This window comes from Argiope bruennichi, chromosome 1 (genome assembly GCF_947563725.1).
Source record: "Argiope bruennichi chromosome 1, qqArgBrue1.1, whole genome shotgun sequence".
In the NCBI taxonomy this organism is placed as follows: domain Eukaryota; kingdom Metazoa; phylum Arthropoda; class Arachnida; order Araneae; family Araneidae; genus Argiope; species Argiope bruennichi.
Window position 1 is genome coordinate 3,430,239 of NC_079151.1, and position 144,179 is coordinate 3,574,417.

Below are 144,179 nucleotides of genomic sequence, written 5' to 3' on the forward strand. Positions count from 1 at the left end.
ACAAAGATAAACTCCCTTATTTTAATAAGAAATATAGCAAATTCTTGTTATACAAAATTCTATTGCGTAGTCAAGAAAAAAAAAATTCAGCTATTAATCCCGAATTTCCTTTCTTTCTTTATTTTTTTGTCTAGCATATGAATTTGATCTGAACTAAAATGTTGTGTTTTTATTAAATTTTAATAATTATTAGATTGCATTATATTTCCTAATTAAGTTTAAAATATCGTGAACTTGAAAACGATTTTTTAGCAAACACAAAAATTCTTCATAAAATGAAATGCAGAAAGATATTTTGGCAACGTTTTTGAAAACAAATTTCGCCAAACCGACGAGAATGTAGCTCAGAAGTTTGTTCTCCATTCAAATAGGTGATAAACATTTAATTTGATTAAAAAAACATTTATGCAAAAAAACCAGACGGATATTAGAAAATATTCTTTGAAAACATCACTCGTTCCCGATTGGATAATATGTGATGCAGATTTCATTATGCTTTATCATCTTTGAAAACCATTTGCTGAATTTGAGAGAAGTTTCTGGAAACTATGACGTCAAAATTCTGATTAACATATTGTCTGCGCATTACACTTTGCTTTCGCATTTTTAATCATTTTGTTATGTTGTGGTGGTGGGAGAAATGTCGCAGATATTCTGTTCGTTTCGTGTATTCCGATTCAATTTCAAATTTGGAAATGCTATGCAATTTTTTTCTGTTCAAGTTTTTTTGATCTCCCAAGGAATGCAAGAAATAGGTCTTTAATTATCAATTGAAACAATCAAGAGACATCAAGATTAATTTAATCTTCTGTGGATTTGCTAAAATATTGGACAAAGAAAAGAAAAAATGGCATCTTCGAACTTCTAAATTACCGGCCATCTTGACGTTCTCTTGCATGCGTATTTGGTAAGTTTTAACATTTTTCTTGTCTTAGTTCTTTGATGGTTGCTATAACGCTTCTTAATTTTGCGATTTTTTTAATAAGTATCGGATACAGAAGTGTTTGATGTATTGATTATTTAATAATTTTTATAACTGAATGCAATTTTTATTGCTAGATGTAATTTAAGACTAAAAATGTGTAATTAATAGGTATTGGAGAAAATTGAAGTTATTCTTGCATGGACAGTAAAGAACGACTGTACGTCTTTCAAGGAAAGACATTAAGTTTATTGTGTTTAAAACCCATGTTTGATTACTTTGATTATTAAAAATTAAATGTAACAAAATTAATTTAAATGTAGTAATTTTATAATCATTGGAAATAATCGGAATTTGAAATGAAATGTTTATCGTTAGGGAAGAAAATTATCCAATTTTATTCATGCATTTATTTTATTGTATTTATATGCATGACATTAGTAATTAATTTTAAAATCTTGACATGATGTGCTGATTATTTGCGATTTATATACAATTAATGTACCAAGAATCGTGTTAAGCTCTTTTAAAATTTCTCACTTATGTTTTGAAAAATAAAAATATGGAATTTTTTTTAAATGGTACTCTTTGAATCTTCAAAGATAGTGAAATGTATTGTCATTTATTTTTCATTAAATTGTCACATAATTTTCTGTTAATTTATCAATTGTGAAAAATCCTGAAGTCGTGATGTGTGGTTTTACTTTGTCACCTTTTCTGATACGCATTATACTTTCATATTCGAGAGCATGCTATGATTAAAAAGGATTGCTCTTGTTATTGACGATAATCATTAAATTTCATTTAATGCAAATTTTCGTATCCGAGTACATCAGATGAAAAATAAAACGAGTACAATTCAATAATGAGTGAATGGCTGTTTTTATCAATTATTTTCAGATGTGATTTCTTGGTTATCGTTTTTCTTATTTTATAAAAATGAGTTAAATTTTTTGCTGTTTAGTTTTAAAAAAAATATATATGCCATCGGGATACAATTACACTTTTAAGGTTTGTGTAATTTGTCCTACGAAATTAAAATAACCTGAAAATTGTGCGTCAGACTATTGTTATTTTTTTGGAAAAAAAAAGCACTCGGATGATTCGCATTGGAGTTTCTTTTACGGCAAATATTAGTGCATTTAATATTTATACTCGTATATTAGTGTGTTAAATGATAAAATATGATATATTTTATTAAAAATTAAATTTTGGCGTTGTGAAATGCATTTTGGTCTCTGACGGCACATTTGAATGGAATTCGCGAATTTCTTTTTCGTAATGTTTTTTTTCTTTTATATAATAATTCAAAATATTTTGTTTATCATTCGTTTTATTGTTCAATTAGTCATACTTATTTTATTTCTTAGTATTTGTTGCCAGATCTCAATATCCTATGATTTTTTTTTTAGTTTTTGCCTGTGTAATGTCAGTGTATAAAAATATACAGACCAATTAATCTGTATATGTATTTGAACTTGGTGAATTATACATTTTCTTTTTCTGTCCCCCCCCCCGCCCTTATTGTATTTTGGAATGGAATTGAAATTGAGTTTTATAGCACCTTTAGAATACCAAAAACATATTTGTTTAGATTGTTATGTAAGTATATTGAATTGAAAAATTTGCAGTGAGATGGAATACCAAAAAGTAGTAGGTAGGCTAAGTAGTTTAATTTAGAACATTATGAAATTATTCACTAAAGATTTGTAATTCATTAGAATTTCTCAAAATACATTTCTGTAGATTTCAGTACAATCGGCTGGATGAATCATTTTTCTGTTGGTTAATAAAAATGAATAATTAAAGTGTAATGATATGAAAGATAATCAGTATGTCTAAAGCAATCGCTTGCATATATATATGTGCAAATGTAGCATATAATTATATGTCAATTACAATTCAAAGGTTTCTAAGAATTTCCACCAAAAAAGATAACATATTCGTGATGAATAAACTATATATTTGCATAACAAACTTTACTCGTGTCATCGGTATACAGCTAAAATAATTGTAGAAGGGAAAAGGCCATCTCTATTACAGTATAAAATGTTCTTGTAAATTTGTAACATTTTTTGCATGCCGACAATTTATTGATATTTGCTGTTTTACCTTATACAGATATTTTATGACAAGAACATCTCATTTTTCTTCTCTGTTAATGGGATCACTTTTAGTCAAATATCTGTAGGTCGCAAAATTGAAAATATTAAGGGTTAGAATACCATTTTTCGTGGCTATATAAACCAACGACCATTAACTGCAAAATCTATTGCATACAACGTCTCTTACGAAAAATTATTTTATTGGATAGTGATGTAAATTTTACAACTTAAGTAGATAGTCGTTTTAGTAATTTACTTTTATTTCGATTTACAAGTTACAAAAATGACTTGAAACTTACTTAGCTTTTAGAATCAACTTCTACTATTGATTGATATGAATGAATCAAATGCATGTTTATACTTGACCTCTTTAAATGACCAGATTTTTAAAACAATCTGTAATGAAATGATTCATATGAAACTGAATGACTTTATTTTAAAGTTTTTATTCAGAATCTTAAAAGGATGTTGTACGCGAGTTTTACGTTGTCACTAGAAATGATATTTGAACCTTTAATATTCTTGCAATTTTGCGACATGGGATGTAGTGAAGAATAGTGTGCCCCTGAGTTTGTCGCCCATATGACAACCCATTGGAAAGCTCTTCTAGCAACCCTAATGCTGTTTTTATTACTTTTTGCAATGGTTGAGTTGTACATGAACTACTATATTTTGAAAAATGTTAAATTAAAAATATTAAAAAAATATAGATTAGCGATTTTAATTTTGTTTTTTATTATAATTAAAAGTTTAATAAAGTTAAGCTTATAATTAAGTTATATTCTTTTTTTTAATGTGAATTCGAATAGAAAATATTTATTCTTTTGCAATTTTTAATTGTCAGTATGCGCTTTAAAAAATCGTCTGATTTCCTATTTTATGAAATCGTCTGCATTCTCACTTTAAAAGACAGCTGCAATGGAATACTTCGCAATTCTAGTAATTCTTTTGGTGTTCTAACGGTTGGTTCCCTTCATAATTTATGATGGCAATTGTGCAAGAATGGATGTCAAGTAAATGGGATGGAAGACAGTATTTCGAACCTGCAGAATGGATGAAGGGGAGCGATATATATATATAATTAAGATTTGATGAAGTTCGGAAAGGATGCTTGTTTGAAATTTTATATGGAGAATGGTTTGATATCGAACAGGCAGAATGGATGAAGGGTGAGTGGAATATATTTTTACGAGTTGATGAAGTTGGGAAAAGGATGTTTGTTTGAAATTTTGTAAGGAGAATGTTCCGATTGCTTTTTTCTCCATTCTTTTCTTTTGGTTATGTACTGTTCCTGTTATCCTCACAGTCCTTATGTTCAATGGGCTAGTGAAGCTTACTAGGTTCCCGCTCCCGCTGCTAGCGGAAGCCGTAGGATGTTTTTTAAGTTAAAATTTTGCCCGATGCCTTCTACAGATCTGTGGAAGGCACCGGGCAGTCTGGAAAAGATACTTATCAGTAAAAAGTCCTAATTATATGGCGGGAAATGGTAACCATAACTGTTCCGCGGAAGTATTTGTTTATTTTGTTCGCCATATTTATTGGCGACTTGGTATTGTTGGGGCAGCAAGGGACACACTAAAATTCACTTTTACAGCGACTTGTTTTCTGGAGCAAATTATTCAAATTTTTTTTACAATATTTGTTTTTGAAAGTAATTTCTCAGTGGACTTCTAAAAAGCTTCGTTTTAGTGGAGTAGTGCATCGAAATATGTCAAGTAGAATTTAGATGTAGATGAAATGAGACATGTAAACAGCCCCACGAATTTGATTAAATAAAGGCATTTGTTGTATAAGCAGATTTTATTAATTCATAAATATTATAGGTAAAATTACTTCGTTTCGAATTAAAATTTAAAAATAAAAGCTTAATAACTTGATTTCATTTATTGCATTACAACTTTCTTTTTGTCCTACATTTGAATATTACCCCTTATTCGCATACATTATAAGTAAGCAATTTATTGAAATGTCGCATTTAAAGCATTAAGTTTAATGAATTCCCTTTCTCAATTTTCATTATACACAGAGTATGATTGCCTATTTACCAATGCAATTGAGATTAAATACTTCAGTAAATAACTGCGTTTTTTTAACCCTTAAATGGGGAAGTGCGGTCTGTGAGATCGCTAGCGATGGATTTTCTGTCACCCCTATTCTATTTTTAGCTCAGTTGAATGTATTGACCCTGTAGCTTCCTGTTTTATGACCTTGAATACACGTACACTTTTTGAACCGATTTCAGCAGATGCTTTTTAAAATAATTCAGTTATTTATTTCTTCGAGCGTGGTCTCTAAGACCGCATCTCCCTGTTAGTGTCCCAGTGATAAACAAGGCTTAGCAGTTGGCGCTAAAACTTGGGCCCCGAAATATCATCCAGTTTACTGATCTTATTATGAAGCAGTACTCCAGACACTTTTAAATGAAGAATAAAGTGATTTTAGTGATAAGGATAATTGTACAGAAGAGTTTTTCGATAAAAGTTTGCATTGAACTGATTTTGATATGTATGTTCAAACATAATTAAATTTTCTAGTGGTAATGTATTTTCAAAATTTATAAAATATACCAAGAGATATATATACAGAATTTATAGGTTGATTTTTATACTAGTTCTTAACCTGTATATTTAAAATGCCCTAGAAAACCGTGTTATGAAAGTCATACAAGCCGATAAAAAAAGGGCCAATTTTACCCATTGTCATTTTTATTTTTCATATAATTGTTGAATTTTGCATTATATTGTCTTCTTCCATATACTGTAAAAATAAATATAATTTAAAAAGTGAAAAGTTATATGCTTTTTCAAGAATATTATTTATTGTAACATGTAATTTGAGAAGAAAATGTATGTTCCAACGCATTTGCTGTTTTTGATAATATATTTCGGAAAATTTCTAAAATATGTCTTTATATCAAGAAAAATATCTGCAAAATATATTGGCAGTTTTTCATACTAATACATTCATTAAAAAATTTAATTTTAGTGTAAATGAAATGCGGTCTCATAGACCGCACCTCCCCAGTTAAGTCCTAAAATTTCACCTCCCCAGTTAAGGGTTGAAATCAAATTTCGATTCATTCGGTAAATTTTTTTAATCATTACTATCAGCTGAAATATTCTGTTTGTACATTTTCTTAAAAACTTTGAAGATTTCCAAAATAGGTGTTTAATGTAAAAGACCAAATGGTTGAAATTATTTAGAATAATAGTCTGCAGTTGCCTCATTTATTTAGTCTTTTCTGTAATCTCTTCCAGCAGCTGCATTGGCAAAAGTAATACCAACGCCTACTAATCGTAACATTTCTTGACGGGAAGTTTGGCTTGAATCTCATGAATAATAATAGGCAAAACTTCTGCAAATGGAACCCCTTTTTTTTTCATCTGCACCTGTCGAATTGTTTTTAAAAGAAGTCGGCCTGAGATAAATAGCGATGGGATCTGCCGATTATTAGTTTCATAAAATTATATTTACTTTATACAAACCTCTCTCAGATGAATCAAAATAGGGGACGATTAAGTCATAAAAATACAAACGAAACTATGTATTAAAAAGAGTATTTATGCATTACTTTTGCCCAATCCAGAATTCTGTATTCTGTAAGTATACGGGATGTTATGACTAGATATTGCTTAGGGGCGTCATACAGAAGTCAAGGTTGAACTTTACCCTGATAATTTTTCAGTCTAGCTAGGAATTGTTTTGCCTTTCATATGTTATGCAATTTCATTGGAGTGGCTGGCACTTGAAGCTTGCTGACTGCCTGCTATGTTCTTCCACTTTTTTTTATTCGGAACAGCAGATTTTAATCTTTATCTGAAGAGCAGTGTGAAATCTTTGACGTTTATTTCGCTTTCAAGTCGCGAGCGTTCATATTCGTACTTAAAATGGATACATTCGTATAAAATTCTCCGATATTGTGTTTTATTCGTCTTAGCATGTATTGTCACAGTATGTAACAATTGATGTGCATTATTTTAGACCAGATTTCTGTAAGTATATGGATAATTCTTGGATCAAGTAACGTTATTCAGAGATGAGGTTTGGGCTAAATCCGAAAAATAATTTTTAAAAAATTCTCCGAAATCCTCTGTGCAAAGAGAAGACTGAAATTTTATCGAAAATAGAAAATCGCCTGTAAGCGATTGCATTAGGTAATTTATTCTTTTAAAAATTAATTATATTTTTCAATATTTTGTTTAATTTTTGTCAATATTTTGTTTAACTTAATTTTTTTTAAAACAGAAGGACGTTTTTGGAAAGTTTTTAAGTATTTATGGAAGTATTTATATAAAATGTTAAAAAAAATCACAATACATCTGTGTCAATTTAAATAACCTACATTTTTGAAAATAAAAATCTGTTATTTGAAAAAAACTACTTTTAAGTATAGAAAAAAAACAAAATTAGATGCATCATTAAACGCATAATATATATAGTTTTTGATTTTTTTTTTTTTTGTAACGTGCCGTTTACCACTTTTGATTTTATGTTAGCGTGAAATTTATCATTTTTAAAAACTTAGACATGCAGCTAACCTGTACCCTGTTTGTCATGCTTTACTTTATTTCTTTTATAGGTTGACATTTTTTTGTTCTTTTTCAGTTATTTTATAATAACTACCAAACTTTCTTTTTTTTAATTCCGGTTTATGGTAAAGGAATTTGATAAAATATCACACTGAAATTTACCATCGTTTTAAATGTTACATTAAAGTAAATGCAAAAGGTAAGAAAAGGACTGCAATTGAAACTTAATGAAAATAGAATAGTTTTGTAAAAGTAGATTAATCAATTTATGGATGATTTTTAAGTATGTGACTGGAAGACTGCAGGTTCGAAATGCTATTCCAACCAATATCCACTATTTAGTGGTAGAATTCCGGATTAGGCAGCAATCTAGGCCGGTGGACTGAGATGAGATTTAGCCCCTTGGCGTACGAATTTATTTAACTAATTAGATGAGGCATATCCTTCTTCGGACAGTAATTATTTTAATTCCTATAATAATATAAGAAACTTTGCATAAGCATTTTTAGGCGATTTTTATATTTTAAATCTATGGATTTAAAATTCAGTAATTCGACGCGAAAATAAGATGCGTCATTGAAGGGGTTTATTAAAACGATTTTATTTGCCTAGCTGCTAAATTAGTTAAATATTACGAATTCTTTAGAACATAAATGACAATTATTAATTCCTTCACAAATAGAATTGCTGTGTTTTCTATTTGCTTCATTATGCTCAATTTGTTTTTCTAATATTCGAAAAGAACTGGGCATCTGCTTGAATAACGTTTATTTGCAAATGTTTTCATAATTAAAATAAACATAAAATTATATTTTCATAGAATGTGAAGCAAAAATAAGTGTTAAAATGTTAAACTAAATTGATCATTTGTTTTTGTCTAAAACTATGAAACGAGAAGCCTAAATATGCCCACTGCATGTTGTTAAAAATGTCTTAATCCATAGCAATTTGTATCCATTTTTCTTCGTTATTTTTTCTTCAGTATTGTATTGAAAGTAGCTGCCACTTCTTAAATGTCTTTAGTTTTATTAATGTGTTTTATTTTTATTTTTATAAATGTTTTTTTAATACTTATACCCAGTCACTGCATTTGTGTTTTTTATTAATAAAACTTATTCTTTCAGGCAAGTGGTATCATTTTGACTCGTCATTTTGTCGACTCATCATTTCATCCATTCATCTCTTCATCAATGTAAGTTTCATTCAAATTTCAATTTTTTTTTTGTGAAGGATTGGCCAAATATATAAGTGCACTTGACTAATAAAAAAAAATTATTTCAAGTAGTTACTATATAAAAAAACATTTACTAGTATCTACAGAAATGAGAAGGTGGTATCGGTTTTGTTTTTGGGGAATTTTCTTACGCAAGAGTCTGCTGAAATCGTTGTCTAATTGCACTAAAAAGCTTTGGATAGGAGGATAACATGTTGGAGGTCCAATTCCGACAGAAAGTTATTTGTAAATTTAGAAATATGGCCTTATAAAAGGCCTTATATGGTGTATTCTATTATTAAATATAAAATTGTCTTGTTTATGTAGCGTGCAAAATTTTTAATTGATTTTCTAGGGTCATAATTATGTGGTCCAATTGCAATAATCATCGGATGATTTAACAATGAATTAAGAATGCAATAGATTAATTGGCTTATGTGCTTGAAATTTTCACATATTCTGTAATATGTGGCGGTGATTTCTCTCCTTAAACCGCAGTAATACTAGACCTTGGGACAGGTTAGAAATGCCATGTGTGTTTAATGTCTTTATTCCCAGGATTCGTTTAAGGGCGTTTTATGCTTCGTCGTAAAATGAAGAAACCCGAGTATGCATTTTAGATGGCTTTTATTTAAATTTTTTAAACTAAACTTTGACACAGAATTACAAGGTCATATACCAAATTTAATTTATATAGATTGCGTTTTTGAGTTCTTGCGTGAGAATGAATGTACCAAAAGACGGTCAAGCATTAAACAGGGTTCAGTCGAAATCCAGTACGGATCTGCACTGTAAGGGCGCCAATCATGTATCAGATTCGATACATGGAACTCTCTAAATTCTATAATTGTTTCTTTGTACTCAAACTTCCGTTAACGGATTTTGAATAGAAATTGATGTAAATTAATAAACTTGATTTACAAACTTCACGCGATTTTTTTTTTTTTTTTCATCTGGCTCTAAGTATTTTTGAGTTATACGAGTTCAAAAAGGATTTCATCGGACTAGAAGGATGAAATGTGGGGGATTCGTCAGAATTTCGAGCATGAACTTTTTAATGATTGCAATAAATTCTCTTTGCTTACTTCTTATTCAAGAATGTAAAAAAATGATTGGTACGATTTTTGTTGCTGTTAACTACATAATATTTTTAAAATTCGATAATTTGTGGAATTTTTTAAATCAATTTGATATTTGGTTCCAATTTATAAGCATTTAGTGATTACTTGGCTTGAAACCATTTCTACTATTTATGAAAGTCGTTGTCAGACAATATCAAAGTATCTGACTCCGAAACGGAGAATAACATTATTTTGGATTACAATAGATTAAACTGACACATGGAAAAATTGACGGATTTTGTTAGAACCTAAAGACGAAATAAAAGCATAAGCAAAAATATATACGCATATTTTTAAATTTTGCTTCCTGGTAAAACTTGTAACAATTTTCCTCTTGTTTAATGCAAATCATTGTGTCCCATTTTTCAAAATTCTTTCTGAATTTATTATTAAATGGAATTTCGGAGAATATGAAATAAATGGCGGATGATCCATCTAAATATTCAAAACATTGTTACTTCTGTTTTAATTATGAAAATTTTATTGTTTTTTTACATTATCATATAAATATTAAATATAATTTATATTTGCTTATTTAATAGTTTTAATTCTTTTCCTATTGTTTCTATATTTATTTTAGCCAAGATTCTTAGATGATATTTTACTGAAAACAATAGGTTTTTGTTTATTAGTGTATTTTGTAATTTTGTATTTCTAAAATTTTTGATTAGACGATTCAAAAATGTCATTAGATCACTAGTTTCAAATGATAATATTTATTCTAGACTGTTCTCTATCACTTTCTGTAATTATGCGTTATTTTAAGATAGAATAATCAATTTAAATCTAATCTTCGGCAAATTTATTTTCAAAAGTTTAAGGAGACATAATGACGCAACATAGTTTTTTACATAACTTGATCGTTTCTTAGTATGATTTTAGTCTCGCAAAATTTCGGTACTAGTTATAATGTACCAATTATTTTCAATTGTCCTGTTGTAAATATGCTTTTATTTGACAGTGAATTTTAATCATGAAGTGTGAATAATTACAAAATTTTATGTAAAAGAACATTGATGAAGGTAAGTAGTTGCATACTGTGTAAGCTTCCTAGACTGTATGAAAGCAGTTTATACCGTCATGTGAGTATTTTGAATTACAGCTTTAATTGTGGATATATGCCTTTTGCATTTCCATGGCCATTGTGATAAATAAGCGTCCTTCAGATTAGAATTCCCTTAGTTTAAAAAAAATACTATCTACTAAAGTAAAAATACTATCTACCAAACCCAGTCCTCTAAAATACATTATATTCATTATTTTTCTTTATATTGTTGAATTCCCGGATTGCCTTTCATCTGGCGCATTTTTTCCCCTTAACCGTCATTGGTGATAAAGCAAATTCATGCTATTTAAGCATTTATATTCTTTACCAAGACATTCATAGATTTCACACATATTTTCTTTTGTGAAGTCGGGTATTTCTCGGTATTCTGTTTAATTTCGGTTCGAATTGATTAAGTTTCCTTCGAGTCTCGGTCTTTTGATATTGGGTTGAATAATAGTGCATTATTAAAATTGGTATATTTTGGAATAATTTATTTCTATTTTTTGAATAGAGGTTAAACTATTGCATTAGACTGTAAGCTGATCAATTAGAAACGTTCTTTTTTTTTTTTTTACGAATTTGATAGAAATTCCATGAACTATTAAAATATATTGATAGTGTATCAAATACAAATAGTCAATTCTTATCCGTTTCCTTACGTTCACATAAATCTTGGATAAATTTACTAAAACTGAGCCTCCGCTTAAATAATACAAACGTCAAGACCGCGCAGTCGTGGTTTACTATAAATAATTAAAAATAAGGATACCTTCACAAAGCTGCTAAAATAAAAATGTAAGCTAAAATAAAGCATTAATATTCTAAGCTAAAAATATGAGATAAAGGTAATTTATTGAGTTAGAACGCCCATGCGTAGGGATACAAAAGCTTAAATTCGTCACTGGAATAATGAGTCATATTAAAAAGTTTCAGATATTAAATTTTGAAATTAATTTATATGTGAAGATCATATATAAAGGACATCGTTAAAATCACATTTTCTAAACACTAATGAATGAGTGAATTTGCTGTTTGAGGAATCTCCTGTTAATAATAGAAAGATCACATAAAAATAAACTAGTTTTTACTTAAAAATAAGATGCATTTTGCGTAAAATTTTTTTAATATTCATTTACAGTGATTATTAAACTGGAGAAACTTGAAAAGAGGATTTTCTAAATTAACTTTAAAAAAAACAATTACGCCTGGTCATTTTTGGATAATGAGCACTATTTTATAATAAAAGGACAATTCAGGGTTCTTATTAAATATAGGAACAAATAATAGATGCATATACAATCTTAAGATAGAATTCAGGACAATCATAGGTGTCTTCTCTCTAAATTGTCCCAATTTATATTTTTCAAAAATATCTTTCGAGCAATAAACAACTCGGTTATCGGCAATAGGTACGAATTTTTTTTTTCGGTCATTTCTTTGAGGACTTTTTTAATTGCTGTGATTGAATTGCTGCTTTCCTTTTTTTTCTATTTAAATAACCTAGAAAGTCCATTAAGTAACTATTTTATCATTGAAGGTTCAAGAGTTTTAGTCGGTAATAATTTTGCTGTTGAGCTTACCAAGATCCCAAGCGTTTTTCCTAGTTTTTGTTTAGCCTCTTTCGTGAAAATTGAGCTAATTTGATCAGAAATGTAATAGAATGAAGTCGTACATTTTTATCGATATTTAATTGCTCTATGCCATCAGCAAAGATGAAACATCCAAAAATTTCTTTAAACGCATATATACTTGTATCAATATAAACCATTCACTTGAGTACTTTTTCAGTTGTATTTAACGATGAATTGCTGCTGAATGTTAGCTGGAAAAAATATTTTGCCGTTTGAATTGTTTTATGTTTGTTTAAAATGACCAATGGAATACTAAAATGAAAACTGTTTATCCTATCGTATTCTTCAATATTTTTTTTCAAAAAGAGTTATATACAATATTTTTAATTGTTATTAATCCTATTCAGTTATTGTCTCTTTCCTTTGCATATGCAGGAAAAATTGAGTCCTCAATTCGTAAATGAGTATTCATTATTGTCAAATTCATAGTTACACTCAGTTATATTCATTGATTTTTCATAAAAGTTGGCTTTATTAAAATAATTACAAGGTGATATGTATCAATCTACAAAGATAGTAAAATCATTAATTTAAAGCACTTTCTAGGCTGTATGTTTAGCCGAAGTTTCAAGATCAAAACGTTTACCATACTTTCGCATCAGGAATAGATAGTTGCGGTTTAAAAGACTGCGTATACGGATTTGATGCTTTTAAAAATATTTAGCTCTTAAATTAGGTGAAAACTACAATGTTACCTCGTTTAAGGAAAAAATTCTTTTGGATGATAGTTTGGATCAAATTTGCTTTGTTTTGCAATAATTGCATCTAAATTGTGCAATAACTAATATTTTCAAATATTTTTCATATTTAGAAAATTAAGATTAAGAACTTTTAAAAAAATAGTCCTTTTTAGAAAGTTTTCCGTTAATATTTAATTTTGCTGTACATTTTTTTAAAATTCTTATAAAATCTTTATTAAAATTAGATTTGATTTTGGAAGCCGAGAATTTATTTTTTTTGTAAAATTTCAATCGGTCAAAATTCGAATGCTCCATTTTTATTCTTAAAACTTTTTACTGCTACGATTTTTGACATTTTAGTGGAGACGATTTCGAAAAATTGAAATTGAGAACTTTAAAGGTTTAAACACAAATTTTATAAAACCGGTTTATATAAAATGTTTTTCTCTATAATAAACAAGCATGTTTAAATCGGAAAGTAGCAATTTAATAATTGTTACTATATCAATATAATTAGTAATTGTTAAGCAAAAATTAAAAACTTTTTATTTGATAACATTTTTCTAGTCGACGAATTTACAAAGTCATTCTCCTTTATATTAAATTTATTCTTTTAAAAGCAGTGAAATAATTGTAAGCTATTAAAAAAAATAACGAAAGTCTTGAAACAGGTCGGCTGTTTTCAGAAAGACATGGAATAAAAAAAACACTGCAAAAATTTTAATTGCAAAATTTTTTGCTGGAAACAGTGCTGTAATGTAAAGAGCTATTCCAAATATTGACTTTGAAATTTTTAGTTGTATCCGCAGTGTCTTTAATTTTGATTTAATTAACGAATTTGACTCTCAGATTTTGAAATCTCTTATAAATTGATTTATTTGAAACATCCGATTTATCGTCTTAGTCTTGACATTTCACATAAAATTTTTTCATTGAAAATCTTTTAATTGATATTTCATTAATTAAAAGAACATTTTCAAACCTTTTCGAAATTTAAGTAATAAAGGAATTGTGTTGATACCTTAAAAATGCTAGCTGTTTTTGTTTTGTAAAATTATCCCAAATAAGGAGCGACGATAACACCTACCAAAACAATTGCATCACTGACTAAATATTTTTTCGAATTTTTCGAAGACTTAATCAAAAGTTTAGAAATGGTTTGAAAATTTTCATTCCAACGGTTTTTAGGATATCAAGTTCCATACAGATGACCTTAACAATTTGAAAATTTTAATCTGTAAATAATATTTTGAATTATAAATATATCAGCGCTTGCTTTTAATTTTTGGACCCTGTTTTCTTCAAAAAACGAACGAATGAATGTATCTTAATCTGCTTTGCCTTTTAAATGACGGAATCCTTTCTCGTTTGTTAAAATGAAAAAAGAAATTTAAATGTAAAAATTTCATGTTTAAATCTCTATTACTGAAAATAATAGTCGAGTTTGAGAACTGTTTAAAATTCTTTTCAACATGTTCTTTTTGAAAAATGTAGATCCGTTTTGCATAAGCTTTAAGAAATCTCTTATTTTCCTTGTTTGTAAAATTTTGCAAGTTTCAAAAGTTATCCTTTTGATCGGAGTGCAGGCTAAGAAAATGCCATGCATTAGTTATTTCAAAGAAGTTGCGAGTTTTTTTAGTAAACCGAATTAAAACAGTAGAATTAATCATTTTCTCAAGTGCCACTTGTGCCTGAATGATATTTTGAGCTTATAAAATAAAATTTATAAACAGCAAATAAATCATTTGTAGATGTTAAATCCTATATTTTAAATATATTCAAATTTTCCAAGGCTCACTCACTTAAACTAAAATTTTTAACTCTGTAATCTAAATAGAATACTAAGAAATCTCAACTATTATCATCTAATGTAAACGGTATATAATTTTTTGCTGGCAATTTTATCGTTAAATTATTTGTATAAGCTATGAAAGGGGGGAAATAAACATGATTTAAAGAAATGACTGAGATGTCTCTCTATACATAGAAGGAAAATATCACAATAATATGTTAATAAATATGGGAAAATTCGCAAAAATAAAGAACTTGATTCGCTAGTGAAGAAATAATTTGATTTCAAAAATGTTTTGCATGGCTTAATCGAATGAATCCTTAAATGAATGAAGAACGGTTAATTAACCCTCTTATCAAAACGACTCTTATTGTAGGATTTTGTTACGACAGTAAAGTCAGAAACTAATTAATGTAAATCTGAAGTTATATTTTTGTGCACGATGAAAATCCTACTCAGAATTATCAGCTAACATTTAGGGAATGTAGCTTCAAAATAAGCAGTAATTCAGCAGAAAATAACAAAAATGCACAAATGAGGGGAAAAAAACCTATAGTAAATTTACAGACACTCAAACACAACATAAAGTCTAACCAAATTAATTGAATAATTATTATACTACATTTGTATAATTAGTAATTGTACAAGCAGACCTAAAATTTTTCGATTTAAGACTAGTTGATCAGAAACAGGGAAAAGATTGTAAATGTCTATCCACGGGAAATGATTGTATAAAAAAATTTCCGAAAATGATTTGCTCCATTTCTGTAGCTTTAGTATTCGCATTTTTTCCCGGTTTCCATCGGAATGCAAAAGGTTTATTTTGTAATAGTGTCAATACATTTATTTGTAGTGGAATCTCATTTAAAAAGATATGTAATGCAGTTTGTATTTTTAACGCAGTTATTTAACTACGCATGAGTAAGTAAAAGGAAATTCTTTCTCTAATCGGTGTGACGCTCCTACCCGTGTCGCTCTGTTGTTGTTCTCGTTCCGTTGGAGCGATTCATTCGACGCGACAGTCCTCGAGAAGGAACAAATCGATTTCTAAGTGTTGGTCAAGCATGAACTTCTGTTTCTGCAACGCGTTTTATCTAGTGGGAAGGGCTGAAAATTTGAGATGACACAAAGGTAGAACGAATTTGAATCTCGTATTTTTACAAGACGTTGGGCTACAGTCTTGGATCAGAATTTGGAACCATTTTTAACTCATTCACTGCTAGATATGTTAAGAATGTTTTTCTAATGTCCAGTCACCTGAGAATTATCGAAAATAATGCATTCTGCGGAACCCTCACTTGACTTGAATTTCGCCTTGGTTGAATTGAAAATGTGAACTTTTCTCATTTAATTTCATTGGGAGGATAAATTTGCTTTCTATTGGGGGGAAAAATTAGCCTGTAAAGTGTTGATCCTTTAATGAATTTCATGTTATAGTTACGCTGCATGTAAATTTTTTGATCGTTTAAAATATTTATATTAAAAAAAATTGATATTTAAAATATTTTTAAATTATTTTGTATTGAAAAATGAATACGATGCCTTATTAACAAATAGCCGTGAATTTAACTCACGGTTTAGGATCAAACGTCTTCTCTCCAACACTCAAAATTTAGGAAGGAATCGAATGAATATAACAGCTTAATGTAATTATTTTTCTTATACAATTGATACATAATACTCTATTTTATTTTGAATTTTATAATATTAATGTATATATGCAATACGCAAAGTAGCATCTCTTAAAGTAACTTTAGAGTTGCTTAGGAAGAGACGTGTTATTCTTTCTGCAACTGTTTATAGAGATCTTGTTTCTTATATCACCAGCGTATTTTTTTCTTCTTTTCCTATTCAGTTTAAAAATAAAGCAAATCTAACTGAACAGAACTCGGGTTTGAACAATTTAACATGGCAGGGATTTGAATTTAAAAACCGATATATATATATGTTAATTTTTCTCTGCTGTTTTTTTGTCTACGACGTTTAGCAGCGGTATTAGTAGTTCTAGTAATAAATTTATCTGAATTCATGTAATTAAAGGAATAACTATTTGAAAAAGTATTCGAATATCTTAATTAAAAACTGAGAATTCAAAAGCACAATTTGAAGAAATTTATGGGAATTATTATTGGAAAAAATTAACTCTAGAGAGGAAACTCTCTCTCGAACTCACAAGAAAGGTTTGCGATGGTTTTGAGAAACCCACAAAAGCTGACGAATTTTCGATTCTTATGATCCCAGTGTTATTCATGTATATATTTAGTACTTAAATAATATTGACTATTTCAAAATAAAAAAAAATACCATACAGTCGCAGGAAGATCTAAAAGTGTTATGTAAACAAAATTACCTTGCAACACTATTATCATAGGATGCAACGTCTTTGGTAAATGTATCAATCGTAAAAAGGTTTCACTTCATAAATTTTTTATTGTGCATTCATTCTCATGCTCGACACCCACTTTTAAATCATGTGATTAATGTAAACAAAAAATAATACAATGGGAATAAACTCAACGGAAGCCACAGCGATGTGGCGATTTGCGTGAAGATGTCTAATTTGAAGACGCATTTTTTGCATAGCAACCATGATCGACTGGAAAGGTAATGTTAAGGAGGCACACCGGTCCTTAAAGAAAAGGAAGAAAACAACGCAATTTTGTTTCTGGTAATTTTCTGGATGAAAAAATATTGAAATACAAATATTTATTGCATCTGAGAAAACGAAATATAGACTGAAATAATGGTTCGTTCAATGCATTCCTTCTGCTTTATATACATGAGAAACTAAAGACACGTTGAAACTGAAGTTTGACGAGTACAATTATGAAGCATAAAACAGCAAAACCTTTTACCTATCCTTTTTTCGGAAGATCTTATTTTCCCATTTAGGAAAACACATTGCTCAATCATTCTGAAGTTTGGTTCAGTACATCGTTTGGTTCAGTTATAAAAATAAAAAGAATAATTAAGATTATTTTTTTCGGCACTCTATGAACCTTTTGTATGTGTACTTTTGGTTCGTGAAAAGCAGAAGTAAAAACTTTGCTAAATCCAACAGTAGCAGTGAATGAGTTAAAATTGGAATTTCTTTTACAGTTTCATGCGAGTTGTTCATTCCTAAGAAAGATCTGGTATTTGAAAATTTTACCTCAATTCTTACCCCAGCTCTCTGTAGCATCCAAAAAATTATTCCAAAGCTGATGAATTCTTTCTTTGAATGACGTACATTTCTTACATAAGAATTGAAAAAATGTAATCTTTCCATTACATCAGTTCATTCCAACTGATGTCATCAGTTCATTCACTGATGTCTAAACATTCAGATACAAGATTTTGAAGATGTATTACATCGCTTAGAATAAATTTACATCTAAAAATCAAAAGTTAGCACATTTAATAATTAAGTTAATAGTTGCTTATTAAAATAGTTAACAAGATCCAATTATTGAAGCCAAGAGAAATGATGGATTTATTTGGCGAAAATAGGCAGTTGTGTGGTGCAAATTTTTTAAATGTATATCGAATTATAAATCTGTCCAGTTTAAATCTTAGATGAGTTCCGTACAGGCGGCAACTGACATGAGATGAAGTTCTTAAGAATATTTGGATCTAAAAGAATATGTCGTAAACCGTAAAAAATTGTGATGAAGAGAAATTATGGCTATAGTACAATAAAATTCTGTCTGAACATTCACTATGTAATATTATGCTGAATATTGTCACAGTGAAGGCCTGTTTACGAATTCAAACTGAAAGAAAACCAAATTTAGAACTAATTTTAAAGACCAAAACGAAACAAAATCATAAATAACCAATCTGCTAATAAAAAAAATCAATGATTTTGAAAGAAAATTTGAAAAATACCTGGCAAGTTAAAAATGTAAATACAAAAAAATCGAACACTGAATCGTAAGTCTTTGATGTTCTTTGAAAAAGCAAAAAAAAGTATCAAAACTTTTTTTCAAAAATTCCGATTATGTCGTCCCTGTAGCGTTTTAAAAGCCTAAAGACTCGTTTGATTCAGGGATGATAGGTGTATTCTGATCAAGACTGTAGTTCATACACACTGTTTGCTTTAGTGACTGTACAACTGACATTTGATTTTTGTTTTTTGTACTGAAAAATTTCTGGCCAGCTCTGGTAGTTTTTCATTTAATCAAGTATTTTGGGGAATAATTTTACTAAAACCAATGATTGATGCCGATGCATGCGCTCTTCTGGAAATGCTAATTCAAACAATGGAGTTCATTCGGACTCTTTATGAAACCGAATTCCCAAGTATTCTTCTATCTTGGTTTGAATTATTTTGCTTAAATAGAAAATACATTATTAATCCAGTTGGTTAGTTTTTATTCGAAGAATTTCGATTAATATTTTTGTTGCAAATCCCTAAAGTTGCTTTTTCCGAATTGGAAGGTAGCGTATGTTTTTCGACAAAATATTAAGTCTCGCCATTGGCTTCTGTAGATGATATAGAAGTTTACAATAGATGGCATATTCATTTCCTTTATTTAATATTAGAATTGTACACGCTGCCTGCAATATTTAAGTTTTGTCCTTGAAGATGAAATTTTTCATAAAATGTGAGTTTAAGACTCGAAAGACTTTGAAGACTACATAAAAGTTTGGTTTTGTTTCTCTTTCTGGTTCAAAAAGAAATTTGAATAAGATAATACTAATATTATGTAGTTTCTATATTTCTAACTTCGGGGAAGTATTTCAGATGACCTTTAAAAGTATAGAAAGTCATAATAAGCGATTTTAAAGTACCATTGACAGCTTATAAGAATTTCATCATTTTTTGAATTTCATTCTTATCGGGAATGCTGAATATTTCTTCTCTTTCAACATACATCATTTGGACTTCAAACGAAATGTAGTGGGTCTCATTTAACCCTAAAATTATGACAAATAATGGAATATATATAATTAAATACTGAAATCTATACAATTAACATTGTAGAGAATAGTTGGAAATTATACTTTACTTAATTATAAAGTAAATCAGGATTTTTCAGCTCGCATATTGGAAGTAAATACAGTGACAGGTATTAATATTTTTAAATCGTATTGATATTAAAACATTGAAACATTTTAAAGAAAATAAATTTGTCCTAAATATTTTCTTGCCATCACATATCAACAAGCTTTAAGCAAATTTGGTATCGTGAAGAAAAGTTCAGTAGAAATAAAAGAAACTTGAAATATTTTAAATTCATGATGAAATTGAGTATATGCACAACGGGTGAATGGTTGAAAAGTAGAGACACGCATATGTTTCTGATTATTTAAATAAGTAGTAAAATGTAGTAAAACCTCTTCCCTGCGATTTTTTTAAATGAAGTAAAAATTTATTCGAAGTTCTTCAACGGAAGTTTTTCTTATAAGGTAAAAAGAAACTCGTTTCTTGTGATGCGGTTATCTTCGGATTCTTTACATGCTCGCTTGCTAACACGGGAGATGTTAGCAAACAATCCTTCGTGATGTTTCAATATAATCCACTAGTTTACTTTCAATTGGATGGATTTGAGACACTATTTAAGCAGTTCTCATTTTCAATATAAAAATACCAAATTATTTGTTGAATGTTCATAAATTGAACAGATTGAGCTAATGAATCCAAACATTGTCAAATAATCAGTTATGCGTCGATCGATATTTTTAGGTGCTTTGTTTTAAATTGTGGTATATTTTGTACTGTATTTCTTATCGAAAATTTTTATTTTTGGCATGTTATCCAGCCTCTTGATTAATTGGCAACTTGCATGTTTCAGTAATTATGAATTTCAAAGGAAAGTAACTTCGTAAGATTTTTCAATATTATGAATTATCGCTGTAATTTATAATATTTTAAACATAGATAATTTGATAGAAATTTTCTTATTCGACTTGTTGTCATCTCCTTTCTACAATATAGTCTTGAGCTCAAAAGTAGGTTTCTGGTTATGCCTTTATGGGCCACGGTGGCCTTGTGATAAGGTGTCAACTTCGGAACCGGATGGTTTCAGGTTCAAGACCCGATTCCATCGAAGAACAGTCGTGTAAGCGGGTCTGGCGCACGTTAAATCCGTCCTCCAGCTGTTGAGGTTTGGAGAGAGAGGGGGAGGGGGTGCCACCTCAGGTTCGGCCTCTTCATCTGACCGTAATTCAAAATTACCAGAACCGTAACAAAATAGCCCTAAAGTTGCTTTTAAACATAACGTTAATGTAACTAAAATTGTTTATGCTTTTCTTAGAAGAGGAAGATAGATTTTGGTTGTTTAGAGGGATATTTTTTAAATGGGTTGAAAATATTGATTTTTTTTATTTTTAATGTAATACTCTTTGCGTGTTAGGAGAAAAGTGTATCTTTGGGGGGGGGGATGGAAATCGAGCTATTCATAGGAAAGCTTTTTTTTTGTCTTCATTGGCTATAAATAGTTTAATTTTTACAGAAAAATATTTCTAGTCTCGCATAATATAGCTTTTCTTTTGGAAAAAAAGACTAAGCAGAAACCTGAAATTCAGTTTACCCCTGTATTTAAGTTGAGGATGAGACGCTTTGTTTCTGTAAAGTTCATCTAATAAACGTACTGTTTCAACATTCCTCTTATCTATAGAGATTTAATGTAGGTATATTTTATTATATAAAAATTTAAGAATATAAAAAATGTCTGAACGCTAAAAGTTTTTATAGCCTTTGGCATGTATCTTCTCGACAAGTGGAATATATTCTTTGAAATAATTTCAAACTTACCGAATGAACAATTTGATTCATAGGAATGCATGAATACATATCGATTTACGCCCGAATCAAACGATTTATTGCTTTATCTTCAAATCTTGATAGTGGTTAAGAGTGTTGCATACAAATATTACTAAAAATAGTGGAGTGTCTTTAGCAAAATTTGAGATCACAATTTTCCTCTTATTTCTCAAGTTTAACTAGAAGGTGCTGTTTGCGATTTAGAATTTCTTTAGATATCTGTACTTAGAAAAAATTCTCAAATAATTAACTCAAAGAATGTTTCTTTAACAAATTCGAAATACTGTCTAAAAAATTTGAAAAATTAAATTAAAATGAATTTGAAACATTTTTTTTTATTTAACAACAACAAAAAAAAAAAAAAATGGAAATTTGTTATATTTACAAATAGCGTTTAAAATTAAAAACAACTTCTTGAAATAATTAAAGGCCTGCCGAGAGAACAAAATATTTCATACAAAAATGTAAAAGATGCAACTTAAAAAAAAAAAAAAATCCTTAGCGTATTCGTCATTTATCCAAAGAAAATTCGTTTAGAATTTCTAGATATCTTAAATGTACTAAAAAGTGAATATTAAATTATTGATAAATAATTTGTATTAAATATTGATTTGCTGGTATTCTTTTAAGATGATTTTAAACGATGTTTCATTTCCAAATCTGTAAATTGTCATTCGGTATAAATTAACAAGACAAAAAATAATCTAATCCATGTATTATTTTTAAAAATTAATGTTGTAAAAGAATCGGCTTAAAAAGTTGATTCAAGTTTGATTTCTCTTCAAGAATTTAAAAATCAGTGCCTGAAAATTAGACGAATTATTTTGAAAGCCTATTTCGTTATTCTTTTTATTATATCATTAACAATCTCTTCTTTAGTATTTAAATAGTTACTTAATTTTAATTTACGATGATAAAGGAAGTGCATTCGATAGTGACAATTGAAATGTAATTTTCTCCAGGTTAAGGATTGTTACATTTTCATGTTTAATAAATGCGAAGGCTTTTACTCTATTCAAGATGTACTTGCAATTCATGTATAGTTTCCTATAATGTATTTCTAAATAAAATTCGACAAAAACATTTAAAAAATAATTTGGAAATATAAAGTAATATTTTGAGGGGAAAACATCGATTAAAAAGCTGAATAGATTTTCTAGAAAAGAATACCAAAATGCTTGCATATGCCTATCCAATAAATAAAAATTATGGGAAAATAGTGCCTTTCAAATGAAACAATCTTCTCCAGCTGAAAACAAAACGATTTCAAACGCTTATTACGACAGGAAAAACCCTTAACAAAATCCAGTTTTGAGATAGGTTTTCAGAAAAGAACACTGAAATAATAAGACATTTTTAGTGTAATGAAAAAGAAATTCGTGTAAGAATTATTTCAGATTCCAACAATTTAGACACTTAACTGAATATCTTGATTCTTTATATTCCATGTCGGAAACTTTTTAGATTTTAACCTGTAGCATAAATGTTCTATATTTCGTGTTTCCGAACTTTCTTGAAAGCAGTCAATGCATTTGATAAAATGTGTAGTTTTATTAGCACGGTTTTACTTCAAAGAAGGCTGGTGAACTGATTGGGATAGGTTGTGGTTCGGTTGATAGTTAGACATGCAACTCCACTTGACTACAAATGCTTTCATAAATTTTTTATTAATTTCGAACCGGCAATTTTTGTCGGTCAAGAGTGAATCATCTGCCTACGAATCATAATTATATAAGAAACAATTCACTTTTCACTTCAATTCACTTTTGAATATTATTTTTAATTTTCATCGAGTTTCAGAAAGTCTTCTGATGAATGTGTTTATCAACAGTATCCCGAAGGGGCAAATATGTGTTCATATTTTATTTGACTATTGAAACTTATCAAATCTTTTTAAATGTAGGTGTATCACATTGGCTTTTGGATATTTACTTTGATTATTTGAAAAGGTCTCAGTCTTTATTATCACAAAATATAATGTTATCGCTCCGCATAAAAATTTTTGAAAAGTAAATAAAAATTTAAATAAGTCTATTCTTTTCATAAATTCTTCCAATCTTGTAAAGACTGAAATAGTTACTTTCAACGTTTTCTAGAAATTAGTTCCCTTGTATTGTATAAAAATTCCTTTGGATTTCTTGTGAAGATTTTTTAAATCTCTTTATTAACATCTTTGTTTTCATTATTTTTCGTAAGATTTTCAATATGCATGTTTTCTTAGTGATCATTGATTATAGTAATCGCTGTATCTTCATCAATATGAAGAAAATCGGACAGTTCTGTATCATCTTAACAGATGCCCTGCTTTTCAATTGCTACTAATTAATAATGCAATCTATTTATTTTGTTTAAAACAATAGTAGGTAAAAAGTTTCAAAACCTTATATAAGTAAATACAAATTAGATACTCAAGAAAATAAAATACATTAATTTATATTAAATATTTAATTATAAATTATGTAAATTAGAAATTTTATTGGACTCGATCGTTACTGATGGAGTTTCCAAATGGCAATGTATTATTCTCACTTTCCTCCAAAAATAAGTGGTCTGAGATGAATTTATAGGGTACCTTTTAGCAAATACATATCTGCTAAAATTCTATTTAATATACTGCATTCTTGTTTTCTGCTTTGCGCAAGTTGTATTTTAAATCTTGATGCTGTTTTGCATCATAACTCGAGACGTAACTAAATAAATAAGAACACTTTTTGTGTTTGATTTATTGAATTTGTTGTGAATGAATATCCAATGCCATTAAAGAGAGGTGAATCAGTCTATATTTCTTTTTCGAAATTTGTTACTGAATCTGATTTTACTCATTTTTGTGCAACATTTTATTCGGGAAGAACTAGTATTTTAAAGCTAAGATAGATCATTGACTTCGTTAATTGTTTAAAGAATTTTTTCTCATGCTTAAATAAACTCCTGTATTCCGCTTGTAGTCGTAAAGCAAAATTTATAACTTCGTGTTCTGCAGATTATCTTACTATTTCGTCGAAATTATTTCTTGAAAATAGATGCATAAGTTTAAATTATTTTTAGTTCACCGTACTTTGAACAGTTTTGTAGTGAACTGTATCTTGAATTTAATTTTCTCAAGATCAAGGCGTTTGAATAATTCGGTCACTACCGTTTTCACACTCTCAGAGAGTTGCAAGTTACTCAGTCTTATGTTCCATTTTTAATTTGTTTCCAAAGGAAAATATTTGTCATTAATACTAGCCAGCAAGAAATTTAAAAATGTTTTCTATGCAAGATGAAATACTTTAGCTGCAAATAAATGCCTGCTTTCAAATTTTAAGACCAGAAAGGCTAATAATTATGGCAAAATATGCTATATAGCGATCCTGAATTTTGAAATATGAATGTGGCTTTGCAACATAAAGCAATGAAAAATATTCTAGTGAAAATTCCCACCCCCTATCATTTAATAAGCATCCAATAAGAATACACTAAAAGGATTTCTTATTTGTCATTGGACGGATAATTTCTCATACAATAAACTGGTAACTGAATAAAGATTGCCAAAAAAATATAATTTTAGCAAGGAATCCTTATATTTTTAAATATAATTAGTACTATTTGTTTTTAAAATTTACGTTCTTTATAAAATTGACGGTTGCTCATTTATATAAAATATATACAACTGTTGTTCTTTTAACTCCGCAGCTGATTTAACAGTGGGAGTAAAAAAATGGCATTTCATTCAAATAAAATTGGATCAGTTTGCAAAAGTTCGGTTAAAATCTTCCAACCTTCTGATAAATTGAAGATAATGTGAAGGATATTTTTAAAATTATTAATATCTCTCCTATCAACGTGTACATTTTTGTCATTTAATTATTTACCATAATCTTTTAAAAGCAAACATATAACTTTATTTTCAGTAAAAAAATGCGATGAAACGCATTTTGCATCTTTATCATTCTCATTTAAAATTGAGTTAAAAATTGCTAGTTAAATTGCATTTAAAAAAATCTTTTTAAAACAAAAATCACCTAATTGTATAGCATGATTCCAAAATTTTAAGTTATATGTGTATATAATATGTATGTATATGTACGTATGTTTATAATATATATATTAATGATATATCAAGTATCGCAACATTTTTCTCGAATTTTACTGAAGAGTATTGATATTATGTCTGTATGATTATTTTTTGAAAAAACTGAGACTTCAAATTGTAATATTTTAGATTCTGAAAATGTCTAATTTTTGCGCCAGTGCATAGATAGAAAATTTTATTATTTTATCTTTTGCATGAGCGAACTGAGACTATCTATGAAATTTAAAAAAAAAAATTAATTAATGAAAAATTTCGTATAAAGTTTAGTTCAATTTTAAATGATTTTTATAAATTTTTAAATAATTTGAATTAGAGATCGCTCCCTGTTTAAAAACAGAGTGCTCACATGAAGTTAAAAACGAGCGCTTGAAAATAATAATAAAAACATAATAAAAAAGCGCGCGCTTGAAATTAAAAAAAATAATAAAAAAGCGCGCGCTTGAAATTAAAAAAAATAATAATAAAGCGCGCGCTTGAAATTAAAAAAAAAGAATAAAAAATAAAGCGCGCGCTTGAAATTTAAAAAATAATAAAGCGCGCGCTTGAAATTAAAAAAAAATAATAATAAATAATAAAGCGCGCGCTTGAAATTAAAAAAAAATAAAGCGCGCGCTTGAAATTAAAAAAAAAAAATCGCTTGAAATTTTAAAAGGGCAAGATGTACTATGTAATGTTATGTAAGATACATGTATTCAAAGTTCGCTATAAATCCGAAAATATTCTTTTAATTTATTTCAAATACTGAATTTTGTATATATTTTATATTTATTCTGTGTTAAAACTAAGGTAGTAATTTGGTCAGATGTAAATATAAAGCTATTTTTCCATTAATTAACACAGCATTTGGTAGAACACTTGCCTTAACTTTAAAAATTTGATAATGAAATATATACTGTTTTTCGAAAACTGCAACATCATTTTAAAATGTTCAAATGACTCATGAAGTTCTGTGTGCCTATACAGTCACTGGTAGTTCTATGTACCTGTGCCAAGACATTTTCAAACTTTCATTGATGCTAGATCTGTTTGCAACTTGTGAATAACAATCGCTCATCTGCATAACATCGTATGTACTCTCACGTGAAAGCTTATGTTGGAACCTATGCATCGAGACTTACTATTTTCCACAAGAAAATTCCCTTTCAAGGATCTGGATAACCTCATCAACCTATATATAAACTTAATGCTATAGTAATAAGTTTCGCTAGATGACACAACGTTCCAATAAGTCCAAGGTTCTTCTTGTTCCAGTGCAAAAAAAAAAAAAAAATGGTGCAGTTACTGTTTAGGTGTGTTCATCCTTAGGAAAATCTGCAGTCAAAAGCAAGACAAATTTTTATGGACTAGCTTCTTAGCGCTAATTACGAGGATTCCTGTAAAATTGAAGTTTCGGAAGCCGTGGAGGCCTTTGCATGATACGGGATACCTTTTGGTTAAATGAATCTACTTGCGTAATTATCAAATTACAACCATTTTATAGACAATCTCCCGTGTCCACCAAAAACCATAAGCTGGCTACTTCAAAAATTTTCCAAGAAAAAGCTCTTGGATTCAGAAAGGCAAAGAGATGCAGTTAATCTCATATTTGAGAAATGGCGTCCGGCAAGCTGTACTGAATCATTCCGTGACTTCGATGAAACATGTCTTTGCTGACCAAGTCGAAGCATATAGTCTGTCTTCAAATGATAATCTGCTAACGATGAGGTCAAAATGTGCAAACCAAATACTTTTGACTAATAAAATACACTGATGGCAGCTCTGAGACTCTGGGAATAGTTGGACCTAAGCACCTGGCACATCCGCTGATATAGAATGGACTTCACACTTTGGCTGACTGTTATACCATATCCGATGACCTTCTCCGCTTGACCCAAGACCCGCTTCCTCCACCATTCTGATACATATGGGGTTAAAGAGAGCGAGCATAGAATGACTGGAAAGATCGAGGTGCGAGACTATTCAAAATCATATGCCCTAAGATACTACGTAATCTACAGCAAAAAATATCTCCTAAATCAACTCTGGGAATTTCTGAAAAACTTTGTTACCTTCAATAAAAAAAAAAAAAAAAAAAAAAAAAAAGTCGAGTTGAAAATTGAACAAATATCATTCTCTTGCATTCTGTGTATTCGTTGCTATGCCGTTTGAAAAGAAAATTTAAAAGTTCGATTATCTACTGAACGTCTCTCATGCAATCTAAAAACTTGGTACAAACGAACTTTTCTCGGAACTTTAAAATTGGACGAATGGATTTCCCACAAGATGAACAGCTTCTCTTGAACACGTGGTAACCTTTCTCTTCTGCAATATCCAGCAGTTGTCATTGAAGACTGTAATGTGATCAGAAGATGCAGAACTGATTAATATGAAATTTCCAAACAGTGAATGAAAATGACTTGTTATTCAGTATCTATTGTACAATTTCTCTATGGTGATGCAGTTTTCAAAGAGGCAGTTTTTCCACAAAATAAATGGCGTATATTAAATATAATGTTTATAAGAAGAATTAAATTCAAAAAGTATTCATGAAAAGAAATTACCTAAATGGATTTAAAATTTATTCACTTTCTTGGTAAACTTCGATATCTTAAAATATTTAGTATCTAAGTATTGGCGCAAAATTTATTTAACAAGCTATCTAAAGCAATCCCGATATTTTACCAGGTAAATTTCAGTGTACTCTTCTTAATAGCTCTGATTCTTAAATGTATAGAAATGCTGTAATTTTATTTAAACTTCCTTGGCTGTCGGAGAATGTACATCATATTGTTTTAGAAATAGAAAGAAAAAAAAAATCCGACTCTATATATAAAAAAAATCCGTCTTAAGATTCTTATTAGTCTAAACTATTTACAAATTGTTTAAACGAATTGTGATTGCATTTTGATGTCTCAGTCCATAATTCATATATAGTAATGCATAAACCTATTGCTTATAATTTTATTTAATTTATTGAAATGAACTGCAAGAGTTTTTCCGGAAAATGGATTATGGGTCATTTTCTGAGCTAATTGCCACAGTAAAATTTCGGAAACTTCTCGTACATTTCCTTCAAAAAATACCACTGTGTCTGGATTTATAAAATGCTTTATTTCTATCATAGTCCTGTTTCCATATTTGTATTTTTTTAAATTATTAAAGTATTTACAAGAAAATATCAATTTTGTATGTCAATTGGAAAAACGAATCCCATTTTGGGACTCGTAACATTTCAAATGGTTGTAAATGGAACTGTAAGATTTATAACTGCTCTGCGTTTAAAAATGAAAGATGAAAAAAAATAACTACTAGTATTTAGCCAAATTAATGTAACTAGGACAGTTTAATTTTTTTACTGGACTAAATAAATTTTGTTTCAATTATTTTATTCAGATATTTATTTTTATTGCTGAAGATTTTAAAAAATGGAAATAAGGAGTGGCGAGAACAGAAAAAAAATTCTCCCTTTCCCAATAAAAGGAAAAAAAACAATGATAAATACAGAGCATTTCTTTAAGTTTCATTAACTTTTAATAAAAATTATTTTGATGGCTTTTTACATTTTTGAATATATGAACTGTATTTGGAATACTGCAAAATTATGAATATGTTAATGTAGAGTTTCCATATATAAATTGTAAATATGTAACTTTTTAAAAACTTTGACTGCCACAAATTTTCATTACATCCCAAAAGATTGCACGTTACAAATTGAAGTAATAGTGCTTATTAGCAAATAATAATAATAATGAAAACTGAAGTTTATTTTGTAAATAACCAACTATAATAATGTTAGAAGTTGAAGGTTTCAGTCATAGTTAAGTGTAGCCTTTCTGTGCATTATGTTTAAATATATAATTGAAATTATTCATACCAATAATATTTCTTGGTTATAAATTCTTGTATTAATAATAGTTTTAATATATGGTATGTACTTCCAATAATATAATTATGAGAATTAAATGTACTACTTCAGTGTATTGTCTCGAATTCCAGTGTAATGGCAGTCAATTTTTACATTGTGTAAAAAATTTTGGAATCCCACTAGTGATTATTTTCAAAATATATATATAATGGAATAAATATTATTATATTAATGAGGCTATTTGTATTCGATTTTAAGTAATTTCTTCTAAACATGATAAAAGATAAATTTTCATAGTTGCTTGATATTCCTTATATTCTTGAAAATCCAAAAATTTATGGAGATGAGCAATGAAAAGATGCACAAATCTGAGTCAAAAGTAAATTGGGTTGAAAAGTATTTCCGATAAATTTTAAAATTAAATCGAATTTTAGAAATTTTAAAGCTAATGAATAACTTCCTAAAGTACTTAATTTTTACGGAATTTCCATTGTAGAGATGTAGATTTGAGCAACCTGAAATTTTTGTATGCTAAATTTTAACTTTCGTATGCACCACTAACGTATATACGAAAGTTTTACTTTATTCTATTAGATAAGTTATGCTGAACTAGATTACGATATTCCCTATTGTAACGTATTTCGTATATTAACCACTAACTGTAAATAAGATGCAGGTCTTGCATCACGAGTGCTGAAATATTCTGATGATTAGGTATATGCCAAATGTGGCATTACACCTGTAAAAAGCTCATAATTAGAATAAATAAATCGAATTTAAATAGCTATCAAAGCTGAAATATAAAAAAATCACTTTTCTGCAGCAATTTCGTCTTGTATTGGTTAGTCACCTTGTGAGATTTATCTGGAATTACTTTATGGTCACAACTGAGGAACTTTTTTCGTTGGTAAAAACGCTTATTGTTGATTTGGGATTGGTTGAAATTTATTTATAGCAACTTCTTTTATTCATAAGATCATCAAATATCTTACGAATGCATGTATACATTGCAGATGTTTGATAATTTAATATTCATTTCCATTTAAGACCCTTCACTTCCTTTGATTACAAATTCTATACAGTAAGATGAGCGAATGCATTTCGCCGAAATATGCTGAATTAAAATGAAGTGATTTGCTGTTACAAATCTTGTTGAAATGAAATGAAAGGAATTATGTTATGGAATCAACCTTTTTATTTTTCAAAATACAGTCAATAATTGTATTTAAACCTACTTTCTATAAAATTGAATTATTTACGTTTACAGCATATACAACGGTTATACTATTAGTATGTTACATTATGAATATTATTTTGACGAAGACTCATTTGATTAAATAAATGCATAATTATGGTTCCTCACTTAATTTCCTAAATCATTTGACGGCGTGTGTAAAGAAAATGGTACTCATTTGCTTAAAATATATGCTGTTGAATAATTCAGTTAAAATCTTTGTTAAATTTTAAATAAAGATTTTTTTGGCAATGTCTGGTTCTTTTAATATTAAGAATTGCTGACATTAAACTGTTGATAATATCTTTTAACAGCAGATTTTAATTTTTTTTAAATTAAAAAAAATGCATGTGCTTTCTTAAAGATTACCATTTAGAAATTTAATTAGAAAGTTGCAAAGTAAACAGGTTTTTAAAAACTATTTAAAACCTAAATGTCTCTACGAAGAAAATGATTCCAAAGTTTTTTTTAAGCTTATTAATATTGAATGTTGTAATATTTATATAGGCATCTGGAATGTCACTAAAGAATTCATTGATATTATGTCTGTATAAATATTCTGAAGAAACTGAGATGTCAAAATGCAGTACGTTAGATTTTGAGAATAGAACTTTTTGCGTTAGTGCCTAGGTTGCAAATTTGGAAATGGGTTTCTTTATCATTTATGTCAATGAATTGAGCGTTTCTGTGAAGTTTTGAATATATATATTATATAATTTGCTTGTTAAACTCGAAGTAATCTGTAAAGGCGTAAACTGGAAAATCGATTTCGATCGATTTTCGGTATCTTGAAATTTTTTAATTTCAAGATACCGAAAAACTTTTAATCGGTATCTTGAAATTAAAAAAGATACTTAAATTCAAATAAAAGTTTAAAAATCGAGTAAAACTGTATGCAAACTTAAAAAAAAACTCAGCTGGAAATAAATAAAAAACTCAGCTGGAAATAAATAAAAAACTCAGCTGGAAATAAATACAAAACTCAGCTGGAAATAAATTAAAAACTCAGCTGGAAATAAATTAAAAACTCAGCTGGAAATAAAAAAAAAAAAATCAGCTGGAAATAAAAAAAAAAATCAGCTGGAAATAAAAAAAAAAATCAGCTGGAAATAAAAAAAAAATCAGCTGGAAACTAAAAAAAAAATCAGCTGGAAACTAAAAAAAAAAAAATCAGCTGGAAACTAAAAAAAAAAAAAAAAAATCAGCTGGAAATTAAAAAAAAAAAAAAATCAGCTGGAAATAAAAAAAAAAAACAGCCGGAAATTAAAATGGCTGTTAATTGAAATAAAGCTGGATGAAAAATTAAAATTATATATAATTTAAAGTTAAAAAATAGCTCGAAATTAAAAGAAAAGGCTTGAAACTGAATAGTTTAAAATCGAATGAAACTTGGAAGCCTTAAAATAGCCTGTTTTGAAATTTTAAAGTGCGAATTTAAAAAGAAAGCAAAGTAACATTACTTCAGAAAATGTTGCTGAGCTGTTTCATAATTTTTTTCTTAACTTTATCTTAAAATACCTCACAGAAACGCTCATTTTGGTTGCTTGTATACATGCATTTATTTTATTCTGAAATGCAAATAGAAAATAATTAATATATATATTTGTATGCTTTAATATATATTTGCAGTGCCTTTGAGTCATAAAAATATCGTATGCAATATTGTATTGTACGTATTAAAAATTCTAAATAGAATATATATATATCACTATTTTTAAAGTGTTATACGTATCATTAGATATTCAGCTATGAATGCAGAAACCATATCTGTAAATATTTCGTTTCATATTTGAAGTACTGTCGTTAATATGTTAAAAAGTGCTTTAAATTATATTTGTAAACCTTTAAATAATATTTTGAGTTCTGTATTTAAAAATAACATGAGTTATTTATGAGATGCATGTATAAAAAGCATTTCTTTATTGACTTTGTTAGAATGTCTTCCAAAATTTTAAACTTGCATACAGTTAGTTATGTATGAAATGTACTGTTTTTCAAAAACTGTAGCCTCATAAATTATTTGAGCATTTCAAAAGTATGAAATTTACAGCACTGTTACTGCTGATGGATATTATTTACTTTGCCAAAATGCCTTTTCATTGCAATTTATTAGATATTTGTAGCTTGTGAACAGTATTATATTTACATTGTATGCACTGTCACTTGAAAACAACATCTGGAACTTTGCATCCTTTGAACTTGTTTGTCATCAAACTCCCAATGCTGGGATCTTTATTGGATAGCCTTATATATGTGTAACTGATCAAAAATAACTTTCAAAGTTTTAAGCAGTCAGTCCAATGTTCGTGTTCCAAGTACAAAAAAAAAAGTGTTTACAAAACTGCCATTTTTCTGATAACGCCATATCTGTTGGTATCCAGCAGTGTCCTTACTTTCGAATCTGCAGAAATATGTAGGAAACTTCTGTGGTGCAGAAGTCTTTTTAATCGCTTAAGCTCATGGCAAGTACTGGACATCTTTTGGATAAATGAATTCAGCCATGCAAGCTCAAGGAATTACTAATCTGCATAGACAAACTTGCCATCCAGGACCATATTCCAGCCTGCTTATCAGTCTTGCTTGTTCTTCATCGAGTACAATTTATATGAGCTCCACACAGGGATATGTCATTTTCATATTAAGGATCCAACATTGTCTGCATTAAATGTATCAAATAGTTTCCACTGAGGAAGTCCGATAAAACTGTCTATTTGCCAACCCACTAAAGTAAATAATTTGTCTTCAAACCATTCTGACAGTGATATGGTCAGTATGTGCAGACAAAGATTTCCATCTACAGTTTTTGGCAATTATAGTTCGGGATATCAGTGGTGTCGACTTCATTGGATCAGAAGTCTTCTCCATTCAAAGAAATGGACGAAATAGCCTATTTGCCAGCCAAATTAAAGCGAACAGTCTGTCTTCAAATGATTGACTGCCAATGATATGATCTGTGTGTGCAAACTAAACATTTGATCTACAGCGTGTGCCTACCTACTAAGCCAGTGCCTGCCTTGAGAATAGTTAAACTTAAAGCCTGACATTCCAGCTGGGCAAAGAATGGCCTTCACTCTTGAATTGACTATACTGGATTTGCCCAATGTACTTCGTCGCCAATAATTACCTTTCCTCATCATAATGGTGCCTGCGAACTTAAGGGAAGAGCGCAGCATAACTGGCTTGATCGAAGTGCGAGACTGTTCTAATGCGTATGTTCTATGAAACAATATTCAATAGCAGGAAAAGTTGGACACATAAACACTGCTAACATTTAAAAAAAACCGAATTGAAGACTATCTTCCTGCATTCAGTATATTCATCTGCCATGTGTTTTGAAGGTGATTTCGAAAATTTATCAAGCACCTTTGAAACCAATTAAAAACTAATACGAATGAACTTTAATTAGAACTCTTATGTGGAAATCTATTCATTCAATTTGATAAACAGCCAGCTCAAAAAAAAAAAAAACTTTTGGTTTTGTGTTGGTATTTATAAATTGATGCTGCAGATGGAAATGTGTTTAGAAGATAGTGATGAATAAAATAATTGAAATGTATAACAAATCATGTTGTATGTTTATATGATGCTGCAGTTTTCAAAAATAGTATTTTTCACAAATGAATGTCAAAGTATTGAATACAATATTTATAATCTAATTAGTTGGAAAAAAAACTTTATAATTGTTTATTCGAAAAGAGTAAACTCACTAAATAAGATTAAATTATATATTTGTTCAACAATGCAATACTAATGCTCACATACTTTTTAAATATGCAATACTAAGTACTGGCGCAAAATTTAATAGTATTTATACTTTCATATTTGATAAATGAAATATCGTAAATAAATCTGTGAATGTTACCTAATAATTTTGATCTTTCAATTTTTTTTATTAACGGATAAAATAAAGTTCCAATTTTATTTAAATTTACATAAAATGGAGGTAAGTAAATAAAAAAAACTGCATTCGAGGATTGCTGCATTAATTAAAATTTGTCTATACAAATTAAAGATTCGATTTCACTAAATATTCTCTTCTGTATTGCTCACAAGTTGTGTAATGATGGCGTTTTGACATCTCAGTTTGCTATATTTTGTTTTATTCCATAAATTATTTAGTGAAATTTGAATATAATTCATTGAAATAGATTGCACGGGCCGATCTGTCCAGAACGTAGCTCTTCCAAGCAATTTTCTGGGCAAGCTCGGATACCATTGAAATTTCGAAAACCTTTTATGAATATCAGTTATGAAATCCTCTGTATAACCTGAAATTTATAGAATGCCTCCTTTCTGTCGTGGCTCCTATAATGTCCAAGTTTGTATTTTGTTAAACTCTTAAGAAATATTAAAAAAAATAGAGAAATGTTATGTTTTAATATCCGGTGTGAAATTTCTCAAATCGTGCATATACCAAATCTAAAACTGGATCCCATTCAGAGATTGGTAATGTTTTAAATGGTTGCTTTTAGAGCTGTTTGATCTATACTTCTAAGCCTTTAAAATGAAAAATATCTATTATTTTTATGCAATTAATGAATATTGTATATTTCACTGCTGTTCTTGTCTCTTGAAATAAAAAAAACCAGAAGGAAGGAGGGAAAAGAAGAAAAAAAAATCCCTGCTCCCCAAAGAGACACTTGAAAATAATGTAGAAATTTTTATGAAATCTCATTACAAATGCTTTTGTGCAAATGATATGTATGTACTTAATTGTGAAATTTTTAAATTTAAAATTTGAATTTTCAACATGTATGAAATTATAAATGTGTAAATGTGCGTTTTGCATATTGAAATTTTACTTTTATAATTTAAAAATCTGATTAAAAGAAGAATTTTTTAAGATTCAGAGAAAACACGTAGTGTAACAAAGTGTCTGTTAAAATCATTTTTTACCAATGAATTGGAAGAAATTTTAAGAAATTGAATTCTTAACACTTGTTAGAACTTCAGAAATGTTTCTTGCTATAATTAAGATGTCATAATCTGTACTTTGTGCTTAAAAATTAAATTCAAATTACATTTACCAACATTATTTCATGGTAATAATTCATTATAATAATTTATCATGAATAATTTATAATTGGTTATGCGTATTGTATTTCATTCTCTTGTATATTATATACAAGGAATATTCTAATATTGCTTTGTTTGAATTTTAGTGCATTTTTATTGGAAAAAATTTTGGAATCGTATGTCAGTGGTTCTTTAAAAATAATCCTTAAACAATTAGGCGGATAGAGATAAGCAAATTTGACATTATGCTCTATTTGAGTACATTTAAATTGTATTTAAAATTTTCTAAGAAGCTTGATAAAAAGCACATTTTAAACTGTTTTATATTATGCATTTAAGAGATTCATTCGCACTTCTATGAAGATAAGTAGATAGTTAGTTTTTGTGAGTTGAAAAATGCATATATTAAAGATTGAATTGAGAAATACTTTTTTTATGAATTTTTATTTAAATACCAATATTTTTTTTACAATATTTAACAAACTTTTTAAAGTAGTTAGTCTTCGTAACTTTAGTCTGTCATTACGACAGAGCATTTGAGCAACCTGTATTCTTTCTATACTAAAGTATGATTTTTGTTTTAATGTAGTATTTATAAGGCATACTAAATAAAATATTTATTTAGTATATAGACTTGTAAAGGCATCTGTTTGTATTTTCTCTGAAATGCTGTAAACGTAAATTAATATTTCACAAACTTCATCTTATATTGAGGTTTTGCCGTGTGTGATGACGATACAGTAATTCCGTATATAACTAAGAAAGCCTTTTTGTCCGAAGAAATGTTTCTAATTTTTTGATATTGTTTTCAGTTATTTCTGAGATTTTTTTCCCTTCCTAAGAGCATGAAATATCCTGTGAATACAGGAATATGAACTGATCGTGCATCCACAAAATTTAAATTCCTCTTAAGACTTTCCGTTTCCATTTATTGCTTATTCAGTTCACTACAAGACTGGGCAAATATATTTAACTGAAATTTGCAAAAAATAAGGTCACTTCGAATTAAAGTTTTTATAAAAGTTTGTAAAAGTAAGATTAATAACCATTTAATACCGCCTTACGCCCCTTGATTTTACTAATGCTTCGTGTTATGTTTCTCAGTGCATTAAAGGTGCCCCCAAATCCTTTATTTTGATTCATTTAAAATTGCCTTGTTTAAAACTAGTTTCATTTGTCTAAAGCTACGAATTTTGTTCAGTTCATTATAAACCGAAGTAAAGTTAGTTTTTCATGGGAAGTTGTAGAACATTGAAAATAATTTTGAATTTTGAGGGAAGTGAGAATAATCCATCAATTAAAATTATGCATAGTTCTGAATCATCAACAAAAATATTCTTAAAAAAAATTTGATTCATTTTCTACAAAAGTTTATCAAAATGAAATGCTGGCCTTTCGTTTGATAGGTCACGAATTCGACATTTAGCTTGATATATAACACTAAAATAAAGCCCTTTATTATGGTCTCTTCTTTATTTAAGTGTTATAATAGATTATTAATACATGGTCAATAAATAATACTGTTCTGAATTTTTTTTTATTTTCAAATTGGAAATTTAATATATGCTTCTATTTTTATAAGATTCTGATTCTTTGCAATATGTCTGTATCATATTAATAATGTCGGGCATTTTTTTAATATTTAATTTCTGGTGGAAATATCTCATTCACTTTAATAAATTTTTAGACTTCTGGTGAAAAGAAACCTGAAAACTTTAACCAGTTTCTTTATTTTGTGAAAGACAGCGACGTTCTAGTGGTAGGATTTCGCCATCGGAGCGGGAATGTTTCAATTTCGAGATTTGATTCAACCGAAGAGCCGTAGTATTAGTTGGTCTAGTACTCGCTGAATCTTTAGTTTCTCCCATTGGCGCTGGCAGAGATTCCAGCTCGCGTCTCATCCTTTTCATCTGACTGTAGTTCACAATTTCTACATCTTCATAATGGGAAATTAAACTAAACTTCATTCTCTAAAGAAGTAATTAAAAATAGAAATTATTACCACAATGTGAAAAAAAAAAATGATCGACAGGTTAGTGATTCATAGGCAGATGATTAGCATTACATTTTGATTAGACCACATCACGTTACTTGGATAATTATTTTTATTTGAACTTGAGAAAATTTTCTTCTTTAGTTGAATTATCCATTGATCTTACCTTAAATATTTTTATACAATGAATGAAATTTCATACGGTTTTTTTTGAATCTGCGCATGTTGAAATGCGGTAAAATCGAAACATCAGAAATGGAATATGAAGATTGAAAATTTAATTTTCTCAAATACTTATCTTCTTTGGCTAAATGATAATTTTAAAATGAAAAGTTCTTTTTTCCTTTCGTAAATATCATATGCAGCATTTGCAATCATAAAACAAAACACTATTTCTAAATATTTCATGGTTTTTTACTGTATGCTAAGAAAGAATTTAGATTTCAACTCTTTTAGAGTTCTGATTTATCTCAGCAGTTATCTTCTGAACAGTCGTGATTACAGTTCAGAAATTTTTTTAGTTCATTTAAAATTTAATCCAATAATTAATTTACAAATTAGATTCGCGAAATTAAATCTACTGGGGAAAATATTTTCTGCATAATTTCCCTCTAACTCTGGAGGTTAAACATCACTAAGAGTTTCGGAGCAGTTATGAATAAAACTCGCTTTTTTCATATGAAAGTGAAATGAATAGTTTCATAGCAAGTGAATAATATGCATGCAACTCTTTCCTAAACGATAATATTTTGTATACCATGCACATCTCAAACTCTATTTTAATTTTTCTTTTTATGATATAGTTTTTCGGAAAAGTAATACCCCTTATACTATTTTTATCACATTTCGGTGAAGCTATATTTTTTAAGATTTTTACATCCTGATCAGCAGCAACGCAGAATGCTTATTCTGGTAATGGTAGCCAAACGTACAGATATGAGCAACGCGGTGCAATAATGTAATCATTAATATATACCCCATGATTTTATCATTATGTTACATAGTATATACTTTCTGATATGGAGTTATAATAGAAGTGTCGCGCATTTATTTCGTGTTGAAATAAAGAAAATACTTGTATTTAATTTTGAAAGGATTTTAACGTCAAGAGTTAAAAATTTAGATGTCTGTGTTTCAGATCTGCGCCACAAAGCTATAAACCCCAGAGGGTAGAAAAGGCAACATTCCATTTTTTTAGAGTACTATAAGTACTATTTTTGATACTATTAAAACAGAATTTATTTGCCATATCGATATTTTTAATTTTATCGATGCAGTAATTACATAATAACTCGAAAGAAGAATAAATTATCTAATAAACAATAAATGTATCCCGCCACATAACTCGCCGATTAACATGTTGATCTTGAAATTAAAATGAATTTTTAAAAAAATCATTTGATTGTAATATTTACTATTCAATATTGCACAATCAAAACTGCTAAGAAATCAAATTATTTTAAATTGGAGATATTGAAATGATTCTTTGTCTCATTTCAATGCATTGAATTCTTTCCTAATCATATTTTGTTTGGCTTATTGTTCATAGAAAAATGTAATAATTAATGTCTAGAAAGTCGTAAAAACGCTGATAAATATATAAGATATGAAGAAGTAACGTCTTTTTTTTCTTAGAAAATATTAGCAGTGAGAGAAGAGATTATAGCAATGTCCCTTTACAATGTTGTGAGTTCGGCGCGCAGATAGGTATTAAAGGCGTGTAGAAGGAATGGTTACTATCCTTGACGAAGTGCTTCAAGAAGAGCTAATCATATACAAAAGAATTTTGAAGTTTCTCTTATATTATATGAGAATAGATGGAACTTTTCACTAGACAGTTCTGAACCAAATTGACCCAAATGACAATATTCTGTTAATAAATATGAGAATCTTTCGAAAAGAAACTATTCCTTTTCACACTAAAAACGGCGAATCAAATTGCATTGAAGCTTGATATTTTGATATGGATGTTCGCTTTTATTCAAATTACCTGCACGTTTAATGTCAAGTTTCTTCAAGGTTATAAATCTTTTACTCCTTCCTTGTCTGTTAAAATGGCACTTCGAATAATTTATCAAAACAGAAATGCAGGCCATGCAACTCAATAGTGTCAATTCTGAAGAGCTCCTTGAAAATAAGCAAAGCTCATTCGATTTTAATTTTACAAATACAATTCTACAATTCGATTTCGACGTATTCTACAAAAGTTATCCTCTTTATTAATTATTGATTTTTTATATTACTAAAAAGAATAAGAAAAATATATCTTTACGTTAATTTATAAAGAAATCTGAATTGAATGAGCTGTACTAATTTTATATTTCCTTTTTATAAAGTGAAGCATATTTATCTAGTCAAGCAATTAGTCTTAAGTTAGATGCGGAATTACATAAAAATTTCATTATATTTCGGTGATCGTACCATGTTTAGACAAAAAGTTTGAGTATATCTCTATTTTTATTTGTTCTAAGATATTCTTCATTGCAAGATCATCAGTTGCAGTGCGGCTTGACACAAAATAATAATAAAAAAGAAGTTTTGAAAGTTCTAAGCGTTTAAGAACATTGAAATTATATTAAAAACTAATTTTACAAGTATTCTAAGGCATTTTAAAATATTTAGGATTACGAATATCAATGTCAAGAAAATTTTGTGAAATTCAAGATTTAGAGAGTCAATGCAATAAAATGAACACAATTTTAAGCGAGCCACTGTCTCTGAATTTAAGTTCGGTAGAAAAGTAAATAAGCGACTGTAAATTGTCATTGCATTCTTTCGCTCTTGTAGTAAATTACGAAGAAAGATTCCTAGGCTTCCTTTTTATAATGTTGCTGTCTGGGATTTCTGTTCAAGCAGTGTAAAGAATAATATGAAATTAGATTCGATTTAGATCTTCAGTAATTATTCTTTATAACTGTTCTTTATCCTGGATGACATGTATTAATAACGTCCGGTTTCCAATTCGCTATACAGGAATTAAATTAAAGGAATTTAAAAAAAAAAATAAGTCTTAGTTGCGCAATTTTTAGCGTTTAGCGCGTATCCTTAATTATGGAAAAAATTTTAATCGTACCTTGTACTATGTTAAGAATAATGCTAATATTCTCTTTCGAAATTGAGACGCTGGCATTTATTTTTTAAATAAATACTTCGTTACAATTTTCATAACTCACTGTAGTATCGTTATACTTCGTAACATTTCGCAGTCTGTCTTAGCATCGAAGAGGAGTTTGCAATCAGTGTAAAGAAAATAATGAGAGTTATTGCGTATTAGAAAATGCCGTTATTTTTACAGCAGTCGGTTTGTTTGGTTCTATTAGGAATTGACAAATGAAAAATCGCCAAATATTGGAATAAAAATGAGTCGAGCTGAACTTCGTTGAATAGAGAATATCTTTCACAAAGGCGAGTTTAAATAACACGCAAATGCCGTTTGAAGTCGGAGTCCTGTAGAAAATTTCATTAAATGGAAGCGGGTTGTATATAGACTCTAATAAAATACTTTTGAGCTCAAGATTTATGGTTTCTGCATTTTTCCTTAAAAAAAATCAACTTCTTTCTTAAATTCTTTTTACTTTTAAAAATGTCGAAGCTATATTTTTTTCACTTTGCCTTGCTTTTAAGAAGTGCTTTCTTTTTGAGAGAGCAACCAACTCTTCCTTATTTTGTAGTTCAAGTGCTTTCCTCCTTTTGATGAATTTCTGTTCAATTAAGCTCAACAGCAAAGCATTTGAAGCAAGTAAATGTTTTTAAGATGTAATGGTTTAAATCTTTGATCTGCAGTTCTCCTGATTGTCGATTTTTATTCCATCATTAATATATTTGAAAGAAATGCAACAATTAATTTTTCCCACTTGAAAAGACTTAATAGCTCTTTCCCGATGTTACATTTGCTTCGATCGCATTTGCATACATTTTCTCGAAATTACAAATGCTCAGATAATTTAATTGTATTCAAATTATTAAAAATCCAAAATTATAAAGCAGTGAACTTTTTTTCTCAAGTTAAATCAATGTTTCTTCATTCACTGAAGTAAAACTGTTATAACGTTGCCAGTTTTGAATGTTGCTTTCTTTTTTATTTCACTTTTGAAAAGAATGTATGTCATCATTTAAGTCCTCAGATATATGAGTTTTTGTAAAATTTCGTTTTTAAGTAAATAGTTTAAAGAATTTTCCTGCGATGAATCTTAAATTTTTCATGCGAAAATCGTTTCGGGTAGAGGCCAGTGATTTAATTATTCCATTTTCTTTTATCTCCTTAATCCTCTGAATACAGACATTTCAGAAAGATTTTTTTCGTTTCAAACAGAATTAATTTGGTGATGCGCGGAATAGTATTCAAAAGACAACAGATATTGCAAAGTTTTATTGACGAAATAATTTGCCATTTTAACCGAACCTATTCAAAACGAATTATGTCAAGGAGTAGAAAAATATTTCTTTCGCGTTTGCCTGAAAAACGCGTAAATCTGGTTTCATTCCTACATCATAAAGTTTTTTTTTCACAAATAAAAGCTCTCCATTTCTATTGAATATCAAATATTTTTCCTGGAATATAAAATTTTGATAACTTTAAAAAGAATATAGAAATTTATGAAATATTACAAGCTAAAACCCATTCTAATAATAATTAATATAGTTTTAGAATTTTATCTAGTGTACTGCAGATGTGATTTAACGAGACGCTTCAGAACTTCAATTTTTTAGAGACATGAAATGACGCCAGTCTTTAAAACTAAATTGTGTGACAGATGAGGCATAATTTTCTGTATTTTTATCCATGTATCATATAATCGAACTTCAACCTTAAATCCAAATACGAGTTGTATTTTTCTTTGTCTGAATGTTCCAAAGGATTTCTTTAGCGTTTTCATGTTTGGACTTTTAATCATGCTACAAAAATTAAATTTTATTTCATTTTGAGTAATTTTCAACGAATGAATTTGTAATAAATACTGTCGATCAAACCTTTAAATGTTATAATATTTTTAATAAGTGCAGTTTCTACTTACCATTGTATCTGTCATTGTTTTATGTATACCTATTTCGAACAGAAAATGTCTTTTGATATATTTGCATTAAATAAAATACGGTGCCTACCTTGTTGCTTAATGTTTCATTTTGTGTATCCAGTTTGATTAGATACATGTTTGAAAATAGTTTGAAAAGATGGCCTTACAGAAGAGCATGTTGTTTCATGCTCCTCTTCTGGATATCACCATCTGTTCTATCAATAGTAGCTTCAATATCTTGTTTTTCATTGCTTCCGTCAGTGTCCTCTTCAAGATCTATCAACAATCTCATTCTATTCTGCCATTCTACTTGTATTTAAACTTTCCTCCTTTTTATTAGTGAGTGACAAGTAATGTTCATAATAGACATCGAATTCATCGACATTTTTGAAAGAATTATTCAATTCTTCACTTCCAGATTGTAAGCTTTCATCCATTTCAGAATGTTCTTAATTTTTATTTTTTACAATAACTTCTCCCTTCGTGAAATGCGAAACATCCGGAGAATCGGAACTAAAAAGAATAAGGCAGTAATTTAAAATATATGACAAAAATATACGATTACCAGTATTATTTCTACTATTTGCATATCTGCAATACTAATTTCAATGATGTGTTTTGTGTTTTTACAAATTTTCACGAGTGAAAACACAATTCATGGAGTACAATTCAGATAGCGAACTCGCTACCAAAATTAGAGGAAAAAATCTAAATCTTTGCATTTTTTAGAATTAATCACTACAATGTTCTAGCTTAAAATGCAACTTTGCGGGCGGAGATGCAAAGATAAAAATTATACAGCAATTTCTGTATTGTCCATTGCAACTTAAACAGGGATTTTCCAATCTAATTATATTTAATGGTGCTACAAAATGGTGTTATTTTTTTCAGTTTTAGTGTATGACCTATCACAAAAGAGAATTTACAGATCAAATGCTAACCCCTCGTCCCCAATTTTATTGTTATCAATTCATCGTTTGTCCATCTAATGAAACCGTAACTTTACATACAAAATCATGGTGGAATCCTTAAAGTACCAAAAGATACATGCTAGAAATAGTTACAACTTTAGCACAATTTTAGATGTCAGCAGGATGATCTGGAGGAAATTATTGCTGAATTATTTAACAAATCAAAAAAATTAATTGTGGAGAAATGGCTAAACTTTGAAAACAGTTTTAAGTAAAAATTTGAAAAGTATCTTTGTAATCTCTTAGATAAAAAAATGTTAAATGCATCTTTCTCAACACTTTAGCTTAGGATTCCGATGTTTACTGAAGAAATTATAACCACTGTTCAAATAATACCCAACTTTTATTCATAAGTGAATTAACTGATTATTTTTCATGCTTGGTGGAAAGATTCATATCGTATGAGTAAGAATCTTGACAAAGTATGGATATTGGTTTAGACCAAACACTTATAAAATGGGGGTGGGAGATAAATGGCTGCGTTATCGTGATAGATGTATTGATTGACGCTGACCCTATATGAAAAGAGAATTTTTAGATCAAATGCTAATTTTTTGTATCCAAGTTTTCTGATACCGACTCATCGATTCTGCATCAATGGAAACCAAACTGGATCAGTAACGATCTCAGACCTGAATATTGGAGTCCTACTAGAACTAGCTTCTCTCTCCACTAATGTGAGACTGAAGATGTTTGCATCATTAGTTTATCTACGTATAAACCAACGCTTCGTCGCCGAACATCTGTAAAATTTTGCAGATTGTTTCTATTTGGGAATCGCCAAACATCCCGCAAAATTTAATATCCTTCAATACCGTCAGCGGCATTGTTAAGTTTCATATAGAGAGGGGAGGTTGCGTAAAAGTCAAAGTTATAAATTGTTGAAAATGTATTTTCATAACTTAAACGCACTCAACTCCAGAATTTTTTTTTAAGAAGTTGAAACTGTTCCCCTCCCCAATGCTGAAATATATAGAAGTGCCCACACCAAAATCCAACGCCGAATTTACAACTGTTTAAAAATTTAAATCTTTGCACTTCGGTCTAATGTCTTCGGACCGTGGTGGCCTGGTGGTAAGGTCTCGGTTTCGGAACCGGAGGGTTTCAGGTTCGAGATCCGATGTCGCCGAAGAACAGTTGTATGAGGGAGTCTGGTACAGATTAAATTCGTCGAAGCCAAAGTCCTCTCACTGGTGTGGTGTGGAAGTTTGGCGAGTAAGGTGCCAGCTCAAGTGTCGCTTTCGTCATATGATCGCGGTTCAACATTACGATGTCCGTTTCAAAATAGCCCTGGTGTTGCTTTAGAACGGGACCTGAATATAACTAAACTAAAATTGAATGCCTTCTCTCAATCACTATTCAAGACAGTGTATCATTTAGGCATCTTATTTTTATTTTAATTATTAGCAATACCTACAGGGTAGTAAAATGATGTAGATAAATTTTTCTGAAAAACTCAACTCAAAATAATTTTTTTTGAATAACTTACAAGTCCCTGCATTTAGTGAATAATAATGCATCAAATTACTTTTCCGGGGGCATAGGGTTAAAACTTCTCTTCCTATTTGGAACCCTCTCTGCTTGACATTTGGTGTGCCTCCCCATTGATCTCCTTTTGCACTTGTCTCTCGCTACTATAATCATGCCGCTGATGGGTGTTCATTTTTGACAATTACTAAAGCAAGATGTTATCTGAACGAATAATTACAAATAAATCGTTGTCATCAAAAATACGGTTTCAAATCCTTTCCGCCTTTGTGCAATATCCGTTTTCACCCCTTTCCACCAATAAAACGTGTTGCAGGAACAAAAGTTCTTGCTTGGTCAACACTGCGAGATCGGTTTGTTCCTTCTCGAGGACTGTCTCGTCGTATGAATCGCTCCAACGAAATGAGAACAATACCAGAGCGACACCGGTACAATCGTCACATTGATTAGAGGAAGAATTCCTTTTACTTACGCATGTACAGTTCAATAACTGTGTTAAAAATTCACATTTGCATGTTTATATTTAATCATGCGATTTCATATTAAATCTCTGTATTACAATTTTGATATTTAATGAGTTAATTGATTTCTTTTGAAGGTAAGTAATGCTTACAGGTGAATTTATTGGTACATTTTGCTTTAATATTTAAATTTCTACGGCTTGAGGTAAGTATTGAAATCTGCATGTGTTTCTCTTAATCATAATATCATAAAAATTCAAAAATCATGAGGTAATCATAAAATTCTTTGAGAGTAATTGTGTTTAAGAAACTTTAAATTTGAAAGTTTTCGCATTTATTTTAAAAGTTGAAGACTGATAAAGAAAATTCATTAATGCCAGGTTAATCTATTGCATTAGATTAATAAGTAGGTAACAAGGAGTGCCAGTGATGTAAGAGCGCCTAAAAATTCACTGTATTGATTCTGAAATTGATTGTACAAATAAATATTGTAGAATATTTTATGTAATCGTATTTTTTACTTATTATTATTTATTACTTATAAAATATTTTATGTAGGTGTATTATTTTATGTATTCGTAGAATGTTTATGTAATTGTATACTTATTATATATATTTAGCTAATATGGAATTTGTTTTAATGATACTTTTTCATACTATAATTTAAAAGGCATACTTCTGAATCGTGTAAGTTTATTAGTGTTAAGTAAAATGCCAGGTGTTTGTTTTATTATATTCTAAGTATTAAAAATATTGTTCAATATTATTATTAAATAATTTATAGAATACTTTCTGAAATATAGCAAACAAAATTTATATCTTAGATAGAGAAGAAAATAATTTGTCATTTTAATTTGAAAAGAACGATTTGAAAGATATACAAGCCTTGATCAAGATTCTTTCTTTCTCTAATCTGTTATTATGGGTTTTTTTTCATTCATTTCTCATTACGATCTTGATCGGTGCCCAAAATTGTTAAGACGGCCTGAATTAATATTCTCAAATAGAAAATATGTATTGGAATAATATATAATAATGCTTTAAAATCTAATGTAAATCTTAATTTCCAAATTTTTATCTTAATTTAACTTCATTCTAAAATCTCTTATTTCCTAATCCAATTCTTACTTTTTATTCAATTAATGCTACACGCACTCTGTATAAATGCTTCTGCATTTTCTCACGCTCTGAGGGAAGGAATAAAAATCCTTAATCCTTAGCATATTCTTTTAAAGATACCTAAATTTCCCTATCATAAATCGACACGTGTCGAAGAAATCCCTATTAAATTGTCATTGTAAAAACCACTGAAGGAAACATTTCGCTATCTTTTGCTCTTCTGCTCTTGGGCCGTGATGTAGATTGATGCATTTTTTACCATTTCTTCTCGTACATAAATTGCGCCTCCCGGGATGGAATAAATCGAAGTTCAAGACTTTATTCTTCTATTCGGACTAGCATCTGATAAAATATGTTTGCACTGTTAAAAATACTTTATATAATATAGTGGGAAATTAGTATTATAATAATATACATTTAGATTCGTTCATTAAAATGTTCCAAATACAATAGTCGGTCCATTTCAAGGAAATGGGCTTCTGGCATTGCTTTTATATTTTGGAATGTTTTCATCTCATGGCTTCGAAATAGCGTGGTCATCAGCTCTGTCACTTAACAATCGGGATGTCAGGGTTCAGTCCTTGATACACAATGTTAAAGAATCTTGAGAAACTTATCAAGTGAAGTAAAATTATTTATAAATTAATTTTAATATTTATGAAAAATAAATGCTCATTCTCCTAACACTTTAAATATTAAATTTTAATCGGAATTAAACTAAAATAATTAAATATCTTGAACGGTGGTAAATAATGTAAATAAATATCTCAAAATTGTTAAGTTTTAAATTTTAATACATTCTAATAATTTATAATGCTCAGAATTTACTAAATACAAACAATACAAACTTGAATAATCGAAATGAAATAGTAAAAAGCGAGTTTTATGGATTGCGTAGACAGGTGGTTTGAAAAAGGCAAAGAAAGTGAAGCATTTTCATAAACATTTTAACATTTAGATGGCATATGAAGATTAAAAATCTCAAACAAAAATTCAAACGAAGAACTGTTATCTGAACGTATTGGTAGAATTCCGGATTAAAAAAATAGGCCACCTTAATTGTACTTTGCTCTAGTTGTCCAATTCCTATTCTTTGAGCAAACGTGCAAGTTCCTTGGATTGGAATGTCACCTTGGATTCTCGTCAAAGACTATACAGAATAATTTATATATATAATACAGAAAGGAGTCAAATTTCACACATTCACATTCCTTAATATCTCGTGTATGGCGAGGATTAGCCAGATATTTTTGCCATAAAACACAAACTCATAAGACCAGAGGCATTAACTGCGTTATTGAAATTTCTACCGTGGGTTAAATGAAAATATAATTTTACGTTATAACGTCATAATTATTAGACATAATACAAAAATTTTCACATCCTTTTGCAATTCAAAACATTAATTCTTTAGTGACATAAAATTTACTTCTATACAACTATTTCTCTACTTTAAGCAGTTATCAGTATTAATTTACACACAACTTAGAACACTGCCTTTTTTCTTTAAAATAATAAGCCTAATTAAGGGTACTCGGTACCCTGTGGATTTCGGGTAGTCGATAAATATATCGATTTTTCCAATTTTGAGTGAAAAATTGCCTTTGAACCTTTATTAATTTAAAAATTTCAAAATCGTTGGGCAAGTATTTAGTGAGGTATGGAATTATTTTGTCTAACGCGATATCCTGTGCCACGACCACTTTGAGTGTTTACGTCAAAAATATTTCATGTGCAAGTAACTAAGCCGCTTAATTTTTTACATGAAATAAAAAGCAGGACAGTTGTTTCATACAGTAACGGTTAAATCATTGTTTATAGTCTTAATGCTCTCTTTTCGATTGAATTTCTTGCTGGTTATAATAATCTTCAAAATTCCGAACTTTCATTTGAATTTTAATCAAATGGTCTAGAGTTTTCGCAGTGTATTAAGATATTTGATAAACAGAACTGCAGATAATTTAATAAATATTTTGACGAAAAAATTTTTATCTAATAAAAAAAGTGAATTTTTTTCTAATAATCCCTATATACGATAATGGCCCTTAAAAAAATATAATATATATACTAACGAAATTGATATCTTAGGACTTAAAATTGTCACATTATTGCTCTGAGGAAAAAAAACCCAGTTTGATATAAGTTTTTTTTTTTTTTATTGTGTTGAAAATTTTAAAGCTGTTTATCTTAATTTGCTTTCTTCTAAAATTCTATCTGTTGCAAAATGTTAAGTCAATCACATTTTATTGCAATTGCAGGAATTTTTTCTGCTCGCTGTTAAATGCATGCTTAATAGAATTAGGGATAGGTTTGTAAAAAATTTGATTAGAATTTTTTTTTCCCGAAAAATTTCAGAATATTTTGAGCAATTTTTCTTATCTCCAAAACTAATATAGATATTAAAAATCTCCTCCCTAATTCTGTTAAATACATTGTGAGGCCCCTTTGAAAAAAATTTGGGGAAAAATATTGAAAATCGTAGAAGTATTTTTTAAAAAAGGGTAAATATTTTTTTTTAATTCAAAATATTTAAATTTGTAACTTTTGAATCTGGAAATTATTTTAGAAATTTTAATATCTGCACAATTAACATCAATTACAACATTTGAAAAGTATGTTGAAAATTCTGGAAAGAATTTTGGGGGTATTGAGTCCTTTTAACAGTTTATAAATCGCATCTCTCATACGTACTTTTTGCCAATGTTTAAAATTATTTTTTCTTCTGCCTTTTAGTTTCTTAGAAAATGCAGTCTATCTTTAAATACTGTTGTTCAAAATTGTCCGAATTTTTCTTTTATTGTTTGCATCATTTTTTTCCATATTTTAGTGTTTTGAAAATTTTAATGTCCTATTTGACATATTCCTTTACATGATTGTTTTTTTTTTAAATTTAGCCCAATGAATAAGAACTTCACTCGATAAATTTTTGTTATATTGCGTCTCATTAACTTTATATTTAATTGCAACGGTTTCACATTTCTTACACAGGTCTTCCATTTTAGAAACATGTAACGGACAACTTTTTCCAGCTTTAACAAACTACAAAGTTCCGGCCTCTTTTTAATTTGGTGATATTTTCGGTTGAGGCATTTTCCCTCGCTGTTAACCAATATCAGAGTTCAAGATTCAAACACTGGAATGTGAATATTTAATTAAAAGAATTGAATACCATTCTTCCTAAATCAATATAGGTGTGAATGTAAATAAAGGAATTTCCGTGAAATCAGAATATTCCCACAAAAATATTTATGAATAAACGCAGTTATTTAAAAATAAAAACATTAATTTCATGTTTCGTGTTGGCATTCCGCTGAGTGCACGTTGGCCCTTGCTCCATAAAATTGTTTACTTATTTGAATTTTGTAATTATTGGAATTCTATTTAAGTTGCATTTAATATTTAGAGATTTGTATGTATTGTTACGCGTCTTAACTTCTAAATTAGAAAGGTCTTTTCTTTTTACATTGAAATACGTATTTAAGAGTTCTACAGTGGGAAGTCCAAGGAAGCTTTACATAAGACAAATGAAAGACTCAGTGTAAATGTTTATCCAAAATCTTTAATATTAATTGCTAATGAAATTAATATTGAGGACTCTGAAACGTCTTAAAGGATTGAGTATGCGATTTTAAAAGTTTTACGACGTGAAATTATACATATTATGTACGTGCAAACAGAACCCATAAACATAGCTGGAGCAGTGGTTGCTAAGGCTACTTTAACATATCATAGATGGTTGAAATATCTGAGTATGGGCACTGTTTGAGTATCAGAATCAGATGATTGGAATTACTTTAAATTGTTATCATCAATTTAAATTATACTTATTTAATTTATTAGTGTAAATTTAAACGTAAATTAAAATTTTAAGTTGTTAATTTGGAAAAGTCATTCAAGAATGAAATCTATTTTCCGGTTACTAACGATTACCGACCGCGATGTTTGGTAGCTGAAAGAGTCGACAGTCTTAATCTAAGGTGTTGTGTGTCCAAACGATTAAACCAATTTTCATCAAATTTAACACATTTGTTCCTCAAAACAGGAGAAAAAATGCTATATTTTTTAAAGTACAGAAGTTAATTAAATATTCAATTAGAAATTAACTGAAATTTTACCTTTTTATGCAATAATTTCGAATTAAACTTTATAAAAAATATTACGGTATTTTTTTTTAAATTAAAAAGTTAACTATTTTAATGAGATCAATTATATTTTTGCACACTATTTCTCTCAGTTGAAATTTTTTTTTAAAATTATTTTAGCATTTTAATTTTTAAAATTCCAATGCATATCATTTCATCTTGTTTTCAATTGTTTGCATGTAGTGATTTAGCAATACAAACGTGAGTCAGACATTCAAGAAAAATAATTTGCAATCTTGTAAGTAAATGAAACAGATGCACACTGATAGCAACAGCTGCAGGCTATTTAGGTTTTGACCTTTTTTTTTTTTCTACAGAATTTCAGAAGAATTAACAGTAAATTGCAGCATGAAATGTTACTTTTTTAACCTCACAAATATCATTATTTTTGCATAGATTTTCTTTCAATTATTTAGAAACTTTATCGCAGAGAATTTTGGCATAAGAATATTTGTAGATACATTTCTGGGCAACTTATTAAATTATTATACCACTAGTTTTAAGAATTCTTTTATTTTGTACTCACATGTAGTCATTTTTAATGGAATTTAAATACTTTAACGTTGCCAAAACGTAAACGTACTTCACTCTCTCAATCGGAGGCATGAAAAGTAAAGCTTTCGTCAGTAATTGAAAAAGCTAATAAACGGTCAATTTCAGCTTCTAGCGATGAGGAAAAACCAAAATTGAGTGTCTTGTCTATAATAACTTCCGAGAAAATTATACCAGAAAATATTTTTACTTGCATTTAAAAATTCGAACTTTACTTTTTTTCAACCATGTCAATTTTATTTTTAATTTTTTGATCGATACTGATTTTTAAAAACATTTAGCGGAGGCTATGGATATTTAGAGGTACTTCTTTGCCACTAAATATAAAGGCTTTTCTATACATTTTTTAATGTCTCACGTTAATACATAACTGTTTATAATGTTTCTTGTTTGTTTTAAAGTAGTGATTTAACGATAACTGAAAAAGAACAAAAGTGCACTGGTCAAATTCAAGCGAATAAATGCAAAAATATATCTTTATGAGCAAAAGAAATATTTTTTTTTATCTTTGATAAACAAGAATACGCACAAAGAGCTGTTGCCAGATTACATCAGCTATCATTTAAGAGAACCTGAAAAGTAGAGGGAATTATTAATTGGCATCAGGAAAACTACTGACATATTTTCAAGTTTTGTAATGAATGAAAATTATTCAATACTCTCACTGTTCTTTAAACTTTTTTTTATATTTGAGCATTCATCAATAACATTTGCAGGAAAAATATAATAAATATTTCAAACTGATGAGATAATTACCTATTGATGGTTTTTAAATCTCTGCTCTATAGATATTTTAAGGAAACGTTTCAGAAAAAAAATTTGTGATATTAAATCTTTCTATTTGCAGTAATAATACGCGAAAAACTATATCTGTAATGATAAAAAAATATTTTTTAGAAAGCCAATTTTTATGTTAAAAAATCATGAGGGTTTTATACTCAGGCAGCGTTGTGTATTTATCTTGTTTACTCGTATATAAGCAGTCAAAAGTTTGAAGACTGCGTTTTCTCTGCATGGGCTAGCTATTGCGCTTTACATTCGATGAAATGTTATAGTTTTACTACTATTCTGAATCTGTCATTTTTTAAATTGAGCTTTTCCTCTATCCCAAACGATTGTGTGTTTTTCAATATGTTAGGATGAATATCTGGGTTTTTTTTAAACATTTAAAAATTGTTTTAATTTTGATTATTTCTTTAGTATTGACGGCAATTAAAATATTAACTAAAGCTTGAATTCATATCAGTATTACTTGCTAAGAATAATCTATATTTCTTAACGGAATTGAAAGTGCTGCTCGATGGATTGTGATTATGAGTTGAATTAACGTTTTGAGAGTTCAATTTAAGTGACGTCTGTGATGCCAATATCTTTGAACAGCGTCAATTTCCGATGACAGTTTTGTTGTAAGGATAGCGAGGCTGTTATTGGAAATTGTAAAGATTTTTGATTAAATCATTTAGCAACTGAATGAATTTAATTTCCTTTTCCCATTAACTTGCAACCTTATTAATAGAAGACAAAGAAATCCGCTACCGCTAAGATCTATTTTTAATGTCGGGAATAGATGTTTCAAAGAAAAATTTGTGCCTTTCGTAAGATTTGCTAAATTACTCCTGAATTCTTGTTGTGTAATAATTGAAGAAATTAATAATTTGATATAAAAATAAATTATCAGTAGAAACTACGCAATATGAAGCATTTTGCATTTAAATTATTGTTTATCGTGACTAATAAAACATTTAGTATATTTTTGATGGAAAATTATTCCGAGATCAAAGTTTCGTGTATTTATCAGTGTATTTCAACTAGAAAGTAGTATAAGAAATCATTTGTGATAACTCCTATCTTTATTGAAAAAAAAAATTAAGGTTTGAGACTACTGTAAAACAAATTTTTTAATATATTTGAAAATAATTTAACGGAATAAATTCTTAATCTTAAGACCTAAAGCTTTCGTTTCAAATAAACATTGTAATCGAATATATGTTATTAGATGTTTTCATTTTCTTACTCATCGAATTCTAGTTTTCATATACCGTCTGGAGTTCTACGTATGAATAAAATATCATATTCAAACAAAATTTTATTAAAATATCATATTAATCATAGTTAATACTTCGAACGTTTGTTTTAAAAGTAGACATCAAATTTTTCATCTTGAAGTAAAGCAACGCACTTTTATGAAAGCGCTATTGTTCATTCATTTTTTGCAATTTTAATAATCTCGCCATTCTTTTATTGTTCATTTCTGTCCATCTAATTTGGATCATTTTTAAAGAAAATCGTCCTTTTCAAGACTTCAGCATAATTGAATATTTTAATTCCGATAGAATTTGGAAACGCTGCTAGTTAATAAAAAGGCATTGTCTCATCTATACTCGTATAAATCTCAATGTGTGTGTGTGTGTGTGTTGGCGCTCTACTGGCCAGACCGTTCGACCTATAGCTACCAAATTTGCCACATGCATACCATGGAGGTCGGGAATATGCCACTGGTGTCCCTTTTTTGAATTTTTAATTATAATTTTAATTATTAATTAAAAACTAACTTTCCCGCCAAAAAAAATCTTTTCATTTCTCCACCGCCAAATGAGTAAAGCTTCAATTTTTTTTCTCACGCTAAAAAGGATAGGCTTAAGAAATTTTCGGCACATTATTTCAAAGAATTCCGTTTATTTTTTAAGTGATTGATGCATTTAAAACTAAACATTGTTAATTAATCGATCTGTTCATGATGAATCTGAGAAAATTTTGTTGAAAAACTTCTTCAGATATTATATAAATTGAGTAAAATATTCTTTAGTGCCCATAAGGTTTAAATACTCAGCGACTCTGTTTTCAGTACTCGTATTTAAAAAAAATGCTTCGTTTCAGTAAAAAAAAATATATTTATTGCAATTTAATCATTTCCACTTTAATTTAAAGGGATTTAAATTCTACAGGAGCTAACCGAAAATTAGAGATACATATTACGTTATGGTTGAAGGCCTTCATAATATTATGAGTAAATTATATGGTTATTAAAATTTGAAGTTTTAAAATATTTTAATGAAGAAGCAATTAAAATGGGAGTTCCATAAAATATTTAATCATTAAAATTTTAACGTGCATTAAGATTGACGAACCGGCTGGTCGACAAAGGCGGCTAGCTATGAATAAAGGAAAATGTGAGGCGAGTAAATGGAATTTTCAAAATGAAAAAATTTAACTTAGGTTGTTGAATTCTTTATTTAAAGTGAAAGAAATAATTCTGAATATTTATTAGGACATTTTAGTAGACAAGTAGACAAAGTTTAAAACTTTTTATAGTATAAGAATTGTGATTGAAAAGTTAATATAAATATTCTTAAACAAGTTTTTATTTAATCCGTTTTTCTGAAAACTTTTCTTGTTTCAAAATCGGTTGTAAACTATTTTAAATAAAATATTTAAATCTATTTCTTGGTATTAATAAGCATCCAGTGAGAAAATTAAGAATGATTTCCTAAATCTATCGATTATGAAACCATTGATAAATAATTTTAACTTTTTCCAAATATAATTAAAATAAAGCAATATTAATTACTAGAGAAACGATTAAATTCTATGAAATAATCACTTCTCGATTACATGCTTCGCTATAATTGAGAAAAATAGAAGAATGGTGATAGTGAAACAAAAAACAATTTTCCAAAACCAAACTCCACTTTTTTGGGAATATATTTTCTTCGAAATTAATTTAAATCGTGAGAATAGGATCCTAAATTCCAATAAGTTCATTGATGTTCTTTAAAAATATTTGGTGATTATTGGAAAATAATAATTTTAATTTCAAAGATTTGAGCATAAAAAATGGTTTTTAATATTTAAAATTCTGAGCAATTTACATGTAATCACTACAGGAAACGGCAATTTTTTTAGAAATTGTAGAAAGTCCCTTTTAAATAGGAATCTTTGGTGAATGGAAACCATATTAGTTCAATTTTTTGCATCTGTAAAAAAACTAACTAAAAAGTTTTATTGTAGTAGATTCTACTTAAACAGTATATTTTGCTACAGTTTGTTTAAATTTAATATTTATCCACATCCTTAAAATTTTTCTTTAACACTGACGTTTATAAAATATCATCAGTTTGAATTCGGTGGACTAACAAAGTTTTAACGTAAATATGCTTTAACTAAACTAGCGATAATACTGTTCCCTGGATATTTTCGAATACTTCAATACGATACATGTTATGCTTAATTTCGTAGAATAGGGAGATAATTGAATAACTGAAAGTTGTTACATAATTGAATTTTTATCGTTTGACTTACGATTGATTATATGTGAAAATAATTGAAATTGACATAAACGCATGCCAGGGATTTTGAATTGAGAATTTTCTACAACTATCTTATGTTTTCCTTTCATGTATTAATGCATTTCATTATTTTTATATAACATAACTCGTTGAGGTTTATGGCCTATTTAATATTGTCTAACTAATGAAATTTTGAAGTGAATAGAGAAGTGACATTTTGGATATCTTGCAGTTGAGGTGGTACGATAAGTCGCGATGATAAATAAAAGAAATCTTCTTTGGGTGGATAATTTCTTCTGTCCTAGAAGAGATATTCGAAACCTAAGTAGTTGAAACTTAGAAAATCATTCTGAATGAAATATCTTGTGTAATATCTTACAAGGTTTTTTTTTGTACCTGCTTCTCTTATGCGATTGTGGCTTTTTTGCTTTGGTGTTGGATGAATAAAGTTGCCTATCGAGAATGATTCCTAAATATTTAAAAGTGTGACTTATTTGGCTTTTCCATTTGATGGTTAGACCTTATATCAGTTTCCAAATCGGATGGTAAATAGATTTTGAAATAGAAGTGTTTAATTGGTTCTTATTTGTCTAATTTTAAAAAAACATTTAGTGCTTGTTTAATATAGATTTTTAGACTATCTGTAGTTCTGGGACATACGTAAATAACGAAGTCGTTCGCAAAAGCCTTTTTTTTTCTATGAATCCTTAGAAGGATAAAAGAGTATAGTTAGGTTGCTTATTCTTTTGAGTTCTGTTCTATATTTGCATAAGTAGTAGGTTTTGTCGTTCTTGTTTGATTTTTGTCACTATTTTTTCTGGCCCGTTTTTCTTCTCTATTTAAGACATTTAATTGCTTTTATGAACGATTGATGGCTGTTTTCTCCGGGGAGGTGATCTTCGTTAATATCTGCTATTTAAGTTCTACAAAATCCTAAAAAATTTTGGATTTTGTAGAAAATTTTGGATTTTGTTATTTTGGTCGATAACGCAATGAATTACAATTAGAATTTTTCCGTAGTTGTATTGTTTAAAACTTTCATAGCCCTTTGTGGTAATAATTAAACTTACAAATATGACCGAGTATATTTTCCTCAGTGGAAAAGAAACCTATTGAATCATTTTAATTTTCTATTCAAGGAATAAGTTTCTTACTCCTTCCGTTATATTATTAGAATAAAGAGTGAAAACCACTGTTAAAATTGCTCCCCATCATATGCAAACATCTGAAGAGCCATGATTTTCGAATATTTATAAAAAAAACAACTAAGAAATAGGAGAAAATAGTAGAGGAACGGGACAAATTTAATGGAAATTATGGGGTGTGTTTATGCAAATATTATTCCAGTTTTATAGTATTAAATTGCTGAATATCGTGAGGTAGCAAGAAAATTTAATGTATGCAAATGGTTGTGAAAAAGGGAGTGGAAGAAGAGAGCGGAAGTTTCTTAAATTATGAGTTCCTGAAAGAAGTAATTTTTTCCCAGAACAGCCTTTTATTTAGCTTGCGAATGGCATGACGTAGAAATTATTTACCTTCATTCCTTTGCCGAAACCAATTATCAGTGAGTAAATAGGGAATATCGTTAAGGAAATGGAGATAATTGAAAAAGAATGATTAAAAAACCTAGAATAAGAATTAGATTTATAGCAATTAAATATTGAATCGAAATATTTAACACTATGCAAAGGAAATTATTTGAACATTTGGGCAAACTTATTTTTTTCCCTTTCTAATCTGCTATCATTTGTTTTATTTTCCGATTCTGTTATTTAATAGTCAAAGGCTGAATACTGAATAAATAAATAAAAATTCAAATTATGGAAGAAAGAATTAATCCATATTTAATGTAGAATTGTAAGAAAAACTTTTTTCAGGAATACGAACTTGAAGAAAACAAAGAGTTAAATATTATGCTGCAGAGGAAGATCTTTGAAAATCGCGAAAGACAACCTAAGAACGTTGTGGGTTAATGCATGAAATGTTCGGTGATATTTCTAATTAAAGCCACCTGTTATGAAAGACGAGTGGCAAATTAATGATGAACGATAGTAAAAATAATTCAAATCGCCGTTAAAAAATATCGTTAATTGATTGTTTAACAGAAATATTATGTAGTCTCATTTTATCCCTTATTTTAGGCGAGACACCCCTACCTTCTCGAAATAAGGAAGTATAATACAGTGTCCTAAATGTTAGAATGATGAATTCGTTGACCCATATTTCATATCTAGACCAAAAATATTCGTAAAAAAAAATGTTTACACGCTTTTACCCGAATTTCTTGGGGAGATTTTCCGAATCATTCTTGAGATTCGGCCTTACAAATTATGTTGCTCTAGGTTTGACCATAGAAAATTGAATTATCTTCATGAACTTCTAAGCTCATTTTAAACTCGAAATTTTTATGAATCGTTACCTTTGAAACATCTTTAAATCAGAAAAAATGCATTTTTGGAATTATTTATGGCTGTGAACCTAATTAAAAAATGTTTTGAGCTAGGTGGATGAAGTTTGTCTTGTGCATTTAGCATTAACATTTATTATTCGTATTAAATTTTGTCGAAATATGTTTAGTTCTGTCTGTTCGATTGTTGGAATATAAGGTAAAACACCAACTAGAACGAAAGAGCTGGACGGATAAAATGTTGTACATAAATTTAGTATTTCAGTATAGATATCTATTGTAAATTTGTACCAAATTCATCAAGGTTCGGTCGTTTATGGATCTATACTTAGGTTCTTTTACCAGAGCGATAAATCAAAAAGGTAACGACTTATGATATTTATTTGATTTAGTTATGTAGGTGTCAAATTTTGTTTTCAATCTTGGGGGGGGGGGTTCAAAATACATACACGGTTTTTCACTATATTACAAACGGAAGAAGATAAAACATTTATGTGTGTTACTTCTAAAATTAAATTTGAGCAGAGCTGGAGCTCCCGGTACTTCTCTCACTTTTTTTAATAGACTGTATTCGAAAACGCTTAGGGAAAGCCTTCTCTCTGGTTTATTCTCAAAACTATAATATACTGATTAATCCATTTCGTAACATGCGCTGATGCCATCACTATCAAACGATCTTTCTTTCGGTCTCTCTTTTATCTCCGTCTTTCAGTCTGTCTCGGCCAAATGGTGCGTTTGTAATGATATGGCTTAAATCGTATTTTTCTCATGATTTTCTGTTAGATCCGGTCGCGAAATTATATATGGGTTCGGCAAGAAAGTGATACAAATTATTCGTGATCATTTCATTGAGCAGAAAACTGATCCTGACTTGTAAAAAGTTGCTTTCTTGTGCGCACTATTTATATGCATTTTCATAACAATTTGAAGTATTCGATATGAACTTACGAAATTCCAAATTTTTTTTCTTATAACTTGCTTAATTATGCAAAATTTAAGGAATTTAATTTAATGTACTATTATATTAAATTAAAAGTAAATGATTCGAATATTTAAAAATGTGTTTTTATTAAATTAAGAGTTTAAATGCACATATGCGAAGCATAGCAGAGCATTTTTCTGATCATTTCAAAATCCGGGTGAATAAGGCAATTTTTATAAAATGTTCAATGGAAAAATTCTGGATTCAAAATTCTGAAAATTAATGGCATTGCAGCGAACTTATTTTTTAAAAAAATCTGCCCAAAGCAAGCATAATGAAGGCATATTTGGTACAAATTGATATATTTTAAGCTTTAATCTCCAAATAAATTATACTGAATTGTATGAGATTAAAACTATGCTGTACCTTTCCATGTTCATAAATATATAATTGATATTGCAATAAATTAAGCATCTGTAAACGAAGTTTAACGGAGTATTATTCAAACTATTTGTTGAAACATTTCAATTGTATATGAGGATTGCAATTCTGAATGGGATTCGAACTCTCAGTAGGTCAAGCCATTGCCTCAACATCCATTCTATTCCCGATATGTGAAATGAGTTGGAATATTATTCTACGTGAACAAAAATATCCCACATATTTCATAAGGCTTGACTTTTTATTTTATTTAATTTTTACAAGAATGGTATATATTTCTTCAGAAATATTTCAAGAACTGATATTTTGTTACCAGCTGTCATTATAGCAATTGACTTCATTTTATATTAGTGATTAACGCATATGCAGGAAAAGTGAAGCGTGAAAGTGTGCAGATACTTTAAATTTTTGAATGTAATAATTTCCAAGTAGGTATACAATTCTAATAATTGTACTATTGTGAATCTGTGAGTGACTACGGGCGCATGATTATTCCGACATAGTGTGCCCTTAAAGAAAAGAAAAGAGGGAGGGGTCGAACCAGACTGTTCAGGTTTCGAGAATTCGCTGCTTTTGAAGCTAGAAATCAGTCAAAAAAATTACAATCAGTCACGACAAATATTGTTCATACGGCTTAACTCTGTGGTAACAGCCTAGCTGTAACAAAATGCATGTTTGAGCCTTATATAATTACACAACATTAAAAGGATTAAAACGAAATTTAGTATACTTATTCCTAAGAGGACTTCTGGTTCTATTAAAAGGTTTCTACGGTCCTCTAAAGGGGGTACTAAAACATTTTTCTACCCTTATAAGGGTGTAAGGTAGTGATTTAATGATGATCAAAATAGAACATAAGGGCAGTGCTCCAATTCATACGAAGAATTTCAAAAGTAAACATTTCGTGAAAGTATAAAATTAATTTTTTATCGTTGATAAACAGAAATACGCACTAATAGTTATTGCTAAACCTCGTGAACCATATTTCAAGAGAACTTCAGAAACGCAGGGGATTAACAATTTAGTATAAGAAAAAATTTATTTATTTTCAAGTTCTTTATGAATGAAAATTATTTAATGCCATAAAAATGATCTTTAAACCTTTTTTATATTTCAGCATTCATGAGTAAAATGTGCAGGACTAATATAATAAATATTTCAAACTAATGGGAAAACCACCTATTGATGGTTTTTAAATCATCTGCGCTATAGATATTTTAAGGAAACGTTTCAGAAAAAAGAATTTTGTGATATTATTACTGCAAATAGAAATTCAATACGCAAAAAGCTAGAACTGTAATGACAATTTTTTGTAGAAAGCCAGTTTTTACGTTAAAAAATCATGAGTGTTTTATACTCAGGCAGCGCTGTGTATTCATCTTGTTAACAAATATATAAGGAGTCAAAAGTTAGAAAACTGCGTTTTCTCTGCATTGGCAAGCTATTGCGCTTCAATATGTACATTCGATTAAATGTTAGATGGTTTTACTGCTTAACTGAATCTCTCCCAAAGTCATTTTTTAACCTTATTTTTCTCTCTAGCTCAAACGATTTTTCAGTTCGTTAGGATGGATATCTTGAATATATTTAAAACATCTAAAAATTGTTTCAATTTTGATTATTTCTTAGTGTTGGAGGCAATTAAAATATTCACTAAAGCATGAATTCATATCAGTTTTACTTACTAAGAATAATCTATAATTTTAAACCGAATTGAAAGTGCTGCTCGATTGATTAGTGATTATCAGTTGAATTCAAGTTTTGAGAGTTCAATTTAAGTGACGACTGTCATGTTAATATCTTAATGATCTGTGTCAAAATTTCAGTTGACAACCCTATTGTAATGATTGCGAAGCTAGTATTAGAAATTTTTACCTTCTGAATCAATCACTTTGTAAGTGAATGAATTTAATTTCTTTTCCCGTTCACTTGTAATCGTATTAATAGAAAACATAAAGGAATCCAAAACCTCTAAGATTTATTATTTTAAAATAAAATGTCGGAAATAGATATTCAATGAAAAATCCGTTCATTTAGTAAAAGTTGATAAATTACTCCTAAATTCTTGTTATGTAATGATTTAAGAAATTAATAATTTGATAAAATAAACTTAACAAAGAAATTACGCAAAATAAAACATTTTGCATTTAAATAATATCTGTTTTAAGCAATTATTTAAATAATTGCCTAAAACAGTTAACATGTTTTTGATGGAAAAATGCATTTCTCCGAAACCAAAGTTTCGTGGTATTTATATCTGTGTATTTCAACTTAAAGGTAATATAAGAAATCATTTGGGATAACTTCTATTTTTATTGAAAAAAATTAATCAACATTTTAAACTACTTAAAACATTCCTTAATATTTTTGATTTAAAAACAAAGCTTTCAATTTAAATAAAAATTGTAATCGAATAAATGTTATTAGAAAGTTATTGGATGTTTTCATTTTCGTAATGTTCGAATTGTAGTCTTCATAATCCGCCTTAAATTCTACTTAGAATAAAATATCGCATTTAGTATTTGGATTGTTTGTTTTGAAAGTAGGCTTTCAATTTTTTTATCTGGAAGTAAAGCAAAGCACACTTTTATAAAAGCGCTATTGCGCACTTATTGTTTGCCATTTTGATACTCTCTCCATTCTTTCATTGTTCATTTCTACCTATCTGATTTGGACCATTTTTAAAAAGAGAAGCCTTTTGAAGACTTCAACATATTTTTTTGATTACTTTCAATTCTGATAGAATTTGGCAACGCTACGAGTTAACAAAAGCGTATATTGTTTTATTATAAATGATGGAAAATGTGAGACACGTAAATCAAATTTTCAAAATGAAACTTTTTAAATTTGGTTAAATTCTTTTATTTAAACCGAAAGTAATTATTCTGAATGTTTAGTAGAACATTTTAGTTTCAACTATACAAAATTTAAAGCTGCTTTTCATGGTGTATTTCTGTTTCATATCACAAGAACAGTGATTGAAAAGTTAGTATGTTTTTAAATACATTTTTTTTTAACTTTGCTTCTTTCGAAATCGGTTTTAAATTTTTTATTTAAATAGTTTGCAACAATTTTTTAGTATAATTAAGCATACGGTCAAAACAATTAAGAATTGTTCTCTAAATATATCAATTATAAAACAATGAATAAATGATAACTCTTTTTTTTTTTCAAATATACCTAAATTAAACTTTTATTAATTACTAGAAAAATAATAAAACTTAATTAAATTGCTACTCATATTACGTTATAATTGGGAATAATCTGATTAATATTATGATTAAATCTAATAATGTTCATGTTTTTGGATCCGTAAACCCGCTTTTCTCAGTTTACTTTTTCTTAAGTCTTGTCTGTAACAAAATACTAAAAGTAGTGTTTTGTTTAAATTACTTGAAATTTTTACCCTTACATCAACTTACTAGATTGAGCCGATTTGTAAAATTATTGATTAAAAAAACAGTAAGAATAGTGACAGTGAAAAAACAGATTTAAAAATTTTTACGGGAATTATTTTCTCCAAAATTTAGATATCGAGAATAGGATCCCAAATACCAATAAGTTCATTGTGTGAGAATTCTTTAAAAATAATTGGTGACCAGATATTGAAAGTTAAAAAATAATTTTTAATGTCTGATAATAAAAAATCATATTAAATGTCGGATATTTTTTAAACAGTTAAGGTTATACTTAACATACTATACATTTAGTCGCAGCAAAGAAGGAATATTTTCTAATTAACGTCAGTGTTAGAGAAAATTTTTAGATTTAATATTTATCCACATTCTTAATATGCTGTTACAAAATCTACTTAAAATAAATCAACCGATATAAAACAACGAATCAAAAATTCAACTGATTTAATTTCCATTCACCAAAGCTCCTTATTTAAAAATATCAGTTTGAATTCTGTGAAATATCGAAATTTTAGCTTACTTGTGCTTTAACAGAAAACCAGCGTTCCTTGGACATTTTCAAATACTTCAACAATATGACACATGTTTTAACTTCAGAACAGTGAAAATAATTGAAAAGTTTAAAGTTACTTTGCACAGTTATGTAGCTAAATTGCTATAGTTTCGCATACGATTGATCATGCGTAAAAATAATTGAAATTAACATAAGCGCGTGCCAGAAATTTTGTGAAACTTCTAAAAACATCTTATTTTTATCATTAATGTATTATTCTATTTAATTTTTTATCAGTCATACATTATTCTACTTCATTTTTGACATTCATACGTTATTCTATTTCAAAATTTAGATTTAACATAACTGAGATTTATGGCTTATTTAATATTATCTGAAGGATAATTATTCATCGATAACACGTAATTTCGCTGCGAAAGAACCAATTATATTTATCATGCTACAATTAATTGTTTTAAAAACAGTATGAAACTGAAATTTTGGAATTAGTCTTGAATGTCAACAAACAACGCTAGTAAAATCTTTAGCTATTACTGGTAAAAACGCAATTCTGATAGTTAAAAATATTCTAATTCTTCTAATTTAATGATTTAAAGATGTATATATTTATAGAATATCCTCTCCCTCTAAATAAATTTAATCCGCTCTTGTATATTTTAAATACAAGTACTTTTAAACATGTGTCGAATTTTTTGCTCAATATCATATATTCTACTTTTACTAAAGTCTATGGGTATATAGGTCTGTTTTAATAAGAACACATTTCTTTCATAAATATATTTGCATTTTTTTTTGAAAATTAAAATATATTTGTAACGTTATCTAAACTGTAATATCCCATCGTACAGTATCAAAACGAATTTTTTTTAATAAACCATTATCGTATTCATCAACCATTGTAACAGCCTTATTGCATTTCATGACGCTTTGCAAGATGTTATATTCCACAGTACATGCCATCATATTGCTTTCAAATTAGAGGAGCACAGACTCCTCTAATGCGTTATCTTCAACAGCTCTTATACTTTTAATATGCTGCAGTTTTCGCGATAATCTGGTTAGTTCATTTCTTTTGAATTTCAATGAATGAGAAGTTGCGAAATGTTTGAAAATTTGTTATAACGTCCATTCCACATAAATTGTCTTTTGTAATTCACAACGAAATAGCCTGTTAATATCATTGCACGTTGAGGTACTGTAGAGATAGTTTTAAATACCGACTTATTTATATCTGGTAATACAATATATAAGCGAAATCCACATGCTTTGTTATGAATACATAATTATTAATAATCCCCGTTCCTAGATTGTAGAACACTCCTGGTCATTTGAGATAAGTGAAACGATATGAAACATTTTTTCCCCAATTTTCAGATTAGATAATAAGAGAAGGCTCTGAAATTATATGAAATAAAATTTCGAACCCTTTTTTTACCGTATAAGAGTCCCGAAACTTTTAACAGCGAAATCGTTAATAAACTAGCAATCATCTTCTTTTTTTAAGGGTTCCGACTTAGTGTATGCGGAAGAATATCTTAATCTAATAATTTTGATCTTTGATATTGTAGTTGGGATTTTATACGAAGTATTTAGTATAGCATCAAAGGGAGAGAAGAAATCAGGGAATATGTATACAAATAAAAAAATTTCATTCACTGTTTCAATAAGCTTTTTAGAATAAAGTGACATGGAAGGGTGATTATATATCTTCTTTATACTCAGATTAAACTTTCGAAATACGTAGGAAATAGGCTATGCCCTGTTACAAATAAAATTAGTTCCTAGACTATTAACTAGAAATTGGCGATACCTTGTGTGTTGGATATCCTCTGGCCACTAGTTTTCCCATTTTTGCTATTCTTTGTCCGGATTCTTTAGACATACAACAATTTCTTCAAGTAGCTCGCTGCATTTAGTTGTGAACTTGGTTTCCTTCAATCATGGCTCGATACACTAATTCGTCCGTATTTTTCTTCTGAAATGTCTACGCTTTGATCCTGTTTAACATTATATGTCTATATTGGAAGAAATCTGGCTAAGTAGATCAGAATTTGAATCGGATAATCTTGCCCTCTTCGTGTGTTGCCAAGAGCAAACTATAAAGGATGGAGTTTATCTATCCGCTTATATAGATTTGTTAACCTACAAAGCCACGAAGAAATTATTTGCTCTTCTTTCCATTTTGAAATCGTGTATATATTAAGACCTGCAGAGATTGTAATTTTGGTAAACAGGTTAATTATGTTACCGATATCATGTTTAGCCAGTTCAAATCTGAGATAGGAATTTTGGCCTCGCACTGTTCTGTGAGAAATGATTTTCTGCAAGGAAGTGCTATCTTCCTTCCAGCCTAGTATTCGAATGTAACAAATATTTTGTTCTGTCTTCCGTAGAGGTAAAATTTTGGATATCGTCTGGATAGTTGAGGCGGTACGATAGGTCCCGATAATTGAATAGCAGAAATGTTCTTTGAATGGCTGGTAATCTCCTCTATACCGGGGGATATTCGAAACCTATTCAATTGAAACTTGGAGAATCATCCTCTCTGCCTCAGTGAAATGTAATATTTATCAAGGTTTTTTTTTTGTTCCTGCTATTCTCTTACGCAAGTGAGTGTGGATTTTATAACTTGGCGCCTGATGAATAAAGCTGCCCATCGAGAATGATCCTTAAATATTTAATGGGGTGATCATTTTTGACTTTCCCATTTGTTGGTTTGACCTTACATCAATTTCTCAATCAGATGGTAAATAGATATGGAAATAAAAATGTTTAATTGGTTCTTATTTGTCCGATTTCTAAAATTTTTGGTTCTTGTTGAATATGTTTTGAGACCGTCTGTTGTTCTGGAACATATTAAATAACGTTCGCAAAAGACTTTTTCTATGGATCCTTATTAGAATAACAGAGTATAATTAGATTCCTTTTTCCTTTGAGTTCTTTACTATATTTGCAGAAGTAGTAGGTTTTGTCGTAATGAATATGCATATTCCAATGATATAACGGAAAGAATAGCAATAAAGAGTGAAGACCACTGTTAAAATTGTTCCCCATCATAAGCAAACATCTGAAGAACCATGAATTTCGAATATTTAAAAAAAGACTTGACGAAGAAATAGGAGAAAAAACAGTAGAGGTACGAGAAAAATATAAGGAAATTATAGGATGGATTTATGGAAATATTTCCAGTTTTAAAGAATTAAGTTGCTGAATATGCATACTTTAATGTGAAGTAACAAGAAAATCTAATGTATGCAAAAAGTTGGGAGAAAGGGAATAGAAGAAGAGAGAAATTTTCTTAAATTACGAGTTCGTTAAAGAAATTATTTTTCCCAAAACAGGCCTTTTTATTTAGCTTGTGAATGGAATGACGTAGAAATGATTAACCTTGATTCCTTTGCCGAAATCAGTTATCGATGCTAGTAAATAAGGAATATCGTTAATGAAATGAAGATAATTGAAAAAGAATGATTAAAGAAACATAGAAGAACAATTAGATTTATAGCAATTAAATATTGAATCTAAATATTTAAAACTATCAAAGGAAATTATTTGAATATCTGAGCAAACTTATTTTTATTTCCTTTCTAATCTGCTATTATTTTATTTTACGATTCTGTTATGTAATAGTCAAAGGCTGAACATTGCAATTCAATAAAAGATGTTTCAGGTTTTTTGAATAAGAATAAACAAAAATATGAGGATTGTTATCAAATTTCATATTCAAGTGGCGGATGAGGGATAACATATGAGGGATGAGACATATCAAATAAATATTTGGGAAATAAATAAATAAATAAAAATTCAAATTTTCGAAGAAAGGATTAAGCCATATTTAATGTAGAATTGTGAGACAATTTTTTTCGGGAATACGAACTTTAAGTAAACAAAGAGTTAAATATTATGCTGCAGAGGAAGATCTTTGAAAATCGCGAAAGACAAACTAAGAACGTTGTGGTTTAATGCATGAAATGTTCAGTGATATTTCTAATTAAAGCCACCTGTTATGAGGGATGGGAGTGGTAAATTAATTCGATTTATAATAATAAAAGTAATTTAAATCATCGTAAAGAAGATCGTTATGTGATTGTTTAAAATAATATTATGTAGTCCCATTTTGTCACTAATGTTAAGCGAATCGCCCTTGCCCTTCTTGAAATATGGAAGTATTATATAGTGTCCTAAACGCTAGTATGATGAATTCGTTGACCCATATTTCATATCTGGACCAAACATATTCGGAAAGAAATGTTTACACGTTTTTTACCCGAATTTCTGAGAGATTTTCCGACTCTCTTGCAATTGGGCCATATGAATTATGTTGTACTAGATTTGCCATAGATAATTGGATTATTTTCATGAACTTGTTAACTTATTTTGAACTTTTTTGTCAAGAAATGCATATTGAAAGAGAAAGTGATGCAATTGTCAAATTTTGAAATTTTGATGAATCGACAGCATTTTAAACATCTTTAAATCAGAAAAAACACATTTTTTTTTTACTTATGGATGTGAACCTAATAAAAATGTTTTGAGGTAGGTTGATGAAGTTTGGCTTGTACATTTAGCATTACATTTATTGATTCGTATTAAATTTTTAATAAATATGTTTTTGTTTGTTCGATTGTTCGAATATAAGGTAAAACACTAAGTAAAACAAAAGAGCTAGATCAGAGGGTCCCAAACTTTTTTTCTCGTGGACCACTTTCAAAGTTTTACTATTTTTGGTAGACCCCCTGCTGCTACATTTCTACTGTATTCCCAAAACTCCTAAAAATATCACCTTAAATTGGGGGTGTTAAGAAGAAAAAAAGTAGCACAATTTCTTGTGTCCTATTTATTAAAATACTTGTGGTTATACAAAATTACTTTTCATACTTTTACATACTTTTAGCCATACTTTTAATGAGACGGATGTACTTGATGAATTGACAGCAAATAATCAATATTTGGCTTCAGTTTCGTAAGAAGTAATCTCAAATCTCCCCGTTCTGTGATGTTCAATCTGCTCCTTTTTTTTTTTTTTTTTTTTTTTTTTTGTTAACAGGTTGGTAACGGCACTAAAACTTCTTTCGACAAGACATGACGAGGGAAACGCTATCAAAAATTTTCTCGCAATTTCCCACAGCCCAGGATATTTTTCGGGGATTTCTGCTTGCAGCCAAAATGTTTGATAGACTTTTTTAAATTTCACTTTCTGTTCCTCGTTGGTGCTGAGCTCAAGTAGCGCCTCTTGTAATACCACATTCGCCTCTTCGTCTCATCAAATGGGGTTAGGATCCATGGTGGTATTTCCATCGTCAGAATATCTTCAAATCTATTTTTGAAGTCATCGTGCAGGGTATTTAAATGTTGAGCGTATGTATGAATATCCTCATCAAGACATTCTATCTGTGACAAGTGCGGAAACTGGAAGAATTCGCGCCGACTAATATTCTGCTTCATTAATTTCAATTTACCAAGAAAAGTCGAAATTACACCCTTTGTTTTTATTAAATTAAGGCTGTTCCCTTGTAACTGCAAGTTAACGTCATTGAATTTTATGAACAAATCTGTTAAGTACGCAATGTCCGCTTTATATTTGATCAGATTTTCTTTTAAATCTGGTGTTTAGTTTCCCGACACTTTATCACTGATTCGAAAAGTGAGTAAAATCTCGATAAGCATGTACCTTTCGACAATCAGCGTACTTCAGTATGCAAGAGTAGTCGTTGAAAATTTTCATCGCACAATAGTGCAAATAAATAAGTATTCAAAGCATTGCTTCTTATTTTCTTATTATTTTTGGTGGACTGCCACTTACAACTTGTGAACCCCTGTTTTCTTTTCACGTCTATGTGGACCTCCGTGTGGTCTCCTATGGACCCCTGGGGGTCCACCTGGACCACTTTGGGAAAATATGAGCTAGATGAATAAAATGTTGTGCATAAATTTAGTATGTAAAGTAGATCTCTATTGTGAATTTGTACTAAATTTCTTCAAGGTTCGGTAGTTTATTGATCTATACTTACGTACGTACACCAGTGCGATAAATCAAAAAGGCAACGACTTATATGATATTTATTAATTTAGTTATATAGGTGTCAAATTTTGCTTTCAAACTTGTGGAGAGAAAAAAGTTCAAAATGCATACACGGTTTTTCACTATATTACGAACTGAAAAATAAAACATTTCTATGGTATTACTTCTAATATGAAAAAATTGAGACCTGGAACTCTCGGTTGTTCTCTGTCACTTTTTTTAATAGACTGTATTCGAAAACGCTTGGGGAAAGCCTTCTTTGTAGTTTATTCTCAAAACAATAATAAACTGAATAATCCAATTTGTGACATGTGCTAATGCCACCACTGTCAAATGATCTTTCTTTTGATCTTCCTTTGTCTCTGTGTTTCAGTCTATCTCTGCCAAATGTTGCGACTGTAATGATACGCGTTAGATCGTATTTTTTTCATGATTCGTCGTTAGATTCGGTCGCGAAAGTATTTATGGTATCGGCAAGAAAGTGATAAAAATTATTCGGGCTCACTCCGTTGAGCAGAAAACTGATCATGACTTCTAACTTATATGAATTGTTTTGTTTTCTTGTGCGCACTATTTATATGCATCTTCATAAAAAAAATTGAAGTATTCAATATGAACTTTCGAAATTCCAAAATTTTCGGTTTCTTTTGTATAGCATGTTTAAGCGTGCAAAATTTAAGGATTCTTTTTAATTTAATGTACTATTATATTAAATTAAAAGTAAATGATTCGAATATTTAAAAATGTGTTTGTATTAAATGAATAGTTTAATTGCACATATGCGAAGCATAACAGAGTACTTTTCTTATAGTTTCAAAATCGGGGTGAATAAGGCAATTTCTATAAAACGTTCAATTGAAAGATTCTGAATTCAATATTCTGAAAATGACTGGCATTGTAGCGAACTAATTTTTTTTTTTTAAATTCTGCCCGAAGCAAGCATAATAAAGGCGTATTTGTTAAAAATTGATATATTTTAAGCTTTAATCTCCAAATAAATTGTACTGAATTGTATGAGATTATGAATATTGAAAGATAATGCATATTTTTAAATATATAATTTATATTGCAATAAATGAAGCATCAGTAAACGAAGTTAAAAATTTAACGGTGTATTATTCAAATTATTTTTTGAAATATTTCAATTGTGTCTGCGGATTGAAATTCTGAATGAGATTTGAACTCTGAGCAGGTTAATGCAATGCCTCAACATCCATTCGATTCCCGATATGTGAAATGAATTGGAATATCAAATTCTATGTAGACAAAAAATTATCCCTCATATTTAACAAGGCTTGACTTTTCATTTTTACAAGAATGGCATGCATTCTTTTATATTAGTAATGAACGCATCGGCAGGAAAAGTGAAGCGTCAAAGTGTGCTGAAACTTTTAATTGTTTAATGTAATGATTTGCAATTAGATAAACAATTCTAATATTTGTACTATTGTGAATATGTGAGTGAACCGGAGAGTGACTGTTGGTACATGATTTTTCCGACATGGTGTGCCCCTAGAGAGGAGAAGGGGAAAGAATGGGTCGGACCGGACTTAAGACTGTGTTCAGGTTTCGAGAATTGGCTGCTTGTGAAGCTGAATAGTGAGTGGCATAACAATCAGTCACGACAAATAATGCTTATACGGCTTAGCTCTATGGTAACAGCCTGGCTGTAACAATATGTATGTTTGAATCGCAACACCACTATAAGGATTAAAACGAAATTTAGTATACGTATTCCTTAGCAGCTGAGAGGACTTTTTATTCTGTCAAAAGGTTTCTACGACCCTCTAAAGGGGGGGAGGTGATATAAGGGTGAAAAAATTTTAATTTTCCCACCATAAATGTTGAAGAAGTCTTTGTAGAAAATTTTCTAAAATCTTAAAATTTAAGCTTTATAGTGACATAAATTTCCTTTCTATAAGACCATTTCTCTAATCAGATTTTTTTTAAATGTTGCACATTTTATATTGCCTTTATTTTCATTTGAGGTATTAAGTTTTATTACGTTTTTATCAATCGCGCGGTTTTCTAGTGTTGTCGGTAATTCGTCGGTAATTTTTTTTTCATTTGCTTTTGTTATACAGCTGTTTTAGTTGGATTTTTTATCGTGTATTTTTGAAACGACGTATTAAATGTAAATACAATCTTTGAAACGACGTATTAAATGTAAATACATAGACAGAGTAAATATACGACCTACAATGTGTTTTGCTTTAATAGACGCCGGTGTATCCGCAGATACAGTTCATAGTAACGTAATAAATTTTACTGTTAATTATGATGCCTATTTTACATTCGTATGTGCTTAATTTATAAGTGTTCAAGAATTTTCAGCGCATTTCAAACCTTAATTTAAATCTGTATTTCTCAAGATCCTTTAATTCCTTTTATTTCATTATGATCTATTTTGGGTTCCAGAAAAGTACTTGATTTTTTTTGTTGGGTTCTGTAAAAGTCCTTAAAAATGTAGTCGAAATGTGTTTTTATAAGAAAGAAGAGAAAACCAGTTTGAGACTTGGTATTACCCGGACTGTTCCGCAAATGTAAAAGAATGGATACTGATGCAGTATCAGTGTCAATTTCTTGTCTCTTCTTTGTACTTTCGATTAATAAGGGGATAAGTGGGGGTTGAGGAGTGAATCCAGCTGTATTACCACAGCTTCCAAAGAATTTTCAAAAGACTTTGAAGCTGGAGATAATACTTGTTACTCCATTTAATTTTTTGAACGATTTTTGTTATAAGTTGTCGAAATTCGATGGAAGTATCCTATATCAAACTCTAAATAATATAAATTTATTGCAAAGTGTAATAAACCAATGCAAGAAAATATAATAGAAAATCTATTTTAATAGAATTTAACACCGTTTTTCGTATAATATGGCTCGCATTTTAATAGATTTAATGAATTTGAATTATCCAGGAATCTAAATTCTTTGATAAAAAAATTTTTCAAAAGTCGTATCTGAAATATTTGGGATTGATAATTAAGATTCTGATGATACTATTCCATTGAGAGGCTATAGTTGGTTTTTTTCCGTTTAATCAAGGAATTTTCAGGTTAAAAACATTGAAAAAGAAACATGTATAGAAAAATGTTTGGTTTCTGTTGGTCTGAAAAACTGTTGGCAGAATACAGCCAAATCACGAAGGAATCGACATATTGGACAATTTGTACATATAATTTATTTATGAGCAAAAATTGTAATCTGAAATAAATAAAAAAGAATTTGAAAATAGAATACATTACTGAGGAGATTAAGGTTTTAACATTTAGAATTGTTGGAAACTGAGTAGATGCAATCTACACTTCAGTAGTTTGTGAACAAATTTATTGTAAAGTCAGAAAATATGTGAAATTTTAAATCTATTATAGAATTTTAGAGGTTGACAATTTAACAGAACAGAATTTTTAAAAAGTCTTTTTAATGTTTCAACTGTTTGCAGTTCCTTTGGTTAAACGTAACTGAAGATTTGTGGATTTTTATCTGTCCCATGTGCATTTCGGTTCGTTCTGCCAATAACTTGCAAAAATAAGGCTGCAGCCTTTTTAAAAATGATTTTTGTTTCATCTCGAGTGTGAATGTGCTAGCGAAGTGAATATACAATTTTAATTTGGGTGAAATTCCATCTAATAGTTGGTAACCAAAGTGTAGTTAACGGTTGTGGTGCTTGTATCGTAATTCAAAAGAAAGCTGCAGATTTTTGTTCGACTTTTTTTTAAATGATTGTTTCGTCTCAAGTGTAAATGAATTTTTGAATAGGTTTCCTTTAGATCTTTTAGTGAATGCAAGAGTTTTCTTAAAGTTAAAATACAAGCTTAACTAGTTAACTGCGGAATTTAAAGTCCCTCAAGTCAAACCAAGCCAAGCAATGACGCATATACATGTCGAACGTAATGCAAAAATATGATTTTATTAGAAAAAAATTACATTTCGACCGTGCCAAAATGATTTGTATTGACGGTTATACACATCAAACGTATTTAACTAGTTCAATAAGATTTTTATTATGCGGAATCCTAATATATCATTGATATTGATTTGGTAAACTGTCCAAACCGTCTATATAAGCAAAAGCATGCAGTTTGTAAATTATGTCGGTATGTATTAATGAATACGATGCATTAACTTGTTGATCCGGGATCAAGGACGTCTCTTAGAGCAGCAGAGCTGCAGCATCCCCTTAAATAATTTTTACCGGTTGTGTTTTCTTTTATTTCATTTGCTTACTTTCAAGTCTAGGGGTTCGAGTTCTGTGCTTTTTTTTTACATGCTTGAGACTTAAGATAAGCTAAGAAAATGGGAAGAAAGCAGTGAAAATATAAGACAGAAAATGAATCAACAAATAAGACAAAAGAAGGTGGAGGTAAAATAGAATGGATTGCCACAATTAATTTATTTATCAAAATAAAAAAAAGCAATTCTTTATCCCTTAGAATTGAGGTATTAAAGCTGTAATCAGATCAGACCTAGCGTGGAGCGAGACCAATTGATCTCTCCATTTCCATCAAAAGTACCCATCTCTCCATTTCCATCAAAAGTTCGTCTTCGTTGTCTCGGTGTTTTTGCTTTTTCTCAATGGCTGTTCGGTTTCGATTCTTGTTGCCTCAACAGAAATATTTCTGATTTATTGAATGTTTATATTCTTTTGTATTAGAAGTCTGTCTAATAAAAAAAAACAGTATTTAGATAATTTTTTGAAATATTCATTTTTAAGGCCGTATTTGTTAAGTTTAAAAAAAAAAATTGAGACTTTTTGGTAACTTTGGTACTTTTTTTTTGTATCAGTGCTAATCTAAGAAGCTAAAATCTCCCGTTTTGTCATCTCTACCTCCATATGTGGTTATATTGCCATTTTGATCAAAGTTTGTTGAAATTATATAATACAGAAAAGCGTAATTATATATAATTATACTAGATTATATATATATACTATATATAAAATTGTGCTAGATTATTTTTCTGGATTTAATATTAAAGTGAAAGAATATCTATAATGGAAACTTCAGATTTCTCTTAAGATTAAGTTTTTAAAAATATGAGCAGAAGATACGGGAGAAATCAGTTTTCATTAATTTTTTAAAGGCATAAGTGACCCCAGCATACTGGTAGTTGATTTTTATTTTACATAAAATAAATATAATCTATAAAATTAGTTCAAATTGAATTTTATCAATTCGAAAACCTTGCACAATTTGTGCTTCTTTATATAAAACAGAAAAGCATGATTCGTCAGGGAAAAAATAATTCTTCGTATATTTACTCTTTCCTCTTTCGTATTATTTTCAAAGTTTTCAGTTATGGATTAGAAATCTTTTCTAGAAGAATTTACTGGATGTCCTCAATGGTTAATTTAGAAATGGGTGCACGCTTCAATTGTAAAAATACTTGTCCTGAAGTAAACAATTTTTTTAAAACATAGTTTTAGTCAATATATGTACAGGTAAATAAGTTTCAAAAATATAATCTTTTAAATTTCCGTAAACTGCCCTATTAAATAAAATATTGCCATAATATTTTCAGTTCCAATTTTTGCAACTAAACTTGATATGGATATTGAAGCTTTGAATTTTATACTTTAATATATGGTAAATCAGTAAATTCTGCTTATTATTTACGTAATAATAAGCAGAATTTTTACATCATTCTTATAAGCACATATTGTTTATTTTTTCGCGTTGTTATAGTAATTGAAAATATTTGTTAAATCGGATCACAACTTCACCATGTCTGGAATCTTTTAGAAGCCGTTAGTTGTGGGAAAATCCAAAAAATAAAACGATGAACTATTTAAAGATTATATTTTAGTATTTGCATATAATATGTATAAATGTCTGAAAATTACTTCTCGTGGGAGTACGGATACAAAGACTCGTTTATGAGCAAAATATAACTTGTCTGGCAGAAGTGAGATGAGAGATAACTTGCGATAGTCATATGGGAAGAAATCTAAATAAACCAAAAAGAATTGTGAGTAAGCTAGTGACATCACTTTCTAAATGAATAAACTTAGAAATGCGGAACATCTCTGTATAAAATTTATCTTCTCAAGAATTGGATTATTGAAGGGGGAGATGGATTAGTTTCACAATCAGTCTTAGCCATCCAAATTGTTATTACGTAAATTAATCCATAATCTTTAGGATTAGACTCAATAACTTTGCCTGCTCGTTTTTTAATTCTAAGCAATATCTTTGATAACCGCAGCGTTATTCAGTTGAATTTTTTACGTCTTCATTGTACACTTTTTCCGCGATTGCACGAATGATATATAGGCAAGGCATTCCTGGATTCCCTGAAATCATGAAACCTTTTTCAGTAAGTCTTGCCAGCAAGAACTCGAAACATTGAAATGAATATAATCATTGAGAGGACTGATAAGAACCTATCCGATAAGGACGTTAGCAGAGGTGAGACAAAGTTATTGGAGTTGTCACTCAAAGCAATGAAAAATATAGGCTTGGTACAAGATTCTGTTTCTATGGTGAAGATGATGAATTTCTCAAAAATCAAATATATTTCACGATTATCGCGCATGAGATGGAACTTTATGGATTTTACAGCTGCTCTCCACTGGACAAATGTGTAAGAATGAATTTAGCAGATTTAGAAATTTTGTATTTGCAATACGGTTACTGCCACAAGCTTAAAGATAAAAGCCTTTTTTATTGAGGATTTCCAGATTTTTTTTTTTCTTCAAATGAAGTAAACTTTTTATCGGCAATTGGCAAAGGCTTTGAGCGATGGATTTCAGAGTTGAAATTTTATAATAAAATATAAATTAACTGAGGTTATCTGTTGGTGGCTTTTTGTTAAGGGATTTAAAACCTGCATTATTTCACCTCTCATCGTCAATGATACGGAAATTGGATGCAATAAATTGAATAATATCCGGTTTACCAATGGTAGTTTTAACTAAGGACTGTGATAGCTTTCTTATCTTAAAGGAATTGTTTTTGTTTTTTTATCAGAAATTCAGAATATGTTTTAATATAATTGTTTCATTAGTTAAAAGGCAAGAAATATAATTGAATTTTTGAATATTAAAAACAGTTTCATTTTCTTGAATCATTGAAGCATATAGTTTTGAAGTCTAACTAGTGATTTTATTTGCTATTGAATGATTTAATATTTATTCTAAACTACTCAAAACTGCAATTGGCGGTATTATCGCCATTCATAGTACTCATTAATGCTTGCATATTAAAATAAGCAACAAATTTCTATAGATTTTAAGAATCTAATCCTACAATCAGACAAATTTTCTTTTCTGAACTCGACTCGTGTCTATATGCAAATGTTGAATCAAAACCAGACTACTCCTTTTCTAATCTGTGAATTCTGCTCACATTTTTCCCACAGATTCAGACTAATCCAATGATATATGTTGTGAATTAATGCCAATCTGGCACGATGCCTTTTATTCTTAATAGTTTCTATATCTTTTGCCGTTTTTCGTGAAACCAAAGATAATTTTTTGGAATAAAATGCAACAATACTTAAGCGGATAACTTCCAGTCCTAGGTAATTTAGCCGGTGCTGTCGCAAGATATTGTGGCGCTTGTGGTCTTTTTAGCAAATATTTTCAATTTAATATGTTTATGAATGAAAAATTCCAATAAATTAAACGATGCCTGATGAAAAGATATTTTAATATTTACATATAATATAAGCATATTTCTGAAAACGCTATTTGTGCAGTGCAATTACAAATACTCGTTTAAGAAACAACTCGGAACCTGCGTTTTTTAAGAGTAGGGGGATAGATTGCATTACTTTCAGGTCATCTTGGCTTCTTTTTTCATTCAGAGTTTAAGGAGCACCAGCTTCGAGATAGGGTATCTTCTGTCAAGGAGCCGACTGTTAAAAACTATGTAATTCGTGGTTAGCATGGACTTTTACTATACCTGTGAATCTTCAACTGAACTGCAGGCTCTGATGAAACTGGAGGGGTAAGTGGAAAGGTGAATACTCAGTCACTGTGAGAGCTTAATCTTCAGGAATGTACGATTGAATTGAAAGTAATTTTTCTGAAATTTTGGAAGTTTCCAGGAATTTTTCATTGTTTCTGAACTGCTAATCACAGCGGGTCTAGTAATTAACGATAGGTGTGAAGTTATGAGAACTCTTTCATTAATGCATTAATCCGATTTTTTTATTCTCATTATTTGTTAAATTGTGATTGCTTTTGAGACCTGAGAATCCATTTGGGGGGTGGGGTATGGATTTCTTTAAATACCTCCAATTAGTTTTTTTTAAATATCTTTTGACATCAACTAAGCTATTTTCGTCTGAATATGAGTTGTTTAGCTTACCCAGTTTAAATTCTAAATGTGGTCTGTTACTTTTTGATATGGAAAATGAATAAAATTCTCTTCTATTTTCTTATCAGGAAGGTTGTATGCTATTTAGTGGATTGTTATGAGCGTTTATCTCACAAAACCAGATGGCCTTTCTCTTTGCTAATGTTCAGGTGTTTTTCCTTAATTTGTCGGTGATAGAATGTCTGCCTTGAATTTTATACAACGCGAATTGCATTTGCAATACTAATTGGTATGGTAAACCCTGACACGGTTAAAACACGTTCTAACTATAGTTGGAATTCTGTAGATTTCGATTAGTGCTTTTGATACTGAGGTTTTGATATTGCGATAATCGTACATTTTCTTTTAATTTTCCAAGGATTGTATAATAGCATTCTTGTCAATTTCTAAGTCGAAAAAGTTCTTAGTATTTTAAATAATTGTAATCCCTTCATTCTCATTTCATCTTTACAATGGTTTGAAAGAAAGAATTTAGTAATTGTCAGCGACGTTTCTTCTGGGGTGCCAGACAGTATGAATTCGTCTTTTCTTTATTTCCTGTTTTTCAGTCATCTTAATACTATCTTATGCGTTTTCATGTTTTATTCTGATGAATCATTTGTATAAATATATTCGGTGACCTGAAGATTCCGAAAAATATTTTGGTTCGTGATGTTATGGTCGTCTGAGACATTAAGTTTATTTCTGAGACTGAGTTTTCTTTGATAGGAATTTCATCTAAAGCTAAATATATAAACTGTAAAAAAATAAATAAAAAAAATAAAACTAGTAATAAAAAAATCCCCTGAAGATTGCGGCTATAGTAAACATGACACTTAGGGCAGGCCCATCGAAAAATAAATTCAATAAATCGTGAAAATGAAATTACCTGTGCAATCACAAGAAATCACACAAGACATTAAAGTTTTCCAAATTATCATTTACCTTTTGACTTTATATTGGAAATATATTTCCTATTCAAATGACTTGTTTTAGTAAATTTCATTTATCTATTTCATATACAGTCTCTTATGTTTCCTTAATATGGACCTTTGTCCTATAATGAAGATAAGTAAACCTTCAAAATGCATTTAATTTAGATCGATTGGATCGAAATTTTGGTTGGTGTGCAATTCCTGTGAAACACCAGTTTCTGTGAATGTCGGTTCTCATCTTTGAAACAGATTGACGTATTTAATTCTATAAATGCCTATTTCGAAATTGGATTGTTTTGAAATATAAAGCAATCAATTTTGAGGTTTGAATTTCTAGCAATGCAATAGTATATTTACTTTTGCATTTAATATAAGGGATTGACTTCAAAATTAAGAAAATTTATTCAAATAATGAATATCAAAAGCTTTCAGGCTTGCTTTTATCAGCACACTACGTAGTTGAAAGTAATATTTGTTAATTAAAAATATGAATCTTACCAAAAATTGTACAATGTACTTAAAATTCGGTATGAAATATTTAAACCTAATTTGTAGGTTTCTATCATTTTGAATAATGAAATTCATAAAGGGAAACCTTGCTTTTTTGTCCAATTAGAAATGAACGTAGTAACTAAACGAAAAGAGTTATAATTTGATAGAGATTACTCACCTTGTAGTGCAGATTAATATCTGATTCTGAAGCAAATTCTTCAAGCAGATGGCCATCTGTCAGTCTGTATAATCGCATACATGTAACCGCGACAATCCAAATGCAAAACTGAGATAAATGAACTTGATTATGTCATCTTGCTACTTAAAATTGTTAATTTCTTTTTTGATCAGATGGAAAAATGGCATAACCGATTTTTTTTTCTGTGCGCTGTTAAGTGCAAAACGCTTATGGGATTCTAAAAATAGAAGTCTTGAGTTCTCGTAATGTTGAAGGTCTTGCAAAGGTTTATAATTCTTATTGGGGGAGGTGAGGGGGGGGGTTGATAACATCTTTAACGGCACTATAGTTTTTAAGTGTGTTATCGGATGTATAGTAGTAGAAAATACGGATGATGTTATAGTTATTAAGGCTTTATTTTGTGCAACTGCTCCCAACGGATTACAGCATTTGAATGTACAAGATCATATTTGTTATAGGTGGCGCTCTTGCATGCCATGACATTACAGCGGGTTAATGCATGAAATGCTCAGTGATATTTCTAATTAAAACCACCTGTTATGAGGGATGATTGTGGTAAATTTGTTTGTTTTTTGTGGCGACCTTGACGAGCCAGATGTTTCATTGCTTACATTAAGTTGCTCCTCGCCGCCTGGAAGGAGCGTACTTCTGGGTTTGGTATCGAAATGGATCAAAGAATTATGGCCCGATTTTCGACAGCTTCGGCAGATGAATGTGGATTTGCAGGGTGGCTTATGCAATTTCAAACAGTTCTTACAAATGTTATATTTTTCTAAAAGTTCAATTTTTTTAGAAACGCTCAATTTTAAAAATTCAGGGCATCTATGAAAAGGATATCGAATTTTGCATAAAATACATGGTTTTACATTACTTAGTTTATTCAAATTACGGAGAAAGTTTTTTAGCTTATTTATATTGCACCTTGAAATTCTTTGTGGAAATTGTTATTTGTAGGGGTTTACCCTAATTGATCGAGCACTTTCGCTCTTGATTCTAAAAATTGCAAGAGCTCCTTCAATGAAGGTATTTGTTTTGATTGTATGGACATTTCTTGTCAAGTCTTTCTAATGTTATATTTACTAATAGAGCATTTAAGTTATTGCATTCTATATTCAAACTTTTTAAAGCTCTGACTTTTGTTTATTGTATCTGATATTTTGTAAGCCTTTTGCAGACTCAAAATTTAATTTTTCTAGTTGTTGATATTCACATTCAAAATATGCTACAATTGCTCGCTTATTTTCAAAGCGTTCTTTGAGACCAGCAAATAGTGACTCAAATGCATCGTCACTTGTTTCTATAAATTTAGCTTCACCTCGGAGGGCATCTTTTAAATAAAATAACTTTTAATCATTCGTTAATTCGGTATTATCGTTTATTAGACACATGAATTGATTTTTGAAATTATTGAATTCTTCCATTTCTTTTTTTCCCGTAAAATAGTGGTAAGGGAATTTCCGGAAGTTCCGATTTTAATTCAATATGATCGATATAAGCTTTCAAATTTGAATTTTGATCATTTTTATTATGCATTACATTTTCCTTAACTTTATAATTAGAGAATAAGCATTTCAAATTTACCACTATTTCGTTTCTTTCTTCTTTGATATCCAACAATTCTTGATCGCACTTCTGGATTAGTGTTTCTTCTTCGTTGATTTCTAAATAATCCTTGAATAAAATTTCTAATTCATTTATTACTGCCAGCTGATGGCAGCTGAATATAAATTTTTCTTCTTCAACCGTTGAACTACTTTTAACAAACCTCTTAATACTTGTTAATTAGGTTTTTATTCTTCCACGGATGCTATTTAACTCTTTGGCTGTTTCAGCTTTATTTTTATCCATATTTTCGCTAATCCGTCTCGCTAGGGCCAGAATGGAGAGGTTCAACAATGACGGACCTTTTTAGAATTTTAAAGATTTTGTTTCTCCTCTTTCGGGAGTTCCTTTGAGCTTTGCCTTTCGGCGTTGCTGCTACATCTATCAATTTAGAAATCTGATTGTTTTTCACATATACCGCTTGAGGGCGTTATAAGTGAGAGGCGGAGCAATATGCTTACGTAACAATGATCTGATTTAACACATTTTCATAGTTATATTAATATATATTGGGGAATAATTCAATGCCCTGTAATGTGTAGGAAAAATCAGAAGTAAATTGCTTGATTTCAAGATTACATTGTGCATAAATATCAAAATATATACAGATTTCTGAAAACACTGATTTGCAGGAGAGCAATTACGAAGACTCATTAAGAAGCAGTTCTGAACCTACGTTTTGTAAGAGTGCAATGGTAACTGCGGGTAGATAATTTACGTTAATTTCAGCTCATCTTTTTACACTTAGATGACGTTTAAAGAGTATCTACTTGCGGAAAAAGTATCTCTTGTGAGGGCTGATTGTGGGAAGCTTTGCACTTCCAGATGGCATGGGCTTTTGCTATACTTGTGGTGGGAGAAATGAACTGGATCGTTAACTGAATTACAGGCTCTGATGAAGCAGGAGGGGTAAGAGAGCTTCATCTTCAGGAATAGAAGAGGGAGACGAAAATAATTTTTCTGAAATTGTAAGTTTTCGGGGATTTCCTATTGCTTCCGAGAGGCCAGTCGTAGCAGGTCTAGTAGTTAACGATAGGTATAAAGTTATAAGAACTATTCCATTAGTGAATTAACCCTCCAGCTGCTTATCCCGATATTTCCGCGGGTTAGCAATCAGTCCATTGTTGTTGTTGCATCCCGTTTAGTGTGTCTTTTTACGATTCGATTTTTATTATGTCATATTATTATCGCGTAATATATAGTATCAAGTCACTTTGTTTGAAAAATTTTTTAACTTATTTGCGAACAACGCATCTAAATATTGATTTTAAAAAATTACGTAATCAGAGTATCGATCAGTTTTTCTTTATTTGTTTTTCATTATGATTGCATTTTTTTAAATACTTCCAAATATTTTTTTATTATATTTGATATCCAGTAAACTCTTTTCGTCTGGTTACGAGTTTTTAGCTTTCTGTTTGATTTCCAACCTTGGTCTTTTGTTTTGTGATATTTTGATATGGAAAATAGCAAAATTCTCTCAAATTTTCTTGTTTATCAAGGAGGAAGTGTATTTTCTAGGGGAATGATAAGTGCGTTTATACCCACCACGAAACTAACTGGCTTTTCTTTTTACAAATGCTTTTCTGTTGTTTTTCTTGAATTTGTCAATGAATGGTGGAATGCCTGCTATTGAATTTGATGCAGCGGGAATTGCATTTGCAATGCCAATTATTATGGTAAAAACTGGCACTTTTAAAACACATTGCAGTTATAATTGAAGTTCTGTAGGTTTCGATTTGTACCTTTGTTACAGAAGTTGTGAAATTGCAGATATTGAAATAATCATACATGTTTCTTTAATTTCTCAAAGAAATAAAAATTAAATAATAGCATTTCTGTTCTGTAATAGCTAAGCCCATAAATTCCAGGTATTTTAAAGAATTGTAGTCTCTTCATTCTTTTTTCATCCTTATAATGGTTTGAACGAAAGCTTTTAATAATTTATACAGGTGTTTCTTCTTGGGGCGTCAGACAGTACGATTTCGTCTTTTATTTCCTGTAGTTCAGATATCTTAATTCCATCTTACGCATTCTCCTGGTTTATTCTGATAAATTATTTGTATAGATATTTTCGGTGACTTGAAAATTTTGATAAATATTTTGACGGGTGATGCTATGGCCATCTAGGACTTTTCTTTTATTTCTGGGACTGATTTTTCTTTGATAGGAATTTCGTCTAAAGCTAAATATGTAATTATAAGAAACTATAAAAAAAACTGGTAATAAAACATCTAAAGATTGCGGCTGTAGTAAACATACCTGACACGTGGGGTTCGCCCATCGAAAAACTAAATTCTTCAGTAAGCGTGTAAGTAATTTAAAGTAAAGCGTTTAATGAATTTACCATTGCAATCATATGTCATACAAGTCATTAAAGTATTACAAATTACCATTTACCTTTTGACTGTATATTGAAAATTAAAAAAATTTTCAAGTAAAATGACTACTTTTACTTCAATAAATTTTCTTTCTCTCTCTCTAATACAATGTCTTATATTTCCTAAATTCGGTGCTAAGAATTTTGTCCTGTAAATCCTTACAGGATACTTGCAGGATAATTGCACTTACAGGATAATTGCACTTTCACAATTGCATTTAATTTTGACCGATTTGATCGAAATTTAAGTGATCTGTAATGTCTGTGAAAGCCATATGCTAGTTTCCATTTTTGAATCAGACTGACATATTTAATTCTATAAATTCCTCTTTCGGAATCGGGTTGGTCGAAATATGAAGTAATAAATTTTAATGTTCGAATTTTTAACAATTCAATAGAGTATTTACTTTTGCGTTCAATAATGCAATGACTTCTAAAATTAAGAAATTTGAATTAAATAATAAGAATCAAAAGGTTTTAAAGTTGCTTTTATAAGTTGAAAGCTACGTAGTTGAAAGTATATTTGTAAATCAAAATATGGATCTTAGCAAAAATTGTCAAAACGTAAGTATAGAAAAGATACAAGTCGATTAAAATTCTTATTCCATTTATAATGTACTTAAATGCGGTGTGAGATCTTTAAACCAAATTTGTAGATTTCTAACTAATTTTCAATCATGAAATTAATACAAAATAAGCTTGCTTGTTTGCCCAATTAGAAGCGAGCAATAGTAGCAAAACGTGAAGAATTATAATATCATATTTTTTTCTTATTCTTATTTTCTTATTTCATGTTGCTCGATTGTACGAAATAAATTGTTGAGCATAATAGAAAATTTCGAAATACTTTTTATGTTAATCCACTTAATTAAACAACTTATTAATTTAAAAATAATCCTAGTTTTTGTAAAGAAGCGATAGTAAATACTCCAGTATACAGCTGTTCCATTTTTACGTTCTCGTATATGATATATGCAAAGAAAATCGAACATGAGATTTCCTTCCCCTCACCCCTCCCTCCAACGTTGGAATGACGTCTATCTGGCGTCTCTCTGCTGCCGGTCACCGAACACGATAACACAAAAGCGTTTTTAATGGTTTAAATTTTATGTGTGATCTTAATACGAATTTTTAAAAAATTCTACCGAACTTTGCTCTACATCGACGCAGAAATTCTGGCTGGTTGTCTGTCTGAATGCAAAGGTGGTAATGTCACGGCTTCGGAACCGGAAGGTTTCAGGCCGATTCCACCGAAGAACCATCGTGTAAGTGGGTCTGGCGCACGTTAAATCCGTCAGAACCAAACGTTCTCCCACGGGAGTGGTGGGGAAGTTTGGAGAGGGTAGGTGTCGTCGTAATTTCTGTCTTCATCTCAGGTGTCGTCTTCTGACCGAGGTTCAAAATGGCGAGGTCAGTTCCAAAATAGTCCTGGTATTGCTTTAAAACTGGACGTTAATGTATCTATACTGTCCTAATGCAGGTGAACAAAATAACTAAACACAAAGCGATAGATAAATTTTAATATGCAGAATTTGTATCTGAAGCATAAATTAGTATCAAAATTTGAACAAAATCTGTCAAAGCTTTGACCGTCAATCAATCAGTACATTCACATGCAGGTAAATGGGACGACTCCCAATAGCAGAGGTTTATAATTAAATGAAATTTGGTATGTGATCTTGTGACTAAAATTGTCTTTGGTAGAATCTGGATTTTAATCGGTTAGAAAAAAAGATGTCCGATGTTTTTCTTTACTGTACTATGAAGCAGAAAATCTAGTTGCTGAAAATAAGAATCTAGATGCTCGTGCGAATCGCGGTGTTACCGAAGGTCAGTAATTTTATAAAGGGAGATTAATATATTATTAGATTACAGAGCACGTGGATAAGAAAGGAACAGTCCCATTCTTCTTTGTTTTTGGCTACTGCAGTTTTGTATCTTTGTGTAAATGTTTTAATTTTACACCATAGTTCACCCAAAAACGGCCTTTTATCGAAAGAAAAAATATCTATTTTTGTAATCTTAATTGCTAACTTTAAAAGTTGTTTCCTTTTATTATTATTTTTTTTACAAAACCTTTTTACCTTGCCTATAACTACCAATAATTAAATGCCATGTTTCAAAATCTGATTTTAACCCTCCAGTTGCTTATCCCGTGATTCCAGAGGATTGACAGTCAGGCCATTTTCAATTGCGTCCCGTGCTTTTGGAAGTTTAGAGTGTTTATGTTACATGGTCTGTAATCTTAAAGATAAAGTATCAATTCCCTTTATTTAAAACTTAAATTATTTAAACTTATTTGCAATAGTAATAAATAGTAATTTTAAAAAAATTACGCAGTCAGAGGGTTAAAAGTAATATGACTATTTCTGATTCAAAATCCAGCGGTGAAACACTATTTTCAGTCTTGTAATTATTGTAGGGCTATATGAAACTGAAATCTAAAATTATTTGAATTCAGTATCTTTTTTATTTCTTTTTGAGAATATGTTTGATGCTAGGACTAAGCAATATTTTTTGTAAAATCACTTTTCACTATTTGCAAAATCACTTTTCGTGAAAGCATATTTTTAAGTGTCTAGTGTTCTGTATTTTTGTAATTATGAATACGAGAAAATATTTTTAAAAAGATATTTTTGGGCAAAATTCGTTTTTATGTGTATTCCACCTGTCGCTTAAAACTGGAATGTTTAACATGGGATGACAAACTACGTTCGTCTTTTTTCTATTTGAAATGTATGTAAACTAGACTTAAATTTTCCTATGTATCAGAGTGATTAACAAATATAGTTATACTTGTGAGGCAAAAGATTAAACGTGAAATAATTTGTATTTAATTTTTTATAGATTAAGGCTTTTTGAACCTTTGCACTATGATGGCTCTTCTCTGGCACAAATCAAACCGTTGCATCATTTTGACGTTTCATATATACAGAGATTAAAAATGTTTCCTTACGCAGTTATGACTATTAATGAAAGTTTAATTTTTGACACTAAGTATTTTGTTATGAAAATGAAAATTTGAAAATTGGTTTAACACAATTTTATTTATCATTTATGAATTTTATAAAGGAAAAACTACGGAGAAAATTAAATACGTAAATTGAAAGAATCAGAAAATGCCACTAATAAGGAACAAAAAAAGTTTCCGTACGGTATTTGCATAGTACATTTAAGGTCTTTTTCGTGCTGACCAACTTGCATTTAATAATCGGTAGGCCTTCCTTTGAGCTTTATCATTCTCTCAAACGTTGTGACTTCACCTCCACAAGTTTTTTGTTGTTGTTGTTGTGTCTGGAGAAATACTGTTCCAAATGTCTTGAATGGCTTTGAGTTCAACCTTGTTCTTTGTGTCATATTCTTTTAGTTCATGACTGATTTTTTCCCATAAATGTTCTATAGGCCTTAAATCTTGAGACTAGGGAGAGCTATGAAGCTGTTGTTTAATATTATGCGAGACATTACTGTTGACATATCTTAGAGGTGTGCTCAGGATCGTTGTCCTGCTGTAAAGTTAGTTCCAAAGGACAATTTTCTGCAACGGTGAAAACATTTTGTTTTAAAATGTCAAGAAATATGTATCTATCCATATTTATCACTAGAAAACAAATGTCTGACACCAGCAGCACTCATACACCCCCATACCATGTTCCCGCCATCACCATGCTTAACAGTTCCACATAAATTCCTAATTAACATATATTGCTTTGATTCCTCCGGACCATAACTCGACCATCTGACCTACGGATATGGAATTTTGATTCATTTTTAAAATTACAGGTTCCCAAAAATAAGAGGCTTACTTATATGCTTCTTTGTAAATTCGAGACACTTTTCTGTTGCAGGGACTTATAACAGGCTTCTTACTGGCCGCATGCCCATTACAATCCTTTTTTAATGACATTTCTCACCATTTGAGGTGCGACTTTGATATTGTAATCAATAATTAAATCAATTGCATTAATCGGTGGGATTATATTGCCCCTTGCACATATTTCTATTATGCAAGCAATTTAACTACACAAGTCTTTCCAGATCGATCTCTATCTTTAAATGTTTACAGCTCACGGTATTTTTTTAATAATATACTTAATAATATAATAGATTTTGGTTTGTTAATGATTTCACTAATTTTTTCATAAATAACCTATCTTTTTAACAACCGAATCACTAACTCTCAAATGGATTTCTGAACTTCCATTTTAAGACGATCTTCTACAAATTGGAATTAAACAACTGTTGCTATGTCGTATTCTTCACTCTGAGAAACCATCAAATTTCGAATATTTACTGCTAGCCAGTTATAGAATACGTCAGGAAGAATTATTATATTGCGTGCGGAAACTTTTTTTCCATGTTACTTCATCAGTTATCTTAAAACTTGCACACAGAAAAACTTGCTGCGTTTTGTAAAAATATAAATTTATTATGAAACTCCATCTTAATATTTACCATATATAAGTAATTTACAAAGATAAAAAACAAAGTTTAGAAATAATGCTAATTTATTTTTATTTTTGTCTTCCGTACGGAAACTTTTACCTGCTATAGATATTTTTCACTTTTGATTGCTTGAATATTCAAGAGTAGTAAAATGATGTAGAATTAATTTTTCGTGGATATTCTATCAAAACAATTGTGTTTATTTTTCGCAAAGGTAAACATTAGATATATATTTATGCATGTAGTTACTTTTCCAAATGCAAAGGGTTAATTTGTCAAATTTCATTTAAGAATTATAATAAATTCGCACTTTTATTGTTACAGTGTGGTAAGGAATGCGATGCTGTATTCAAGTGTTATTACAGGTCAAATGTTTCCACAATCTTCAATAAAATTGGATTAAAAGTTGGAACGAACTGGGGAATGCATTTCTTGCATAGGTTTTATTACCTTCTGAGCTATGGCTAGTGCTTAAATTAAGTATTATGGCATAAATATTTAGAAGAAAAGTTTTTATTCTATTGAAGATACACATTTCATATCTATATCATTAATACATATCTATATCTTTAATATTCAATCTAACGTTAAGTAAAATAGAAAATATCACTCTTATTTTGAAGTGTTTTGAATAAATTTAGTTTGTAAAATGTGTAACAAAATTTTGAATTCTATTTTAATGGGCATTTTTTTTTATCTATAATATCTGAATGTTGGAGATATTTCTTCGAATCTCAATCGCAGTTTAATAAAATAAATGCCGATGAATAAATTCATAAAATCTGCTTGGAAATCTTTTATTTTCTCTCCTTTATAGTTTTATCTCACAAATATTGATGAAAATACAATATCAAATTTTAAAAGTAATCAATTTTTCAAGATTTTTAAAAATAGATTGTGTTAAAAATTAAGCTGTATATTTTAAAAGATCGCATTGTATTCTCTATAAAAAATACAGTTCATGTTTGGAATGAAAGAATATTATTTATTAATTTCTATTTAAAGGTTCCTTCTTCTAGTTCGAATAGTGGTAGCTCGATAGTGTTCGAAGTTCAATTCATCTTTTGTATATTTTTTTTTTTTTATTAATTGTAGCAACTATAATGCACGCGAACAGGAAAGAAATGCATCTTATTTCTACAGTTGAGGAAATAAACATATTTAAATATATATAAAAGTATAATTAAATATGCTAAATGTTTCTTAAATTATTAAAATTGGAGAAAGAATTAAATAAAAATTCTAGCTAATTTTTTGAAAGCCTTGCGCTAAGGTTTTTGTACTATAATTTGCTTCTGTCGTTTTGGGGAAAATCATTTTAACTTCCGTAAATATTTATTTCATTTTTTAAAATTTTAAATATATTTTTTATTGTGTACTTATCACCGAAGAATAATTATGTGCTGTATGTGGTAGCTCGAAACCGAAAGGACTCGGTGATTGTTTCTATTTAAAATAATTTTATTCACTATGAGCAAACAACTTGATCTGATAGAATTTTCACAAATCTACTTTATTCTATGAACTCGCTAGCTGTCGGTTTACCGTAATAATGCGATTAAAAATTGTGTATCCATTGCATTGCTATATGATGAATTATATTTAGGCTTATTGATTTGAAAGCATTTATCGTAGTTGTGAAAGGAATTAAACTTCACAGGAAAATAACTTTGCCATAGGATATCAATTATAATTAAAACAGAAGTTGTGTAAGTAATTAACATTGAATTTTTCTGGTAGTCCAAATGTAAGTACGACTCTCTAAATTTTTGAAGTCTGGTTCAAACTGATTATAAACTTTCTCCATTTAAATAAGTATCAGTCGGTGAACACGCTTATTTTCCCACAAAGGCAGATAAATCCGTTGTGCGGTTTCTGTCTCTATATTTATTAATGATATGAAAGTTTAGTTTGTTTATGGCTTGCTTCTTGTCGACAGCACCCGCTACTGAAATATCGCTTTCAACAAACTGGATGGCATGCAAGTAGCATAAGTTCAATTTTGTTTACATAATATTCCCTTATAATGATCAATAAATATGTAAAATAATATCCTGCACTATAAATTCCTTTTAAATATCATTAAATATTTCAACAATGCGCTAGTTTCTCAAGGCCTTTTTATATTAATAAAAAATACACTGAATTATTCCTGATGTTTTTCTGAAATCTTTGTTTCTATGCTCTTTTTATGGTTCGAAACTTTCAATGTACCGAGATGTTTCATATTCTTTTGAAAAAACTAATTAATTCCGGCCAGCGGTCTTATTTGCAGAATATGCATACATTAGTGATTCTAAAACTTTTTAAAATTCTTTTGCAACTTCTTTTTACTTGCATTTGCTCCATGAATGCGAATGGCATCGAGTCAAACTGGAGAGTATTTACGTGGTTGGCTTCTCATTGGTATAAAAGAGATAAATCCAGATTTGTTGTTTGCCTTTATTTTTTTAATTCTCATCTACTGAATGTCAATAAATGGGTGCCATTACTGTTCGCTTCCACTGTCTCCTGTTCCATTATAATGCATTGAAGGAATGCTGTCTCTTCTAGTTCGGATCTTAGTTTAGTTATATTAACGTCCCGTTGTAAAGCAACACTAGGGTTACTTTGGGTCGGACCTCGTCATTTTGAACCGCGGTCAGATGACGAGGAGATAGATAGAGAGAGATATTCTGTCAATTTCATTTATTGAATGAAAAATTGATTTTTTTTTTCATTTGAATATTCTTAATATATACATTGCTTTATTAGGATCCGAGTAGTGATATTTTGGATGATGTCGACGCCAAGCTCCAGAAAGGCCATAATAGAATAATCGTGGAACTTGAATTAAAACATAAAAAACCTCAAAACGATTTTATAAATAAGCCATCGTTACCCAAGTAAGCATTTTTATTATTTTTAGTTTTTTTTTTATGGCTCTTAAAACAGAAAATTATTTTTATATTTATTCAACACAATTTTGTCTCCAAGAAAATCAAAACTTTTTATACATCTGAATTTTGAAAAAATTTTCAAAACACATGTAAGAAATAAGTTAATTCTTAAAAAAGCGGAGATGTATTTTAAAATGTAATTAGAAATTGGAGCATTTTTTGCTACATTATTTCGTTATAATGTAATATTATGTATGTTTTAGTGACTTATAATATCAATGGAGCGTTTAGATACTTTCTTTTTGATTTAATATCTTGTAATATGCCGGATTTTTATAGTTCATTAATAGTGAAGAAAAATGCCTCTAAAATGCAAAGAACGAAATAGACAATGTTAATCTAGAAATCTCCCATTAATAAATAAATTTTACATTTATCATATTTTGTTTGCATTTTTATTTCTATTTATATCGCTTTTCCTTGTGAATTTTTATGTCCTTCGTGCTTTTCCTCTCAATATCTTTTTAGTATACAAAGTGTCTCAAAAACGTTTTAGTATTATAGTTCCGTGTCTTCAGCGAACTCCACTCTATCAAGGGTCAGGCGAAAGCAATAACAGTCCTTATCATTGCAAGCCAAACTTCACGCTGTAATTTTCTGACTCGATAGATTTAATGTGGGTATATTTATAATGATGCACCTAATTGATGCAATTTAGTGAATTTTAAGGAATATTTACTATTATTTTTAGTTTAAGGATGCAAGAAATGTAGAGATATTTTCTGGCAAAACTTTAAAGAAATTATTGATAACGACAACTAACAACTATGAATGTCTATAATTGTATTCTATTTCTATCTTTTCATGAAATATTTTATCTCTGATTAATTTCAGCTTAAGGTAAATCTTTAAAATCTGATCAAACTTAAATTTTAAAACTTTAATAGACATTTAATATATAATTAAATGCCTTGCTGTCAGATTCATAATGTAAATAGTATTAAAAGTCAATTTTTCTTAACATTTTCTGCATTAAATTTTTTAGTAAAAACAATACATGATTTCAATTAGCATATTTTTGGCAAAATAAATGAGTTACAGGATGACAACAAAATTATTTAAAAATTCAATACATATTAATTCTACAGCATCAAATCTTTCAATCACAGATAAGGTTTTTTCCTATGTCTCAAAACAGTAATTATATCTCTTATTAATATACTATATGTGAAATACACTATTGTTCTCTTTTGCCTTATTTGACGAGGATTATAATACTGTAAAGGGAATCGGTATCATTTCAAAACCAACTAAGTACCTCAAACATTCAAATCCGTCATACAAACAGAATACTGCAATATTTTTAAAGCTGTTGCATGTTTGGTAAAATCCAATGAATATAATGTAGCTTGATTTTAAAATATATTTTAATATTTACCACATATTTACATTTTCTTTTAGAGGCATTTACAGGTCATAACATGCAGTTAAAGTCGTAAAAATGCGGATATAAAGTATACAAAAGGTTAAAAGAATAAATATAAGTTGTATTACACAAATGTGATTTAAAAACATAAAAAGTTCTAAAATTCCAACGATAAGTGATTCTCTGAGAGGCGAAATTAATTAATTAAAAGTAAGAAACCAAGCAGTGAACTAGTACCGCTATATGAAGGTCTTAATTAGGAAACAAAACGATAAATTAGTAGCGCCATCTGTAGGCAATGTCTCTTCATAGAAATGCCGAGCAAAAAGCATTAAATCGAAAATTAATTCTTCAAGAAATTTCATTAGTGAGACATAAAGCACGATATGGTTTCATGAAAGAAATTAGCCATTTCTATAGAACTGGAATGAGTCGTGAACTCTATTTTAAACAGCTAATATCAAAAATTGATTAAATAAGTTTAAAAATCTGGTTCTGTTGATGACTTTCCAACAAGTGGCAGGTTAAAAGAAGTAATACATTTCTGTATCTCGTTTATTATTTTTTAGCGCATTTCTGCAAAATGAATTCGTATTGCACCAAGGGAAACATGTCAGGCATCTAGGACAGAAACGTTTCAAGGAGACCTGAATTGTATGCCTATACAGAACAAACTTTTCAGACTTTTCAAACATTGTTCCTGAGACAAGAATTTGAGATTGAGATTCTCGGTGGAATAAGTGACGACAATAATCACTTAAATTGGATTTGTTCTTATAAATCATCCTTTCATGGCGTCGGAAGGGGTAAAAATGCAAGTCGAGTGTGAGAATTAGAGAATCCATAGGTAGTTCCATAGATAAAAGTATATAGCGCTAAGAAATTTATTGCGTAACGAAAGATATGTGGCAGAGTTTCACTTTTACACTAGCAATAAAAATTATGTTGCAATTAACTGACAATCAGCCTATAAAATTATTAATAATTTACAAAAAATAGTTGTTTGTTTAAATATATTTTTTTGCTGAATGAATTTTCATAACCAGGGAACGACGCCATATTCAGCCTGTAGTTTTCCATCCACATTTATTCATCTAAAATATTTTTCAGATATTCTGAAGCTCTGAGGGAATTACGAAGAAAAGAATTTGTTTTAAGAAATTCAACTTTAACGTAAGTCATAAGATTATTACTTTAATTTAAATATATTTTTCTCCATTCAGATAACCATGAAAATGATGTTTTATTTTAGATGCCATGCCATTAAATATTTTTGCTAAAGTATCATTAATTCTGATAACTTTTAAGTTTAATAAATACTATTGTTTCAAAATATTTAAAATTACGAGGAAAACCAAAGAATAGTTCCTTGACTACAACCACTTAATATATATAATTTCAAATGAAAGCTCACGATTCCTAGATTTGTTTATAAGTCACCAGCCATCTTGTCTTAGTTGAATATTGAACTCGATGTGATTAACCATGGTTCAAATCTTTTTGATGGTGGCTTGATTCAATGTTTCATTTTAAATGTTGTTTATTACTAATTTATGTTTCTAAAGAATAATAGATCTTTCTTTACATTTCTGAATAATTATTCTCAAATATTCTTCGAATACATAGAAGAATTTTGAAATGCCCTACAAGTTGTGGACAGTTTTTCTATTCTTGTATGTTACGATATGCTCCAGAATAATAAGTTTTATTTTATCTTTAAATTGTATTCTGTATTCCTTTGCAATTTTTTTCCCATTTTTTACTGAATTCGAGGTCATTTCGAAGCTAATTAACTGCGATAATTGAAAATATTTGCGATGTTTTTTATTTAACGTGAGTGTCAATAGAGATTTTAAAAAAATTGTGAATATCGCTCAGTTATCCTAACTTCATAACAGAGTAAAGAAGACTGAGTCACGTTTCAAAACAGGGACTTTTTTCTTTTACGAAATTCCTGCAAAATCATAATATATATTTTATGGATGCATGCAGTTTCGTTGTGTTTATATTATTTTCTTAATTCTCATTTATAGTACACGATAAAACATATGCTATTGTACAAATACGAAAATGTCTGCAGAAATAGTTTCAAAAACGAATTTTTATTCAATTTAAATTTGATTTATTTCATGTTCAGAAGGACTGACGATTGTTATTCCATTTTAACATGCATTTGATATGCTGGAAATTAGAAAATTTTTATACCTGCGTACTTTCGATAAAAAAGCAATATTCTAATATTTCAAAACTTAATTTATTATTTTATCAATCAATTTAACTAAATTTGACTAGAATTTAAATGTGTGTTAAAATTCGGAGTATGTGGCTTGATAAATTTAATTTTGCGTTGTAAATAATTTCAGAAAAATAATTACCGTATTACACGATAATTTTAATTATAAATTAAAGATTAATTGAAAGAGTAGAAAAATTAAAATTAAAGTTATTCTGAGTTTAAGCATATTAATAAAAGTAGCTTCAATGAATAGTTTTATTAGATTTATTTTGAATTCGGCGATATCTAAAATGGCAAATTTTTAGAGAATCTTAGTGTCGTTTAATTTTTAATAAAAATGTCTATATATGCACTTGCGCATACGAAGAAATAAAATTGCAAGCATGTTGATACCACCTGAAATTTAAACATGGTTTTTTCAAAGTATGCAATTTTAAATAATTTTGATTTCGAATAAAATGTATCAAGAAATTCTTAAGAATCTCTAACTGATTTTATGCTTAAATGTCAAAAATTAAAAATATTAAGCATTTAAAAAAAGTTTTTATTATTATTATTATTGATTTTCCGTTTCTATTCAGAAATCTTTGGAGAAGTCCTAACGTACGCTCTTTATACAACTTAATTCTTGCTTTTTTTGTATTCCTGTACCTGCACATCGCTATCTTCTATTACTTTAATGTCGAACGGTAAGTACCAGATTTTTTTTTCTTTCTTAGATTCCGTTTGCATTCAGTTTCTAGAAGTTACTATGCTGTAATCTTCATTTGAAAAAAATGTATATATAAACATACAATTCTTTTATTTTATTCGCCTACCATAGACTTGTTTATTAACCACAATACGTAAGCATACCATTACTTAACCCCTCTTTGCATGATGATAGAAATTTCCATCATAACATCTAGTGAACAAAAAATGTACTGAAAACAGGTGTACTGTAAATTTATTGACTTTTTTCACAACTATTGTGTAATAAGGAACGTAGCTGTCAAAGAAATTAAATGTCACAATCATTATAGGAGGTTTGAATTTGTCATTTCGCTGCTTGTTGTGGTTGGAAGAAACTTTCTATTTCTTGAATATTTTTTATAACACATCTGATTTCTTTTTCTTTTCTTTTCGTTTTTCCTAATAAATACGATAATGAGTGGAGGAATTTAGAAGAGAGGGACATTGAAGATTTCCTTTAATCTAGAGCAGGAATTATCCTGATTTATTTCACAAAAAAAACATACAAAGGAGGGTTGAAAATCTGTAAACAATGTGATCTGAATCATGCCGCAGAATATAGAAATGCGCCAGTTGATCATTTATGATATGCACAAATTTAAACTGGATCACTGATCAATTTATAATAAAGGTTTTTACTTTTAAATATCATATAAAGCCTAATGATGATAATCCGCATGTAAAAATTTTAATATTGTTATAAACCTAATTCAATTTTGAAAGGTATTCACTGATTAACAATTTAAAGAAAACTATACAGCATGATATCCATATTTTCCTCCCTTTTGTTCAGGGCAAATTATCATTTGCATTATTTTATTCGTTCATTGACAATATTTTTTCTATTATTAATTGGACGATAAATTCTTATAAATTGAATTTTAATCGTTTTTTTTTTCTTCTTTTTTATTACTCTGCTTCCATTTATTTAAAATATTTGGAATAATCCCTTTTTTATTTTTACTGATTTGATGAAAATTTCTATTCGCTCATATTTCTTCACTCTTTATGACATATACTTTATTTTATGTCTTCATATATGTGATGGATTTTTACACTTTTGTGACGCAAATTTTTATGTGAATTTTATTATGATATTTGGATAATCTAAACATTTTAACTGTACAGAGTTGACGAAATAAATTCACTGAACGCAGATTTTATTGTTGATTATTTATATTTGAGCACAATAATATACATAATTAACTTTTTATAAAACATATTACATTAATACAATGTCATATGTTCTATATCATTTTTTTTTATTTCTTTCTCGAATTATTTTCTAAAATCACATAACCACATTTTTTTATGTTCTCTTTGGATAAACATTTGAAATTTTTAATTGAAATAGTGTGTTCATGTTTTGCCTTCTTCTCAGTCTAGCTTTTGAGGAATACTATTTATTATAACTGCATTATAACTATTTTCTGTGCTATTCCACTTCAAGAAGATATTTGTGTTCCAGTCAGGTGCAGTTTTTATAATTATAATTAAATTTAATCTTATTTTAAAAATATGTTAGTAAATTGTTTATAGTTAAACATATTTCCACCTTTAAAATTACATATTTTGCTCCTTTTTATTCATTTGATCATGGTTCAAAATTGAGAAATCTGTTCCAAATAATATCTTGTAGTAGCATTATGCGAACAAAACTAAATTGAGCTATTTTTTAATTTTTCATTTGTTCTTTTATTTGCTAAAAATTGAGAAATCTGTTCCAAATAATTTCTTATAGTAACATTATTCGAACAAAGCTAAATTGAACTATGTTTTAATTTTTCATTTGTTTTTTTATATAAACCTTTACTCCCATTGAGGCTTTTAGGTCGACCCAACTACCTTAATACAAAATTATATTTTAAAAATAGTTGATACTTAAAAATTATTTACGCAACATGATCGAATATATCCCTTAGTTTTTTAAGTCCATAATCCAATTCAAATAAAGTTTTTTTTTAATTTAAATAATGATTTTATGAATAATTGTTGCATTCTATTCGTTATTTTATTTTATTGTGATTTAAATTTTAGGTTAACAAGAGATTTAGCATTGGTTTCATGGTCATTTGGTCAGTTTCACATTGTTACTGCCGTATGGATTGGCATCAACTTATCGATTGTTTTCTTTTTACATCCTGTCTTTCGATTCTGGGCTTCTTCTAGAGCATTTGCGAAGAAGAAGGGTAAGTATTAAGTATTTTTGGGTATCTTAAATAAATATGCCATTGAAATAATGAATAGTCCAGAAAAATATGGGATAAAGTAGAAATGAAATGATTTGTGTTGTCTCAAGTGAAAGATATGATGATAGTAAGATAATATTCATATGATTCAAGTGATACTATTCATCCTCTTTATAAAAAGTTAATTTGTATTTTCGTTATTATTTTATATTTTTAAGCTTTCTAAAAAGAAATATTTTCCAAAATGTTCAAAAACATTTTGAAATAAACATATTTAATTTTGAAGTCAGTGTTGCTTTGCTAGATCTTTGATCATTTTTCAAAGCATGTTACATTTAAAAGGAAAAAATCAGCATATTTTATGACTTTCAAATTCAAAGTTTAGTGTTAAGTTGCAAATGGAAAAACTGATTGTTATATAGTTCCTTAGAAAATATATAATTTAATTATTTTGTGATTAAGATCTTATATTTAAAATTTCTATAACGAAAGAGAACGTTGTGCACAAAAGACAAAAGCTTCATATGATGATAGAATTTTTCATATGCTTGTGAAACTGGTAGAATCGAGAGCTGAATGTGTTTTCTGCTCGAAACATTTAGACATAATTTTTATGAAATATGAAATTTAAATTTCCAGATACTTTGGTGTCATATTTTTGATCTTAAAACGCACTAACTTCTTTGAACTGTGATTTACATTTTATATTTTGCTTTTGGAAGTAATTTTTAACTAATCAAATAAGACTTTAGAGAACCTTAAGATATTTATTTTTAGTTATGAGATTCAGGTCTTTAAAATGATCTCAAATACCATAACTAAAACTTATTCCTTCCAGTTAGTCTCGCTTTGTGTATAAAGAAATGCAAAAGACCATGTTAGCACTACAAAATTCAGACTCAGACTTCAAGTACATCTTTCCAAAAATGATCATTTGAATAAATCATTTTTAGGACTTGATTCAGCAAATATACTTATGCTACTTCATTCATCTTTACAGGATTTGTATGCCAAGATGCGCTGTATTTCTCTCTAAAGCTTTCCCTATTCTATTTGAATTTTTTTTAATTCCCTAAAATTCTAATTGGATTTTTTTTAATCCTTTAAATTCTACTTGGATTTTTTAGTGTATTTTTTTGTTGTTGTTGTTGTTATGTGTGAACTTTCCATGACAAAAATAAATTTTTCTTTGAAATTATAAAAATAAATAAATAAACTCTGGAAAAACTAACTAAATTACATTCCAATATTTCCTTCATACCGAATCGTCGTTTATGGCCAAGAGTTCAGTTTAAAGATTGATTGTTGTTGTTTTTCTGTAGTTTATTTGGCGCAAGAGTCATATTTGGCTTAAAGATTGAAAAGGTTGCTGGATAGAGATTCGATTGAACGCTGGTCTGTTGTATGGCAAATCCATTGAGCATCCTCCTGCTAGAGTTGGACGGAGGTTTGAAGAGGATATGGTGGTTCACTTTTCACCTGCATTTTTTAATCGCGTTCTAAATTGAAAGTTGAATCCTAAAAGAGCTCCAATATAGTTTCAAAACGGGTCGTTATTTTGAAAAAAGCTGAAAATCTCAGTTATTGGTTATGTACTCATGCAATTTGATAACGCTTTTATTGAAATTATTTAAAAGTTGAATGCAAAAACATAACAGTGCAGATTTTTTTTAATATTTTGTTTTTAATGAATGAATAGAATAAACAGTTTTTTGCTACCCTACCGGTTTTAATTCCTGGTGGAATTAAACCGATAGGGTAGCATAGTAATCTTAGGGAATTTCTCATTTTTAAATCTGTATTTAACCATAAATTTATTCTAGCTTTCAATTAAATGCTACGTTTTATTTTTTACTTCTATTGCTATTGCTTCAAAAAAGAAAAGAGCATCTCATATTCTTAAGAGAATTTAATTGATTTTTGTTTTTTAAATTAATATTTTTATTAATTTTAAATAAGCGTATACAGAATTAAAGAACGTAAATTCTGTATTTAATGCATGATACGTCGTTAAAGGATTCAGTTAAAATAGCAATTCATTTAAAAGATTTTAAAAAGAACGCCTGAATGTGACTTTAAATTTCTCAGTTGTCATGTGAATGGAAATGACCATATCCTCCCTCCTAAAAAATGTGTCATCTAATTCAGAGTATAACCTCTTGTATTATGAATTTCTTTTAAGACCAAAAATGAATAAGCTTTGAGGATGTCGTAATTAGGTTACGTGCAGTTGTGGTTGACTCCAATTATTGCAACATGTTAGAAAAATAATTTTATTTACTTTTAAACTTAAGAAATGAAACAAATAATTTTGATTCACTACAAGCTTCACCGAGGCGAGTGCGCGAACATTCCGAAGAAAACGGAGAGAATAGCTTTTTAGAAGCATCGTGCGTGTCAATACCCGGATGATGTGCAGCGCGCCATTACGTCACACACAGCCTCGACGGAGACTGTAGTTTACAGATTCATATGGAAAGATGATAGGCATTCGCTACAAGATCCTTGGAGGAATAATGTCTGAAATGCGTGCCCCATAACACTAGATTTGAGACTGAATAGCCATTGGATATTTTACGTATCACCAATGTAGCGCATATCTAACTTTCTTAAACTCATTATTTGATATAAAGGAAATAACTCGCAATTTCTTCGCAAAGAAGATATCAAGTTTACACCAGTACTATAATTTACTCATCCTTTATTCAATCCTGAAAGGTGTTTTATAATTCTGCTTTTCAGTACCAAAGGAATGAAATTTAAAAAAGACGATTTTCCAGTTACAACAATTTTATATACAAAATCTGATTTTACATCAAGTCATAACTAGGTAAATTTATTAAGAATACACTTTTTATAATTTATTCTGGTTAATATGAATATAAATTCTCAAACAACGAATTAAAGTTTTTCCATTTTTATTTTTCATTTTTCTGGAAAATTGGTATAAAGTGGCTTACGTTTAAATTAAAGAATTAATTTTAAATTAAATTAAAGAACGTTTCTGAATTAAAGAATTTATGATCGCTCAATATTTAGAGCTCTGTATGTATAACGATGGATACTTTAATCTCTTTATAGATTTTGTGATTCAATATTTTGCACTTTATTCACTTCGTATGAAACAAAAACAATGGATAAACATGAGTAGATATGAAATTAATGGATATTTTAATCTCTTTATAGGCCTTTATGATTTGATGTTTTGCATTTTATTCGTTTTGTATGAAGCGGCTTTGCTGATAATTCCACCAAAAATAATCATAGACTGTAATATACCACCCGCATCATCTTGCGCGTTAGTAATGGAACAGGTCGGTATTGTATTCTTTTTTATAAACCAAGTATACATAAATAAGAGTTAATAGAGTATACAAGTTAAAAGTTAAATAAGAATTTAATGTTGTCTTTATTTCTCTTACATTTACGTTATGTTATAATTAATACTTCTCTCATTCGGTGAAACATCAGAAATCTATTAATTAATAAATTGCAAAACCATTTAGGGATGATATTCTAAATATATAAAAGATCTGGTTTATCTTTATGTTCGTTTTAATCGTCGCTTTGCAATCTTGGATCGTTTTATATTGTATATCGAGATGAAATATGGGTCACAGATGGATTATCCCAAATGGAATTTTTTTTAAAGCTATTTTAAAATTCGAATTAATTTTTATTAACTTGATTCTAAATGATAAATTAGAATTAATAGTTGGGAAATTTTAGGAATCATCATAATTTTGTTTGCAATTGGAGAGCTATAATTTTTGTATCATTCTAGAGTTCAGTACCTTTCTAATTATCGTAACTTAAAGTTTGTAACTGAAAATTGATCTGTGCAACTTTTCTAATTTTAGTGTGTTTTCTATTTATTTATTTTACTGAATAAACTTTTTTTTCCAAGTTGACCTACGGGACTTAATTATTAATTAAACACCAGGCTTATGCATTATCATTTCGCGCAATATTTGAGTTCCACGTGTTGCCATTCAATAAAAATAACAATTGAGAGTAAATGAATTATTATTGCATACGAGTTCTTTTCATATTTTTATGTGGTTTTAAAGAATTCTTTTTTCGCTTCTGTATTATTTAGCTCAGTGGTATCTTGATATGATACTTGATAGTAATTGAATTATGCCTTCGGAGGCCTTATTTATTTTTATTTCGCTGATAGTGTACATAATAGGCAATATAATGTGGTAACTAAACTACAAGTGTTCAATATTCAATTGTAAGGGTCATTAATTATTACATGGAACCAGTTTAAATATCAAGATCAGAAAAAAAAACATTTATGTATATAGTTTGTAGATTATAAATTTCTTTTTCAAGTTAATTATTTATGGTTATAAGAAAGTAGTTTTTTTTACAAATCTGAAATCCAGTAAAAATCGCTTATCTAGTAAAATGGTTAAAAGTTTAACAGATAATGGATTCAGGTACCATATATCTGCTATAGTTATAAATAAATTTGTTGAAATTAAACAGAGGAATAAAACGTTAGGTTTAGTAGATAGTTGAACTTAAGATTGAAACAACAATAGTGAGATTGAATCAAGTAATAGTACTGAATTATTGCTTTCTAAAGGAGCTCAGAACTGAAATTTATGGAAATTCCAAGCAAAAGTAATTTTACAGAGCGAAGAATTATTTTAGAATATTTAAAAAAACTGCTCCAGCAATAAATGACGATTTAGAGGAAGACATAAAACAGCTAACTGAATGCAAGAAAAGTTATTTAAATTCATAAGATATCACAGCTAGCTGGAATGAAAATGGACCTGTAATATTGCTAAAGTAATATGTTTTTTGTATCAGCACAAATCCAAAGTGAGTATGTGTATGTTACAAAAAGATTTTTAATGCTACTTGCGATGGAAAACAAATGCCGGAATGTATTTCCAGTTTAAAAGAAATTAGAACTTAAAACTAAAGCAATCTACGGGACATATACGTGACCATATGCTCATCACTGAAGTTTTCGATGATTTGCTTCCAGATTATCAGTATTTCCTTAGTGTCTGTGAATATGTACCTCCTGATAAACAAGGTATTAATGACTTTATTAATAGATTATCAATTGATAGATAAAAAAAGATTGAAAATGCACAGACTCAATAAGGAAATGCTTTCATAAGTAAGAAGTTATAGAAAAAGAAGCAATATGAGCAAAATGAATGCAAGCTGTAATATCTATCAAAAAGTGCTTTTCAAAGACTTTGATTTAAAGTTATGTTTTATATGTAGGAAGCAAATTATAGAGCCAAAACTTTTGACAAAGGCCAATTCTCGCCTACAAGCAAAGAATAATTTAACCAAAAGAAAAAATATAAGATTTCATCAGTATTGTTTAGCTGTTGAAAAATGAAAGTAAAAGAAGTTGGCATTTCATTTTTATTGGTCTAAATTCTGTGGTTAGTCAGCACATGATATATGACAAAGCATTGATTTATAAAGGAATGCTAAGTCTTATAAAAATAAAGATTGTATTGGAAATACAATAGATGCTTTTGGCAGAGATAATTTTCAAAACAGAGCATTTGATGAAAGGGATTGTATTCCAGTGAGTTGAAAAATGTTTTATATTTTCTTAATTTAAAACGAATTCTCATTTTCGTTAGCTCAATAAAAGAGAAAGTCTGTGCAATTGAATTAGATAAAAAATTTGCAGAATCATGAACGACGAAAAAAAAATTCTTGGAAATAGAGTGGAAAAGTTATGCAAATTAATCCAAAACAAGTCTTTTTGGAACATATAGTGATAGATTATTCGTAGTCATCACAGTTTTTTAATACAAGCTAATAATATCATCTGCCTTTTTATAATGCATTTATTCATTCAAAAATGTTTTAGAAATCTAAGGAAAACGAACTTTATTTTCCTTATGCTCTCTAAATTTTTAATTCTCGTAATGTTTATTGACGTCCAATTAAAAATGGTTTATATCCCTTGATGTATAGTAAGAAATATTCAACATTTTGGAACTATCTGATGAAGATAAGCCAATAATGACGACGTAAAATATAGAGCAACATAGACTACAGCGTTGATAGCAGATATTGATTGATAAGACAGATCTATTTCTTATTATAACATACTGATGCCTGGATAAAAAGCATTTTGTCAAGTAAAAATATAGTTAAGACAATTATGATTTTCAAATTATTTGATCTTTCATAGTTTTAAAATATCTTTTTTATATTTTATCTGCAAATTTCATTTTCATCGTTTCATTCATTGTCATTGATATTAAATTGGAAAGGAAAAATATTAGCATTTTTTGTATCAATTTTTACTTATATATATTTTATTTCGCTTTATATCTATATTAACATATGTTTTGTATTTCTTCCATTTCAGTCTAGACTTTTTATGAAGAGTTATGCATTTGTCGAGAAAACATTACCAGAGTTTTAAAGTATAAGCTCCATGAAGGTATTGTGAAATCTCAATTGATTCGTATTTTTCGTGATTCAATCCTGCTAAAGCCATAAAATTATACAATGCCGTTAAAAATTAAGAAAATTTTCGTTTCTGGTGTTTATCGTTAGAATGACAATTTTAATAAAGTTAGATTGCATATACGATATAGCTATACGACTGTAATTCATGTATAAATTATCGTGTGCAACCATCATTAACATCAAAAGATTTAAAAGAAAATCAGAATAAAGTACAGACTGGCAAAAAATGTGGCCCTCTCCTAATCCACAGGTCTCGCATTATTAATTCAAATTTCAGTTTTTATAACATAAGGTTTGGTTAGATTTAGTTTGAATAAGTTATATTGACGCTTTCTTTTAATGCATCACGAGGTCCTCTTGTGTACACAGCCGGCCACCCCGCCAACCACTGTACGAAGGAGTATTGACAGGAGCATCACGAGGGTTATTTGGGATGCAGAATACTTAAAAGATTTGGTACTTACCTGCTCCAAATGTCACCATAGTATTAGGAGGATGTTCGGTCCTCGATGTCAGATTCAACGTAACCAAGTCCACTTGCATCTGGAATTCTTTGCCACGAATCCAGATCTTAAACCTTTCCCCAAGCCAGCGCAGTCTAATCCAAGATTGATAATCCAGTTTCTAATATATCAGTTGCTGCCGGAAATATGCTTGAAATGCTCAGGATCTCTAGCAGAATCAATTCATTCAAAGCAATATAAATCTTCTGATATTGTTGATGCTTGCCTTTAAGAGTACCTATCATAAAGAATTGAATCACCAATGTCTATTTTGATTTCACTTTTTAATCAGTCATTTCTACTTTATGTATGTGTAACACTAGCTACACATTTCTACCTGCGTTTTTCGATAAAAATCTGCTTAGAACACCAATAGCTGATATTTAATGTCAAATCTTGATAAAATATTTCACTTACTACAGGTTACAAGGATGACGATGATTCATTCAGTTGCTTTCCCAGTGCGCAAATCTTAATTGCGTTCGAATATTGCACTATTTAGTATTTCAGTAGCAAAAATGTGTCCCACTGAAAATTTTAATACTACAAATAAGATGATTATAGGAATTCCCAAGACTTTTAATCCTATTGTGATATCTCGGCTTTGAGAAGAAAAGATTATAAATATGAGACTCGATTTTTCTGAATATTCACTGTGTGTGTTGGCTAGCTTTATGTAAAACTCGCCGTCGATATTCAAAACATTCTCGAATTAAAGTGTGGAGTGTGGCTCTGATGTTTTCCTAATCATCTAATTACGATTCAAAACAATGAGATCCTTTCTCAGTGTAGTCATTGCACATAATGTTCTTTTGATAGAATCTGCAAAAGCACTTATTTTAAACACCTACAGAAAATAAATTCAACTTAATCAAACTAAACGTTAAAGTTTCTTTAGTGTAAATCCGCTCTTATCATGCGCAGTATGAATATGACAGTTATTTTTTTTTTTTACTTATTTAAAATATTGATAGCGATTTATTAAAAAGCCTTCCATTAATAAACAATAAATAAATCTAGAATCGAACAATGGTATTGTGATAATACTTTAAGCATCTTTACTTTATGCAATTACTTCGTTAATTAAAATTGGTATTACTGAAAAATCAACTTTTCGAAATTAAGAGTATTGTAAAAGTGGTTTTTTGGCTATAGCATGCGCCAAAGCTGCCTAGGAAAAAAAAACAAATTTATTAATCAATTTTTATTTAAAAATAGAATTAAAAGTTTGATAAACCTCTTTCTGAGTACTACCGAAAAACATACTAGATCTGATTTTTGAGGGTCAAATAATTTGCCTTATCATGAGTTTTGAATAATTTTTAAATTTGCATGCTGCACCAAATAATATACAGAGAATATGCAACCAACAATCACTATCAGGTTAAAAGTAATTAAATCTTTAGTACTGCGTATGAATCGTAACAAGCAATTATGCCTAATGTTAGAAAAGCTTTCCAGTTTTTTTTAATTTTATCATTTTTTAATGTTTTATATACGTTAAGAAGTTAAAATAATCATGCCTAAAAGTAATTATTAAAGAAATTTCGCAATTTTGGTAGCTTTTAATGATCTCTACTTTTTTCTTTACTTTTTATAAGTACTGTTATTTGTACTGTTTTTTTTTTCATATTAAAAAATTAAAAAGCTACGTTTAAGATTTTTTTTCAGATGATGATGAGGAATCAAACTCACCTCCTTGTCCAGAAGTAGGAAAACTGATATATTTTTTATTTGCACCGACATTAATTTACAGGGATAGCTATCCAAGGTAAAAGAAGGAAAAATTCTTGCATTCGTTCTTTCATTTATGATATTTTACGAATTTGCAGCTACGAATTTTGCAAGTCAGTTATGCATATGTTTATATATATATATCATCAATAAAATTAGACAAATTCTTGAAAAATGCTTTAATATATTTCTGTCGCTTTAAAATATCATCTCTATAATAGAAAAAAAAATTACATTCGTTAATTTACGTGCAATGTACTGCGACTTACAAGATAATAACCACACACCTGTTTTCCAAATTTCATCATGGAATAAAAAAACTGATTTTTATTTTTTGCAAGCATGAGTGATTGTGGGGGATTCTTTTTTTTTTTCCCTTTTTCCTATTTAGTATGAACATGAGACCTACATGCTATGTCTATGTAATAAAAATCATACCATATCCGCTACTAATTGCGAAAAATTCAATTATTTCCTCCAGTTTTAATATTTGGAAAACAGAAATAAAGGACGATATTACTTGCTATGCAATGGTATGTTGTTTACAAACAATATATATGAATTTGTGAGAATTTTTCTGTTGCATAGATGAGATTTTAAAATAGCATGAACACATTCATTAATTTTCCTTTATTCAATATAAGAAATAAAAATACACGAAATCGTAGTAGAAATAGTATTAAAAAATCATTTCCTTAATTTGATAAATGTTTTAAAATTCTAAATATTTTAATTATTCATAAATTCATTCGATACTGAAATAAAATTCATCTGCATATCAAATGAGATGTTAAAACTTTAACTATTGAGTCAAGTTCATCAGTGGTGAATAGTTCTTTTAGGAAGCATCGATGTAAATTGATTTCTTTTTTTTTAAAAAAAACAAACTTAGATTTAAAATAAATTTAAGTAAAAAAATTATTTCAGAAGCGATCTTGTGTGAATGTACTAAAAAAGGAATTTTCTTATTTTAATTATTTTATAATTCATTAACACAAACATCAGTGAATTTTGAGACAAATTTTTTTCTCAAATTCACTATGAGATAGTGATACTATTGCAGAAAAAAAAATGCAGTATGATAATTATATTCTGAAATATTTAAATATTGCATAATTTACTAATTTACAAGTATACTTAATTTGAAAACTCTATAGTGCGTTAAAAATTGATTATAAAGTTCCATTTTTATTTCCTCACGTAGAAAAAGTATTGCAATCGTTAAAAAAAATTTTACTCTAGATTTAAATGAATATATGTTAAACTTAAATTCTTGAGTTTGGAAAACACATTTTTGACATTACGTCTGTCTGTGACAAATATAACTCAAAAAAGCTTTGAGCTAAAGGGTTGAAATTTAGTATATAGTGTTTGCACAAAATTTGTGCATTTTTTCGAACGGATTTTTTTTTCAAAATACGTTCGAAGAATTCTAGTTCGACTAATACAATTAAAAAATATCTGGCCATCTGTCAACTTTTCTGTAAAATCCGTTCTGAGGAAGTCTGTCTGTACGGCTGTTAGAGCACAAGCTAACACGATAACTACAAAACGAAGAGAGATGTATAAAACTCAGTACATAAATTTAGCAACTGTATTGTAATTACGTATCTAGTTTAGAGAGAAATTCAACAAGAGGTTGACTACTTATTGGTTTGTATTTTCAGAAACAAATAAACGCGATAAACTTAAAAACGCAGTGACTTAAAAATATCAAATTTAGCATGGGATTTTGTAACTACAAAAAGCAGTTTTAAGCAAAGTTTTGTTTGAATCAGTTGAGAAAAACGTATCAAAAATACTAATTCGATTTTCGGATACTTTTTACACAAGTCAGAGATGGGTCGCCAAAAAAACTCGCCAAGAATGACACGATGCATTCAGTAAAAATGGTAAATTCACGACAAAGTTGAATATATCATAATTAAAATAGGTCAATACCATGCAGGGTGCTCTCTGGGTTAACAGCTTTATTAGGGACTGTGAGTGAAAATTTTTGAAAGACTACTCCCTCTGGTTAAAAATATGGAAAAGTCACGTTAAATAAAAGTTTGTAAAAGTGTTTCACTTTTTCTTTTATTTTCAGAACATCTGGTATTCGCTGGGGTTTCGTTGCCTGGAATCTTTTGCAATCATTTCTTATTGTATTGGGTGACTATATTGTCTACATTTGTTTTTTAGCGAATAGCTTCAACAAGTCGGGCATTGAACCCATACCCATCACTCATTTTGTGGGTTTGTTGGCTATTGCAATCTTCGCAGGTAATATGATCTCGTTCTTAACGTTTTATCGCATATTACACTGTTTGCAGAATGCTTTTGCTGAAATGCTGAGGTTTGGCGACAGGTTGTTTTATGACGTAAGTATCTTTCTAGTTGCGTGCTGATTTCATATGTTTATAAATGTTCAGAATAACTGCTGATGGAGTGACCTTTTCTAAGATTTTTTGTTATGTAGATTTTAAACACGTTTTTTTTTTTCTTTTTTTTTTTTTTTTTTTGCTTTATGTGAGTGATAAATGTAATTTTCAAAATTCTTTAAAAAAAATCAATCTCACTTGTTAGATGAGTCTGGTATTTCTCATGCCTTTGTTTGAATTTCAGTATTCAGTTTTATCATGATTAGTTTTGTTAATGTAACGAGATTTTCTGCTTTCACAACCAGGAAGTCCCACGGGGGAGCACCTCGTAATTGAAAGTGAGAAGCGTTTGGCATGGTGGTTGGTTCTCGCCACCCTTGTAGGTATACAAAATGTTGGGGTGGCTAGTTCCCATCGATGATGGGACGTGCTTCTTAGGGAAGGGTTGTACCGTAGCCGGTGATGGCCCTTAGGAAACAACCCCAGTTCCCGGCAGTGTTGCTGTCACGGCAGTCCAATCATTCTTTTCCGTATGCCTTCGAACGGGTCAGAGTAATTAGTCTATGATTCACCACCAAAAAAGTAATATAGCTGAAAACAATTAGTTACTTGCTTCCTTTTTGAGTTTATTCTAATGCAGTAAATGAAACAAACAAACAAAAAAAAAGAACCATCTTACTGGAAGCTTCATAGAATTTTTGAGGATGAACAAAAAAATTCTTACTTACATTAGCTGTCCTAGTTTTAAACATCGATATTGTATAAGATTAAATACCGTTTTCTATAGATACATCCTAATATTAGCGAACAATTTAAAATTTTCATTGCTAGAAATCAAATACAGATATTGATTGTATATTTCTTTCCCATAAAATTCTGAATAACTTGATTGATTTCCTTAAATATTAAACTCCATTTTTTTGTTGTGGTGGTTAGAACTTCTAAAAAACAAGATTACTTTATTAAATTTAAGCGAATTTTTTTATTAAATTTAATTGCAAGGACTATTTTTATACATACAAATTTTATAATTTCATTTATAATTGTTATATGTAGATATCTTTTCTTTTCCAATATTTTTTTGATATATTTACAATAAATGTTTACAATTTTTAAAATTATAATAGATTGGAGTGTTCATTTAATTGACAATTACCCGCCTTCGGCGATTAGATGTTTCGTTCAGTATGTTGGTTGTATTTAACTTCAATTAAATATCTTATAATAATTATATTTATGATTTTCTCAAAAATAATTTGTTAACTTCAAATTGTGAGAGATATTAAAGCTTTCTTTAATACCCCTCCAAGGTTTTTTGTATGTTGTATAAGTGAAATTTTCTAATAAAGTCTCAAGGCTTCCTCGCTGAAAACAGAGCTGTTAGTGTAATGGACCTTCTAATGTACATCGTATTTCACAGTGATATCCTAGTCATTTCGGTTTATTTCTCATGTGAATCCCATCTCTACTATTGATATGGATGAATGTGGGCGCGCTCTAAATGACCTCGAGTTACTAAATTTTGCTCAGATTTTGAGAAGTATGAATGGGCATTTCAGAGTGATTTCTATGAAATTTTAATTTAAATTTAAATTAATTAAAATAATTTAGATTTTTGAGGTAACTTCTGAAAAAATATTTATATTTTTATATGAAAATGAATGAAATTATTTATATGAAAAATATTTTTTTTGCATCGTTTTAATAACCAGACAATTATCTTTTTCATCTTTTCAATGATTCAGAATTTAATTCCTGTAAGATTTTTAGACCTATATATATATATATATAATTAGGTTTTAAATGTATTTTGGAGAATATTTCACAATAATATTTTCATTGCTGTGAATGAAACGGAAATCGGTTTCATTGTTTCTTCCAATACGTAATCGCATGATTTTCGTTCATTGTTTCATGCTAGAGAAGAAGGATTCTAATTAATAGCTGAGTAGTTTATAGACGAATAAAAAATGAAAATCGCGTTATTTAGAAGGTGAATGAACTGGACATAATAGAGCTCTGACGTCATGGAGCTGAACTCCATTAAAAAGGTTCTCATACATGATGAACAGAACTTATGTAAGACTATTAAAACTACACTGTTTGAAATCTAGATTCTAGTATTGTGCAATTTTTCCTGGAATTGAAAGTGATATCTTCAAAGTTTGGCTCGGAACATTTCTATGAAGTTAAATCTTATGAATGCACTACACTGTTTCTTATTGAGGCAGTAAACTACAAGCGTGTATGCCTGTGAAAAAGAACTTGCTTTTTCAAATTAAATTTTGTTTTCTTTGATGCTTGTCTTTATCTATTTTACTCTGCTACTAATAACTGAAAGAACTGAAAAAATAATGTATTTCTGAAAGTCACTTGCACCCAGAAAAGATGATACCTCGTGTATTTTTATTTAAAGGATTGGTGGAACTGTACTTCCTATACAAAATTTTACCGATCTTTGAATATACTTGTACATGATTGGCTGTACTCCTACATCTGTTGTGATATGTACGCTGTAAGTAACAAATTTATTTGCATATTTAAATGAACCACATAATGCAAAAATGCTATAAGTTCTCTGTTTCGAGAACAGCGTTAGTTCATTTGGAAGACAAGTTGAATGATGCGTTTGTGTTTGTATTTTAGGGAAAATATCCATCTAAATTTAATATGCACCACACTGATGGTATTTAAATATTTATATCAAAGAAAAGAAAAGAAATCTTTAATAAGCGTTTTAAGAATTCAGTGTTAAGTTTTAAGCTGAAATTCACATATATTATTCTATTTATAAACTTAACAAAAATCTTAGATACTATAAGTTAAAAAAGAATTGAAGTGGATATTTCTATCCAAATTCATAATTAAAAAAAAGCCTATTAATAAAAAATTTAGTGAAGAAACAATAGTAAATATTAATTTCTTTCTACATAAAATATAAAGCTGTATAATTTTTAGATTGTATTAAATCTTTAATATAATCTAATTAATTGTATTAAATCGTTTTTAAAAGCATCAGAATATTTTGCTTTTTAAAGGTATTTGATTATTTCTCGCTGCTTCTCTTTTGTTTAGATTTTGAAAAGCAGAACTGTTGCTATGTTGTCAGTTTTTATGCTATCTGCAATTGTTCACGAATATATCGTAGCCATTTCTCTCAGATTTATATTCCCTCCTTTATTCACATTATTTTACATAGCTGGTAGTAAGTATCCTTTCATGAATTACTTTTTAATTATTCTAAATAAAAACATATTTAAAGCACGTTTATATCTGTGTACTGTACTGCTTAAAGCACGTTTTATTATAAGAACATCAGAATACAAGATATAATAACCGTAACCGATTATATGTCATATACATAATTTTTTAAATCATTAATGAATACCTAGAAATTTTCTTCATATTAATTTGCAATTTCTTTTTCTTATAATTTTAATTTTGCTTCAGTTTCTTTATAGTATTGTTTTCACTACTTCATGATAACACGATTTTGTTTTCACCTTCACATTTTAAAATTATTTTCAAATTTTCAACACACTAATAAAAGCGTATTTAGAAAATTTTTAATTAACCTTTTAATAAATATTTTGTAATTAGCTATTGTAAATATTACTGTAGTGATTGGATTTCGAAGCGTTAGGAAATAAACGTTCATAGATGGCGCTAGACCACTTGCGCGAGTGTAATTAAAGGAGTGAGGTCATTCGAGTGTTTGCTCTTGGAGGAGAAGGAGTTACTGAGCAGAGTAACACGAACGAATCTGCAATAAATTTGTTAAGTTTTCTATTTGCCTAATTTTTTCAAAGCACTCACGAACCAGCCACGACAATTACGAAATCTGAAAATCCTTTTTTCTTCCAGATTCAATATATAAATTGAGCCATGCATATGGAGTCAAAACTATTGTATACAAGTATAACTGAGTATAAAAGTGATTATAAATTTCACGTTTATAGAAGGAATCAAATAAAGCTAATACAAGTATTTAAAACTGCTTTGGCCTGTTTTAACAAAAATAAGAATGCTTTTTTTTGTAGAATTGAATATTTTTGAATACGCCGTATTTAAACCGTTTATAAGTGAAATTATTTTGGGATTCCTCAAAATGGATTTTAAAATATCAATATAAAAGTTGAAAGTATTTTAATTAATTTAAATTAAAAAACATTAATACTGAACATTAAACTTTATGAATAAAAATATTAAATTATCTAAATTCAGTAGAAATATTAAATTGAAAAATAACATTTATATCATATCGAATAATAACAGATATGGATTAAACTTCTTTTTTCCTTTGGAGTGGAAATTTATAATAAAGATTTCCTATATTAAATTTGGGATATTTTTACAGTGAGATCTGAGTATAAGTAGGACAATGAAAATTGACTTTGAAAAATAAAAAATAAAGTTCAAAAGTTGACTGATTCGGCCCTGAAAGTCCTTCTATTCGTCATAAAGTGCTAATTAAAAATCCTGACATGTTGTCGAGGTACTCTTTGTTCCTTTTCCGGTGTGACACCTTCCCGATAAGGTGGGAAAAATCGATTTTTAGCTGTCCTTAGACTAAAAACCGTAAAAAAGCAAAAATGAAATCGATTTTTAACTGTTTCTAAATCAAAACTGGTAAAACCTTCAAGAAAAGGAAGTTTGGGGATGATTTGCTTGAGAAATTTTCAGTATACTGTCCACCGTTTCCTCCTGCCAGCTGAAGGAGCAAAACTGCATGTTTCACAACATATCGGAGTGTTTCAGTGGTGATAATATAAATGTGTTGCATAATGCATGTTTGCAATTCACCTAAGACCGCATTCGGACGTCTGTACACAACATTTATAGGTAACTCCACAGGGTTCAAGTATGTTGATCGTAACGGCCAAGCTGTTGGAAAATGGCGACTGATAATTTTGTCATTTCCAAAGTGAAGAATCAAGATCTGCTTTGCTGTGTTGAAATGTCCTGGGGAGTGCTACCCAGCATAAAAATTGTGATGTCCACATCCACTCTGTTGCAGTGTTGAAATGAGTTGTTGCGCAAAGGAGATTCATAACGTATCCTATTGACTGTACCGGTTATAGGATTCAAAATATCAATCTGTTCAAAAATTAAGCAATCAATAATAAAGGTTGCCGTAAACTCTCACCACATGGTGCCCTTTTGAAAATGAAGAGGTAATGGTTGCCTTTGGAACATATTCTCTCTTACCAGTGTTTTGGAATTGTGAATGTTGATAGAACTTTGGAGAATTAAATGGGCTTTTTTGTCTACAAAATGATTTATGGCTATGCATTGTACATTTCCTTTGAAGCAAAAAAAAAAAAAAAAAAAAAAAGAACCGGCTTCAGTAATAGCTCCTCGTTTTGACAGATCAATAGGAAGTAACTCCTGAAAATGTGTAATTTTGAATGGGTAGTATTGCAAGAATGACAAAATCATGCACACAGATATGTCTGAAGTCTGGAACATTCCCTATATACTGCGCATTACCAGAGCAGTACTTGGCACTTTCTATAGTGGTGTAGCCACATCCTCCCCTGATGTCGAAGCAATTGCTTTCCTCTCTATGCCACATTTCACTTCAAATGAGCCCGTCTCTTCAGCTTTATCAATCATCTTCTTCAGACCGAATGCTGTTATTTTACCGGAACCGCTTCTAAAATCCCGTAACGTCCGGGATTACTTGAAGGTAATTTTCGCATAGTCACCATTCTTGTAAAAATATTCATAGTAGAGACACGACTATCTTCTGAAACGCAGAAACTGCTTGTTCCTTATTTTTATCACAAGAATAATGTGAGCTGCGCATATCATGTCTCTGAATTTGCACCTTTAAATTAACACATCTTTTAAAGCAACAGATTTCAACATACTGTGAAGAATACAGCCCCATATATCGGTAAACTTTTGAATTTTTTCATTCATAAAACGAATTTTTCAATATGAAATATTGTGTCATTCTGACCAGTAGTTCTTTATTAACAGCCTTTTGAAAGTGCAATTTTAATTATAATCAACCGATACATTGCTCTACTATTTAAGAAATATTAGCTCCAGTATGCTTTATTTAAGCTCATATTATTAAATACTCTTTTTTATAGGCATAAGAATGATTTAGCCTCTCTTTTAACCCTTATTATATGAATAATCATAATTTATTAAATTTTGGCATGTTATATCTAAATCAAAGTTACATAAATATCTAGTTTTAATTTATTCAAATTTTTCCAATTTTTGTATTCTTTTGTAACTGTCTCGATCTTAATTTTTTTTTTAAATTTGCACCAAACTATTAATAAAAATCCAACATTTTTTTTCAGTTATATTCATTTTTATGACTCGAAGAAGAACCTCAAACTTCTGGAACTTTTTCCTTTGGTTTACTTTGTTGCTAGGATATGGACTTTTACTAGTTTTCTACTCTTTGGAAATGTCTGCCAGGATCAACTGCCCGAGGATTTTAGTAGGTTTTTCCTCCTTTAATTTAGTTTTACTTCCTACACACGAAGTATAGAAAGAGAAAATATTATACACGTCAAAAAATTGCAAGTCGAGACTTCGTTGAAACTCAACGTTTCAGAACTGCCTGAATCCGAAAAACACGTTTCTGGAAGTATACTTGTCTGTCTGTGAACACGATAACTAAAAAATGGTTTGAGCTAGCCGAGCGAAATTTGTTGTATGGTTTTTACAACAAATTTGAAGATTTCTGTCAAAGTTTGAACAAGATCATTTCAAACGAAGGTCTGTCCCTTCAATTGTTCCAGTATATCTTAACACGATAAATATCAAACAAAAAAGCTGGATGGATAAAATTTGGTACCCAAATTTAAAATTTAAAGTGTAGACCTGCATTTAATTTAGAACCAAATCCGTGCAGGGCTTAACCATCTTTCACAAGCTTTTCTTTACTTTTTTCTACACTTTAACGTGATGACTAAAAGATTTTAAATATGATATGTGATTTTGAAACTATCATTGAAGTTTTATGTCAAATTTCATTTTTAATTGGACGGGAAAAAAGTATATACATTCGATTTTCTGGTACTTTGTACTAACCAAATCCTGGCGATTAATCGCCAAAAATCGCATGCTCTTTCGTAATCATTGTCTAATATCTATTCTCTATCTTTCCAATTGCATTTAAACAGAATTCAAAATCCCAAAAATCTGAAGGACTGAAATTTGATTTATGGGTTTATTATCATAATCACAAATCTATATCACATTTTTTAGATTAAATCTATCAAAGAATGAAAAGCTTGTTGGTGTATCCGTTTGCTCGTATGTGAATTCGAAAATTTATAAATGCTTTAAGCTAATTTGCGATCAAACTTGCAAATCTGTATAAATTAAAGAATCTAATTGCTCTACTGGAAGTTGACTTGCAAAAGAAGTGCTCGATTCTTTTCTTTACGAGACGGAACTAAGCACAGAACGCAATATATTAGATTGTTGAGATGATACTTCCGTTATTTGAAAGTTGGGGTATAACGCATCCACATCTCAGACCTCAATGTTAATGACATGCACTGTTGCATCCTTGTAACTTTTTTCCTTTATAAATAAATATCTAGAAAAAATGGAGTTTTTTTTATCACTTAGCATGATTATTTTCACTATCACTCAATGTCTTTCTATCACTTTCAATTTATCACTTAGCATTTTATCTTGTGATAAAATTATGTTGTTTTGGTTTGGGGTGTTTGAAGCCTCGAAATGCACGGGCAGAAAATCGGCGATTTATTGCTTTGAGGCACCAGTTTTTTGCTTTTAGGGTTGTTAGAAAATGATAAAGAAGATTGTCACATTTGGTGACTTATAGCCAACAAAAGGTATAAAATAGCACGAATGTTTGCCATGCACCCGATTCTCCGGTCTGGCCAATAAAGTTGAGGGACGTTGGAAGTTATCGTCCGGAAAAGCGCACAGAAGAAACGGGAAATGAACGCGGAACAGTGAGAGAAGTATCGAAAGCTATATAATATATGTTTTTTTTGTTGTTTTTCTTAGTTTTCAATTTTCCTGGTTAGCAAAAATTTTTGGAGCTCGAACGATTTTGAGAGTTAAAAAAAAGTCGTTTTCTAAATATCGACGTATATGCGTAATCTGATATTTACGTAATTGTTTAAAACCGGTTTAAACTGGCTTTGCAAGAAAAAAATCTGGCCTCGCGAAAAATTTTTTATTGATTTTAAGATTTATTTATTGATTTTAATATGGTCAAAAACCATCGCTTTCTTAAATGTTGGTGATTGCGAGATATGAGTCATGTGAGAACATGTTTTTCTATCGGATCGATACCACTTAATTAAAACAAATAATGTTATCATATGATTACTTGAAATTTGCGATAGCAGATTTCAATTTTTTTTTTCCCCCTTTTTTTCTTTCTACGAGTTCTTTTAAAAATGGATCACATATAATTTTTTTTAAAATATATATTATGATGAAATTCATTTCAGATTTAGAAATAATTATATTTAAAAAAAAATCATGCTCGCATTGACAGTAGGTTCGTAGTAATATACTAATTAGCATAAACTTTCTGCTTTAGATGCGTAAAAAATTTTGAGTTGTATTAAATATATTTCTGATTTCCAAAGATTCCAAACTAAAATGATGGATATAATAAGATTAATTGTGATAGATTACTTTATACAATATCATGTTCCTCAATAATGAATAATTTATTATTTTTAATTTCCTTTACAGGATTCTTGGCTAGACTATGCAGTTCCTCGGTTTCTCCATTGCAATGTGATATCTTTCCCAGTTTAGCGTAAAAGTTTAGTTAAAAAGCTTTTTAGTAAAAATATAACAATCTAACTCGACCTGTATTCTAAATAAATAGAATTCCGGACAATCCACTGAAAATTTAATTTTAGATATATGTTTAACATGTATTTGGAAATAGAGTGCCTCTAATTTTGGGAGACTTATTTAAGTAATATTGTAAATTATAAATTTTCGAATATGTCCAAACTTATTTGAATATCATTAAGAGTGTATCTCACTTTCTTTAATTATAAACAAACTTTAAATCGATGAAATTAAGTATGTCTTACTACTGTAGATGTAGAATTCTAGAAACTTTTACAGAAATGGAAGCTTTCAGGTTTACTAAATCTTTTTTAAAATATTTTAAATCAGTTATATCTGATTAATAATTATTAAAGAAAGATAATTCAACTAAAAAATACATTTTCTTTAGAACCGATTTTTTGCTATTGGATAAAAACTTATTTGTCACTTTTTTTTACAATATGATGAATTTCTAAGCAAAAAAATCTTTATTCTAAAATGTACCGCTGTTGTGATATTAATTTTCTGAAAATCTTGAAATTAAAATATATTTTCTTTGAACTCACTTTCCTCTCTTTCTAGGATATATGGATTATTTTCTTGAGAATATTTTTTCACTGTATTATGCTTAGTCTCTGTTAATACTAGGCAGATTTGTCTGATTTGTATGTGGAAATTTATTTATGTGTTCAGTTGAGTTTTTGAGAATAAACTTTTATTTTTAAAAATTGTGGTTTGTGTTAAATGGTTTTATTCTGATTATTCACAAAGCTTATTGAAAATGGAATAATTTTCCTGTTCGCAGTACCAAGTTTCCTTCTTTTTTTCTTTTTTTTTTTTTTTTTCTTTTTCTTTTTTTGCTTTTTATTAGATTTAAATTATTTTGCAAAAAATTAACATGTATCATTATCTATACTTATATAAAGCTCAATGTGTGTGTGTGCGTGCGTGCGTGTGCGTGTGCGTGTGTGTGTGTGTGTGTGGGTGGGTGGGTGGGTGCTCTACAGGCCAGACCATTTCACCTACACCTACCAAATTTGGTACATGTATACCTTGGAGGTCGGGAATGTGCACCTGGGGTTCCTTTTTTTGAATTTTTAATTAGAATTTTAACTTTTAATTAAAAACTAACTTTCCCGCCAAACAAATTATTTCTTTCCCCACCGCCAAATGAGTAAGGCTTCAACATTTTTTCCCAACAGCAATGAGGCTTAGGCGTAACATTTTCCTGCCGATTAATTCAAACGATTCTATTCATTTTCTTAATGTTTTATGCATTTAAGATTAAAGATTATTAATTAATCGATCTTTCAGATTCATTCTGAAGTACTTTTGAATTAAAATAACTCCGATTAAAGGAAATTAAAATTTTCTAATCGGCATAGCGTTACCCCAACTGGCGTAGAAATTTCAAGCATTTGCGTTACCATAATTGGCGTTGAAAATTCACGCATGCGTATTGTGTTCTGATTGTCGACAATGGATACGGACTTCGTTTTGAAGGTTTAATATGTTTTCGACAGATTATTTCAAAGGATTCTGTTTATTTTCTTAGTGTTTGATGCATTTAAAACTAAACAATGTTAATTAATCGATCTGTTCATGATGAATCTCAGAAAATTTTGTAGAAACCTTCTTAAGATATTACATAAATTAAGAAAGATATTCTTAATTTTGCATAAGGTTTAGCTTAAATGCAAAGCGACTGTGTTTTCAGTACTCATATTTTAAAAGAAAAAAAATTCATTGTTTCAGTAAAAAATTTCCTTATTTAAATTGCAATTTAACCATTTCCACTTTAATTTAAAGCATAAATTCTACGGGGGCTAAAAGAACATTAGGAAGATACATATTACGTTATAGTTGAAGTCTTTATAATATTATGAATGAATTATATGACTATCAAAATTTGTAACTTTAAAATATTTCCATGAAGAAACTATTAAAATACGAGTTACATAAAATATTTAACTATTAAAATTTTAACGAGAATTAATATTGGTGAACCGGTTGGTCGCCAAGTTTTTTCCCCCACTCTAATGAGGCTAGGGTTAACATTTTTCGGTTACAACATTACTGTATTTTCCGTAAATTTATGCTTTAATTTTATTTTAGAAGTATAATATTTGGAATAGTTCATAGTAAGTGTGGGAATAATGGACAAAAATTACTAAAATAAATTTAAAAAAAAAAAGAAAAGAAAAATATATTTAAAAAGTTCTCATTTTCGAGACTCAAACTGAAGACCAGCAAAACTAAGTAGCTCGTTCTGCTGATCTGGCAACGAAGCTTCTTGCACACAGAGCGTCTGAATGGTCTAAGACTCATTATGATTATCAACTAAAAGTTTTAACGTGGTGTCATTCTGGTCTAAAAGCACAATGATTTGAATAGGAACGAATTCTGCGCATGTGCGCGAACTCGGCTCCTAAAATTTCTCTTGATTATAGAAATATTTTAACATAAAATTTTATTTTAGTAGTATAAGATTTGGAAAAGTTCGTAGTAAGTGTGGGAATAAAGGATAAAAATATCTAAAAAAATGTAAAAAAAAAAAGAAATGAAAAATATATTTAAAAAGTTCTCAGTTTCTAGACTCGAACTGAAGACCAGAAAAACTAGATGGCTCGTGCTGCCGATCTGGCCACGTAGCTTCGTACCCGCAGTGCGTCTGAATGGTCTAAGACTCTCATTATGATTATCCACTAAAAGTGTTAACGTGGTGTCATTCTGGTCTAAAAGCACAATGTTTTGAATAGGAATGAATTCTGCGCATATGCGTGAACTCGACTCCTAAAATTTCTCTTGAATATAGAAATATTTTGACATAAAATTTTATTTTAGTAGTATAAGATTTGGAAAAGTTCGTAGTAAGTGTGGGAATAAAGGATAAAAATATCTAAAATAAAATTTAAAAAAAAGAAAAGAAAAATATATTGAAAAAGTTCTCAGTTTCGAGACTCGAACTGAAGACCAGCAAAACTAGGTGGCTCCTGCTGCCGATCTGGCCACGAAGCTTCGTACACACATAGCGTCTGAATGGTCTAAGACTCTCATTATTATTATAAACTAAAAGTTTTAACATGGTGTCAATCTGGTCTAAAAGCACAATGTTTTGAATAGGAATGAATTCTGCGCATGTGCGTGAACTCGACTCCTAAAATTTCTCTTGAATATAGAAATATTTTGACATAAAATTTTATTTTAGTAGTATAAGATTTGGAAAAGTTCGTAGTAAGCGTGGGAATAAAGGATAAAAATATCTCAAAAAAATGTAAAAAAAAGAAAAGGAAAATATATTTAAAAAGTTCTCAGTTTCGAGACTCGAACTGAAGACCAGCTAAACTAGATGGCTCGTGCTCCGATCTGGCCACGAAGTTTCGGACATGTATAGCGTCTGAATGGTCTAAGACTCTCATTATGATTATCCACTAAAAGTGTTAACGTGGTGTCATTCTGGTCTAAAAGCACAATGTTTTGAATAGGAATGAATTCTGCGCATGTGCGTGAATTCGACTCCTAAAATTTCTCTTGAATATAGAAATATTTTGACATAAAATTTTATTTTAGTAGTATAAGATTTGGAAAACTTTGTAGTAAGTGTGGGAATAAAGGATAAAAATATCTAAAAAAAATGTAAAAAAAAGAAAAGAAAAATATATTTAAAAAGTTCTCAGTTTCGAGACTCGAACTGAAGACCAGCAAAACTAGATGGTTCGTGCTGCCGATCTGGATACGAAGCTTCGTACCCGCAGTGCGTCTGAATGGTCTAAGACTCTCATTATTATTATCCACTAAAAGTGTTAACGTGGTGTCATTCTGGTCTAAAAGCACAATGTTTTGAATAGGAATGAATTCTGCGCATGTGCGTGAACTCGACTCCTAAAATTTCTCTTGAATATAGAAATACTTTGACATAAAATTTTATTTTAGTAGTATAAGATTTTTAAAATTTCGTAGTAAGTGTGGGAATAAAGGATAAAAAATATCTAAAAAAAATGTAAAAAAAGAAAAGAAAAATATATTTAATAAGTTCTCAGTTTCGAGACTCGAACTGAAGACCAGCAAAACTAGGTGGCTCCTGCTGCCGATCTGGCCACGAAGTTTCGGACATGTATAGCGTCTGAATGGTCTAAGACTCTCATTATGATTATCCACTAAAAGTTTTAACATGGTGTCAATCTAGTCTAAAAGCACAATGTTTTGAATAGGAATGAATTCTGCGCATGTGCTTGAACTTGACTCTTAAAATTTCTCTTGAATATAGAAATATTTTGACAATAAATTTTATTTTAGTAGAATAAGATTTGGAAAAGTTCGTAGTATGTGTGGGAATAAAGGATAAAAATATCTAAAATAAATGTAAAAAAAAAAGAAAAGAAAAACATATTAAAAAAGTTCTCAGTTTCGAGAGTCGAACTGAAGACCAGCAAAACTAGATGGCTCGTGCTGCTGATCTGGCCACGAAGCTTCGTACACACATAGCGTCTGAATGGTCTAAGACTCTCATTATTATTATAAACTAAAAGTTTTAACATGGTGTCAATCTGGTCTAAAAGCACAATGTTTTGAATAGGAATGAATTCTGCGCATGTGCGTGAACTCGACTCCTAAAATTTCTCTTGAATATAGAAATATTTTGACATAAAATTTTATTTTAGTAGTATAAGATTTGGAAAACTTTGTAGTAAGTGTGGGAATAAAGGATAAAAATATCTAAAAAAATGTAAAAAAAAGAAAAGAAAAATATATTTAAAAAGTTCTCAGTTTCGAGACTCGAACTGAAGACCAGCAAAACTAGATGGTTCGTGCTGCCGATCTGGATACGAAGCTTCGTACCCGCAGTGCGTCTGAATGGTCTAAGACTCTCATTATTATTATCCACTAAAAGTGTTAACGTGGTGTCATTCTGGTCTAAAAGCACAATGTTTTGAATAGGAATGAATTCTGCGCATGTGCGTGAACTCGACTCCTAAAATTTCTCTTGAATATAGAAATACTTTGACATAAAATTTTATTTTAGTAGTATAAGATTTTTAAAATTTCGTAGTAAGTGTGGGAATAAAGGATAAAAAATATCTAAAAAAAATGTAAAAAAAGAAAAGAAAAATATATTTAATAAGTTCTCAGTTTCGAGACTCGAACTGAAGACCAGCAAAACTAGATGGCTCGTGCTGCCGATCTGTCCACGTAGCTTCGTGCCCGCAGCGCGTCTGAATGGTCTAAGACTCTCATTATGATTATCAACTAAAAGTTTTAACGTGGTGTCATTCTGGTCTAAAAGCACAAAGTTTTGAATAGGAATGAATTCTGCGCATGTGCGCGAACTCGGCTCCTAAAATTTCTCTTGAATATAGAAATATTTTGACATAACATTTTATTTTAGTAGTATAAGATTTGGAAAAGTTCGTAGTAAGTGTGGGAATAAAGGATAAAAATATTTTTTAAAAATGTAAAAAAAAGAAAAGAAAAATATATTTAAAAAGGTCTCAATTTCGAGACTCGAACTTAAGACCAGCAAAACTAGATAGCTCGTGCTGCCGATCTGGCCACGAAGCTTCGTACACGCAGAGCTTCTGAATGGTGTAAGACTCTCATCACGATTATAAACTAAAAGTTTTAACATGGTGTCAATCTGGTCTAAGAGCACAATGATTTGAATAGGAATGAATTCTGCGCATGTGCATGAACTTGACTCCTAAAATTTCTCTTGAATATAGAAATATTTTCACAATAAATTTTATATTAGTAATATAAAATTTGGAAAAGTTCGTAGTAAGTGTGGGAATAATGGATAAAAATATCTAAAACAAATTTTAAAAAAAAAGAAAAGAAAAATATATTTAAAAAGTTCTCAGTTTCGAGACTCGAACTGAAGACCAGCAAATCGAGATGGCTCGTGCTGCAGATCTGGCCACGAAGCTTCGTACCCGCAGCGCGCCTGAATGGTCTCAGACTCTCATTATGATTATCAACTAAAAGTTTTAACGTGGTGTAATTCTGGTCTAAAAACACAATGTTTTGAATAGGCATGAATTCTGCGCATGTGCGCGAACTCGGCTCCTAAAATTTCTCTTGAATATAGAAATATTTTGACATAAAATTTTATTTTAGTACTATAAGATTTGGAAAAGTTCGTAGTAAGTGTGGGAATAAAGGATAAAAATATTTTTAAAAAATGTAAAAAAAAGAAAAGAAAAATTTATTTAAAAAGTTCTCAGTTTCGAGACTCGAACTGAAGACCAGCAAAACTAGATGGCTCCTGCTGCCGATCTGGCCACGAAACTTCGTACCCACAGTGCGTCTGAATGGTCTAAGACTCTCATTATTATTATCCACTAAAAGTGTTAACGTGGTGTCATTCTGGTCTAAAAGCACAATGTTTTGAATAGGAATGAATTCTGCGCATGTGCGTGAACTCGACTCCTAAAATTTCTCTTGAATATAGAAATATTTTGACATAAAATTTTATTTTAGTAGTATAAGATTTGGAAAAGTTCGTAGTAAGAGTCGGAATAAAGGATAAAAATATCTAAAAAAATGTAAAAAAAAGAAAAGAAAAATATATTTAAAAAGTTCTCAGTTTCGAGACTCGAACTGAAGACCAGCAAAACTAGATGGCTCGTGCAGCCGATCTGGCCACGAAGCCTCGTACTTGCAGCGATTCTGAATGGTCTAAGACTCTCATTATGATTATCCACTAAAAGTTTTAACGTGGTGTCATTCTGGTCTAAAAGCACAATGTTTTGAATAGGAATGAATTCTGCGCATGTGCGTGAACTCGACGTCTAAAATTTCTCTTGAATATAGAAATATTTTGACATAAAATTTTATTTTAGTAGTATATGATTTGGAAGAGTTCGTAGTAAGTGTGGGAATAAAGTATAAAAATATCTAAAAAAAATGTAAAAAAAAGAAAAGAAAAATATATTTAAAAAGTTCTCAGTTTCGAGACTCGAACTGAAGACCAGCAAATCGAGATGGCTCGTGCTGCAGATCTGGCCACGAAGCTTCGTACCCGCAGCGCGCCTGAATGGTCTCAGACTCTCATTATGATTATCAACTAAAAGTTTTAACGTGGTGTAATTCTGGTCTAAAAACACAATGTTTTGAATAGGCATGAATTCTGCGCATGTGCGCGAACTCGGCTCCTAAAATTTCTCTTGAATATAGAAATATTTTGACATAAAATTTTATTTTAGTACTATAAGATTTGGAAAAGTTCGTAGTAAGTGTGGGAATAAAGGATAAAAATATTTTTAAAAAATGTAAAAAAAAGAAAAGAAAAATTTATTTAAAAAGTTCTCAGTTTCGAGACTCGAACTGAAGACCAGCAAAACTAGATGGCTCCTGCTGCCGATCTGGCCACGAAACTTCGTACCCACAGTGCGTCTGAATGGTCTAAGACTCTCATTATTATTATCCACTAAAAGTGTTAACGTGGTGTCATTCTGGTCTAAAAGCACAATGTTTTGAATAGGAATGAATTCTGCGCATGTGCGTGAACTCGACTCCTAAAATTTCTCTTGAATATAGAAATATTTTGACATAAAATTTTATTTTAGTAGTATAAGATTTGGAAAAGTTCGTAGTAAGAGTCGGAATAAAGGATAAAAATATCTAAAAAAATGTAAAAAAAAGAAAAGAAAAATATATTTAAAAAGTTCTCAGTTTCGAGACTCGAACTGAAGACCAGCAAAACTAGATGGCTCGTGCAGCCGATCTGGCCACGAAGCCTCGTACTTGCAGCGATTCTGAATGGTCTAAGACTCTCATTATGATTATCCACTAAAAGTTTTAACGTGGTGTCATTCTGGTCTAAAAGCACAATGTTTTGAATAGGAATGAATTCTGCGCATGTGCGTGAACTCGACGTCTAAAATTTCTCTTGAATATAGAAATATTTTGACATAAAATTTTATTTTAGTAGTATATGATTTGGAAGAGTTCGTAGTAAGTGTGGGAATAAAGTATAAAAATATCTAAAAAAAATGTAAAAAAAAGAAAAGAAAAATATATTGAAAAAGTTCTCAGTTTCGAGACTCGAACTGAAGATCAGAAAAACTAGATGGCTCGTGCTGCCGATCTGGCCACGAAGCTTCGTACCCACAGTGCGTCTGAAAGGTCTAAGACTCTGATTATGATTATCCAATAAAAGTGTTAACGTGGTGTCATTCTGGTCTAAAAGCACAATGTTTTGAATAGGAATGAATTTTGCGCATATGCGTGAACTCGACTCCTAAAATTTCTCTTGAATATAGAAATATTTTGACATAAAATTTTATTTTAGTAGTATAAGATTTGGAAAAGTTCGTAGTAAGTGTGGGAATAAAGGATAAAAATATCTAAAAAAAATGTAAAAAAAAGAAAAGAAAAATATAATTAAAAAGTTCTCAGTTTCGAGACTCGAACTGAAGACCAGCAAAACTAGATGGCTCGTGCTGCCGATCTGGCCACGAAGCTTAGTACCCGCAGCGATTCTGAATGGTCTAAGACTCTCATTATAATTATCCACTAAAAGTTTTAACGTGGTGTCATTCTGGTCTAAAAGCACAATGTTTTGAATAGGAATGAATTCTGCGCATGTGCGTGAACTCGACTCCTAAAATTTCTCTTGAATATAGAAATATTTTGACATAAAATTTTATTTTAGTAGTATAAGATTTGGAAAAGTTCGTAGTAAAAGTCGGAATAAAGGATAAAAATATCTAAAAAAATATAAAAAAAAGAAAAGAAAAATATATTTAAAAAGTTCTCAGTTTCGAGACTCGAACTGAAGACCAGCAAAACTAGATGGCTCGTGCTGCCGATCTGGCCACGAAGCTTCGTACCCGCAGCGATTCTGAATGGTCTAAGACTCTCATTATGATTATCCACTAAAAGTTTTAACGTGGTGTCATTCTGGTCTAAAAGCACAATGGTTTGAATAGGAATGAATTCTGCGCATGTGCGTGAACTCGACGACTAAAATTTCTCTTGAATATAGAAATATTTTGACATAAAATTTTATTTTAGTAGTATAAGATTTGGAAAAGTTCGTAGTAAGTGTGGGAATAAAGTATAAAAATATCTAAAAAAAATGTAAAAGAAAGAAAAGAAAAATATATTGAAAAAGTTCTCAGTTTCGGGACTCGAACTGAAGATCAGAAAAACTAGATGGCTCGTGCTGCCGATCTGGCCACGAAGCTTCGTACCCACAGTGCGTCTGAAAGGTCTAAGACTCTGACTATGATTATCCACTAAAAGTGTTAACGTGGTGTCATTCTGGTCCAAAAGCACAATGTTTTGAATAGGAATGAATTTTGCGCATATGCGTGAACTCGACTCCTAAAATTTCTCTTGAATATAGAAATATTTTGACATAAAATTTTATTTTAGTAGTATAGGATTTGGAAAAGTTCGTAGTAAGTGTGGGAATAAAGGATAAAAATATCTAAAAAAAATGTAAAAAAAAGAAAAGAAAAATATAATTAAAAAGTTCTCAGTTTCGAGACTCGAACTGAAGACCAGCAAAACTAGATGGCTCGTGCTGCCGATCTGGCCACGAAGCTTAGTACCCGCAGCGATTCTGAATGGTCTAAGACTCTCATTATAATTATCCACTAAAAGTTTTAACGTGGTGTCATTCTGGTCTAAAAGCACAATGTTTTGAATAGGAATGAATTCTGCGCATGTGCGTGAACTCGACTCCTAAAATTTCTCTTGAATATAGAAATATTTTGACATAAAATTTTATTTTAGTAGTATAAGATTTGGAAAAGTTCGTAGTAAGTGTGGGAATAAAGGATAAAAATATCTAAAAAAAATGTAAAAAAAAGAAAAGAAAAATCTATTTAAAAAGTTCTCAGTTTCGAGACTCGTACTGAGGACCAGCAAAACTAGATGGCTCGTGCTGCCGATCTGGCCACGAAGCTTCGTACCCGCAGCGATTCTGAATGGTCTAAGACTCTCATTATGATTATCAACAAAAAGTTTTAACATGGTGTCAGTCTGGTCTAAAAGCACAATGTTTTGAATAGGAATGAATTCTGCGCATGTGCGTGAACTCGACTCCTAAAATTTCTCTTGAATATAGAAATATTTTGACATAAAATTTTATTTTAGTAGTATAAGATTTGGAAAAGTTCGTAGTAAAAGTCGGAATAAAGGATAAAAATATCTAAAAAAATATAAAAAAAAGAAAAGAAAAATATATTTAAAAAGTTCTCAGTTTCGGGACTTGAACTGAAGACCAGCAAAACTAGATGGCTCGTGCTGCCGATCTGGCCACGAAGCTTCGTACCCGCAGCGATTCTGAATGGTCTAAGACTCTCATTATGATTATCCACAAAAAGTTTTTACGTGGTGTCATTCTGGTCTAAAAGCACAATGTTTTGAATAGGAATGAATTCTGCGCTACGAACTCGACTCCTAAAATTTCTATTGAATATAGAAATATTTTGACATAAAATTTTATTTTAGTAGTATAAGATTTGGAAAAGTTCGTAGTAAGTGTGGGAATAAAGGATAAAAATATCAAAATTAAACTTAAAAAAAAGAAAAGAAAAATATATTGAAAAAGTTCTCAGTTTCGAGACTCGAACTGAAGACCAGCAAAACTAGATGTCTCGTGCTGCCGATCTGGCCACGAAGCTTCGTACACGCCGCGCGTCTGAATGGTCTAAGACTCTCATTATGATTATCCACTAAAAGTTTTAACGCGGTGTCATTCTGGTCTAAAAGCACAATGTTTTGAATAGGAATGAATTCTGCGCATGTGCGTGAACTCGACTCCTAAAATTTCTCTTGAATATAGAAATATTTTGACATAAAATTTTATTTTAGTAGTATAAGATTTGGAAAAGTTCGTAGTAAGTGTGGGAATAAAGGATAAAAATATCAAAATTAAACTTAAAAAAAAAGAAAAGAAAAATATATTGAAAAAGTTCTCAGTTTCGAGACTCGAACTGAAGACCAGCAAAACTAGATGTCTCGTGCTGCCGATCTGGCCACGAAGCTTCGTACCCGCAGCGCGTCTGAATGGTCTAAGACTCTCATTATGATTATCCACTAAAAGTTTTAACGTGGTGTCATTCTGGTCTAAAAGCACAATGTTTTGAATAGGAATGAATTCTGCGCATGTGCGTGAACTCGACTCCTAAAATTTCTCTTGAATATAGAAATATTTTGACATAAAATTTTATTTTAGTAGTATAAGATTTGGAAAAGTTCGTAGTAAGTGTGGGAATAAAGGATAAAAATATCTAAAAAAAATGTAAAAAAAAGAAAAGAAAAATATAATTAAAAAGTTCTCAGTTTCGAGACTCGAACTGAAGACCAGCAAAACTAGATGGCTCGTGCTGCCGATCTGGCCACGAAGCTTAGTACCCGCAGCGATTCTGAATGGTCTAAGACTCTCATTATAATTATCCACTAAAAGTTTTAACGTGGTGTCATTCTGGTCTAAAAGCACAATGTTTTGAATAGGAATGAATTCTGCGCATGTGCGTGAACTCGACTCCTAAAATTTCTCTTGAATATAGAAATATTTTGACATAAAATTTTATTTTAGTAGTATAAGATTTGGAAAAGTTCGTAGTAAAAGTCGGAATAAAGGATAAAAATATCTAAAAAAATATAAAAAAAAGAAAAGAAAAATATATTTAAAAAGTTCTCAGTTTCGAGACTCGAACTGAAGACCAGCAAAACTAGATGGCTCGTGCTGCCGATCTGGCCACGAAGCTTCGTACCCGCAGCGATTCTGAATGGTCTAAGACTCTCATTATGATTATCCACTAAAAGTTTTAACGTGGTGTCATTCTGGTCTAAAAGCACAATGGTTTGAATAGGAATGAATTCTGCGCATGTGCGTGAACTCGACGACTAAAATTTCTCTTGAATATAGAAATATTTTGACATAAAATTTTATTTTAGTAGTATAAGATTTGGAAAAGTTCGTAGTAAGTGTGGGAATAAAGTATAAAAATATCTAAAAAAAATGTAAAAGAAAGAAAAGAAAAATATATTTAAAAAGTTCTCAGTTTCGGGACTTGAACTGAAGACCAGCAAAACTAGATGGCTCGTGCTGCCGATCTGGCCACGAAGCTTCGTACCCGCAGCGATTCTGAATGGTCTAAGACTCTCATTATGATTATCCACAAAAAGTTTTTACGTGGTGTCATTCTGGTCTAAAAGCACAATGTTTTGAATAGGAATGAATTCTGCGCTACGAACTCGACTCCTAAAATTTCTATTGAATATAGAAATATTTTGACATAAAATTTTATTTTAGTAGTATAAGATTTGGAAAAGTTCGTAGTAAGTGTGGGAATAAAGGATAAAAATATCAAAATTAAACTTAAAAAAAAGAAAAGAAAAATATATTGAAAAAGTTCTCAGTTTCGAGACTCGAACTGAAGACCAGCAAAACTAGATGTCTCGTGCTGCCGATCTGGCCACGAAGCTTCGTACACGCCGCGCGTCTGAATGGTCTAAGACTCTCATTATGATTATCCACTAAAAGTTTTAACGCGGTGTCATTCTGGTCTAAAAGCACAATGTTTTGAATAGGAATGAATTCTGCGCATGTGCGTGAACTCGACTCCTAAAATTTCTCTTGAATATAGAAATATTTTGACATAAAATTTTATTTTAGTAGTATAAGATTTGGAAAAGTTCGTAGTAAGTGTGGGAATAAAGGATAAAAATATCAAAATTAATCTTAAAAAAAAAGAAAAGAAAAATATATTGAAAAAGTTCTCAGTTTCGAGACTCGAACTGAAGACCAGCAAAACTAGATGTCTCGTGCTGCCGATCTGGCCACGAAGCTTCGTACCCGCAGCGCGTCTGAATGGTCTAAGACTCTCATTATGATTATCCACTAAAAGTTTTAACGTGGTGTCATTCTGGTCTAAAAGCACAATGTTTTGAATAGGAATGAATTCTGCGCATGTGCGTGAACTCGACTCCTAAAATTTCTCTTGAATATAGAAATATTTTGACATAAAATTTTATTTTAGTAGTATAAGATTTGGAAAAGTTCGTAGTAAGTGTGGGAAAAGTTCGTAGTAAAAGTCGGAATAAAGGATAAAAATATCTAAAAAAATATAAAAAAAAGAAAAGAAAAATATATTTAAAAAGTTCTCAGTTTCGAGACTCGAACTGAAGACCAGCAAAACTAGATGGCTCGTGCTGCCGATCTGGCCACGAAGCTTCGTACCCGCAGCGATTCTGAATGGTCTAAGACTCTCATTATGATTATCAACAAAAAGTTTTAACATGGTGTCATTCTGGTCTAAAAGCACAATGTTTTGAATAGGAATGAATTCTGCGCATGTGCGTGAACTCGACTCCTAAAATTTCTCTTGAATATAGAAATATTTTGACATAAAATTTTATTTTAGTAGTATAAGATTTGGAAAAGTTCGTAGTAAAAGTCGGAATAAAGAATAAAAATATCTAAAAAAATATTAAAAAAAAGAAAAGAAAAATATATTTAAAAAGTTCTCAGTTTCGGGACTTGAACTGAAGACCAGCAAAACTAGATGGCTCGTGCTGCCGATCTGGCCACGAAGCTTCGAACCCGTAGCGCGTCTGAATGGTCTAAGACTCTCATTATGATTATCCACTAAAAGTTTTAACGTGGTGTCATTCTGGTCTAAAAGCACAATGGTTTGAATAGGAATGAATTCTGCGCATGTGCGTGAACTCGACGACTAAAATTTCTCTTGAATATAGAAATAATTTGACATAAAATTTTATTTTAGTAGTATAAGATTTGGAAAAGTTCGTAGTAAGTGTGGGAATAAAGGATAAAAATATCTAAAAAAAATGTAAAAAAAAGAAAAGAAAAATATAATTAAAAAGTTCTCAGTTTCGAGACTCGAACTGAAGACCAGCAAAACTAGATGGCTCGTGCTGCCGATCTGGCCACGAAGCTTAGTACCCGCAGCGATTCTGAATGGTCTAAGACTCTCATTATAATTATCCACTAAAAGTTTTAACGTGGTGTCATTCTGGTCTAAAAGCACAATGTTTTGAATAGGAATGAATTCTGCGCATGTGCGTGAACTCGACTCCTAAAATTTCTCTTGAATATAGAAATATTTTGACATAAAATTTTATTTTAGTAGTATAAGATTTGGAAAAGTTCGTAGTAAGTGTGGGAATAAAGGATAAAAATATCAAAATTAAACTTAAAAAAAAAGAAAAGAAAAATATATTGAAAAAGTTCTCAGTTTCGAGACTCGAACTGAAGACCAGCAAAACTAGATGTCTCGTGCTGCCGATCTGGCCACGAAGCTTCGTACCCGCAGCGCGTCTGAATGGTCTAAGACTCTCATTATGATTATCCACTAAAAGTTTTAACGTGGTGTCATTCTGGTCTAAAAGCACAATGTTTTGAATAGGAATGAATTCTGCGCATGTGCGTGAACTCGACTCCTAAAATTTCTCTTGAATATAGAAATATTTTGACATAAAATTTTATTTTAGTAGTATAAGATTTGGAAAAGTTCGTAGTAAGTGTGGGAAAAGTTCGTAGTAAAAGTCGGAATAAAGGATAAAAATATCTAAAAAAATATAAAAAAAAGAAAAGAAAAATATATTTAAAAAGTTCTCAGTTTCGAGACTCGAACTGAAGACCAGCAAAACTAGATGGCTCGTGCTGCCGATCTGGCCACGAAGCTTCGTACCCGCAGCGATTCTGAATGGTCTAAGACTCTCATTATGATTATCAACAAAAAGTTTTAACATGGTGTCATTCTGGTCTAAAAGCACAATGTTTTGAATAGGAATGAATTCTGCGCATGTGCGTGAACTCGACTCCTAAAATTTCTCTTGAATATAGAAATATTTTGACATAAAATTTTATTTTAGTAGTATAAGATTTGGAAAAGTTCGTAGTAAAAGTCGGAATAAAGAATAAAAATATCTAAAAAAATATAAAAAAAAAGAAAAGAAAAATATATTTAAAAAGTTCTCAGTTTCGGGACTTGAACTGAAGACCAGCAAAACTAGATGGCTCGTGCTGCCGATCTGGCCACGAAGCTTCGAACCCGTAGCGCGTCTGAATGGTCTAAGACTCTCATTATGATTATCCACTAAAAGTTTTAACGTGGTGTCATTCTGGTCTAAAAGCACAATGGTTTGAATAGGAATGAATTCTGCGCATGTGCGTGAACTCGACGACTAAAATTTCTCTTGAATATAGAAATATTTTGACATAAAATTTTATTTTAGTAGTATAAGATTTGGAAAAGTTCGTAGTAAGTGTGGGAATAAAGTATAAAAATATCTAAAAAAAATGTAAAAGAAAGAAAAGAAAAATATATTGAAAAAGTTCTCAGTTTCGGGACTCGAACTGAAGATCAGAAAAACTAGATGGCTCGTGCTGCCGATCTGGCCACGAAGCTTCGTACCCACAGTGCGTCTGAAAGGTCTAAGACTCTGACTATGATTATCCACTAAAAGTGTTAACGTGGTGTCATTCTGGTCCAAAAGCACAATGTTTTGAATAGGAATGAATTTTGCGCATATGCGTGAACTCGACTCCTAAAATTTCTCTTGAATATAGAAATATTTTGACATAAAATTTTATTTTAGTAGTATAGGATTTGGAAAAGTTCGTAGTAAGTGTGGGAATAAAGGATAAAAATATCTAAAAAAAATGTAAAAAAAAGAAAAGAAAAATATAATTAAAAAGTTCTCAGTTTCGAGACTCGAACTGAAGACCAGCAAAACTAGATGGCTCGTGCTGCCGATCTGGCCACGAAGCTTAGTACCCGCAGCGATTCTGAATGGTCTAAAACTCTCATTATAATTATCCACTAAAAGTTTTAACGTGGTGTCATTCTGGTCTAAAAGCACAATGTTTTGAATAGGAATGAATTCTGCGCATGTGCGTGAACTCGACTCCTAAAATTTCTCTTGAATATAGAAATATTTTGACATAAAATTTTATTTTAGTAGTATAAGATTTGGAAAAGTTCGTAGTAAGTGTGGGAATAAAGGATAAAAATATCTAAAAAAAATGTAAAAAAAAGAAAAGAAAAATCTATTTAAAAAGTTCTCAGTTTCGAGACTCGTACTGAGGACCAGCAAAACTAGATGGCTCGTGCTGCCGATCTGGCCACGAAGCTTCGTACCCGCAGCGATTCTGAATGGTCTAAGACTCTCATTATGATTATCAACAAAAAGTTTTAACATGGTGTCAGTCTGGTCTAAAAGCACAATGTTTTGAATAGGAATGAATTCTGCGCATGTGCGTGAACTCGACTCCTAAAATTTCTCTTGAATATAGAAATATTTTGACATAAAATTTTATTTTAGTAGTATAAGATTTGGAAAAGTTCGTAGTAAAAGTCGGAATAAAGGATAAAAATATCTAAAAAAATATAAAAAAAAGAAAAGAAAAATATATTTAAAAAGTTCTCAGTTTCGGGACTTGAACTGAAGACCAGCAAAACTAGATGGCTCGTGCTGCCGATCTGGCCACGAAGCTTCGTACCCGCAGCGATTCTGAATGGTCTAAGACTCTCATTATGATTATCCACAAAAAGTTTTTACGTGGTGTCATTCTGGTCTAAAAGCACAATGTTTTGAATAGGAATGAATTCTGCGCTACGAACTCGACTCCTAAAATTTCTATTGAATATAGAAATATTTTGACATAAAATTTTATTTTAGTAGTATAAGATTTGGAAAAGTTCGTAGTAAGTGTGGGAATAAAGGATAAAAATATCAAAATTAAACTTAAAAAAAAGAAAAGAAAAATATATTGAAAAAGTTCTCAGTTTCGAGACTCGAACTGAAGACCAGCAAAACTAGATGTCTCGTGCTGCCGATCTGGCCACGAAGCTTCGTACACGCCGCGCGTCTGAATGGTCTAAGACTCTCATTATGATTATCCACTAAAAGTTTTAACGCGGTGTCATTCTGGTCTAAAAGCACAATGTTTTGAATAGGAATGAATTCTGCGCATGTGCGTGAACTCGACTCCTAAAATTTCTCTTGAATATAGAAATATTTTGACATAAAATTTTATTTTAGTAGTATAAGATTTGGAAAAGTTCGTAGTAAGTGTGGGAATAAAGGATAAAAATATCAAAATTAAACTTAAAAAAAAAGAAAAGAAAAATATATTGAAAAAGTTCTCAGTTTCGAGACTCGAACTGAAGACCAGCAAAACTAGATGTCTCGTGCTGCCGATCTGGCCACGAAGCTTCGTACCCGCAGCGCGTCTGAATGGTCTAAGACTCTCATTATGATTATCCACTAAAAGTTTTAACGTGGTGTCATTCTGGTCTAAAAGCACAATGTTTTGAATAGGAATGAATTCTGCGCATGTGCGTGAACTCGACTCCTAAAATTTCTCTTGAATATAGAAATATTTTGACATAAAATTTTATTTTAGTAGTATAAGATTTGGAAAAGTTCGTAGTAAGTGTGGGAAAAGTTCGTAGTAAAAGTCGGAATAAAGGATAAAAATATCTAAAAAAATATAAAAAAAAGAAAAGAAAAATATATTTAAAAATTTCTCAGTTTCGAGACTCGAACTGAAGACCAGCAAAACTAGATGGCTCGTGCTGCCGATCTGGCCACGAAGCTTCGTACCCGCAGCGATTCTGAATGGTCTAAGACTCTCATTATGATTATCAACAAAAAGTTTTAACATGGTGTCATTCTGGTCTAAAAGCACAATGTTTTGAATAGGAATGAATTCTGCGCATGTGCGTGAACTCGACTCCTAAAATTTCTCTTGAATATAGAAATATTTTGACATAAAATTTTATTTTAGTAGTATAAGATTTGGAAAAGTTCGTAGTAAAAGTCGGAATAAAGGATAAAAATATCTAAAAAAATATAAAAAAAAGAAAAGAAAAATATATTTAAAAAGTTCTCAGTTTCGAGACTCGAACTGAAGACCAGCAAAACTAGATGGCTCGTGCTGCCGATCTGGCCACGAAGCTTCGTACCCGCAGCGATTCTGAATGGTCTAAGACTCTCATTATGATTATCAACAAAAAGTTTTAACATGGTGTCAGTCTGGTCTAAAAGCACAATGCTTTGAATAGGAATGAATTCTGCGCATGTGCGTGAACTCGACTCCTAAAATTTCTCTTGAATATAGAAATATTTTGACATAAAATTTTATTTTAGTAGTATAAGATTTGGAAAAGTTCGTAGTAAGTGTGGGAATAAAGGATAAAAATATCAAAATTAAACTTAAAAAAAAGAAAAGAAAAATATATTGAAAAAGTTCTCAGTTTCGAGACTCGAACTGAAGACCAGCAAAACTAGATGGCTCGTGCTGCCGATCTGGCCACGAAGCTTCGTACCCGCAGTGATTGTGAATGGTCTAAGACTCTCATTATGATTATCCACAAAAAGTTTTTACGTGGTGTCATTCTGGTCTAAAAGCACAATGTTTTGAATAGGAATGAATTCTGCGCTACGAACTCGACTCCTAAAATTTCTATTGAATATAGAAATATTTTGACATAAAATTTTATTTTAGTAGTATAAGATTTGGAAAAGTTCGTAGTAAGTGTGGGAATAAAGGATAAAAATATCAAAATTAAACTTAAAAAAAAGAAAAGAAAAATATATTGAAAAAGTTCTCAGTTTCGAGACTCGAACTGAAGACCAGCAAAACTAGATGCCTCGTGCTGCCGATCTGGCCACGAAGCTTCGTACCCGCCGCGCGTCTGAATGGTCTAAGACTCTCATTATGATTATCCACTAAAAGTTTTAACGCGGTGTCATTCTGGTCTAAAAGCACAATGTTTTGAATAGGAATGAATTCTGCGCATGTGCGTGAACTCGACTCCTAAAATTTCTCTTGAATTAAGAAATATTTTGACATAAAATTTTATTTTAGTAGTATAAGATTTGGAAAAGTTCGTAGTAAGTGTGGGAATAAAGGATAAAAATATCAAAATTAAACTTAAAAAAAAGAAAAGAAAAATATATTGAAAAAGTTCTCAGTTTCGAGACTCGAACTGAAGACCAGCAAAACTAGATGTCTCGTGCTGCCGATCTGGCCACGAAGCTTCGTACCCGCAGCGCGTCTGAATGGTCTAAGACTCTCATTATGATTATCCACTAAAAGTTTTAACGTGGTGTCATTCTGGTCTAAAAGCACAATGTTTTGAATAGGAATGAATTCTGCGCATGTGCATGAACTCGACTCCTAAAATTTCTCTTGAATATAGAAATATTTTGACATAAAATTTTATTTTAGTAGTATAAGATTTGGAAAAGTTCGTAGTAAGTGTCGGAATAAAGGATAAAAATATCAAAATTAAACTTAAAAAAAAGAAAAGAAAAATATATTGAAAAAGTTCTCAGTTTCGAGACTCGAACTGAAGACCAGCAAAACTAGATGGCTCGTGCTGCCGATCTGGCCACGAAGCTTAGTACCCGCAGCGATTCTGAATGGTCTAAGACTCTCATTATGATTATCCACTAAAAGTTTTAACGTGGTGTCATTCTGGTCTAAAAGCACAATGTTTTGAATAGGAATGAATTCTGCGCATGTGCGTGAACTCGACTCCTAAAATTTCTCTTGAATATAGAAATATTTTGACATAAAATTTTATTTTAGTAGTATAAGATTTGGAAAAGTTCGTAGTAAGTGTGGGAATAAAAGATAAAAATATCTAAAAAAAATGTAAAAAAAAGAAAAGATAAATATATTTAAAAAGTTCTCAGTTTCGAGACTCGAACTGAAGACCAGCAAAACTAGATGGCTCGTGCTGCCGATCTGGCCACGAAGCTTCGTACCCGCAGCGATTCTGAATGGTCTAAGACTCTCATTATGATTATCAACAAAAAGTTTTAACATGGTGTCATTCTGGTCTAAAAGCACAATGTTTTGAATAGGAAAGAATTCTGCGCATGTGTGTGAACTCGACTCCTAAAATTTCTCTTGAATATAGAAATATTTTGACATAAAATTTTATTTTAGTAGTATAACATTTTTAAAAGTTCGTAGTAAATGTGGGAATAAAGGATAAAAATATCTAAAAAAAATGTAAAAAAAAGAAAAGAAAAATATATTTAAAAAGTTCTCAGTTTCGAGACTCGGACTGAAGATCAGAAAAACTCGATAGCTCGTGCTGCCGATCTGGCCACGAAGTTTCGTACCCGCAGCGCGTCTGAAAGGTCTAAGACTCTCATTATGATTATCCAATAAAAGTTTCAACGTGGTGTCATTCTGGTCTAAAAGCACAATGTTTTGAATAGGAATGAATTCTGCGCATGTGCGTGAACTCGACTCCTAAAATTTCTCTTGAATATAGAAATATTTTGACATAAAATTTTATTTTACTAGTATAAGGTTTTTAAAATTTCGTAGTAAAAGTCGGAAGAAAGGATAAAAATATCTAAAAAAATATAAAAAAAAGAAAAGAAAAATATATTTAAAAAGTTCTCAGTTTCGAGACTCGAACTGAAGACCAGCAAAACTAGATGGCTCGTGCTGCCGATCTGGCTACGAAGCTTCGTACCCGCAGCGATTCTGAATGGTCTAAGACTCTCATTATGATTATCCACAAAAAGTTTTAACATGGTGTCATTCTGGTCTAAAAGCACAATGTTTTGAATAGGAATGAATTCTGAGCATGTGCGTGAACTCGACTCCTAAAATTTCTCTTGAATATAGAAATATTTTGACATAAAATTTTATTTTAGTAGTATAAGATTTGGAAAAGTTCGTAGTAAGTGTGGGAATAAAGGATAAAAATATCTAAAAAAAATGTAAAAAAAAGAAAAGAAAAATATATTAAAAAAGTTCTCAGTTTCGAGACTCGAACTGAAGACCAGCAAAACTAGATGGCTCGTGCTGCCGATCTGGCAACGAAGCTTCGTACCCGCAGCGCGTCTGAATGGTCTAAGACTCTCATTATGATTATCAACTAAAAGTTTTAACGTGGTGTCATTCTGGTCTAAAAGCACAATGTTTTGAATAGGAATGAATTCTGAGCATGTGCGTGAACTCGACTCCTAAAATTTCTCTTGAATATAGAAATATTTTGACATAAAATTTTATTTTAGTAGTATAAGATTTGGAAAAGTTCGTAGTAAGTGTGGGAATAAAGGATAAAAATATCTAACATAAAACTTTAAAAAAAAAGAAAAGAAAAATATATTGAAAAAGTTCTTAGTTTCGAGACTCGAACTGAAGACCAGAATAACTAGATGGCTCGTGCTGCCGCTCTGGCCACGAAGCTTCGTACCCCCAGAGCGTCTGAATGGTCTAAGACTCTCATTATGATTATCCACTAAAAGTGTTAACGTGGTGTCATTCTGGTCTTAAAACACAATGTTTTGAATAGGAATGAATTCTGCGCATGTGCCTGAACTCGACTCCTAAAATTTCTCTTGAATATAGAAATATTTTGACATAAAATTTTATTTTAGTAGTATAAGATTTGGAAAAGATCGTAGTAAGTGTGGGAATAAAGGATAAAAATATCTAAAAAAAATGTAAAAAAAAGAAAAGAAAAATATATTAAAAAAGTTCTCAGTTTCGAGACTCGAACTGAAGACCAGCAAAACTAGATGGCTCGTGCTGCCGATCTGGCAACGAAGCTTCGTACCCGCAGCGCGTCTGAATGGTCTAAGACTCTCATTATGATTATCAACTAAAAGTTTTAACGTGGTGTCATTCTGGTCTAAAAGCACAATGTTTTGAATAGGAATGAATTCTGAGCATGTGCGTGAACTCGACTCCTAAAATTTCTCTTGAATATAGAAATATTTTGACATAAAATTTTATTTTAGTAGTATAAGATTTGGAAAAGTTCGTAGTAAGTGTGGGAATAAAGGATAAAAATATCTAACATAAAACTTTAAAAAAAAAGAAAAGAAAAATATATTGAAAAAGTTCTTAGTTTCGAGACTCGAACTGAAGACCAGAATAACTAGATGGCTCGTGCTGCCGCTCTGGCCACGAAGCTTCGTACCCCCAGAGCGTCTGAATGGTCTAAGACTCTCATTATGATTATCCACTAAAAGTGTTAACGTGGTGTCATTCTGGTCTTAAAACACAATGTTTTGAATAGGAATGAATTCTGCGCATGTGCCTGAACTCGACTCCTAAAATTTCTCTTGAATATAGAAATATTTTGACATAAAATTTTATTTTAGTAGTATAAGATTTGGAAAAGATCGTAGTAAGTGTGGGAATAAAGGATAAAAATATCTAAAAAAAATGTAAAAAAAAGAAAAGAAAAATATATTTAAAAAGTTCTCAGTTTCGAGACTCGAACTGAAGACCAGCAAAACTAGATGGCTCGGGCTGCCGATCTGGCCACGAAGTTTCGTACCCGCAGCGCGTCTGAATGGTCTAAGACTCTCATTATGATTATCCACTAAAAGTTTCAACGTGGTGTCATTCTGGTCTAAAAGCACAATGTTTTGAATAGGAATGAATTCTGCGCATGTGCGTGAACTCGACTCCTAAAATTTCTCTTGAATATAGAAATATTTTGACATAAAATTTTATTTTAGTAGTATAAGATTTGGAAAAGATCGTAGTAAGTGTGGGAATAAAGGATAAAAATATCTAAAAAAAATGTAAAATAAAGAAAAGAAAAATATATTTAAAAAGTTCTCAGTTTCGAGACTCGAACTGAAGACCAGCAAAACTAGATGGCTCGTGCTGCCGATCTGACACGAAGCTTCGTACCCGCAGCGCGTCTGAATGGTCTAAGACTCTCATTATGATTATCCACTAAAAGTTTTAACGTGGTGTCATTCTAGTCTAAAAGCACAATGTTTTGAATAGGAAAGAATTCTGCGCATGTGCGTGAACTCGACTCCTAAAATTTCTCTTGAATATAGAAATATTTTGACATAAAATTTTATTTTAGTAGTATAAGATTTGGAAAAGATCGTAGTAAGTGTGGGAATAAAGGATAAAAATATCTAAAAAAATGTAAAAAAAAGAAAAGAAAAATATATTAAAAAAGTTCTCAGTTTCGAGACTCGAACTGAAGACCAGCAAAACTAGATGGCTCGTGCTGCCGATGTGGCCACGAAGCGCCGTACCCGCAGAGCGTCTGAATGGTCTAAGACTCTCATTATGATTATCCACTAAAAGTTTTAACGTGGTGTCATTCTGGTCTAAAAGCACAATGTTTTGAATAGGAATGAATTCTGCGCATGTGCGTGAACTCAAATCCTAAAATTTCTCTTGAATATAGAAATATTTTGACATAAAATTTTATTTTAGTAGTATAAGATTTGGAAAAGTTCGTAGTAAGTGTGGGAATAAAGGATAAAAATATCTAACATAAAACTTAAAAAAAAAAGAAAAGAAAAATATATTGAAAAAGTTCTTAGTTTCGAGACTCGAACTGAAGACCAGAATAACTAGATGGCTCGTGCTGCCGATCTGGCCACGAAGCTTCGTACCCCCAGAGCGTCTGAATGGTCTAAGACTCTTATTATGATTATCCACTAAAAGTGCTAACGTTGTGTCATTCTGGTCTTAAAGCACAATGTTTTGAATAGGAACGAATTCTGCGCATGTGCGTGAACTCGACTCCTAAAATTACTCTTGAATATAGGAATATTTTGACATAAAATTTTATTTTAGTAGTATAAGATTTGGAAAAGTTCGTAGTAAGTGTGGGAATAAAGGATAAAAATATCTAAAAAAATGTAAAAAAAGAAAACAAGAATATATTTAAAAAGTTCTCAGTTTCGAGACTGGAACTGAAGACCAGCAAAACTAGATGGCTCGTGCTGCCGATCTCGCCACGAAGCTTCGTACCCGCAGCGCGTTTGAATGGTCTAAGACTCTCATTATGATTATCCACTAAAATTTTTAACGTGGTGTCATTCTGGTCTAAAAGCACAATGTTTTGTATAAGAATGAATTCTGCGCATGTGCGTGAACTCGACTCCTAAAATTTCTCTTGAATATAGAAATATTTTGACATAAAATTTTATTTTAGTAGTATAAGATTTGGAAAAGTTCGTAGTAAGTGTGGGAATAAAGGATAAAAATATCTAAAAAAATGTAAAAAAAAGAAAAGAAAAATATATTTAAAAAGTTCTCAGTTTCGAGACTCGAACTGAAGACCAGCAAAACTAGATGGTTCGTGCTGCCGATCTGGATACGAAGCTTCGTACCCGCAGTGCGTCTGAATGGTCTAAGACTCTCATTATTATTATCCACTAAAAGTGTTAACGTGGTGTCATTCTGGTCTAAAAGCACAATGTTTTGAATAGGAATGAATTCTGCGCATGTGCGTGAACTCGACTCCTAAAATTTCTCTTGAATATAGAAATACTTTGACATAAAATTTTATTTTAGTAGTATAAGATTTTTAAAATTTCGTAGTAAGTGTGGGAATAAAGGATAAAAAATATCTAAAAAAAATGTAAAAAAAGAAAAGAAAAATATATTTAATAAGTTCTCAGTTTCGAGACTCGAACTGAAGACCAGCAAAACTAGATGGCTCGTGCTGCCGATCTGTCCACGAAGCTTCGTGCCCGCAGCGCGTCTGAATGGTCTAAGACTCTCATTATGATTATCAACTAAAAGTTTTAACGTGGTGTCATTCTTGTCTAAAAGCACAAAGTTTTGAATAGGAATGAATTCTGCGCATGTGCGCGAACTCGGCTCCTAAAATTTCTCTTGAATATAGAAATATTTTGACATAACATTTTATTTTAGTAGTATAAGATTTGGAAAAGTTCGTAGTAAGTGTGGGAATAAAGGATAAAAATATTTTTTAAAAATGTAAAAAAAAGAAAAGAAAAATATATTTAAAAAGGTCTCAATTTCGAGACTCGAACTTAAGACCAGCAAAACTAGATAGCTCGTGCTGCCGATCTGGCCACGAAGCTTCGTACACGCAGAGCTTCTGAATGGTGTAAGACTCTCATCACGATTATAAACTAAAAGTTTTAACATGGTGTCAATCTGGTCTAAGAGCACAATGATTTGAATAGGAATGAATTCTGCGCATGTGCATGAACTTGACCCCTAAAATTTCTCTTGAATATAGAAATATTTTCACAATAAATTTTATATTAGTAATATAAGATTTGGAAAAGTTCGTAGTAAGTGTGGGAATAATGGATAAAAATATCTAAAACAAATTTAAAAAAAAAAGAAAAGAAAAATATATTTAAAAAGTTCTCAGTTTCGAGACTCGAACTGAAGACCAGCAAAACTAGATGGCTCGTTCTGCCGATCTGCCCACGAAGCTTCGTGCCCGCAGCGCGTCTGAATGGTCTAAGACTCTCATTATGATTATCAACTAAAAGTTTTAACGTGGTGTCAATCTGGTCTAAAAGCACAATGTTTTGAATAGGAATGAATTCTGCGCATGTGCGCGAACTCGGCTCCTAAAATTTCTCTTGAATATAGAAATATTTTGACATAAAATTTTATTTTAGTAGTATAAGATTTGGAAAAGTTCGTAGTAAGTGTGGGAATAAAGGATAAAAATATTTTTAAAAAATGTGAAAAAAAGAAAAGAAAAATTTATTTAAAAAGTTCTCAGTTTCGAGACTCGAACTGAAGACCAGAAAAACTAGATGGCTCGTGCTGCCGATCTGGCCACGAAGCTTCGTACCCGCAGTGCGTCTGAATGGTCTAAGACTCTCATTATTATTATCCACTAAAAGTGTTAACGTGGTGTCATTCTGGTCTAAAAGCACAATGTTTTGAATAGGAATGAATTCTGCGCATGTGCGTGAACTCGACTCCTAAAATTTCTCTTGAATATAGAAATATTTTGACATAAAATTTTATTTTAGTAGTATAAGATTTGGAAAAGTTCGTAGTAAGTGTGGGAATAATGGATAAAAATATCTAAAACAAATTTTAAAAAAAAGAAAAGAAAAATATATTGAAAAAGTTCTCAATTTCGAGACTCGAACTGAAGACCAGCAAAACTAGATGGCTCGTGCTGCCGATCTGCCCACGAAGCTTCGTACCCGCAGTGCGTCTGAATGGTCTAAGACTCTCATTATTATTATCCACTAAAAGTGTTAACGTGGTGTCATTCTGGTCTAAAAGCACAATGTTTTGAATAGGAATGAATTCTGCGCATGTGCGTGAACTCGACTCCTAAAATTTCTCTTGAATATAGAAATACTTTGACATAAAATTTTATTTTAGTAGTATAAGATTTTTAAAACTTCGTAGTAAGTGTGGGAATAAAGGATAAAAATATCTAAAAAAATTGTAAAAAAAGAAAAGAAAAATATATTTAAAAAGTTCTCAGTTTCGAGACGCGAACTGAAGACCAGCAAAACTAGATGGCTCGTGCTGCCGATCTGCCCACGAAGCTTCGTGAACGCAGCGCGTCTGAATGGTCTAAGACTCTCATTATGATTATCAACTAAAAGTTTTAACGTGGTGTCATTCTGGTCTAAAAGCACAAAGTTTTGAATAGGAATGAATTCTGCGCATGTGCGCGAACTCGGCTCCTAAAATTTCTCTTGAATATAGAAATATTTTGACATAACATTTTATTTTAGTAGTATAAGATTTGGAAAAGTTCGTAGTAAGTGTGGGAATAAAGGATAAAAATCTTTTTAAAAAATGTAAAAAAAAGAAAAGAAAAATATATTTAAAAAGTTCTCAGTTTCGAGACTCGAACTGAAGACCAGCAAATCGAGATGGCTCGTGCTGCAGATCTGGCCACGAAGCTTCGTACCCGCAGCGCGCCTGAATGGTCTAAGACTCTCATTATGATTATCAACTAAAAGTTTTAACGTGGTGTAATTCTGGTCTAAAAACACAATGTTTTGAATAGGCATGAATTCTGCGCATGTGC

At 30.0% G+C, this 144,179-nt stretch overlaps 2 protein-coding genes across 2 annotated transcripts; both read left to right on the forward strand.

The window, feature by feature from the left end:
- Window positions 1–4,427: 4,427 nt before the first annotated feature.
- LOC129962008 (sterol O-acyltransferase 2-like) lies at window positions 4,428–103,944 on the forward strand. The gene is made up of 8 exons (XM_056075676.1): window positions 4,428–4,482; window positions 8,681–8,748; window positions 90,813–90,943; window positions 93,474–93,536; window positions 95,181–95,288; window positions 97,369–97,520; window positions 100,707–100,834; window positions 103,888–103,944. Exons 1-8 carry the CDS (start codon window positions 4,428–4,430, stop codon window positions 103,942–103,944), a joined length of 762 nt encoding a protein of 253 aa, XP_055931651.1.
- Window positions 103,945–111,669: 7,725 nt separating this feature from the next.
- Window positions 111,670–117,601, forward strand: LOC129980680 (sterol O-acyltransferase 1-like). The gene is made up of 3 exons (XM_056091063.1): window positions 111,670–111,793; window positions 114,909–115,051; window positions 117,304–117,601. The coding sequence occupies exons 1-3, from the start codon at window positions 111,688–111,690 to the stop codon at window positions 117,367–117,369; spliced, it is 315 nt and encodes a 104-aa protein (XP_055947038.1). The 5' UTR covers window positions 111,670–111,687; the 3' UTR covers window positions 117,370–117,601.
- The last annotated feature ends 26,578 nt before the right edge of the window (window positions 117,602–144,179 follow it).

Excerpts from the sequence above, each read along its gene's own strand:
- LOC129962008 (XM_056075676.1), top strand. The coding sequence starts at position 4,428 with ATGCCTTCTACAGATCTGTGGAAGGCACCGGGCAGTCTGGAAAAGATA. Across the intron at positions 90,944-93,473 it reads AATAAGCCATCGTTACCCAA|ATATTCTGAAGCTCTGAGGG; the intron begins GTAAGCATTTTT and ends AATATTTTTCAG. Across the intron at positions 95,289-97,368 it reads TATTACTTTAATGTCGAACG|GTTAACAAGAGATTTAGCAT; the intron begins GTAAGTACCAGA and ends TTTAAATTTTAG.
- LOC129980680 (XM_056091063.1), top strand. The coding sequence starts at position 111,688 with ATGTTGTCAGTTTTTATGCTATCTGCAATTGTTCACGAATATATCGTA. Across the intron at positions 111,794-114,908 it reads ATTATTTTACATAGCTGGTA|TTATATTCATTTTTATGACT; the intron begins GTAAGTATCCTT and ends ATTTTTTTTCAG. Across the intron at positions 115,052-117,303 it reads TCAACTGCCCGAGGATTTTA|GATTCTTGGCTAGACTATGC; the intron begins GTAGGTTTTTCC and ends TTTCCTTTACAG.